Source organism: Balaenoptera physalus, assembly GCF_965194825.1.
Source record: "Balaenoptera physalus genome assembly, chromosome: 14".
NCBI lineage: Eukaryota > Metazoa > Chordata > Mammalia > Artiodactyla > Balaenopteridae > Balaenoptera > Balaenoptera physalus.
In genome coordinates this window covers 9,953,950-10,098,128 of record NC_138893.1, presented here as the reverse complement: position 1 = coordinate 10,098,128, position 144,179 = coordinate 9,953,950, and the positions used below count along the sequence as shown (strand labels likewise).

The window sequence follows — 144,179 nt, the reverse complement described above, 5'->3', positions numbered from 1 at the left end:
TAATTCCAGGACCCGAGGCCCAGCCCTCAGCTGAATGGGCCTGGCTCGTCTGTTTCCCTGCAGCCACTGTAGTCTTCTTGGACGGTCTAGAACTTGGAATAGGTGGGCCACTGCTGCCTTCTAGGACCTGGAAACGGCTACAGAGAGCACCTCCCAGACAGACGGGCACTGCACACAAAGCCGAGCAGCTCCTTTGCAGCGTTAACCTCGTGTGTGAGGTCGACGAGTGGACACACCACAGGCCATCATGCCACCATGGGCAGGTCCCCCAGGGCCTGTCAGGAGGAGACTGAGGCTCGGAAAGGTGGAGCGACACAGACACCAAGGGGGAAAGCCAGGGCTCCAGCCTGTGTCCTGTGGCTCCAGATCTGTGTTCCTTTTACCCTGCCATAAAGCCCCGGTTATAAATGACGAGCGTGGTTCCCGGACAAACTGCTTCACTGGAATTCAATCCTGGAGAAGACAAATGGCCCCTGCGATGGGTTTACTTGGTCCTGGAAGCTGCATGTCCTGTGTGATCCAGCCTGTGGGCAACTCTCCCGCTCGTGCTGTGTTCCTGGATTAGGGGTGATGGGTGCCAGCTGAGGTTCCCACTGAGGCTCGGGCACAGCAGTGAAATCACAGGTGTTGGGTTCCTTCCCCTCAGCACAGCCAGGCAGATTCCTTCTTACATCCTTGTAAAGCAAACAACACATTTTATTGTGACAGTACCTTTACTGTGAAGGGGTGAAGGGGGTCAAAAGGTACGAACTGCCAGTTATAAGATAAGTAAGTCCTGGCACTGTAACATACAGCATAGTGACTATAGTTAATAATACTGTATTGTGTATTTGAAAGTTGCCAAGTAGACCTTAAAAGCCCTCATCACAAGAGAAAACAAAATTTGTAACAACGTGTGGCGACAGATGTTAACTAGACTTATTGTGGTGATCATTTCGCAATATATGCAAATATTGAGTCATCATGTTGTACATCTGAGACCAATACAGTGTTATATGTCAATTATACCTAAATAAAATTTTTTAAAAATAGCTGTGAAGTTTTGTCAGTAATAATATACAAGCACTGGGTGGGTCTTTGAGCAGTAAATGAAGAAAATAATATGGCAAAGGGCGTCTAATCACTAATAAAACCCCTACTAAAATTCCTAAATCCCTTACATTTTCCAAGGACTTGTTATAATGAGCTGGTGATACATTGCCCCAGGGCAAGAGGTCAGTTTCATCTCTGCTGAAACTCCGGATGAGAAAGTAAATTCTTTAAAAACTAAATGAGTGACCGACAACCTCTAGCTTTTCAAAAGAGGAATTATTCCTCAGTTTAACACTGGAGTTTATCAGCAGCAGGCAGAGCTTAGGAAATCAAAATATTAAAGTACTAAGCTCAGAGCTGGGATGATCATAAAACCCAGGTGAAAACTGCTAAAATACAGACTTAAACAGGAGGGCCAGCTTCTGGCCTTTGAAGGGGGCAAGCGGATGATCTGACCTTCCCTGCAGAGCCCTAGGGCTGCTGGTGAGAGAGGCCCAAGGTGGCCCCTTCCTCAGACACCCCAGAGTCCTCCCTGAGACAGTTTGCTTTGTTCAAGCCTATTTTGTTTCCTTTTCCACTTTCCCTTTCAGGTCAGGGTCAAGGGAACCCAATATGAAAACTGTTACAAAGCCTTTCAGTGAATTCCAGAACGCAGAACTCACACCATACAAAATATCAACTTCCCTTAAGATAAGGGCAGCTGTCTCAAATTCTTTTTGGAATAAGGTGAGGTATAAAATATTTATATTTCCTAAATAGAATTATTTGTCCTAAAATAACGTAGGTCGACTTAGCTCTGGGCAGAAAGCCTCATGTGCAGACAGGCACGCCCACCTGTTTACACTTAGGCCCACCGTGTCTGCCAAGAAAAATAAGCCCCTCGGTGAACAAGCAGGAGTCATGCTGTTCCCTCACTAGGTCCAGTCACCGGAAGAAAGTTCTTAACTCCCAAGGGTCTCCCCAGGCTTGCTTTTAGGTCTCCTGTTGCACTGACGCTCTGGCTCTGTTGGGTGAAGATTGGATGTGGTCCCGGAGGCTGCCGGCACCGCGGGGGATCAACCGCGCAAGTCGCATCCAGCCTAGACCTGTGGCCCATGTGTTTTCCATTTAGTGGTACCCACGCTACCGCCACAGCGGCCAATAGCGCCCACGGCAGTGGTCCAGCCTCCACCCTGCATCCGCAAACCAGCCCTTGGCGGGACTGGGCAGGCCGTTCCCTCCGGGTTTGCATCGTCACCCACTGCAGAGGCAGGACAGGGGTCTTCGCAGAGACCTGCTCCCGGCCCTACAAGGGCAAAGTGGCCTCTCTTACGATGCCCTTGGGTGGCAGGTGTGGGTCCAGAGAGTGACCCTTGCACCTATTCCGCTCATCTAAACAATTAAATCCGTGCATTCGTATGCTCCAACAAGTCCCACCCAGGTACAACTCAGTTAACTACTTCAAACAACTCACTTACAGTGGTCACACCGATTACCGGACTCCCCAGAGCTGCCACCGGGAGAAGCTTCCGAGAGCTGTCAGGGACACGGCCACGCCAGCCGATCGTCCAGCCACCCGTCATGGCCTCGGTGCCCAGAGCTGCCGTATTTTGTTACACTTGACCCTCCTGCTTCGTTCCCGACCCCAGCCGTTCTGATCAGAGCAGGGGTGGGGGACAGCTGGCCCAAGGGAATAAGACAGAAATGATGGGGAAAGCAACCAAGTGGGAGCCACAGCAGCAGCTGTAAGAGAGGAGAAGGGAGAGCCAAGTGGCAGGAGACAGAGCAAGCTCGGCGGAGAGCCAAGGGCTTTCTGAGCCCATCCGCTCTGGGCCCTGCTGACCTAGCTTCCCTGGAGCGCCTGCACTGGTAGCCATTTTCCCGAGGAGACTGAAGCATCTCTGCGTCCTTTGCGTCTCCCAGGACACTGGGGACCTGGCAATTCATTACTGTAAGAATCTCCTCCGTAGCTACTGGATGCTCTGGTGTTAAGGGCTGAATTGTGTCCCCCTAAAATCGTCTGTTGAAGTCCTAACCCTCAGTACCTCAGAATGGGACCTTATTTGAAGGTATGGTCTTTATAGAGGCCATCAAGTCAAAATGAGGTCATCAGGGTGGACCCTACTCCAGTTTGACTGGTGTCCTTATAAAAAGGGGGACTGTGGGCACACACACAGAAAGAATGCCATGTGAACGTGAGTACGGCCGTCTACAAGCCAGAGGGGGAGGCCTGGAATGGACTCTTCCCCACAGCCCTCAGAAGGGACCAGCCCTGCCCACACCCCTCCATCTCAGACTTCTAGACTCCAGAACCGCGAGACAATAAATATCTGTGGTTTAAACCAGCCATTCTGTGTGCTCCGCTCTGGCAGCCCCGGGGCACTGACACAGCCGGTGGGGTCCTCTGCCTGGCCCAGGGGCCCTAAAACCAGCACAATTCCCCCATCTGCAACCACTTCAACTCCAGCCCTTTAATCTCTGGTCCCAAAATGAAACCTTTGATTTCGTGTTTTATTTTATTTTGTTTTAAACATTTTGGGAGGACTGTATGTGCAGTTTTAAAAGTCAGCTCGTAAAAACAGTTTTCTATTAAAAGGCAGCGGCTCCTGGCCTCTTGCCTTCCCAGATCTGTTCCACTGCCCAGAGTCAAAGGGCTCGAATTGTTCCAGTATTTAGCTGTCGGGGGCCGGCATGTCTGAGCAGAGAGCTGACTTGTTCTCTGTTCCAGGAGTTTCCTCACTGAGACCATCCCTTGGAAGACGCCAGAGAAGGTGAAAGGCGATGTCTTCGTGCGGAAGCAGGACTGCTGTGAATAGCCTGCTGGCTTGCTAATGGGAGTCAGGTACTTCAGGGTGGGACGCTCAGTCCCCAGAGTTCCTGTGGCTCCTGTCACAGAGCAAGGACAGGACCCAGAGCAGACCCTGAGCTGGCCAGACTGGAGATCGTGACCATCTGTCCTACCAGTACCTCTGCGCCCCTCCCCCAGCACAGTCCCTGGCTCAGAGAAGACCCTTGACTTGTAAATATCTGATGCTAATGGTTGTTGCAGGGAGAGGTTATCTGACGCTTCTATGTGTCTAATAATTAGTTGGCAGGGGTTGCTCTTGCTCTTTTTTTTTAAATAAATTTATTTATTTTATTTTTGGCAGTGTTGGGTCTTCGTTGCTGCGCACGGGCTTTCTCTAGTTGTGGTGAGCGGGGGCTACTCTTCGTTGCGGTGCATGAGCTTCTCATTGCAGTGGCTTCTCTTGTTGCGGAGCACAGGCTCTAGGTGTGCGGGCTTCAGTAATTGTGGCACGCGGGCTTCAGTAGTTGTGGCTCGCCAGCTCTAGAGTGCAGGCTCAGTAGTTGTGGCGCACGGGCTTAGTTACTCCGCGGCATGTGGGATCTTCCCGGACCAGGGCTCGAACCCATGTCCCCTGCATTGGCAGGCGGATTCTTAACCACTGTGCCACCAGGGAAGCTCTCTTGCTCTTTTTTTTAACAGACTTTATTTTTTTAGCTATTTTGCATTTACAGGAAAAACTGAGCAGAAAGTGCATAATTCCCATATACCCTTCACACACACACACACACACACACTGGTTCCCCTGTTATTAACATCTTGCATTCGTAAGTGTGGTACACTTGTTACAATGGATGAGCCAATATTGACACATTGTTCTTAAATAAAGTCCATAATTTACGTTAATGTTCACTCTTGGTGCTGTACATTCTATGGGTTTTGTCCAGTGTATAAAGACATGTACTCACCAACACAATATCATACACAATAGTTTCATAGCTCTAAAACCCCTCTGCACTCTACCTATTTAGTCATCCTTCCGTCCCTCCCCACCCTGAAACCACTGATCTTTCTACTGCTCCATATTTTTTCCTTCTCCAGAATGTCATATAGTTGGAATCATATAGTATGTAGCCTGTCACATGGGCTTCTTTTACTTAGTAACATGCATTTAAGTTTTCTTCGTGTCTTTTCCTGGCTCAATAGCTCGTATCTTTTTAGCACTAATATTCCATTGTCTGGATATACCAAAGTTATTGATCCATTCACCCACTGAAGGACATCTTCATTGTTCCCAAGTTTTGTCAGTTATAAATAAAGCTGCTATAAACATTCATATGCAGGTTTTTGGGTGGACATAAGTTTTCAACTTCTTTGGATAAATACCAAGGAGCATGATTGCTGGGGCGTATGGTAAGAGTACATTTAGTTGTGTAAGAAATGACCAAGCTGTCTTCCAAGGTCTCTGTTCCATTTTCGCATTCCCACAGCAACTAATAAGAGCTCCGCTTGCTCCACCTCTTTGCCACCATTTGGTGCTGTCTGTGTTCTGGGTTTTGGCCATTCTAACAGATATTTAGTGGAGTCTCATCTTTTTTTAAATTAATAATTCCCTAATTATATATATTGCTGAGCATCTTTTCACATGATGTTTGCCACCTGTATATCTTCTTTGGTGAGGTATCTGTTTAGATCATTCACTTTCCTACTGTTGAGTTTTAAGAGTTCTCTGTGTATTTCAGATACTGGTCCTTCATCAGATGTGTGTTTTGCAAATATCTTCTCCCAGTCTGTGACTTGTCTTCTCATTCTTGTGAGTCTGTTCTCTTTTCAGACGCTCAGGAGGGCCAGTGAGGACAGACACCCAGTATCTCCAGGGTGCGTTGTGTGTGCCCACACTCACTGGACAGCAGGCTGATGTATGGGGCCACATCTGGGCAGTGGGAGAGAGTTTGGGCTGGAGGAACATGTGTTTTGGGTGGGAGTATGTCAGATTCCACTGCACTAGCTCCGTCCATCCATCTGCCATCCACCTGACATGTACGCTGTACCTGTTTTATACCCTGCATGACTCTAGGCATTAGGAAAGCAAAGATGAATAAAACAGGGTCCTTGCCTTCAAAAACCACACAGGCTGGTCTGGAAAGTGGACAAAGAAATCGGTCACTTCAGTGCAGGATGAGAAGCGCCCCGTAGAGGGAAGGGTGGGTGCAGTGGAGGTGGAGAAGGCTGTTGGGGGACGGCAATGACAGAGGGAGAAGGAGAATCAGGGTGAAGGTCTCGCCTACTCTGCGGTCTCCAGGGACCCCCAGGGCATCACGGGGGAGCATCCCCTGCCAGCTGAGCCTTTTGTAGGCGTGTCCAGGAGCTTTCCATCCCCAAAGGGCAAAGAGCAGGCCTCTCCACCCTGCACTCTCACTGTCACCGCCGCAGCTTCCTCTTTGTCCCTTTCACGTGGTCCCCAAACAGGAACTGCTGCAAAGCCCTGAGTAGCTGCGGGTGAAGCTGCCCTGGAGATGGGTAAGGGGCTTTCACACCCCAGGGGGGACAACCGACAGCTCAAGCTTTAGGGCAGCAGCTATGGCTACGCTCATGGTCAGTCGAGCAGAGGACCCTGGGGCAGGGAGGGACAGGTGTGTTCCCTCGGGTGGGTGCATCTTCCTCCCCCACCCCCTCCCCACAAGGTGATCCTCAGGAGGGTGAAATTACTGCACAGTTAGTACAGTTGTGAAGGGGAACCAAGGGACTTCCCATTTTCAAGGTTCTGCAATCAGCAATATGGCGGAAATCTTTCCCCATCTCTCTCTCAACTAGAAGTTCTTTTAGTTGTAAAGGCAATGCACGCTTCTGGTAAAACATTCAGTGACAGTAGAGCATAGTCTATGCTGAAAAGTTAAAACCATTCTCACTAACCCACCACATCACTCGCCCCAGAGAAGACCATGGTTATCAATTTTGTGTCTCCTTTCAGACCTTCCCTAAGTGCAAAACACACGTCTCTAGTTGTAGGGAAATAGGCAGTCGGATACAGAGTGTTCTGTGACCTCCTTATTCACTTATCTCTACATTTTGGACATTTTTCCATGTTACTACAGATAACCCGATTCACCTTTTGTTTTTATCAATCCCTTGTCTGTTTTTTAAGGCAACTGCTATGCCAATGAAAGGCCATAAAGTAGAACTGGCTGGGGGCTGTCAGCCACTTTAGTAGCAAGAAGAGGCCACAGAGGATTGTTTTCTGGTTTTGAGGGATCCTTGTCAATGCTGAAGGAACTAATGGCAGGGTTCCTTAAACTGAGATCTCCTTTTAGTAAATGTCCATTTAAAAATGCACGTTCAGAGGATTAACCAAGATGGGGGAGTAGAAGGACGTGCTCTCACTCCCTCTTGCGAGAGCACCAGAATCACAACTGGCTGCTGGACAATCATTGACAGGAAGACCCTGGACTTCACCAAGGAGGATACCCCACGTCCAAGGACAGAGGAGAAGCCACAGTGAGACGGTAGGAGGGGCGTAATCAGAGTAAAATCTAATCCCATAACTGCTGGGTGGGTGACTCACAGACTGGCGAACACTTATACCAGAGAAGTCCACCCACTGGAGTGAAGGTTCTGAGCCCCACGTCAGGCTTCCCAACCTGGGGGTCTGGCAACAGGAGGAGGAATTCCTAGAGAATCAGACTTTGAAGCCTAGTGGGAATTGATTGCAGGACTTCGACAGGACTGGGGGAAACAGAGACCCCACTCTTGGAGGGCACACACAAAGTAGTGTGCACATCGGGACCCAGGGGAAGGAGCAGTGACCCTGAGGGAGACTGAACCAGACCTACCTGCTGGTGTTGGGGGGTCTCCTGCAGAGGCGGGGGGTGGCTCTGTTTCACTGTGGGGACAAGGACTCTGGCAGCGGAGGTTCTGGGAAGTGCTCCGTGGCGTGAGCCCTCCCAGAGTCTGCCATTAGCCCCACCAAAGAGCCCAGGTAGGCTCCAGTGTTGGGTTGCCTCAGGCAAAACAACCAACAGGGAGGGAACCCAGCCCCACCCATGAACAGTCAAGTGGATTAAAGTTTTACTGAGCTCTGACAGCCACAGCAACAGTCAGCTCTACCCACCATCAGAGCCTCCCATCAAGCCTCTTAGATAGCCTCAACCACCAGAGGGCAGACAGCAGAAGCAAGAAAAACTACAATCCTGCAGCCTGTGGACCAAAAACCACAGTTACAGAAAGATAGACAAGATGAAAAGGCAGAGGGCTATGTACCAGATGAAGGAACAAGAAAAAAACCCAGAAAAACAACTAAATGAAGTGGAGATAGGCAACCTTCCAGAAAAAGAATTCAGAATAATGACAGTGAAGATGATCCAGGACCTCGGAATAAGAATGGAGGCAAAGATTGAGAAGATGCAAGAAATGATTAACAAAGACCTAGAAGAATTAAAGAACAAACAAACAGAGATGAACAATACAATAACTGAAATGAAAACTACACTAGAAGGAATCAATAGCAGAATAACTGAGGCAGAAGAACGGATAAGTGACCTGGAAGACAGAATGGTGGAATTCACTGCTGCAGAACAGACTAAAGAAAAAAGAATGAAAAGAAATGAAGACACCCTAAGAGACCTCTGGGACAACATTAAACGCAACAACGTTCGCATTATAGGGGTCCCAGAAGGTGAAGAGAGAGAGAAAGGACCAGAGAAAATATTTGAAGAGATTATAGTCGAAAACTTCCCTAACATGGGAAAGGAAATAGCCACCCAAGTCCGGGAAGCGCAGAGAGTCCCATACAGAATAAACCCAAGGAGAAACACGCCGAGACACATAGTAATCAAAGTGGCAAAAATTAAAGACAAAGAAAAATTATTGAAAGCAGCACGGGAAAAACGACAAATAACATACAAGGGAACTCCCATAAGGTTAACAGCTGATTTCTCAGCAGAAACTCTGCAAGCCAGAAGGGAGTGGCATGATATACTTAAAGTGATGAAAGGGAAGAACCTACAACCAAGATTACTCTACCCAGCAAGGATCTCATTTAGATTTGATGGAGAAATCAAAAGCTTTACAGACAAGCAAAAGCTAAGAGAATTCAGCACCACCAAACCAGCCCTACAACAAATGCTAAAGGAACTTCTCTAAGTGGGAAACACAAGAGAAGAAAAGGACCTACAAAAACAAACCCAAAACAATTAAGAAAATGGTCATAGGAACATACACATCGATAATTACCTTAAACGTGAATGGATTAAATGCCCAAACCAAAAGACATAGACTGGATGAATGGATACAAAAACAAGACCCATATATATGCTGTCTACAAGAGACCCACTTTAGACCTAGGGACACATACAGACTGAAAGTGAGGGGATGGAAAAAGATATTCCATGCAAATGGAAATCAAAAGAAAGCTGGAGTAGCTATACTCATATCAGATAAAATAGACTTTAAAATAAAGAATGTTACAAGAGACAAGGAAGGACACTACATAATGATCAAGGGATCAATCCAAGAAGAAGATATAACAATTATAAATATATATGCACCCAACATAGGAGCACCTCAATACATAAAGCAACTGCTAACAGCTATAAAAGAGGAAATTGACAGTAACACAATCATAGTGGGGGACTTTAACACCTCACTTACACCAATGGACAGATCATCCAAAATGAAAATAAATAAGGAAACAGAAGCTTTAAATGACACAATAGACCAGATAGATTTAATTGATATATATAGGACATTCCATCCAAAAACAGCAGATTACACGTTCTTCTCAAGTGCGCACGGAACATTCTCCAGGATAGATCACATCTTGGGTCACAAATCAAGCCTCAGTAAATTTAAGAAAAGTGAAATCATATCAAGCATCTTTTCTGACCACAACGCTATGAGATTAGAAATGAATTACAGGGAAAAACAAGTAAAAAAGACAAACACATGGAGACTAAACAATACGTTACTAAATAACCAAGAGATCACTGAAGAAATCAAAGAGGAAATCAAAAAATACCTAGAGACAAATGACAATGAAAACACGACGACCCAAAACCTATGGGATGCAGCGAAAGCAGTTCTAAGAGGGAAGTTTATAGCTATACAAGCCTACCTAAAGAAACAAGAAAAATCTCAAGTAAACAATCTAACCTTACACCTAAAGAAACTAGAGAAAGAAGAACAAACAAAACCCAAAGTTAGCAGAAGGAAAGAAATCATAAAGATCAGAGCAGAAATAAATGAAATAGAAACGAAGAAAACAATAGCAAAGATCAATAAAACTAAAAGTTGGTTCTTTGAGAAGATAAACAAAATTGATAAGCCATTAGCCAGACTCATCAAGAAAAAGAGGGAGAGGACTCAAATCAATAAAATCAGAAATGAAAAAGTAGAAGTTACAGCAGACACCGCAGAAATACAAAGCATCCTAAGAGACTACTACAAGCAACTTTATGCCAATAAAATGGACAACCTGGAAGAAATGGTCAAATTCTTAGAAAGGTATAACCTTCCAAGACTGAACCAGGAAGAAACAGAAAATATGAACAGACCAATCACAAGTAATGAAATTGAAACTGTGATTAAAAATCTTCCAACAAACAAAAGTCCAGGACCAAATGGCTTCACAGGTGAATTCTATCAAACATTTAGAGAAGAGCTAACACCTATCCTTCTCTCAAACTCTTCCAAAAAATTGCAGAGGAAGGAACACTCCCAAACTCATTCTATGAGGCCACCATCACCCTGATACCAAAACCAGACAAAGACACTACAAAAAAAGAAAATTACAGACCAATATCACTGATGAATATAGATGCAAAAATCCTCAACAAAATACTAGCAAACAGAATCCAACAACACATTAAAAGGATCATACACCACGATCAAGTGGGATTTATCCCAGGGATGCAAGGATTCTTCAATATACGCAAATCAATCAATGTGATACACCATATTAACGAATTGAAGAATAAAAACCATATGATCATCTCAATAGATGCAGAAAAAGCTTTTGACAAAATTCAACACCCATTTCTGATAAAAACTCTCCAGAAAGTGGGCATAGAGGGAACCTACCTCAACATAATAAAGGCCATATATGACAAACCCACAGCAAACATCATTCTCAATGGTGAAAAACTGAAAGCATTTCCTCTAAGATCAGGAACGAGACAAGGATGTCCACTCTCACCACTATTATTCAACATAGTTCTGGAAGTCCTAGCCACGGCAATCAGAGAAGAAAAAGAAATAAAAGGAATACAAATTGGAAAAGAAGAAGTAAAACTGTCACTGTTTGCGGATGACATGATACTATACATAGAGAATCCAAAAACTGCCACCAGAAAACTGCTAGAGCTAATTAATGAATATGGTAACGTTGCAGGATACAAAATTAATGCACAGAAATCTCTTGCATTCCTATACACTAATGATGAAAAATCTGAAAGAGAAATTATGGAAACACTCCCATTTACCATTGCAACAAAAAGAATAAAATACCTAGGAATAAACCTACCTAGGGAGACAAAAGACCTGTATGCAGAAAACTATAAGACACTGATGAAAGAAATTAAAGATGATACCAACAGATGGAGAGATATACCATGTTCTTGGATTGGAAGAATCAACATTGTGAAAATGAGTATACTACCCAAAGCAATCTACAGATTCAATGCAATCCCTATCAAATTACCAATGACATTTTTTACGGAGCTAGAACAAATCATCTTAAAATTTGTATGGAGACAAAAAAGACCCCGAATAGCCAAAGCAGTCTTGAGGCAAAAAAATGGAGCTGGAGGAATCAGACTCCCTGACTTCAGACTATACTACAAAGCTACAGTAATCAAGACAATATGGTACTGGCACAAAAACAGAAACATAGATCAATGGAACAAGATAGAAAGCCCAGAGATTAACCCACGCACCTATGGTCAACTAATCTATGACAAAGGAGGCAAAGATATACAATGGAGAAAAGACAGTCTCTTCAATAAGTGGTGCTGGGAAAACTGGACAGCTACATGTAAAAGAATGAAATTAGAATACTCCCTAACACCATACACAAAAATAAACTCAAAATGGATTAGAGACCTAAATATAAGACTGGACACTATAAAACTCTTAGAGGAAAACATAGGAAGAACACTCTTTGACATAAATCACAGCAAAATCTTTTTTGATCCACCTCCTAGAGTAATGGAAATAAAAACAAAAATAAACAAGTGGGACCTAATGAAACTTCAAAGCTTTTGCACAGCAAAGGAAACCATAAACAAGACGAAAAGACAACCCTCAGAATGGGAGAAAATATTTGCAAATGAATCAACGGACAAAGGATTAATCTCCAAAATATATAAACAGCTCATTCAGCTCAATATCAAAGAAACAAACACCCCAATCCAAAAATGGGCAGAAGACCTAAATAGGCATTTCTCCAAAGAAGACATACAGACGGCCACGAAGCACATGAAAAGATGCTCAACATCACTAATTATTAGAGAAATGCAAATCAAAACTACAATGAGGTATCACCTCACTCCTGTTAGAATGGGCATCATCAGAAAATCTACAAACAACAAATGCTGGAGAGGGTGTGGAGAAAAGGGAACCCTCTTGCACTGTTGGTGGGAATGTAAATTGATACAGCCACTATGGAGAACAATATGGAGGTTCCTTAAAAAACTAAAAATAGAGTTACCATATGACCCAGCAATCCCACTACTGGGCATATACCCAGAGAAAACCGTAATTCAAAAAGACACATGCACCCGAATGTTCATTGCAGCACTATTTACAATAGCCAGGTCATGGAAGCAACCTAAATGCCCATCAACAGACGAATGGATAAAGAAGATGTGGTACATATATACAATGGAATATTACTCAGCCATAAAAAGGAACGAAATTGAGTCATTTGTTGAGACATGGATGGATCTAGAGACTGTCATACAGAGTGAAGTAAGTCAGAAAGAGAAAAACAAATATCATATATTAATGCATGTATGTGGAACCTAGAAAAATGGTGCAGATGAGCCAGTTTGCAGGGTAGAGGTTGAGACATAGATGTGGAGAATGGACATATGGACACCAAGGGGGGAAAACTGCGGTGAGGTGGGGATGGCGGTGTGCTGAATTGGGCGATTGGGATTGACATGTATACACTGATGTGTATAGAGTTGATGCCTAATAAGAACGTGCAGTATAAAAAAACAAACAAAACAAGTAATACTAAACTTTCATTGGGTTATTTGTATGGAAATATGTTAATATAAATGTTTCAGACATTACATGAAATTTCTAAAAATCTTATATTTGTATTTGTATGGAAATATGTATGAAATGTGTTAATATAAATGTTTCAGACATTACATGAAATTTCTAAAAATCTTATATTTGTATTTGTATGGAAATATGTATGGAAATATGTTAATATAAATGTTTCAGACATTACATGAAATTTCTAAAAATCTTATATGTTCTGGTATAATATTATAAGTCATAATCCTAGTTATTACTTTAAAATGTATATCTCAGAAATAACTAATTTTCTTGTCAACTGCATTATTATGAACTTTCATCAAATCTTTTACCGTGGTCATTTTTAAGTCTTTTGTCATTTACAGACAGTTCTGGGTGTACTCTGATGATTTTGCAAATATGTTCCTATAGAAGGGTTTCATCTTCAAGAAATTCATGGAAAAGACTCTGACAAGTACAGGTTTCTGGTAACTGACTGTACTGCTGAACTGAATGAATAAGCATTTTCAGAACTCTGATGAAACACTAATGAACTCATAAAAGTGCTAACAAAAGATCAAGATGAAAAAAAACAATTAATTACATGGGACTGAGTGAACTGATGAGGATGAGTATAATTTTTGTGACTTTCAGTCTGAATTAAAAAAAAAAAATCCCACAAGGACTCAGAGGTAAAGAATATACAAATCAATTTTCACTGCAAAGTAAAGGAGCTGGTACAGTGGAGGATTACTGGACTGAATGTCAATATTATGACATAGTATGAGTGTGTTTCATGTTTGGTAATTGCAATCATTGTTGCTTTTGTTGTGGTCATCCATGTACAATGCTTGGTGTCAGTCTATTTATCTCTTGTAAAAATAAAATACAGTCTGTGTGTGTGAAAAAAAAAAAAAAAAAGAAATCTCTTGCATTCCTATACACTAATGATGAAAAATCTGAAAGAGAAATTATGGAAACACTCCCATTTACCATTGCAACAAAAAGAATAAAATACCTAGGAGTAAACCTACCTAGGGAGACAAAAGACCTGTATGCAGAAAACTATAAGACACTGATGAAAGAAATTAAAGATGATACCAACAGATGGAGAGATATACCATGTTCTTGGATTGGAAGAATCAACATTGTGAAAATGAGTATACTACCCAAAGCAATCTACAGATTCAATGCAATCCCTATCAAATTACCAATGGCATTTTGTATAGAACCAGAACAAAAAGTCTTAAAATTTGTATGGAGACACAAAAGACCCCGAATAGCCAAAGCAGTCTTGAGGGAAAAAAATGGAACTGGAGGAATCAGACTCCCTGACTTCAGACTATACTACAAAGCTACAGTAATCAAGACAATATGGTACCGGCACAAAAACAGAAATATAGATCAATGGAACAAGATAGAAAGCCCAGAGATAAACCCACGCACCTATGGTCAACTAATCTATGACAAAGGAGGCAAAGATATACAATGGAGAAAAGACAGTCTCTTCAATAAGTGGTGCTGGGAAAACTGGACAGCTACATGTAAAAGAATGAAATTAGAACATTCCTTAACACTATATACAAAAACAAACTCAAAATGGATTAGAGACCTAAATTGAAGACCGGACACTATAAAACTCTTAGAGGAAAACACAGGAATAACACTCTTTGACGTAAATCACAGCAAGATCTTTTTTGATCCACCTCCTAGAGTAATGGAAATAAAAACAAAAACAAACAAATGGGACCTAATGAAACTTAAAACCTTCTGCACAGCAAAGGAAACCATAAACAAGACAAAAAGACAACCCTCAGAATGGGAGAAAATATTTGCAAACGAATCAACGGACAAAGGATTAATCTCCAAAATATATAAACAGCTCATTCAGCTCAATATTAAAGAAACAAACACCCCAATCCAAAAATGGGCAGAAGACCTAAATAGACATTTCTCCAAAGACGACATACAGACAGCCACGAAGCACATGAAAAGATGCTCAACATCACTAATTATTAGAGAAATGCAAATCAAAACTACAATGAGGTATCACCTCACTCCTGTTAGAATGGGCATCATCAGAAAATCTACAAACAAATGCTGGAGAGGGTGTGGAGAAAAGGGAACCCTCTTGCACTGTTGGTGGGAATGTAAATTGATACAGCCACTATGGAGAACAATATGGAGGTTCCTTAAAAAACTAAAAATAGAATTACCATATGACCCAGCAATCCCACTACTGGGCATATACCCAGAGAAAACCGTAATTCAAAAAGACACATGCACCCCAATGTTCACTGCAGCACTATTTACAATAGCCAGGTCATGGAAGCAACCTAAATGCCCATCAACAGACGAATGGATAAAGAAGATGTGGTACATATATACAATGGAATATTACTCAGCCATAAAAAGGAACGAAATTGAGTCATTTGTTGAGACGTGGATGGATCTAGAGACTGTCATACAGAGTGAAGTAAGTCAGAAAGAGAAAAACAAATATCGTATATTAATGCATGTATGTGGAACCTAGAAAAATGGTACAGATGAGCCAGTTTGCAGGGCAGAAGTTGAGACACAGATGTAGAGAATGGACATATGGACACCAAGGGGGGAAAACTGCGGTGGGTTGGGGATGGTGGTGTGCTGAACTGGGCGATTGGGATTGACATGTATACACTGATGTGTATAAAACTGATGCCTAATAAGAACCTGCAGTATAAAAAAACAAACAAACAAAACAACTAATACTAAACTTTCATTGGGTTATTTGTATGGAAATATGTTAATATAAATGTTTCAGACATTACATGAAATTTCTAAAAATCTTATATTTGTATTTGTATGGAAATATGTTAATATAAATGTTTCAGACATTACATGAAATTTCTAAAAATCTTATATGTTCTGGTATAATGTTATAAGTAATAATCCTAGTTATTACGTTAAAATGTATATCTCAAAAATAACTAATTTTCTTGTCAACTGCATTATTATGAACTTTCATCAAATCTTTAACCATGGTCATTTTTAAGTCTTTTGTCATTTACAGACAGTTCTGGGTGTACTCTGATGCTTTTGCAAATATGTTCCTATAAAAGGCTTTCATCTTCAAGAAATTCATGGAAAAGACTCTGACAAGTACGGGTTTCTGGTAACTGACTGTACTGCTGAACTGAATGAATAAGCATTTTCAGAAATCTAATGAAAAACTGATGAACTCATAAAAGTGCTAACAAAAGATCAAGATGAAAAAAAAAATTAATTACATGGGACTGAGTGAACTGATGAGGATGAGTATAATTTTTGTGACTTTCTGTCTGAATTTAAAAAAAAAAAATCCCACAAGGACTCAGAGGCAAAGAATATAGAAATCAATTTTCACTGCAAAGTAAAGGAGCTGTTACAGTGGAGGATTACTGGACTGAATGTCAATATTATGACATAGTATGGGTGTGTTTCATGTTTGGTAATTGCAATCATTGTTGCTTTTGTTGTGGTCATCCATGTACAATGCTTGGTGTCAGTCTATTTATCTCTTGTAAAAATAAAATACAGTGTGTGTGTGTGTGTGTGTGAGAAAAAAAAAAAAAAAAGAAGAGGCCACAGAGTGAAGTGGAAAGAGCATTAGACAGATCCAGCCGGGAATTCCAGCAGGCTTGCTGTGTCGCCTTTGTAGATTTCTTTACCTCTCTGGGCTCCCATGCCACAGCAATAAAATGCAGATTATGCTTGATTTAGGCTAAGGGTCAGAGTGTAATAGTTGCTCAAGAATTGTAGCTCTTCTCAGGGCTTCCCTGGTGGCACAGTGGTTGAGAATCCACCTGCCAATGCAGGGGACATGGGCTCAAGCCCTGGTCCAGGAAGATCCCATATGCCGTGGAGCAACTAAGCCCGCGAGCCACAACTACTGAAGCCCATGTGCCCTAGGTAGGGCCCACGCGCGCCCTAGAGCCCGTGCTCCGCAACAAGCCACCGCAACGAGAAACCCGCGCACCAAAACGAAGAGAAGCCCCGCTCGCCGCCACTAGAGAAAGTCCACGCGCAGCAGCGAAGACCCAACGCAGCCAAAACTAAATTAATTAATTAAAAAAAAAAACAATTGTAGCTGTTCTTAACTACATGGAGAGACATCCCATGTTGATAGATTGGAAGCCTCAACGCTAGTAAGAATTAAGCAATTCTCGGGAATTCCCTGGCGGTCCAGTGGTTGGGACTCCATGCTTTCAGTGCCGAGGGCCAGGGTTCAGTCCCTGGTCCGGGAACTAGTCTCCTGCAAGCTGCATGGAGGAACCAAAAAAATAAAAACAGAATTAAGCAATTCTCCCCAAATTGATCTACAGATGCAACTCCATCCCCATCAAAATCCCATTAGGGCTTTTTCTTTTTCCCCCAGAAAATTTGCAATGGTTCTCACCCTGCAAATTGGAATCACTGAGCTCTGAAAGAGCTGAGGGATGTGGAGGCTCCTACCTGGGGGCCCTGCGTATTTGCAGCTGGTGTTGGTGGCCTTTCTGGTCCCCACGTGCCCTTTGGTTCCCAGGAACTCTCACACTGGTAGGAATCGAGGTGGACCATCTCACACATGTATTAGTTTCCTAGGGCTGCTGCAACAAAGTAAACGGGATTTATGGTCTCACAGTTCTGGAGGCCAGAAGTCCACGGTCAGGGTGTCGACAGGGTTGGTTCCTTCTGAGGGCAGAGGAGGAATCTGCTTCTAGCTTCTGGTGCCTTGGTGGTCATCTTCAGTGTTTTCTTGAAGATGTATCACCTCAGTAGATACCTCACTCCAGTGTTGGCCTCCCTTTCACGTGGCGTTCTCCCTGTATGTGTGTCTATCTCTGTGTCCAAATTTCTCTTTTTAATAAAGACACCTGCTCATACTGGATTAAGGCCCACCCTAATGACCTTATCTGAACCTAATTACCTCTGTAAAGACCCTGTCTCCAAATAAGATCACATTCTGAGGTCCTTGGGGCTAAGACTTCAACATTTCTTTTTGAGGGGACAGAATTCAACCCATAACAAGTGGTAAAGGAATTAAAATGGTGCTTTACATTTAAAAATGGATATCCTACTGAGTTTAATGCAAAACTCGTATGGATTTTTAAAGATCAGTCTTGAAGTGTCTCAAGGATATCTAGCTTTTGGTAAACACCCCCTTCCCCAGGCACCTTCCTACACCTCCTCACCAGTATCCCCTCCCCTGGGGGTGCAGCTCAGCCCTTTCGTCCTAAAGAGCATTTTGATGGGAAAGCTGGGTTCTCCTTTACGTCTGTTTCACAGGTGAGGATGCTGAGGCTGGAGAAGGGGCCAGATGGTGCCTACCCCATGGTGGGCCCTCAAAAGACATTTATTCTCCTTTATTTTGCTTGACCAAAGCCATGAACAGAATGTAACTTTAGGTTTCTAAGAGCCGATCTTGCTTAAAACCTCATTAAAATCCCTCCCCATTCCCTCCACACTCCATCAAGTATTAAGAAAACTTATTTATATTATATATAATATATTATATAATATATATTATATATAATATATATTATATAATATATAATATAAAATATATATTTATATATTATATATTATGTTATTATATATTATATATTATAATATATAATATATTATTTATATTTATATATGATTATATATTTTATATTATATATTTAATATATAATATACATACTATATATTTTATATATTATATCGTAAAGTATATAATATATATTATAGTATATAATTTATATTATATAGTAAATAATATATATTATATTATATAGTAAATAATATATATTATATTATATAGTATATAATATATATTATATTATATAGTATATAATATATATTATATTATATAGTATATAATATATATTATATTAATCAGGTGACATCAAAGGCCTGTAACCCTTCTATCTTTTTGACCCTTGGCTCTTTGCCCTGTTTGGAAAAGCAAAGTTGTAGTTATCTGATGCTACCAAGTGTGTCTGGTGCTGCGTCCCCAAAGACTCCTGTGCAGTTGGGTCCTTTGAGTCCCTCAGTGACGGCTTCGTGGAGGGTCCAGTGGACACTGCTGCCTTGGTTAATCACACGGGGAAAAGCCCGATGATTTAGACGTAACTTCACTGCTAACAAACTGTTTCCCCCGCACAATTCTTGTTCACTGTCAAAAGTGAACACTGCAATCGTGTTCAACTGGGAAAAACTCACTGAGCTGGACCCTTCTGATCTGCACGTTTTTGGTACATATGTTATTTCTCGAGAGAACGTTTACTTAAAAAACAACTTTATAACGACAGATAGACCATGATTACCAATGAAGACCAAAGGATGGTCATTATTTTAGAATACCGGGGTTAGTGGTAACTTTTTTCTTGTGTCTGTTCTTCAAGTGTTCTGTAATATCATGAAATAACTTGTATTAAAAATTGGAATAATTTATCTTAGATGGAAATACCCATTTCCACCTCTGTCCACAGCTTGTCACAGATGTGGCATGTATTTGAAAATCAGGGTAAAGGTCTTACTTTAAGATATTATCTAATGATACACAGACACACCTCTTTTATTGCCCTTCATTTTATTGCACTTCAAAGACACTGTCCTGCTTTGTTTTTTTACAAATTGAAGGTGTGGGGCAACCCTGCATCAAGCAAGTCTATCGGTGCCATTTTTCCAACAGCATTTGTTCTTTGAGTCTCTGTGTCACATTTTGGTAGTTCTCACAGTATTTCAAAATTTTTCATTATTATTATATTTGTTATGATCTGCGATTAGTGATCTTTGACGTTGCTATAACTCACTGAAGGCTCAGATGATGGGTAGCATTTTTTAGCAGTAAAGTTTTTTTTTTTTTTAATTTATTTATTTTTGGCTGCATTGGGTCTTCGTTGCTGTGCGCGGGCTTTCTCCAGCTGTGGTGAGCGGGGGCTACTCTTCGTTGAGGAGCATGGGCGTCTCATTGCGGTGGCTTCTCTTCCGGCAGCGCATGGGCTCTAGGACCGCAGGCTTCAGTAGTTGTGGCTCACGGGCTTAGTTGCTCCATGGCACGTGGGATCTTCCCAGACCAGGGATCAAACCCGTGTCCCCTGCATCGGCAGGCGGACTCTTAACAACTGTACCAGTTGGGTGCAGGGAAGCCCAGTAAAGTATTTTTTAATTAAGGTAGGTACATTGTTTTTTAGACATAATATTGCACACTTGATAGACTACAGCATAGTGTAAACACGACTTTATATGCACTGGGAAACCAAAAAATTCATGTGACTGCTTTAGTGCGATATTCGCTTTATTGGGGTGGTCTGGAACCGAACCCACAGTATCTCTGAGGTATGCCTGTATAAATCTTTCTACTCCAACTGGCTGATATGATTTCATAGTCCAAGATTTACAATGACTTAAGAAAACGAATGTGTTTTATTTTACTTTCCACGAATCCTTGCTAGCATGTAGATTTCAGTTGATATCTATGGAAACAGGACTTAGAATTCTTTGCCTCTATTTTCAGTTTTCAAAAAGGCTGTGGCATCACTGATGGTAATGGGGGTGATGATAACGTTTCAGAACCTGCCTGTTACTTCAGTTTTACTTTTGTTTTTTTTTTCTCCTGGACCTTTGAGGCAGGAGCCAGACTACACACCTGGGCATGGGGACAAGGAAAGGAGGATAGGAACTCAAGAAAGCCAAGAGAGGCTACTAGGTCCATGCTGAGAACGTCTCAGAGCTGTGCCCTCCAAGGGCAGGAGAGGGCAGGATGAGAGCCGTGAGTGGGTACCAGTCATTCTGGGAGGGAATCATGGGCCGGTCCTGCCCTTTAGCCTTCCTGCAGGGTAGGCAGGGGTACAGTTCATAATTAATGCTCATTCAAGGCCTCAGGGATGCAGTTCTAGGAGTCCCATGCTTTCCTGTCCCCCTTAAAGAGTGACCCATTGTTGACAACCCTGTCTGAGATTCCTGAGTCCCCTGACCCTTGCACATCCTCTTCTTGTTGTCTGGAATGCCCTCTCTTCCTTTATCTGCTTCGCAAACTCCTCTTTCCCTTCAAGACTCAGCTCAGGCCTGGCCCTCCCAATCCTCCTGTTTATCTCTGAATCCTGCTTCTATCCCCAACATCTGGCACAAAGTAGGTGCTCAAGGAATGCACAGGATGAATGAACTTTCACGCAAGATGGTTGGATTATGGAGACAGCATGGGTTCTGGCACTGGAGAGAGGTCCATTTGCACGTCATACCTGAAATGCACTAACGGTGAGACCTTAAACAAAAGACTTAACCTTCTTCCTGTGCCGCAGTGCAATCACACAGGAAGCAGGACAGAAGTATTTACACTGCATTTCCCACAGCTTAGCAAAGGTGAAAGCATTACGTGGATTTTTAAAGTGCTTTGCCAAGGTCAGAAATAGCCAACACTTCCCGTGTTCTTGCTGCACACCAGGCACTCTCACCTCCCATCCCAGGGAGCCCCACAGTGACGAGGAGATGGATATTCATACCCTAATTTCAGACAGGTGCAGGGACTTGTCCCAACACGTGGCGGACCCAGGCTTCACCCAGACCCCTCCCACTCCTGGAACGCACGTCTGCTTGAGGTACTGCAGGAAGGGGCACATCCACAAACAAGGACCCCAAAGAGCTCATCTCCAACTGGCTGTAGCCGAAGGGCCAGCAAACCATCCCTCACTTATGAATTATTCAAGCCCAAACCCGAAACCCCAGTGAACCTCTAAACACACCAAACGCTGCTGTTTATCTCAAACTTCATGATCAGTTTATTTTTTTCCCCTCCCGAAGGATCCCAATTGCATCTCAACGGCACAGAGGTGTTTCCTACTCAAATCCGGTTATTTCCCGGTTGGACCAAGTGAACCAGGACACAAAGCAGTTTCAAATCTGATCATCTGCTAAGATGTATTCCATGACCGGCAGAGACGAGGCAGCCGCTCTTCCTCTTCTTGTTTTTCCCTTTGAGTGGAAGGAACCAGTTGTTTCTCGAGAGAGGAGAGCCTGCCTGCTGCTTACAGGTTGTGCTGAAGAGCCACTCTGTGTCAGCCATGCACGGCAGCGTCAATCAAGGGTTCAAGTTCTGCGGCTGTGATGTGCTGCCCACAGAGCGGGATCCTGCTTGCTTTGTGACAATTCACATTTTCCAAATAACAAAACTGGGTAAGGGCCAGGGCAGTGCATGGTTTCAGGGCTTTCACTGTCAGTCATCCCCAGCAAATGCCAGTTATCCATTGCTCTGTAACGAGTTCTCCCCAACACTGGGCTGAAAACAATAATCATTTTATTATCATCTCTCGTGGTCATGGGTGTGGACTGGGGTCACCTGGGCTGTGCTCGTGGGATTGCTGTCAGCCAGTGGCTTGGGCTGCACTCGTCTGGGGGGTCTTCTTACCTGCATGTCTGGTAGCTGATGCCTGCTGTCGGCTGGGACCTCAGGATTGGCTGCCGGCCCAGACACCTGGCCGCCCCGTGCAGCCTGGGCTTCCTCGCATCATGGAGGCTGGGTTCCTAGAGAGACAATCCAAGAGGACCAGATGGAAGCTGTCCCACCTTGCAGGCCTGGCCTCAGAAATCACACCGTAGCCCCTCTGTAGTCACAGACGCCCCCCCACCCCAGTTCAGAGAGGGAACGTGGTCCTGCTTCTCAAAGGGAGGAATGTCAACATCACATCAACACAACGTCACATCAACACAACTCTTTAAGAACATGTGGGATGGGAGACGGTGCTGAGGCCGTCTCGGAAAATATTATCTACAGGGTAGAACCTGGACACACTTGGCCTCATGACTTCTAGGTCAGTGCTTTAACTCTAGTACACTGCTTTGGGAAGATGTGGGGTAGTAAAATTGACTACCTATAGATTAAACCCTTCTATATGGTAAAGAAACCACAAAAACAAAAACCGAAAATCCCTGGGATATATTATTTGCAATATCTATGACAAAAGCCTAATTAACTTTAAAATGTATAGGGCCCTTATAAATCAGTAAGATTGTCCCAATTTTTTAAAAAACTAAGGACTTGAAGACTCAATTTACAAAAGAAATTAAAATAGGAGTATACATTTAAAAAGTTCAACTCAACTAAAAGAATTAGGTTTTAATAAACAACACCCCCGTGGGTATCTTCTAGTTGTCAAAGATAAAAAAAAAAAAAGAAGAAAAAAAAAGAACCACCCAAAGGCAAAAATATAGGGAATGGGCCCTTCCAAACACTCCTGCTGGTGGTTGTAAGTTGGTACAAACTTTCTGAGGGGCAGATGGGCAGTATTTATTAAAAGCCATAAAATTTCAAATAACAGTGAGTTGGAATTTATCCTAGAGAAATGAATAAGGACACTTTGGTACACCTGAAACTAATACAACATTGTAAATCAACTATACTTCAATTAAAAAAAAAGGTTAAAAAAAAAGTGCTGGGGCTTCCCTGGTGGCGCAGTGGTTGGGAGTCTGCCTGCCAATGCAGGGGACACGGGTTCGAGCCCTGGTCTGGGAGGATCCCACATGCCGCGGAGCAACTGGGCCCGTGAGCCACAACTACTGAGCCTGAGCGTCTGGAGCCTGTGCTCCGCAACAAGAGAGGCCGCGACAGTGAGAGGCCTGCGCACCGCGATGAAGAGCGGCCCCCGCTCGCCGCAACTAGAGAAAGCCCTCGCACAGAAACGAAGACCCAACACAGCCAAAAATAAATAATTTTTTTAAAAAAAGTGCTGTTCACGTGCACATTTAAGTGGAAAACAAAAATACCTAAAAGTATATTTAGCAGGATCCCACTTTTCTTATGTAATTTTTACAAAATATATATAACAATTTTTAGAACATTTCCGGGATAAGATACCAACGTATGAATGAGATGATTGCTGAATAATGAGATTTCTGGTGATTTCTTTTTCTTGTACCTTACGTTTATTTTCCAGTTTTCTAAATGAGAATGTGTTAAATACAAAGAAATAATAAAGTAAGATAAAGTAAAAATAAATTTCCACTTAAAATATTTTGTAAGGGAAAGGTGGGAAGGATGTGAAAGCATGGCCTTTAGAGCAAACCAGATCTGGAGTTGGACTCTGCTCTGATACAAAGTGCATGATCTTTGCCGCGTTTACTTCACTTTGGGCCTCAGTTTCCTGAGCTGACCAATGGGCACAGTAAATTCTACTTCACAAGGTTCTAATGAGGAGGGACCCCATTTCCCATTACATTCAGCAAAGGAAATCTCACTCCGGGATCCCTGCTGAGCCCTCTCCCTTATTTCATCTCTTAAAGGCCTGAATGTTGGAACTCAGCACCACTTGGTACCCATGTTGACTAAGCAACGAGACACACTTGTGGGTGAGGACAACGTCTTGTTTGCAAGGGGCCTGCATTGTCTGGAATTAGCCTTGTATTCTGTGTCATTCTCCACTGAGGTACACCGGGAACCTGGTCCCTGAAGAGAAGGGTACACTCACGTGTACACAGAGGCACACTTAGGAATACTTCTGTGTGTTCCTCATGTCACTGTGTGTTCCTCATGTCATGTATAGATGTCTATAAATGCTTACTGAATAGAGATGACAGACTCACAGACATAGAGAACAGACTTGTGGTTGCCAAGGGGGGGTGGGGAGGGAGAGGGACGGACTGGAGGTTGGGATTAGTAGATGCAAACTATTATCTATAGGATGGATAGATAACAAGGTCCTACTGTACAGCACAAGGAACAATATCCTATCTCCTGGGATAAACCATAATGGAAAAGAATATAAAAAAAGGATGTCTATATGTACATAACTGAGTCACTTTGCTGTACAACAGAAATTAGCACAACATTGTAAATCAACTCTACTTCAATTAAAGAAAAAAACAAAAGACTCTGGGAGGAAATGCTGGGCTGTTTGGGGGAAATCTGCAATAAAATGTAGAGGCTTGAACACATTTGGGACACTAACATTTAGACTTCCTTTGGTAGCAGATTAGGCAACTGACTTTTAAGAAAGTTCGTTAGCAGGACGGTGGGAAAGCTTGAACCCCTCTTCTTCCGGGAAAGTTACGTGGGCGGCCAGGCCTGGGAGCCTCAACACCCCGCCCCCCATGCCCAGCAGGCATTGAGAGGTGTATCCCGCCCTCTAGTGGTCTCCTCTGGAATTGCCTCCAAGGAGAAACCTTGACGCAATGGGGCTGGAGAGCTCTCACGCTGTCGTCTGGGCCCGTCTACCTTCGCCTGCGCTTCAAGCAACCAGGGCGTCAGTCTCAGAGCCTGTTTTTCAAGGCTTTTTGGCCCTTCCATCTCTTAATTGTGTCTTGTTTTAACAAGGGCCCCTTGTAAGGGTTCTTCTCCAAAGTAAGGGACTCTGCTTTAGGCATCTTGGCTCAAGAGGGGAGGGCGCAGGCAGTGCTGGACCTCAGAGCCATAGCTGGGCAGTGACCGTTCCGCCAGGGGGGCTGGGGCCCTGCCTCCACCTCCTTCCAGCCCTCCTCAACCTGCTTGCTCCAGGATCTGTGAAAAGAATTCTGCAAAACCATGTTTCCTCTTACATTTTTATTCGGAACATTTTTCATCATAGGTTCGCTCAGTTGTGAAGAGATGTAACTTCAGGTGTATTGTCCATGTTGGTATTAAAAAAAATAAAACTGTTACAATCACTCCACACATGTATCCAGTGAACGCCAATACAGGAGGATTTCCGATCTACCACCAGCTGTTGAAAAGAGCTGTGGATAAGCCCTTTAGGACGTCCTTTCTCGCTTTGCACTTGTATTCCCACTCCCCATAAAATGTTATTGTAACGTGATGTGTTTTTGTCCTGGAAAGTCTTTCATTGACTACCTTGAACTGAATAACCCAGACTCGAGGGAAAGGAAAGGATGCCGGAGTGAGGCACCCCACGGGGACGGGCAGGGCAGCCTGTCAGGTGGTGCGGACCCGCACAGCAGGGGGCAGACAGGGCTCAGGGCCCAGGAGCAAGGCTGAGAGACGTGCAGGGCTGCATCCTCCTCGGACTATTTCCTATTGTCCTCAATTCCCTTGCTTGCTTCCGGAGGGTCTGTCACCCTCAGTGCAGTAGCTGGGGCGGTACTGTGGAAGGAGCTGAGGGGCATGGGGAGGCGGGGTCTGCTCCGTACTCTGCCCTCTCCTCGGAGGCCTTTGAGGAGGAAGACGGCAGTAATGGGCCTGGGAGGCTGCAGGGGGCACATGGGCATCAGCGCCAAGGACACCAGAGGCCCCCATGGAGCAGAGAGGAACAAAGACCCACAGGCTCAGCAGCCAGAGGGCAAAAGACATAAGACAGCTGGAAATGCCAGAGGCAGGAGGTATAGGTCCTGACTGCAGCCCCTTCCCAGTACTATCCCTGGCCCCAGAGAGCTCAGTTCCTGAGGGAATGTGCCTGAAAGCCCCTCACCTACTTCTGTTACGAGACCATTCATTTCATGCCTTCTGTAGTGTCAGAAATTCTAAATGTTGGGACTTCCCTTGCTGGTCCAGTGGTTAGGACTCTGACCTTCCAGTGCAGGGGGCACGAGTTCGATCCCTGGTTGGGGAACTAAGGTTCCGTACGCCCCAAGCCGCAGCCAGAAAAAGAAAAAAAAAGAAAAAAGAAAGAAAGAAATTCTAAATGTTAACATTTCTATTATCTGAGGCCCAACACCATATATGCACATAACAGATACTCAATGCGTGGTGGTAGTTTTTAAACTAAATCCATGAGTGGATAAATGAAATAGTGGAAGCCCTCTTGGGCTTAGTAATCAGACCCCCAACATTTATTCCTCAGGTAAGAAAAGTTAGCTGCTATAAGTATTAAAATGAAATGGCTTAATAGAGAAGGAGATTCAATTGGCTTTGAGGATTGCTGATCAAAGCAACTATATTTGCACAGTGTGTCTGTCTTTTAAAGACCCAACATCTTATTCCCTCTGAAAAGCCTTTCTGGATCAGTTTTACCCTTATTATTTCTTTTTTTTTTTTTTTTCTGGCCGCACCGTGCTGCATGTGGGATCTCAGTTCCCCGACCAGGGATTGAACCCGTGCCCCCCTGCAGTGGAAGCACAGTCTTAACCACTGGACCGCCAGGGAAGTCCCATTTTTATTGGCCTCTTAAACTGTGTGTGTGTGTGTGTGTGTGTGTGTGTGTGTGTGTGCACGCACGCAGGTAAATCAATCGTTGGAAGCATCAAGCTATGGGGTGTCCTTTCTCTCTACACCCCGACCCTCTGGGACTACACCACTGGGAGTACATTGGTCCCAGGAGGGCTGTTGTTGGAATGATGGTGAACACGGTGTGAGACCGAAAAGACTGGCAAGGCCATGCCTGAGGGCAGAGGAGTCCCCACTCTCACCGCCCCCAGAAGAACTCAGAGCAGGGGGTGGGGGAAGGGAGGAGGTCAGGGCACTCCTGACCCGGGAGCCGAGCCTGCGGGAGTAGGAGAGTCTCCCTCGGGGAGGGGAGAACAGCGCAACTTGTCTCCCTCAGGGAGGGGAGAACAGCGCAACTTACCCCGTCTGCAGAAGGGCCGGGGAGCCGCAGTGGTCCAGGCAGTCGGGATGAGGAGGCTGCAGAGCGACCCCCGAGGATCAGGGGACCAAAGACACCCACGGAGGGAGACCCTGGGGCAAGAGAGTCTCGGAGCACCGCAGCACCCCCGGAGGGCCACTCGGAGGGAAAGGCTGCAGGCATCCTAAAGTAGCACATCCACAAGCTCCAGGTGTTACCAGACACAAGTTCGTGTGCCCCATGCATAGTGAGGCTAAATAAACCGAACCCTCGAAGTGAAACAGGAGGGAAGCGGGCAGGGCACAACCTTTAAAAGGATGACATAACCACTGAGGATACGACGAAAACTGGTTTGAACCGATTAGGCCCAAGATGGTGGAAGATTCGACTTCCGGTAGACCTCGAGCCTCATTATGCACTCGTTGTAATATATTAGTATATGATAATGTCCCCCCCCCCCCCCCCACACACAGAGGCGCCATGACAGTTCCGAGGCTGACCGTAAAAGGCCAAAAAGTGGGCAGTGGCCCAATTCCCGGAAATCCCTGCCCCTTTCCCAAAATAATTGGACTAACCCTCCCACTTGTTAGCCTATGAAATTACGCAGCCCATAAAAACAAACCACTCCATATTTCGGAGCCGCTCTCGTCTTTTGAGATGGACCGCGTTCTGTCTATGGAATGTGTATCTCTCTAAATAAATCCACTTCTTATGTCTCACTTTGCCTCTTGCTGAATTTCTTCTGCGCTGAGACATAAAGAACCTGAGCTTCATTAAGTCCTGACACCAGGTGTGCGATCTCAATTAAAAGACAGTGGGTTAGAATCCCATCTGAGTTGTGAGGTTTCAGCAGTTTGGAGCAAAGAAAGGTTTATTGTAGGGCCAAGCAAGGAGAACAAATGGCTTGTGCTCAAAAACCCCGAACTCCCCGATGGTTTTGGGGGTGAAGTTTTTACAGGCAAAATTTAGGGTGAGGGCTGCAGGGTGTGTTCTTTCTTCTGATTGGTTGGTGGTGAGGTAACAGGGTGGTAGGAATCTTGTGCTCAGCCTGAAGTTACCATCCTCCACCTGGATGGGGGCCTTAATTCCCACAGAAGAACTCAAAGATATTATGTATATCCCTTGAGGAGGAACCAGGATCCTGCTTTAATGGCTACACTATAGTTTCTTGACTGGTCCTCTTCTGTTTCTGCATTCCTTTCCTTCCCTGATTAGTAATTGTCTGAATCTGCCCTGTGGTACTCAGGAAGGTCTAGGCGGCTGAAGTCTTTATCCTGTAAATAAGTAACTGGGGACACAAAGGTTTTTGTGCCCAAGAGGACCCCATGGGGTCCTGCTTAGTTTCACAGGGAGCTTAGATTTGGCTCTGGGGGAGAACCTGAGGAAGGACTGGGCAACGATGCTCCTTAATATAACTGAGTTTGACCCCAGAGTGGCTGAGCAATTACTGTATTGAACTAGAATTCCCCAGAGTGACGAAATTAAGTTTTCTGCCTGTTGCAGGCTCTGCGCCTGAAAATCAAAATGAGCTACAAAATAAATAGGACTTTTTCGTATGTTTTTCTGTACATCTGTATAATTCATACCTGCTAGTTACACTGTAACTAACATGTATCCTAATTGGACACAAGTACACGTGAGGTGTGGTTATAAAAAAGCTTTTAAAAAAATTTTTTTTAACTAAACTACATTTTAAAACATACTCAAAAGGAGATCATAGAGTTATGAACTTACGTGTCAGGGTTTGTGCTCGAAGAATGTCACCTGCCATATCAGTAAACAAAGGATGTTGCTGCCATCAGCCACTGCAGTCACCCTGGACCATGCACCCTGAGGGGATTCAGGATGGAGAAAACCAGAACACTGGCCCTAAATACTAAGGTGCATATCAAATGAACAGTTTCAAGAAGCCCAGATTCTTGCATCTTCCCATACATAGAAAAGCACTCAATTCATTAACTTGGGATGTCTGGTTTTCTTTAATTAACAGTAATCTTTTGATGTTCCGGCTCCCTGGGGTTTTTTTGTTTGTTTTTGGTTTTTGTTTTTGCAAAAACTCCTGTTTATCCGGCTCCTCCCTTGCCTCTTCGGAGCCTAGCCTCAGAGTGATCTGAGAGACTGTGAAGTCCTCAGTAAGTCTGCTGAATAGGACATAATTCTCAGCTTTTAGGCTGTGCAATTTTTTTTCAGTCGCAGTCTCAACAAAAGCCAGATGTACCCATGTTAGGATAATATGAGGGAGGTTTAAAGTTACGGCTGGGGTGTGAGGAACCTCAGAGGGAACGGAGCAGTCCTAGGGGAAAGTGCCAGGGGGCTGCTACCTCCCTGAGGTCCAGAGACCAGGGAAGGGAGTGGTTCCTGGGACCCTAGCAGACAGCGTGGGAAGGGGGACACCTGGAGAGGCGCAGTGACCTTCGGTGGTCAAGGGGTAGAGATAGCCTTCAGCAATTCGGCAGGGAGAGGGGAATAAACACTTAGATTCACTCTCCTCTCTCCCTCCCTCCCTGCTAGGAAACCAGGGGGCAAGGGAGACAGATATCCTTAGATGGATTGGCCTCTCGGGGTCCAGCTAACCAATAATCTTAATTCCATCTGCAAAGCACCTAGATTAGAATCTTGGAATCTTTAGAATTCAACCAACTACAACAATGATCAGCATTTTGCCAATCTTAGGTGACTCGCCTTTCTTTAAATTACAGTGTATTTTTAGAAAGCAGGTTTATAGAGATTATAATTCATATGCCATACAATTCACCCATGTAAAGTGTACATTCAATGTTTTTTTGATATTATATTACGTTAGTAATTTTAAAAATTGTGGTAGAATATATATTACATAAAATTTGCCATTTTTAAGTGTAGATGTGGCATTAAGTACATTCACAATATTGTGTAACCATCACCACTATTTATATCCAAAACTTTTTCATTACCCTAAGTAAAAACTCTGAAACCGTAAAGCAATAACCCCCATTCCTCTTGCCCCTAGCACCTGGTAAACTCTAATCTACTTTGAGTCTCTATGAATGTGTCTATTCTAGGTGCCTCACACAAGTAGAATATTTGTCCCTTTGTGACTGGCTTATTTCATTTAGTACAGCGACTCCAAGGTTCATCCATGTTGTAGCATGTGTCAGAACTCCATTACTTTTTATGGCTGGGTATTACTCCCTTGTATGTGTACACTAGCTTTTGTTTATCCTTTCATCTAGTGATGGAATCTTGGGTTATTTTCATGTTTTGGCTATTGTGAATAATGCTGCTATGAACATTGGTGTACAAATATCTGTTCGAGCTCCTGCTTTCAATTTCTTTGGGTGTATACCTAGGAGTGGAATTGCTGGATCATATGGGAATTCTGTGTTCAACTTTTTGAGGAACCACAAAATGGACTTCCATGGTGGCTGCACCATTTTTTTTTTTAATTAATTAATTAATTAATTTATTTATTTTTGGCTGTGTTGGGTCCCCGTTTCCGTGCGAGGGCTTTCCCTAGCCGCGGCAAGCGGGGGCCACTCTTCATCGCGTGCGCGGGCCTCTCACTATCCCGGCCTCTCCCGCCGAGGAGCACAGGCTCCAGACGCGCAGGCTCAGCAGTTGTGGCTCACGGGCCCAGCTGCTCCGCGGCATGTGGGATCTTCCCAGACCAGGGCTCGAACCCGTGTCCCCTGCATTGGCAGGCAGATTCTCAACCACTGCGCCACCAGGGAAGCCCGGTGGCTGCACCATTTTACATTCCCACTGGAAATGCACAAGGGTTCCAATTCTCCACATCCTCCTCAACATTGTTATTTTCTGTTTTTGTTTTTGATAGCCATCTGCCACCCTAATGGGTGTGAAGTGATATCGAATTGTGGTTTTGATTGGCTTTCCCCTAAAGATTAATGATGTTGACCATCTTTTCATGTGCTTATTGGCCATTTGTGTATCTTCTTTGAAAAAATGTTTATTCAAATCCTTTGTCCATTTTTGATTGGGTTGTTTTTGCTGTTGTTATTGTTGAGTTATAGTTCTTTACATATTCTGGATATTAACCCTTATCAGATATAGGATTCATAAATACTTTCTACCCTTTCATGGGTTGGTTGTCATTTCACTTCTTTTTTAAAAAAATATTTATTTGTTTATTTATTTATTTGGCTGTGTCAGTTCTTAGTTGCGGCACGCGGGATCTTCGTTGCCGCGTGCAGTATCTTTTTAGTTGCAGCATGCGAACTCTTAGTTGTGGCACGTGGGATCTAGTTCCCTGACCAGTGATGGAACCCGGGTCCCCTGCACTGGGAGCACAGAGTCCTAGCCACTGGACCACCAGGGAAGTCCCTCATTTCACTCCTTTGATGCACAAAAGTTTTGAATTTTGATGAAGACCAATTCGTCTTTTTCTTTTGTTGCTTGTGCATTTGGTGTCATATACAAGAAATCATTGCCAAATCCAACATCAGGAAGAGGTTTCCCTCTGTGCTGGCCTCCCAACAATTAAAAGCAGCAATCAGAACCCACAAATCTGATTTTTGAAGAGCAGTGTTGTTCTTATCACTCACCCTGGCCCTAACAAGCTGCACCAGGAACGTGGGCTGCTGTCCCCACAGCTGAGTGTCTTGGGGCTGAGGGGTGGGTGATGATTGCCACTATTAAGAGGAAATTGATCAAAATTTATCAGCCTTTCATCAAGCTCTCTCCTGGGTGCTGCAAGCATTCTACTAGACACAGAGTTCCAAAGTACTTTATTCAGACGTCTCCTGCCAGTTCAACTGCTGTTTTGACAGACGGATAGATTCCTAAACCTTCCTAACTCCACCATCTTCCCTGACATCACCTTTACGATTTTATGACCAGAATAAAACACTGGAAGTTTTAGCCCTAACGTAAGTTGTCCCTGTCAATAAATACACATTGGCAGGCTGTAACTGATTCCACTATGGTGCCATTTTACAAGCAGGCCCAGACGTACCAGGTCCCTTCTCTACAACTTCAGCTCTGAGCACCTTGTTCGTGCTATTTCTGAGCCCCCTTCACTCTGTCCAAGTCAACGGTCCATTCTCATCCCCCCAGGGGTCAGCACGGGTGGCACTTCCCATTGGTGGCAGCTTAGAACAGAACGGGGGTCTCACTCCGTGGCCAAGGTCAGGAAGGTATCTTTGTTCCGGAGGGGAGAAAAGCACAGCTCATCTTCAGAACTGAATCAGGAAACCCTATTGCCTGTAGCTATAATTTTTCTAAAAAATGAAAACAATGTTTAAAAGGGTGATTTGAAGTCCACAACAGAATTAATTTTTAAGTCAAATATCAGCCCCTAAGTTCAGGGACTCACTTGGGAAACAAACCATCCCTTATAACACTGGGGACTAAATAGGTTTTGCAGATTATTAAATGGCTATCTTTCCATTGTGAATCTGCCTCCCGAGATTAAATATCTTCATTCATACAAGATAGAGGGAGATTTTTTAACAAAAAAAAAAAATTTATTTTCTGCACTAATATTTATACAGCTGTAAACTCAAAGAATCATCCAATACTTGTACAAATCTGGGGAACAGTTAATAAGCACCTTCAATGGTTTCCACAGTTAAAGAATTTATCATTTACAAAATTTTAGAATGAGTCTAGTAAAATGAATAAGATAGTTATAAACATTATACAAAGTCATGACAAAACATTTGATATAGAGGACTCAATATGGAATGATAAATATAAAATTAAACTAATTTATGGGGTTGGGCTATATAAAAGACCCATGTGTTCCCCAAACCTTGTGATTCTTGGGGATATGTGTGCCTCTCAAAACAAACTCCAATTATTCAAGGAAAGGCTCTCTTGATTCAGGTCTCATGTACTGCAGAAAAGGGGGTGGGAGGGGCTGAGTGTCCTGAGGTTTGCAGATAAGAAGAGGGGTCTCTTCCTTAAGGAGAAAAACAGGCATATTCTTCCATGTCAAGTGTATAAGCGTTCTCTGGCAAGGAACATACCATTTTTTTCTTTGGCGTTATTTAAGAGTTTTTCTCATTGCTATTGTTAAATCCCCTCCTCCACCCTTTCTCTTGGGCTTTCCATTCCTGCTCTTGGTCAATCTCTTTGAGATACTTCTGAGTCTTCTCTACTCCCTTACCCCGATCTTTACTGACTCCAATTCTTTATTCTCAGCTTTCAATCCAAAATTTCTATCATTTTAGGACTCTGGGAAGCAGTTGACAAAAAAAAAAAAACAAGCAAACAAACAAAAAAACCCACTAGCTATATATAGTCAGGAGAGGTTTTCTAAACAAACTGTAGAAACATACACATGAAATGTGGCAATGGTCCTTTTAATTACACCAATGAGCAATAAACGGTCTGGATCACTAGTATAAATATTCAGTTTGGCCCTCCTGGATTGTGATTTTGCATGAGAATACAGCCAGCAAGGGCCATGGATAGAGGGAGAAACAAAGGAGAAGAAAGCTTAGGGTTGATTGTAGATTGGATCTCATGGGTGGAGGCCAGAGGTGAGGGACTATAGGGGGTGTCATCACTGGTACCAGCCCCATCCTGTGTCTCAGATGGGTCTCCATTAGGAGGCTGGACACAGGTGCCAGCAGTGGGGCTGTGCCGCCCCAGAGACCAGATGCTAGGATCCAAGTGCTCTGGTAATCTTTGGTATAATTTAAGGCACATCAATAGAATCCCCATCCTCAAACATCTGACTCTACACATTGAAATTCCTACTACTGGACACTCCTTTGATTTGAGCCTTTGAGTACCAAAGACTACTGCTGAAATGCCAATAACTTATCTGGGAGAGGCTGCTCAGTATCATCCACCAAATACCCATGTATCCTTCAGACAGGGTGGGTTTTGACCAAAAAGCAGGGCTTGCTCTCTATAATGTGGGCCTTGGGCAGGATGCAGGTGGTACAGAACTCAGGGGTTAAAAGCCAGGAGTACAAAGAGGGAAATCAGAGCACCAAGATGAAAGTGTGGGAGGGCTAACTCCCTCCTTTGCTCACAGCCTTGCCTAGACAATCCTGGCTGGTGTGTTCAGCAGCTGACGGGATGATGGGTATCTCAGAGTGAGGCTGAGCTCGTAAGGCCACAGAGAAGGGGCAGCTCAGGCCTGGGGAGGTTCTGCTCACCACTGGGGTGTTAAGGTTGGGGAAAGTTTCCAGCACCAGGATGGGGCATATAATCCTCACTCAGGGCTGTATAAGCTTGTCTGAGGGTTGGGGTCAGAGAGGTTTTCTGTCTTTGTGTAGGAGTAGAGGCTTTCCCATTCCAGAATTGCAGGGCATATGTTTTGGGGAACAGTGAGGGCAATGCTGTTGGGGCTCAGGCTGGGTTGGCCCTGGACCTGGTGGCCACTTAGCCACCAGGTCAGACAGTTTTCAGTCTGGACCCTTTCAAGTAGGGTGTTGCTGTGAAATACTTTAGAGAGGGAACGAGGCACTCTTGTCTTCATTTCCGCTCGATACAGTCAACGCCCAGGGTATTGTCAGGGCAACGGCAGGTCCTGCTTCCTGGGGTGGCCAAGCAGAGGTGGGTGCAGCCACCATTGTTCACTGAGCAGTAGTTGTGACCTGGAAAAGGCAGAAGTCAGCTCAACAGCTAAGAGAGTGGCCTCCATACTAGACCCCTTTTTGGTCTCTGGGAGGCCAAGCTTATGGGGGCTCCTGGGGAACAGGGAAGGCTGCACAGGGCACTCAGCTCAGCTTATCTATCGGCTGTTTCCTCATCATTAAGGATTTGCCAGATGTGCAAAAACCTTGATTCCTGATCTGGGGGCTATGCAGATTTACCATTGAAGCTATTAAACAGATCTCAGGGAGGGTTTTCCAGCTCTGATCAGAACATGGAGTTGGAATTTTAAAGCACAATGTACTCTTTACCTAGCTTGGCCACTTGACTGGGGGACAGGAGGGAAGCCAGGAAGGAGGCTGGGTTAGGGGAGAGAATTTGGAGAGGCAACCTAGCACAGACTCAAGCCAGGCTGCATAGCTCATCCCCGGTTCTGCCATCGTGAGCACCATAAGTGACCGTGTGACTCTGGGCAAGTGGCTTCAGTTTCCTTATTTATAAGGTGAGCATAATAATAGTACCTACCTCGTAGGGTTGCTACAAGGATTAAGTGAATTAGTGGATACAAAGCACTTAGTATGCTAAGTGATGTAATATATGTGATGTACCTAGCTCACAGTAAGTACCACATCCATGTTTGCCTGGCAATTATTATTATTACGAATTATTGTTCTTGCTGTCAGGCCAAATGGATGGATTTTAAGGCAGCAGAGATCCTAACACTGATGTTCCTCCTTGGAACCTGAAGACCGCATACTTTTAGACCCAGCCCAAGAGTTGATACTTTTCCTCACCCTTATACCTCTATCCACTTCATTCCTTAACATTTTCTATTGATTCATCTTGGCTCACCTACTCAATAATGAAGACCCTCGACGGAAGGGACTGTGTCTCACCTGCCATGTGATACTCTGGTAGCAGCCAGAGTGTGGGCTCTGAGCCCCAGAGTGCCCCCAGCCCCCTGACCAGTTAGAGCACAGGTGAGTTACCTTCGGGACACTGAGACAGGGCGGTGGTGATGCCATACAGCCGGGTCTGTTTGTGGGGATGGAAGGAATCCGTCTCTTTGGAAATAGCAAGATCCACAGCGACCACGGAATTCCTACAGAGCACCAAAGGACGGGAGGTTAAAATACATCTAATGTCTTGAACTTTTCTCTAGGGGGCAGCCTCTTTTGTTGTTTGGGGGATAATTTGGAGGCCATAAACAGATTCACTGGCCTTGCTTCCTAGCCATCCCTCCCTCTTCCTGGGATGAGACAAGCGTGCAGTTCTCTGGCTTCTTAAAAAAAAAAAAATGGACAAAGGTCAGCTAGCTCTTCCCTCCAGCTCTAAATTCCAAGCTGGGAAATCGGCTTTCTATACAGATGCCCTTGCCACATCTGCTTGCTTGGTTTAACCCCACCTTCCTGCAGGAAGAGCTGGTCAAGAAGGGGCTTTGGGAATACTGCAGTTTAAGAATTAAAATAAAATAGGGGCATGGAGCCCACCAGCCAAGTGACCGAGGTCGGCTCCTGGGGAGAGAACAGACATGCTCAGGAAGTCCAAGTCTGCACTTGAAGCTGCCCATCAAGGAGCATCGAGATGATACATGGCATCCCCTGCTCCCCTAGAGGCCCTGCCTCCCATTCCTCGCCCTCCTCTCTGACAACCAGAGGGCGAGGCAGAGGGGGCACTTCTGGACGCGGGAAGGTCAAGCCAAGAGGCCACTTGGGAAGGGCGTGGCCTCCAGAGAGGGCGGCAGGGCAGGCCCCCCGCCCCCCGTGCTCCAGCTGCTGACGTACGTCTTCCAGTCTGTGTAATACAGATTCTTCCCGAAGCTTGTAACGGCGAAAGGATACTGGAGCCCTTCAAGAACCTTGCGTCTGCTGGGCTGATCGGGCTTCAGGCATTCGGCCTGATGGGTGCCTGTGTGGGGCAAACACAAGTCGTCCATTGTTCATATAAGAAATGGCCCCTTTGTGTCCAAAAACGAGAGTAATGAGGGCAAGGGTGAGGGTGAGCGTTACAGGCTCATATCCTAGAGAACACAAGACTTGCTCTTCTAAACAGCAAAGTTGTCTGTTCATCCTCCCTGGCCCCTCATTGGTCAACACCCCCTCCATCCAGTACCCATAGCCGGTTCGGATGGGGAGACAGAAGCTGGAGCAGAAGAAGAGCATCCTGTCTCACCAATTCCCGGGGACTTAGGAACGATGCCGTCTTCCAGCTCCTGCTCAAGTCCCTCCTCCTTGAAGCCTCTCCAAACCTCCCCTCCCTGCATTCAGAGCCCTTAGAATCGCCAAGCTGCACAGCCTCGCGTCAATACCCGCATCATGACCAACTTAAGGCTTGGGCTTTCACTTAACTGTGCACGCTTTACTCCCTGCATCCCCTGTGGCACCTGACAGTGTCTAGAACAAAGCAGGAACACAAGGGAGACTTGATGGATGACTGTCATTCCTCCCCGACCGAGCATCCTGCCCACATCCCTCGCCCGAGGGACACCCCAAATCCGCCCGGGCAGGAGCACACATCAGGGCTGCATTACTTTATCTTCCTTGGCCTCAAGTCCTGCCTAAGCCCTTGGGGACAAGCGGGAGCTACAAGAATGTTAAGCTGTGACTTGCTTAATAGGTATCAGGATGAGGACAGGCTCTGGGGGTCAGCAAACTTTTTCTTAAAGGGCCAGTTAGTAACTAGTTTAGGTTTTGTGAGCCAAGAGGCAAAATCCAGGACATTATATAAGCATTTATATAACCTTTTATTTATTTATTTTACAGTATCAATCTATTTTATTAATGTAAACAAATATTTTACTGAAAATGCCAAGGTTTAGTTTGTCCCCAATCTGAAAGGTGGAGTATTTGTATCAAATTATTTGGTCTTTGGGAGAAGACTTGACTGTACTGAAAATGAATATGACTAGGCCGAATGTGTGATTTGTACTGACATTTCTGAGATGTTCAGATTCTTGCATGTGAAATATAAAACGAGCCTCAGCAGGAGTGTGAGACTAATACATTTGAGCCAACTAGTTTGTTTGCAAAAAAAGTCTATGGATTAAAAAAAATTTTAGATAGCTCTAATGCCAACTGAATTAAGTTGTCATTGTCTTAAATCTGAAACTCTGAAGTATCCTATAATAAGAAATTTTGCATTACCACTTGAGCTTGCCCAAATAGTCTTATGAAAATGCAAATTAAAATACACAGTGTTTTGGAGGCCTCGGTGAAATCGTATTATGGTGTAGTACTCAGTTAGAAATGACTATGTAGATTATACACTCAGTAAAAATGGGTAGAGTCCAGAGCACACGATGGCATTGGTAACTGCAGGCAGGCCCATCAAACTTTGCTTCCATCTTTTAAAGCATTGTACACAAGTACTATTGGATGTGGAGGAATGAGACACCTTCTTTATATCTTTGAAAGTTCTTTTCCCTTTATGTGGCCCTTCTCTTCCTATGTGAGGTGGGAACTTGCCATGGAGGCTTCCCTGTTTTCCAAGCGGCAAAGAGAATGCATGATCCTGGGCTGCTTCTTTAAGGCTCTTCACTGGGGCTTCTTAAAATGCTTGAGGGAAATGAGTAGGAGAGAGGGAGGGATCGATAGCACATGATTGATGGAAGATACTGATAATTTTGTTGGTGGCAAATAGGAAGCTGAAGCTCCAGCTACATTTTTCTCTCTCCAAACTCCAGAACTCCCCACTCCAGAGGCCCTCCTTTCCACGTGCTGTATATAACCTTTTAAAATGTAACATTTAAAAATGTGAAAACTGGGGCTTCCCTGGTGGTGCCATGGTTAAGAATCTGGCTGCCAATGCAGGGGGCACAGGTTCGAGCCCTGCAGGGTCCGGGAAGATCCCACATGCCGCGGAGCAACTAAGCCTGTGTACCAAAACTACTGATCGTGCGCTCTAGAGCCCATAAGCCACAACTACTGAAGCCACAACTACCAAAGCCTGCGCGCCTACAGCCCATGCTCTGCAACAAGAGAAGCCGCCGCAATGAGAAGCCCACGCACCGCAGCGAAGAGTAGCCCCTGCTCGCTGCAACTAGAGAAAACCTGTGCGCAGCAACGAAGACCCAACACAGCCAAAAATAAAAACAAATAAATTAATTAATTTTTTAAAAAATGTGAAAACCGTTTATAGCTCCTGGGTTATACCAAGGAGGTTGGATTTGGCGCAAGGCTGTAGTTTGCTGACCCCTGACCTGGAAGATTAAGACCTCTCCCTAGACTGTGTCAAGCCTAGAGAAACAATAAATTTCAGAGCAAAGATATGCAGCTATTGTTTGTGCAGGAAAAAAGCAGTTATCTTATGCTCTCTTCCCCATAACAGATAATCTTGATAGTACAGGGGGTAACAATAATTGGTAAAAAACACAGCACTGTTCCAACCCCAGGAGCCAGGCCTGGGGCTTTCCATCACCTGCATCCACCCAGCAGAGTTGAGATGAGTAGGCATCAAAGGTCAGCCCGTTGGGCAAACCCAGGTCATCCTGCACAAGGACCCTCCGGTTTGTGCCATCCATGTAGGAAGTTTCGATTTTGGGGCTGTCTCTGTTCCAGTCTGTCCAATAAAGATTCCTGGAGGAGGAAAAGGAGGAGAAAGAGGAAGAAAAATATGAAGATGCATGAGAAAAAGTTCACTTAGAAAACACTTAAGACTCACAGAGTTGGAGAATTAACTTATGGTTACCAGAGGGGAAGGGTTGGGGGGAGGGATAGTTAGGGAGTTTGGGATTGACATGTACACACTACTCGTGGTGCACTGGTTGAGAATCCGCCTGTCAATGCAGGGGACATGGGTTTGAGCCCTGGTCCTGGAGGATCCCACATGCCGCAGAGCAACTAAGCCCGTGCGCCACAACTACTGAGCCTGCACTCTAGAGCCCATGAGCCACAACTACTGAGCCTGTGCTCTAGTGCCCGTGAGCCACAACTATTGAGCCTGTGCTCTAGAGCCCATGCGCCACAACTCCTGAGCCTGCATGCCACAACTACTGAAGCCTGGGTGCCTAGAGCCCATGCTCTGCAACAAGAGAAGCCACTGCAATGAGAAGCCCACGCACCACAACAAAGAATAGCCCCCGCTTGACACAACTAGAGAAAGCCTGTGTGCAACAATGAAAACGCAACGCGGCCAAAAAATTAATTAATTAATTAATTAATTAAAAAACAATGGATAACCAACAAGACCTACTATATGGCACAGGGAACTCTGTTCAGTACTATCTAACAACCTAAATGGGAAAAGAATTTGAAGAAGAATAGATACATGTATATGTATAACTGAATCACTTTGCTGTACACCTGAAACTGACACAACACTATAAATCAACTCGACTCTAATATAAAATAAAAAGTTAAAAGAATAACAACAACAGCAACAAAAAACACTTTAAAAGAGGGGAATTCCTTGGCGGTCCAGGGGTTATGACTCCACGCCTTCACTGCTGAGGGCCTGGGTTCCACCCCTGGTCGGGGAACTAAGATCCTGCAAGCTGCAAGGTGTGGCCAAAAAAAATTAAAATGTAAAAAATAAGTTCAATTAAGGAAAAAAAAAACACTTAAAAAGAACCCATGGTGAAGACATTAGCAGACACTGAGACACAGAATGGCTAAAAAGGATCTGCAGGCGTCAAGACATACTTTCCTTTGAAAAGACCCTTGGATTTGGCTCTTCGCTTGAATCTTTCTGTTACTCACGATTTCACTCCCCTTAAACATAAGTTACATATTATATCTCAGTAAAACTGTTTAAAAAAAACCAGAACACCAAAACTGACATAAACACATGGGAATAATTCCCATATGCTGTCACCACACAGGAAGGCACAGCAGACCCAGGGGATGAGGCCCAGAAGTAAGGCTGGCAGAGGCAGTGGTCAAGGCACCTGCTGTCAGGGAGGTGGCTGAGTGGCCACAGAACAAGAGACGTGGTCTCAAAGGGAAGGAGTCAAAGCGTCAAGGAGACACAGGCCTGGGGTGTAAGATGTAGAGCTTGCAGTAAGGGAAAGGGAGAAAAAGCACTGATACGCTGACAAAACCCATAGGGAGGGACTCCAAGGTGTTCATGCTGGGTTGGCCCCCAGGAAGGAGCCCCAGGGGGACATTTATGCTACCTTGATACTCTTCTGGGGTCGATACAAGTCAGGTGTTGATTCACAGTCAACCCAAGTGGAAATACCCAATTTCTGAGCTGTCAACTTACAAAGGCTCTTGGTAAAAGATTGGAAAGTGGAACATGGTATCAAGTCCATGATCACACGTAAACATACTGCCATTTCACCATGGATATCTGTAAGCCACCAACTGTAGACTCACTCATCCTAAACTCATTCATTTCAGGAGAGCAATGCTGGAGTTACAGCCTAACATTTGAGAAAATCCAAAAGGGCAGATGCAAATAGAAGAGACGCACACACAGATTTACGCAAAGATACCCTCTCACGGAATCCGTTACGATGCCTCTGGGATTCACCAAATCAGTCTCAAACAGCACCCGGCGCTGGGTCCCATCCAGCTTTGCAACTTCTATCCGATCCAGGTGAGAATCCGTCCAGAAGATGTTGCGGCCCAGATGGTCAAGAGCAATGCCTTCTGGGCTTCCAAGATCTAGAAGCAAACATCAAACACTCCTGATTTTTTTTAAAGCAAGTAAGATGAGGTTTTTCTGATTACTCAGTGCTATTTCACCTGGCATCCAATCCTTGCACTTTGAAAAAACAAATGAGAGTGTTAAATGCTTGTTGTTTAAGATAAGTAACACTTAGAGACAAATTGAAAAATGCTACTCATTCCCTCGATGGACATCCACATTGGGAGCCAGGCCCATAAAGATGCTGAAGCTGTGGCCCTGCCTTCAAGAAGCCCACAGCCAATCACAGTTCAGACTGAGTTCCAGGTTCTGTGGGAACATGAAGGAGGGACACTGGACTCAACCTGGGGAGACCAGGGACGGATTCCTGGGGGAGATAACACCTCCTAAAGCTGGCTCCTGCAGAAACAACAGGACTTTGTCAGGCAAAGATCCTGGATAAAGGTTTTCCAGGTAGTGGGACCAGCACATAGGTCTAAAGGAAGAAAAGACATGGCCTGAAGTAAACCGTATGTCATTTTGCGTGGCTGGAGACCCCGAGGGTGGAGGGTGGCCAGAGATGAAGTTAGGACGCCCGTGTTAATGAGCTTAGCGCTTATCCCTTATGCAAAGGGGAGGCACAGGAAGATCTGAAGATGGGAACAGGACAGATTTACCTTATTCATCAATGGGGAAAAAAGGTCATTTCAGAGAACTAATATATGCAAGAAATCACAGCTGTTATTACTTTTATACAAGTATTAGGATTACAAAGAAGGGGTGTCAGGAATTGTGAATAGCACCCAGAAGTCCTTACTAGGCTATAAGCAACTGATTTCCAAGCCAGGGGTTGCCACAGCATAAGCTGACTGCAATGGGAACCTTCAGCACCCACCTAACCTAATCAGGAGTTCAAGATTGCAATGGTTTCCTGACTAGAAATACAATCAAGCTAAAAGCTAAAACCCCACCAGGGTTTTACTGGTGTCATCTGGGATGCTTTCCCCTCTGCTGATTATAGAATCGAAGGTCATTAGTACAGCTGGAAGTGGAAACAGGAAGGGGGAGAGCCGAGGATGGAGCTACCCTGCCCCAGGGGCCTGGTACAAGGAAACCATCCCAGCACTGTTTTTTTTCTCTTCTTTCTTTCTTTCTTTCTTTATTTGGTTGCATCGGGTCCTATTTGTGGCAGGCGGGCTCCTTAGTTGCGGCTCGCTGGCTCCTTAGTTGTGGCAGGTGCAGCACTGTGTTCTTTCATCAATAGAGAAGCAATCCCGACCTTCAGCCCCCTCCATATCGGCTTTCACTAGACCCCTAATACAATCATGATTGTGAATGCCGGCAATGTCTAAGCCCCCTCAAACGACCCCCACCAGAGGAAGTTTATTAAGAATTAAAAACAGCAGTTTCTAATTTTAAACAAGTTCTTTATTGTTCTAACCAAAAGTAAAGATTTATAAAGTATTAAAATATTTTCCATGTCCCTAGAGGCAAAGGGATGGTGAGACTGAACTCCAAAGGCCCCTTTCAACTTTCAGACAATATCAGAAGAAATCATTCTGGGGTATATTTGGAATGAGTACATCCTGTCTGAGAGGAATGAGCTATTCAGACACACACAGAACAGTGGGACCAGGGAAGGCTGTTCAATGAGTGTCTCTTTACAAGTTCCAGGAAGGAACTCCATGTCATGTTGTCTCTTTATAAACAGCCCTGCTCTTGACGTCAAACCCAAGAGCAACCATACCTCCTTCCCCAACCAGGAAAATACTTCTTTATGGGATAAGGAGCCAAAGGAAAGGCCTGGAAAACCTCATCCTTTGCTGTGAGTCAGGGCAAGATGGGAAGATGTCAGGGCAATATATTCCACACTGATTATGTTGAAAGGAAACAGATGACGATACTTATCAAAGATATTTGGCTAGGACTTTAACTCAAGGAAAGACAGAGAAGCCCAGGATTCAGACGTTACGAAATTAGGAAGAAAAGAAAAAGAAAAGATACACACTGCCATTTTCACTCACTAGGAATGTACCAACACATACCATGATGAAGATGTAAGTGGAAGTTTCTTTCTCTCTTTTTGAAATTAAAAAAAAAATGTATCCCTAGGGATCTTCTACAAAGATCACATTCTGATTTAATTCTGTGTTTTCACAGTGGGCTTTTGTCTGGAATGTTTCTTACTGTGCTTATAGCTTTCTTGGATGATTATCAGTTCCAAAAGCAACAGGAAATAGCAAACGATGACCTACTCCCCCCTTCCACTGGGTTTTGAAGTCAAATCACAGACAATAGCAACAACATTTTTAACAGTGATAAGATACAAAAAGGCATTTTCAAACTTCTGTTCATTAAAGCAAGCCATGAAAACTAGCAGACATTATTTAAATAGCATACTGGATTCCAGAAAAGGATTTGAGGTCTATGTCCAAAGTCAGACATATTTAACTCAACCTCAGTTTAATTCCTGCTACCTCATCTCTTGTGAAGGAGTCAAGGAAGGAAAAACATGCCCCAGGGGCTACTTCGCAGGCACAGGGACCCTTCCAGAGTACCAATTTCTAGGGAAGTGTTAAATTGGAAATTAGAAAATCTACACTTGGCCCCAAGTAAAAAGAAATACCAAAGAGGCTCATATATTTTAAGGATGTATCTTTGATTTGAGTGTTTTGCAGAGGAAACAAGATGATTTTACCCAGCAAATATCATTGGCATGACAATGTCTTTTGATTGAAAATATCTGCAAGTCAGCTGATGAGTCACAGACTTAGTAATGTGTAATATTTGACCTTTTCAGTACAGGAGAATTTTTACAGGCCCTTGGATTTTGGTCATAATGGACTTGAATCTTGATAAAACATATCCACCTAAAATAGCCTTGACTTGTTGAAGGTAGGCATTAACATAATAGAGTCCTTGGCTTAAATCAGCATCCATAAGTTAAGGAATTGAGGTTAAATGTTGAGGGGTAAGCTGTGCCAAAGTGCCATGTGCTTTGTCATCAGTGATGCAACAAAACCAGAAATGTCTGTAAGAGTTCAGCCTGATTTTCTGTACTCTTCTGGCAATCTGAGCAAGGTCCAGTGGGGGTGAGGTAGAAGAGAGGAGACCCACCCCACCATGAGGTTACAGGTTGAAGTGACAACCCTTCAACTGGAAAACTGTCTTGGGAATAGACTCACTTCTCAGGGACAATATCTGCCAATATGCTCGTGATCCTCCCATCTTTACGATTCATCTGCCTATTGCCTGATGGACCACCCACCCTGGGGCAGACAGTCTGAGAATCGGTTCTAGGCTCAGCAGTCAGAGGGTGAAATGTATATCCAAACTGGATGGTTGAGTTTGGCCTTTATTATTCTTTAAAACTGGCTACAGGAGCTTGCAGAGACAGGCATGGACACTTACCCTGTTTTAATTTTATTCTCCTCAGGCTAGCAACAAATCCCAGCTAAGATGTTCATGATTTAGTGATAAGTCCTCAGAGGACCCTTCAGAGAAGGCTAGAGAGGGCGATGTTTGAGGTTGAGAACCCAGCCCCTCTCAGATTACCATATCCTGTAAGCAACCATACACTGCACCCCTCCCCTCTCTCCCAAGAGCCACGTGGGCTGCTAGAAGCAAAACCGAAAAGGAAGAATGACATTTGCTTGCCCACCTTGTCGGATGATGGTGCTTGGCTCTCCACCGTGCAGACTGGCTCTCCCAATGGAAGGCTGACTGATGTCGGTCCAGTAAACAATCTTGTCCACACAGTCGAAGGCCAGTCCAATGATGACTTTATCCTGGAAGTGCAGACCAGTGGTGAGAGTGGTCCACCTACTAGTGAATGATGATGGCGGGACTCTCTCCCATGCTTAGAGGCACTTCGATACCTTTTGAAATGAATTGTCTTCAAGTCTTTGTCTTTTTTTTTTTTTTTTGGCTGTGCCACGCAGCATACAAGATCTTAGTTCCCTGCCCAGGGATCGAACCCATGCCCCCTGCAGTGGAAGTGCGGAGTCCTAACCACCGGACCGCCAGGGAAGTCCCTCTTTTGTCCATTTTCAAAATTAAATTATTGAGTTGAAGGATTTCTTTATATATTTCAGATAAAAGTCTGTTGTCGGGGCTTCCCTGGTGGCGCAGTGGTTGAGAGTCTGCCTGCCAATGCAGGGGATACGGGTTCGAGCCCTGGTCTGGGAAGATCCCACATGCCACGGAGCGACTAGGCCCGTGAGCCACAACTACTGAGCCTGCGCGTCTGGAGCCTGTGCTCCACAACAAGAGAGGCCGCGATAGTGAGAGGCCCGAGCACCGCGATGAAGAGTGGCCCCCGCTTGCCGCAACTAGAGAAAGCCCTCGCACAGAAACGAAGACCCAACACAGCCATAAATAAATAAATAAATAAAAATAGTTTAAAAAAAAATCTGTTGTCATACACATATATATATGTATGTATGTATATGTATATTTTTTCTCAGTAAATAGCACTTTTTCATTTTCTTAATGATGTTTTTGGAGAGCAAAAGTTTTAAATTTGTATTAAGTGCAATTTTATTTTTCTTTATGGCTAATGCTTCTTGTATATCATCTAAGAAATCTTTGCCCAACTGAAAATCATAAAAATTAAATAAAACATAAATATTGGAAAGGAAGAGGTAAAATCACTCTATTTTAAGACTATGATTGTTTTTTTTATTTATTTTTGGCTGTGTTAGGTCTTCGTTTCTGTGCGAGGGCTTTCTCTAGTTGGCGGCGAGCGGGGGCCACTCTTCATCGCGGTGTGCGGGCCTCTCACTATCGCGGCCTCTCTTGTTGCGGAGCACAGACTCCAGACGCGCAGGCTCAGTAGTTGTGGCTCACGGGCCTAGTTGCTCCGCGGCATGTGGGATCTTCCCAGACCAAGGCTCGAACCCGTGTCCCCTGCATTGGCAGGCAGATTCTCAACCACTGCACCACCAGGGAAGCCCCAAGACTATGATTATTTATGTAGAAATTCCTGGGGAATCTATAATAATATTTTAACTAAAAATTGAATCTAGCAAGGTTACAGGATCCAAGGTCAATGTAAAATTGTATTTCTACATACCAGCAAAAAGTAGAATTTTAAAATAATAATGTTTATAATAGCAGCAAAATATTTAAGAATAAGTATTTTAAAATGTGCAAGATTCTATACTGAATACTATAAAACATTGTAGAGTGAAATTAAAGAAGACCCAAATAAATGAAGAGATGTTAGTTTAATGGATCATAAGATTTAATATTGCTAAGATATCCTAAATAGAGTTTAGGATATCCCTAAATAGAGTTAAAGATCCAGTGGTATCCATATCAAAATCCCAGCAGGCTTTTCTTTTCTTTCCTTTCCTTTCGTTTCCTTTTCTTTTCTTTTTGGTAGAAACTTACTAGCTTACTCTAAAATGTATATGGAAATGCAAAGTGAGGCCCTGGGGACCATAGAAGTGTAAGACCAGGATGCTCTTTTACTGGGAGAATCAGGGTTATCAGCAGACACTTGCCCTCCAAAAGTCATGTCATAAAGGAACACAGATCCTTACCCTACACCATATCCAAAAATTAGCTCAAAATGAAGCAAAAGTCTAAATGTAAGAGCTAAAAATACAAAACTCTTAGAAGAAAACATAGTTGAAAGCCTCATAACATTGGATTTGGCAATGATTTCTTGTATATGACATCAAAAGCAAAACTAGATAAATTGGATCTTATCAAAATTTAAAACTTTTGTTCAGTAAACAACACAATCAACAAAGTGAAAAGGCAACCAACCCATGGAAGGTGATGAAATATTTGCAAATCATGTAACTGATAAGGGGTTGATAGAATATATAAAGAACTCCTACAACTCAGTAACAATAAGAACAAAACAACCCAATTACAAAATGGGCAAAGGATATGAATAGACATTTTTCCAAAGATATATAAATTGTCCATAAGTATATGACAAGATGCTAACATCACTAATCATTAGAGAAATGCAAATCAAAACCACAATGAGATACCACTTCACACATATTAGGATGGCTACAATTAAAAAACAGAAAATAATAAGTGTTGACAAGGTAGTAGGGAAATTGGAACCTTTGTGCTCTGGTGGTCAGAATGCAAAATGGTGCAGTGCTAAGGAAAACCGTATAGTGGTTCCTCAAAAAACTAAAAATTACCATGTAATTCCAGGTCTTGTTTATATCCAAAAGAAGTGAAAGCAAGGACTTGAACAGATGTTTGTAAATCCATGTACATAGCAACACTATTCACAATAGCCAAAAGGTGGAAGCAGCCCAAGTTCTCCACTGATGGATGAATGGATAAACAAAATGTGATACATCCATATAATGGAATATAATTCAGCCTTAAAAAGGAAGGAAATTCTGACACATGCTACAACATGGATGAAATTTGAAGACATTATACTAAATAAAGTAAACCAGTTACGAAAGGGCAAATACTGTATGATTCCACTTATAGGAGGTCCCTAGAACAGGCAAATTCATAGAGATAGAAAGTAGAAGGGGATGCAAAGGGCTGGCAGGGGAGGAGGGAGTTATTATTGAATGGATCCAGAGTTTCAGTTTGGGATGATGAAAAAGGTTCCGGAGATAGATGGTGATGATTGTTGTACTTAATGCCACAGTGGCATTAGCTACAGTTAAAATAGCTAAATGGTAAAGATAGATAGATAGATACATACATACACAGAAGGACAGACAGATAGATGATACATAGATAGGAAGGACACAGTGAATATTTATAATGTTGTTTCAGCACTCTCCCTCCACTGATCCCATCTCAATTTCCTGCTTTTCATAGCCTCATTTGGCATTTAAGCCTCTCCCCTTGGTCTTGGGGGAAAACGACTTTCACACGGAATTTAACCCACTCCCACTACCCAGGAGTGTGTGCTAGTGGATACGGAGGAAGAATGATGATTACCCCTTGAGGGCTGTGTGCTTCAGTGAGGCAACAGGAAATCACAAAGATCACTTACACATTTGTTCAGCAAATACTTTTCAAGTGCCAAGCACTGTTTGGGATCTGCGAATACCACTGTGAAACAAACAACTCCATGAAACAGACAGACAATTTCTGATCTTGCTGTGCTTATATTCTTGGTGGGAAGAGATACATCAGACATAGAACATGTACCCTGATATACAATGTTTCGAGTAGTGCTGGGTGCCTGATGAAAGACAAAGCAGGGTAGGTGGAGGCTGCAGTCTGGATAGGGCAGCCAGGACAGGTTTCTCTAAGAGCTGATGTGCCAGCAGAAATTCAAGTGACATGCGGCAGTGAACCGTGCAAGTGTCTGGAATGAGAGAACTCCAGGCAGTGGGGACAGCAAGTGCAAAGGCCCTGAGGTGGGAGTGTGCGTGGTGAGTTGAGGACCAGCTAGAAGGCCAGAAGGCTGCAGCCGGTGAGTGAGGGGGCAGTGGTAGGGAATGGGGTGGGAGAGGTAGCCGGAGGCCATGGAAAGAACTGGATATTTTTCTGGGTTAAGGGAACCAATCAGAGGGTTTTGTGTTGGGGAAGAACATGAATCCAATCAAGGCTGCTTTGCAAGAGGCTTCTGAAAAGCATTTTTACCATGGATGGACCTAGCAATTATCATCTCTAGTAAGTTAGTAAGTCAGAAAGAGAAAGACAAATACCATATGACATCATTTATATGTGGAATCTAAAATATGACACAAATGAGCTTAACTATGAAACAGACTCAGACAGAGAACAGACTTGTGGTTGCCAAGGGGGAGGTGGTGGGGGTGAAGGAATGAGAGTTTGGGATGAGCAGATGCAAACAATTACATGGATAAACAAAAGGGATAAACAACAATGGATAAACAAGGTCCTACTGTAGAGCACAGGGAACTATATTCAATATCCTATGATAAAACATAATGGAAAAGAACATGAAAAAGAATGTATATATATATATATATATATGTATAACTGAATCACTTTGCTGTAGAGCAGAAATTAACACAAAGTTGTAAATCAACTATACTTCAATAACATAAATTTTTTAAAAAAGAAGCATTTTTATTTTGCAGACTTTTTTTGATCATGTTTCCTCCTGGTCAAAAAGAAGAGGGGGTATGGCGGTGTGTAGAGATCCATGCAGGAAGTGAAAATAGGGCAGGTGGGAAAGACAGGGGAGTAGGGAAAGGAAGATGAGAAGAAAGTAACATTTCTACCTGGAATCTTCAAGCAGGCTCTGCAACCAGCACTGAGGGGTAAAGAGGATTCCTGCTGGACTTTCATCTCTAAGAGCTGGTAGCCCGCTCGCTGCTACTTCTTCACTCCTTAGAGGACCCTGATGGCCCCCGCTGCCCTGGCAACCCTGAGTCCAGAGCCAGAAGCCTCCACCAGGTCTCAGGTTTGGTTTCCTGGCAGGAGGTCAGGATCCCAGATAGAAAAGCTCCTCAAAAGTGTCTGAGCTCTAACTAACGGACAAAAATTCCCCGACTCACAAAATGCATCTTTGAAACTTTGAAAAGCTCTGGTTACTTACTGCCTCTGGGCAGACAGGAGCATCTTGAGCTGAGCGGCTGCCGAAAGATGTCACGTTGCTAATTTAGCAGGGATGGCAACATCAAACCTGGCAGATGCTCGCAGACAAGAGAGCAAACTCACATGACGCGCCCACCTGAGGGGTCAGATACCAAAGGGGTCTCTCTGGAAGCCCTCCTGTTTCTGCTCCCACCCTCGAGCCTCACGGGGGTGCTTAGGAATACAGCGGCCCCATTTAGAGGTGGACACCCAGGGTCACACAGAATGAAGAGGTCCTGGGTCCAGGGGTCCAGCCCTGGTCCCTGGGCTGACTGCACCCCGCTCGTTGCTCCAGGCCATTGAAGCAGAAATTGCCACCAAGTGCCATCGGCCAGCACTCACCGGAGCGTGAAGCAGTGCCTTGGCTTCCGTCTTGGTCATGGTGCTTCCCTCCAGGGGGAGGTGCTCTATCTTCCCGGTCTGGGCGAAGAGTAGGTGGGTCCCAGGTGGCAGGGGGATCACGGCGGTAGGAACTGAGGGTCCGTGGTGAACCGGGGGAGCCACTGTACTCAGACCTGGGTGGTGGGAGACGGCAATGAGTAAGGCCCGCGTGCAGTAGGAATGCACAAACGTACGCGTGTGGGCGCGTGCACGGACTCACACACATGCACCCACACCCGGTCACGTCACCTTCACGGCACCACAGACTGCACCGTCGCACGCGCACATTTAATATCCGAAAGCACAAGGAGCAGAAAGACCTCAGTCAGTCAAAGGGCATTTGTGATGAAGATGATGCAGGGCCAGAGTTTAACATTAAAGGTCGATTGGAAAGAAGCAATGGCTCAGTCTCCTCCTTAATGGAACTAACCTGGCTATCGGTGCCCTGCTCTGCACACGGGCTGCAGCAGTGAACGGAAACAATGCAAGAGCAGCAACCCTGAAACCCTGGCCACAGGGAGCTCGCACCCCAGCAGGAAGCTGCTGAGTATTTTCATGCTGGAGGAGACCGTCTGAGTGGACTAGCCCCGCTCACTCCATCCCACGGGGGTGGGAGGGTCTCAGACGCCACAAACGGGAACACAGGCCTTCTGGGCTTTCCAGAACGAAATGATGGGCAGGGCTAATCCTCCCTCAGACTCGGCCTTGCCTCCTACCTGCTGACCTGGTGGCCCAGCACAGCTCCTGGCTCACCTGACAAGAGAATGTCCCAGGAGGGGACAGGCAGCCTGGGCTGTGGGTAAGGAACACGCAGTGGCTGTCGGGAAACCTGGGTCCCAGACCTGGCCCTGCCACTCGCCGTGTGGACACGTCGTGGACCTTCCTGGGCTCGTTTCCTGCTCTCTGAAGTGAGAGAACGGGACCAGGTCAGCACCGAGCTCATTTTCAGTTCTTTTCTCTTGTCCATCTTGCCTGTTATACCCAATCAATGATATAAACCAATCTCGTGGACCTTTTTAATATCTCTGGAATCTATCCCTCCAAACTCACTGCCAGCACCTCAGGTCAGACCCTCGCCGTTTCTCACCTGGATTAATTAGAAATACTGCAATTAATTAATTGCACTCGCCTCCCCACCACCAGGGCCTCACTCCTCCCTCTCAGCTCTTCTAAAACTGAAACCTGGTCACATCAGCGCCTGCTCGAAACACTTCCTGGGCTCCCCTCTGCCCTCAGGACCAATCCAGACCTCTCAGCGGGGCATCTGATGTCCTTACCTCCATTCTGCTCCCCTCCCACAGGACACAAACCCCTGGGGGTTTTTTTCCTGCCTCTCCGCCCGTTCCTGCTGCCTGGACCATGGGCCTCCTCAACCCCTACTCCCCAGCGCAGCTGACTCTGGCCCTGCTCAAAACCTTGGTTCTCACGGTACTGCTCTGCAAAGCCTTCCTGGGCTAGCCCACAACCCCCCAAGCCACTGTGCTTCCTGGCCCACCTACTCTCTCTTAAGGTTCCTTTCCCTACCCTGCACCTGTTTACCTGTCCTCTGAGGATCTGGGGCTGGCACTGGGGCTTCCCTCTGTGGGCTGCCAGCACTGACCACACCAATCTGACACTCAGTTAATGCTGGCTGGCTGGCGTAATGAAGTTTGTGAGTGATCACTTCTCACTTCTTTTTATTTGGCCGCCCTTCGCAGCATGTGGGATCTTAGTTCCCTGACCAGGGATTGAACCCACGCCCCCCCTGCATTGGAAGCGCGGAGTCTTAACCACTGGACCGCCAGGGAAGTCCCTGTGAGTGATCACTGTTTACTCAGCAGCCTCTTAGCAGCTTTGGGAAACTATCTGGTAGGGGATCAGTTTATGATTATTAGCTAAATGGAGAATGGAGAGGCAAGGACTGATTGTATTAAATTTTGGTAATTTGTGACAATTACCACTTTCTACGCCTGTGACAGAATTTTAGAGCTGAGAAGCATCCTAGAGATTATTTTGCTTGAATCCGATGTTGAGGCCGAGGATGCTGAGACTCAGGCAAGTATCTGTCCAGTGTCACACAGCCTGGCCCCCAGCTCGGCGCCTTCCCACCGTCATGGACTGTCGCAGAACTATCTTGCAGAAACCTTTGCGGCTGTTTGCTCCTGCCGTTCTAAATGGACCGAGTACCTAAAGGTCCAGGCGCAACTGTGAAAGAGGCAAGTGTACCAGGAGGAGAACAGTTCCACACCTGAGTTAGCCCCTCCATGCCTGGGGAGGGGCTCCGGTTGGTCTCTCCCATCCCTGCGCTGTGTGCCAGCGCAGAGCCGCTGGAATGCTGGGCCACCCACGGCAAGGTTTACCTCGGGGACCCCTGAGCACACACCCTCTCTGCTACCAATTGCAGCCTCAATGCAGCGGGTCCTGCCCATCATTTGCACAGAACAGGTTTGCACAAAAAAAGAAGAGGAAAGGGTAAGAGGGAGGAGAGGGAAAGTGGGGAGAGAGATGGTGGGGGTGGGCAAGTGATGGGGAGATGGAAAAGGGGGCTGCAGAGGGGAGAAAGGGAGGGAGGGACGGGCTTCGAGGCACTGGAGCAGGTCAGGATTTAGGGCAGGCAGAAAGTGCCAACTGCACCTTTGGCAAGGGTCCCCGGCAAGGGTCCCCAGCGATGCTTGCAGGTGCTGAGACTTCCTGTCTCCAGCACTGTCCTCTGACTTACACGGTGGCCTCATCCCGGGCGTGGTCCTGGTGCCCTCCACCTCGCGGCCGTCGCGGTCCACACACCAGCAGTAGCCAGTGCTGCCGTGGCACTGGGTGGGCGCGTAGTGTCCGTGCTCATCACACTCGGGAACAAACAGTCCCGGAGGCCGGGGGCGCTGGGGGTCCACCGCCCCGAGGATGTGTTCTCGTTCATGCTGGCATCGGGTCTTCTCCACTTCTATTAGAGACGCGAGCAAAAGGAGGGTCATCAGCTCAAGTCCCCACATCCCACTCAGAACCTCAGGAGCTGCCGGTTCACTACTGAGTTTTGTTTCATTAATTTAAAAAAAATTTTAATTTATTTTTATTGAAGTATAGTTGATTTACAATATTAGTTTCAGGTGTACAACATAGTGATTCAAAATTTTTATAGATTATACTCCATTTAAAGTTACTATAAAATATTGGCTATACTCCCTATGCTGTACGATATACCCTTATAGCTTATTTTAAAAAGTTTTTTAATTTAATTTTTATTTTATATTGGCGAATAGTTGATTTACAATGTTGTTAGTTTCAGGTATACAGCTAAGTGATTCAATTATACATATACATATATCCGTTCTTTTTCAGATTCTTTTCCTATATAGGTTATTACAGAATATTGAGTAGAGTTCCCTGTGCTATACAGGTCCTTGTTGATTGTCTATTTTATATATAGTAATGTGTATATGTTAATCCCAAATGTTTTATTAATTAAAAAAAATTTAAACATCATTATTATTTAGTGAATTTAACGGTCAAGAAGAGTATACCTACATTTTCTTTTCCTTCCTAGGCCATGTTTTTTTTCAGTTTTGAAAAACTGAGGCAAACTGACATAACATAAAATCAACCCTTTTTTTTTTTCTTTCTGGCAGCACCATGTGGCTTCTGGGATCTTAGCTCCCAGACCAGGGATCGACCCCAGGCCCTCGGCAGAGAAAGCACCGGGTCCTAACCACTGGACCGCCAGGGAATTCCCCAAATCAACCATTTTGCAGTGAACAATCCAGTGACATTAGTATAGTCACAGTGCTGAGTGACCACCTCCTCCCTCTAGTACCAATGCATTTCCTCACCTCAAAAGGAAACCCCAGACCTATTAAATGGTTGTCTCCACTTCCTCCTTCTTCCCAGCCCCTGGCAACCACCAGTCTGCATCTGTCTCTATGGATTTACCTATTCTGGTTATTTCACATAAATGGAATCGTACAATACGTGACCTTTTGTGTCCAGCTGCGTTCACTCAGCAGAACGTTTGCAAGGTTCATCCGTGTTGTAGCCATGTAATAGTACTTCATTATTTTATTTTTTTAAGATTTTTTTATTTATTTATTTTTGGCTGCACCACGCGGCATGTGGGATCTTAGTTCCCTGACCAGAGATCGAAGCCGCGGCCCCTGCAGTGGAAGCTCAGAGTCTTAACCACTGGGACCGCCAGGGAAGTCCCAGTACTTTGTTCTTTTTTGTGGCTGAATAATATAGTATTGCATGGCTATACCACATTTTGTTTATCCATTCATCACTCGATGGACAGCACTGACATTTGTTTTAAGAAATTTTAAGTGTTTCTTAAATTTGTCCTCTTTATCATCACCAGCTTCTTGATTACCCACACTGAGTCCGGGTCAAAGATTTGGGGGACCAAAGACCACAGGGCACATTTACCAACATTTGTATGTTTCCTTTTAATTACGTGCTAGTGTTTGGCATGAAACATGGCCTTTTGACTGTGTAACTCAGATCCCAAGGCTGGGAAATACTGCTCTATCTTTGGGAAATTGCTGATGAGAAGCTATGAACTGGCATAAACTCCCATGTTTATAGAGTTGTAAGTGGCAGAGTTGCAGCTGCTTCCACGCTGGCTAGACTCCAGCCACCACAGCATCCAGCCAGGCCAGCACTGCCATCACCTCTGCGGCATCCACCACCCAAAGCGATGCCCAGACACTGCCGAGAGCCACACTTCAGCCAAACTGAACCACGTCTGCTGCCGCTCTTCTAGGGGCCTTTCCATGTGCCGTTCATTGTGTGACTCCCTGCCCCGCACCCTCCTGCCCGGTGAATCCTTCAAGAATCAGCTCAGGCATGTGCTTCTCGGGCCCTCCAAGAGCTCCCAGGATGCTCTGGCCTCACCCGCCCTGTGACTCTCATCACACTGATGCTGAGACTCTAAGGCTGTTCCTGGTCTGTCTCCCTGAGCACATTCTAGGCTCTGAGAAGGTAATGAGGGACTGCATCCCCTTAACCTTGACTTAGGAAGCCCCTCCTGGGCTGGAGTGGGGATGGACATGGGAATAAACCCCAGGCCCTGCCCTCAAGGAGCTCCCAGTCTGGAGGGACGGGAACAAGCAAACACACAGTAACAATTCAATGAGTCAGTGTCTTGACAGAGGAGCCCAGGACACAGCACATACACACAAGAGGTCCTCTCTGTAGGGCTTCGAGAGCAAAGGCGTGCTGGAGTGCGTTTTTTTGATCTTTACTGGAAGATTGTGGTTATATAATCGAGGGCAGGGCTCCACTGACTTTTCCTGCTAAGGAGCAGACAATAATTATTTTTGGTTATGTAGGCCATATGGTCTCTGTCGCAACTCAACTCTGTGGATGTGGCATGAAAGCATCCAAGTTTAATACATATTGTAAATGAATGAGTGTGCCAATAAAACTTTATTTATTTAAACAGTGGGCCAGATTTGGCCTGTGGGTCTGTAGCTGTCAACCCCTGCTCTAGGGCATTGCTAGTTATGTTAGGGAGAAATCTTATATAAATACTCTAATTAATATATTAATGTATATTAATATATTGCTGTGTTCATAATATATATATTGTAATAATAGAGTATATAATAATATATTACATATTTCACAGAATTTTGTGTCTGAAAAATGTTTTTGATGCTCAGTTCCACCACATCTGGCCCTGTCAGCAATGCTGGTTGACCAGCGATGGCAGGAGTAACTAATCCTACGGTATTATTTGAGGCGTGAGTAGAATGTGATGAGACAATGTAAACGGCTGGAATTTTAAGTCTTGCACTCCAGCATTCATCTGTGACTGTATCTACACCAGATGACAGAAGGAAAACAAGTCTGTGGGCCACAGATAATTTCAGGGAGTGAGTTAAGCTAACGTGTGTGTGTCACCGTTGCCATAACACGTTCAGTGAGCAGGGGGCGTCCTAGGCACTGGGCATGTGGGTGCAGAGGGCCCGGGGCTGGGCTAGGAATCCAGAGACCTGGGTTCTAGCATTCATCTGTGACTGTATCACACAAGAGATCCTCTCTGTAGGGCTTGGAGAGCAAAAGCGTGCTGGAGTGCTTTTTTTGATATTTACTGGAAGCTTGTGGTTATACAATCGAGGGCAGGGCTCCACTGACTTTTCCTGCTAAGGGGCAGAGAATAAATATTTTTGGTTATGTGGGCCATATGGTCTCTGTCACAACTCAACTCTGTGGATGTGGCATGAAAGCATCCAAGTTCAATACATATAGTAAATGAATGAGAGTGCGTTCATCTGTGACTGTATCTACACCAGGCCTTCACAGTGTGTTCGGTGATGTGCTGCCGATGAATGTGTAAAGTGCCTCTGTGCTGCCAGTTTTCACATCAGCCTGCTGGACATAGCTGGCCCCTCGATTAGAAACAGCGAGCCTGCCAGGAAAGTGTGTGTTGAACCTGGGAGGGGAAACTGGGTCTGCTTTCTCTTTTGTCCCAGAGGCTAATATAAAAAACAAAAGGCCCTACTGTATAGCACAGGGAACTATATACAATATCCCGTGATAAACCATAATGGAAAAGAATATAAAAAAGAATGTGTGTATGTGTGTAACTGAGCCACTTTGCTGCACAGAAGAAATTAACACATTGTAAATCAACTACACTTCAATTAAAAAAATAAAATTAAAAACAAAACAAAAACAACAACAACCACCACAAAACGTATTTGATGTAGGAAGAGCCAAACAAAGACACAAATAATACCATCTGGTTGATGATAAAAATGTTGGTTTTCTTCACTCTTGGATGTAGGGCTTGTTTACTTCCTCAGTATCTTACATTTGTACAGGGCTTTAGTTTCTGTACAAGCTGTCTCTGCTCACACATCGTTCACTTAATTCTCACTATAATCCTATGCAACAGGCAACTACGGTTTTTACGTCAAATGAGAGAATGGAAGCTCAGATTGGCTTCCCCAGGCCACGGCACTAGCGAGTGGCTCAGCTCAAGCTAGAACCCGGGTCTCTGGATTCCTAGCCCAGCCCCGGGCCCTCTGCACCCACATGCCCAGTGCCTAGGACGCCCCCCGCACACTGAATGTGTTATGTCAACGGTGACACACACAAGTTAGCTTAACTCACTCCCCGAAATTGTCTGTGGCCCACAGACTTGTTTCCCTTCCATCAACATATGTATATAGTGCTGCCTTTCCAACTAGAAAACAGGCCTGGTATTCTGTGTACTGTCAACCAAATCAAACTTGTAAGGAAGGAAGGGGTACCTCCCTTGTACGTGGCTGACAGTTTTGGGTTAGCCAATACACAAAATCTCAAGTGATCTAGAATTTCCAGTGGAGCTGTATCTCAACTGTATCTTAAGTGCTGTTATCTTGAACTTATATTAAGGTGGGGGAGACCTCAGCTGTGACTCAGGAAACTGAATTTCAAGTGTGTGTTTTTTTGTTTTTTGTTTTTTGGCCGCGCTGCGTGGCTTGTGGGATCTCAGTTCCCCGACCAGGGATCGAACCTGTGCCCTCGGCAGTGACAGCGCCGAGTCCTAACCACTGGCCCACCAGGGAAGTCCCCAAGTGTGTTTATGGAAAGCTGTGATATCACCGTGTTCCCTGGGATGGCTTCTCAGCCTGGCCCACAGCAGCCCCTGTGGGCGCCTCCCCTGAGGGCTCCAGGCTCCCACAGGGAATGTCCCACTGTGGGTGGGGTGGGGAAGGGATAATAAGGACACGTCGGCCTTGCTTCTGGTTGATAAAATAACTGAGGCAAGATTCTCTTTACTCACCTAGTTTAATCTGCTCGGGGGAGGAAGCATTCAAGACCTGATACTTATGCAGGGAACAGCAGGGAGTCTGGGGTGACTCTTCTCAAATTGGGGACAAAGAGAATGAGAGGAAAAGGAAATAGATGGAGAAGAAAAAAAGCACATGTTTTTGTCTCTTGATTTGCATCCCATTCCCTTGCCTGATTAAACTTCTTCCTAGGTGTTAATTCAAATAAATAACTCTTGTAGCCTCTGATATACTCAGTGGGATGGAGGAACTTGTTGGGGGGGTTCCGTTTATTCAACCTCTTCCTGCACAGTCCACCCCCCTCCGTAAGGGGCCACCTGATCCCAGTGGCACTGCCACACACACACATCTTGGGATGAGCTAACATGGGCGTGGTGAAACCATGCCTGGTCTCTGCTGGGTTTGAGATTTTGGCTCCTGGCCTCATCTCCTGAGCTGCCAAATGGACCCTTGTTAGTCCAAGACTGCCAAATTTCCAAGAACGGGAATTTACAAGTAAGAGAACAATACCCATCTGATGTGAGGTTTACTAAGGACACCACCACAATCTCCACCACCGATGATGATGATGGTGGTAAAAATCTCGCTACTTATGAACTCTCTTCAGGTCCCTTCCCAACATTTGCCCCCAATTCTTACAGGACTGGTGAGGAAGGAGAATGCCCAGAAAGGGGGAAATAAACTAGCAATTAGCAAAGGGCAAAAGGGGAGGGGAAAGCAGAAAGGTCATAAAGCAGCAGGAAGAGAAAATGCACCTCTAGCCTGTGTGCCGTCTCATCGTGTGAAACTGCGTCTTTGGGTCTTACTCCCGTCTCCTCGGTCCACCCCCTGCATCCTTCCTCTCCTGACACCCTATTAGTGTGGGCATTTTTTTTTTTTTTTTTTGGGCCCTACTGTGCGGCTTGCAGGATCTTAGTTCCCCGACCAGGATCGAACCCGGATCCCCTGCAGTGGAAGCACAGAGTCCTAAAAACTGGACTGCCAGGGAATTCCCTAGTGTGGGCTTTTTAAATTGGTGTTATCTCTCAGATCAGGAATCCCATGGACCCTTGAATCATTTATGTATTTGTGATAAGCATTTACTGAAACCTCTGCGAGCCAGGTGCCCGGCAGGTTGTGGGCATCTTCGCTAGATACGAGGGCCCTGGGAGTTCACAGGACCCCACCAGGGTAACGCATTGTGAGAAGTGGCTGGTAGTGGTCGAACAGGCTGCTTGGGAGCCGAGAGGAGGACCCCCTCGGTCAAGGGGTCACCTGACACCGAGGGCAATCAATCTGCAGTGTTCCTAATACACCCCTGATACTCCGTGTGGTTGAAGCCCAGTGGCCTGGGTGTAGCACTCACCTCAGGCTGGAGGTTTTCAGGCTGTGCACGGAGGAGAATAAAGAAGCCAAGAAATTCAGGATATTGGTGAGGGTGGTTGACATGATGCTCCTTGGGGTTACGGTGAGAGGACTTGGAGAGAAAGAAGGGATGGAGAAGCTGACTTGGAAATGAGGCTGTGTGAGGCTACAAGGCAGGGAGGTGGTGGCCGCAGGGGGCCACGGGCCTCAAGACCACAGGCGTTCTCCAGCCTCTGGGGGCCTCGCTTTCAGGATCCTCTACGCCCTGACCTCACCTGAGCTGCTTAACCGTATCTCGTCCCCACTACTCCTCCCCATCTCCTGTTCAAATCCTACCCATCTTCCAAGGCCAAATCCCACTTCTCACGCTTTCCCTCACTTCCCTAGCCCACCTGGATCTCCTCTCCCAGCCACTGGTTACCACTTACAGACTCGCTATAGTTTCAAGCACTCTCTTCTCCTGCCCAGGGGCAGTGTGAGCTCCTCCCGAGCGCAGACATTACTGTTTACGTGCCAGGCATATCACAGATGCTTAAGAAATATTTAGCAATTGATCCTGGCTAGTTAGCCAGGTGCCTTGGGCAAGTTAGGTGGCTTCTCTAAACCCTCGTCCATTCAATGAGGTTAATCGTACCCCCAATGACACATACCAGCCAATGATGGAGAAAACTAAGAGGTGTGGTATCCTGGACACCAAAAGAAGAAAGTGTTTTAGGCGGGAAGGTGAGGTCAACTGTACCAAGCGTTACTAAGAAACGGGGGGCAGGGCTGAGATCTAACAAAAAGTGAAGGTCATTGCTGACTTTTACCGGAGCAGTTCCAGGGTGGGGAGGGGGGTTGGGGGATGGTAGGGCAAAGCTGACTGCAGTAGTGAAACCGAGCAGGACCTTGTGTGGCTCCTGGGCACAAAAGCCTTCCTGTGTCCCCGCATTTCTTGATTACAGGAAATAGGCTTCATTCAGCCTCCAAGACCTTCCCTGAGTTCCAAGGGGTAGGTTCAAACAGATGCTAATCAGGGAAGGGACGGGATGCAGAGACAAGGGAGGAATAGTCAGGAAACAATAGCTCAGCCTTGGGGCAGGATCCTGGTTCCCCCTCAAGGGATACACAGAACAGTATCTTTGAGCTGTTTTGCAGACACTGAAACCCTCACCAGGTGGAAGAAGTTGACTGTTTGCTGCCCACGAGCACGTAGACCCCAGACTGGCTGGAACCAGAAGGCTGATGACGCAGACTCCCGCTTACCTCACCACCAACCAATCAGAAGAATGTCCACGAGCTGATCACGCCCTCTTTGAACCATTGCTATAAAACTCCTCACTACTCCCTCCAGGTCGGGACACACAGTTTTGAGGGCATTAGCCCACTGTGTCCCCTTTTGCCTGGCAAAGCAATAAAGCTCTTCTTTTCTACTTCACCCAAAACTCTGTCTCCGAGATATAATTGGGTATCGGGGTACAGAGGCTGGATTTGGCTTCAGTAGTTCAAGAGGGAATGGGAGGCTCTGGGAAGAGGGTAACTGCCTAGTTTTAGAATCTAATTACAGACAGAATAGCTACAAAAGCTATGGGCAACATTTACAATGAAACGAGGTGACCGGGTTGTCCTATGAACCCCCAAACACAAGCAGGGGTCACAAAGCCCCCCTGGTGTCAGTGTCTGTGTAGAGAAAGGAGAGGGAAGCGGCAGCAGGGCATCTAACAGTTCTGGGAACAGGAGAACCCCAAGAGCTAACAGGTACTCAGCTGGAAAGCGGGCCAATTTGAAAATGGCAGCTGAAACTTTTGAGGGATTTTTCTACTCCAAGGTGGAATGTAAAGCCAACAGCGGCTGGGAGATCTAGCCCCTACTGGGGAGAAAGTGCTGGGAATGGGATCAAAACTAAGGAGGATGAAGATGACATGTACAAGGAAAGAGAAGCTCCGGCGGGGGAGGGGAGCAGAGCCAGGAAATCGTAATGTAAGCTGAAATATTTTTAAACACTTCACCAAAAGAGCAGAAGAGGAAGCTCTGTGTCGCTAGAAAAAGCTATCTGCACCAAGCTTCTTTCAGGAAGTTCAGGAAAACTAAAACTCTCATAAAAATGAGCAACAGAAAATTATGGAGGGCAAATCCAACACAAAGTTACTATAAGGAAAAAGGATATAAAAGGGTAGTCAGGAGTACAACAACCCTACAGATAGTGAAAGCTTGCCAAAAAGATGTGCTAACGGATCAAAACTGTAATCGTCTATTGGGTTGGCCAAAAAGTTCGTTAGGGTTTTTCTGTAAGATATTATGAAAAAACCCAAACGAACCTTTGGCCAACCCAATGTTTCAGCTTAAGCGAAAAGACAGTAGAAAATGATAAACAGGAAAGAACAAAATGAATCAGCATCTGAAAAACTCAAAAATGAGGCAACAGAATTCAGGAAAGAAGTAGAAACTTTTAAAAAAGAATCATTTCAGAAATGAAGACTCAACTAGATGGAACACAAAGTGAATAAACATAACAGAGTATGCCTTAAGAGAAACAGAAGGTGGAAGTGAGGAAAATGTTTAAAGACAAAAAGAAAGGATATCAGACAAATTTAGGAGATTCGGGCAAATACTGGAGATAGGCAAAGAAGATTCAATATGCAAAATGGAAGTCCCTAAAAAATAACCCAAAGCAAGGAAAGAGAACAAATACTAAAACTAAAATTCCAGAAAACTTTCCTGAAATTAAAAGATGTGAAATGACAAATTGAAAAAGCACACCGTGTAACTAAGACCCAGAACAACCAACACCAAGTCATATTCTAGTAAAACTGTTGAACTTTTGAAGGGAACTATGGAAGAGAAAGAAAAACATCCTTTGGGCATCCAGGTAAAAAGGGGAAAATTATCTTCTGATTATCAGTTGCCCTTTGGACAGCCATGCTTTATGTCAGAGGAATATTTGAGATAGTCAAGGAAAGAAAATGAACCAAGGAATACTGTTTTCATGAGCCCTTCCTGAGAAATTTTCTAGAGAACAAGCTTCTGACAACCAGATAACTAGAGAGGCATTGACATAAGGACTGGTAACAAGCTATAAATAGTGACTTGTTGAACTAAGACCAAATGAGGGTTCAAAGTGAGAGAACATAGGGACTTCCCTGTCGGTCCAGTGGTTAAGACTCCATGCTTCCACTGCAGGGGGCGTGGGTTTGATCCCTGGTCAGTTAACTAAGATCCCACGTGCTGCAGGGCACAGCCAAAAAACAAAAACAAACAAACAAAGTGAGAGAATATAGTAGGTGTTGGTTACATGTACATGCCCAGGCAATGTAGATATAACTATAAAAATAGGAGGGCACGTGCAAAAAATTTTAATTGTTCTAAGAAACTGTATTGGTGGTATGTAGTATTTGAATTCTCAGCCTGTTATGTGTGTAATGTGGAATAAAGTAAATACGGACTTATGGTCTATTCTAATTCTTACATCCACTGTGCCCTTGAGAACCAGGATTCTCAGTGTGGAAGAAAGGAGATATGGATATAATCTAGACAGGGTAAAGGAAAAACCCTGTGGTCATGTATTTGAATTGGAACTATCAACACGGACACATGAATTCCTAGCTCTGTCTGAACATTTCTACTACTTAGATTGTGGTCCTGCAATGCTATTTCCCACTAAAAGAAACCAGAGCTTCATGGAAAAAAGGCTGGTTCTAGTTCAGAGAGCAAGGAAGATATTAAAGACCACAGTGGACCCTCTGTATCTGCAAGGTTCCACATCCTCAGATTCAACCAACTACAGATCGAATATATTAGAAAAAAAAAATCCCAGAAAGTTCCAAAAAGCAAAATTTGAATTTTCCACACAAGTTACATAGCATTTTCATTGTATTTACAACGATTTACATAGCATTTACATTATTTTTACAATTTTTTACATACCATTTACATTGTATTTATAATTATTTACATAGCATTTACATTGTATTAGGTATTGTAAGCAATCTAGAGATGATTTAAAGTATCGGGGAGGATGTGGATAGGTTATAGGAAAATACTACACCATTTTATACAAGAGATTTGAGCCACCGTGGATGTTACTATCCTCGGGGGTTCTGGAACCAGACCCCCATGGATACGGAGGGATGACTATACTAGGATCATGTCAAAAGGACCAGGGGCCAACTTGAAGAGGTTCCCATGGGGCAAAGATGGGACTCTGAACCACAATGAGAATAATGATTACAACCAATTGATATCCATGAGTCTATAATGCTATTAAAAATCTAACAATTAATTAGCAAACTTCAGTGGCTAATAAGGAATCAATCTGTTATCTTATCAACCAGTAAAAAAAAAAAAAAAAAAAAAAAAAGGGAAAGATCCAAGCATCTATCCTGCCTTTTCTTTATGAAATGTACCACTGGGCATCCAAAGAGTAGATGAGGGGAAGCATTTCTTTATAAGTATTCCAACTAATAAATGAAAAAAAACAAAAACAAAAACCCACCATGATGATAGAATTAGACTATTGCCATTTTGTTACCCACTAAACATTAATGGACCTAAGCAATGAGCATCAATTCCAATGAATAAAGGAGAAAGAAATGATAGAATTAACGTCTCACCATTTGCCACTCCCTGGAAATTAATGGATCTAGGACATAATCATTAACGGCTCCTAACATCACCTAGAGTGACACAAGCAGAATTTATGCGCTTCTGATGGAAGGTAAGACCACCACTTGTCTTGCCGAAAGGACTGAACCCAAGTCTGATCAAGCCTCTGGACTCAGCTGCCAGTTTGCAGACGATATGGAGAACAGAGGAGCATGTTGAACTGCCCCCGCCTGTGCAAAACTACAGCTCAAAAGTCTTGGGTTCTTCAATAGATGAACTTCAAGGACAAGAAAGGGATGGCAGAGGGAACTAGAGGTAGAAAAATGAGCAACTCTCAATCTGTAGTGTCTAGGAATGTACTTGCATGATAAAACAAGAAATGCAAGGAAGTGATTTCTGTGAAGGTGATGTTGGTGGTTACTTTTGGAGAGAAGGAGAAGGCAATGACTGGAACAGAGAACCTGCAGCAGCTTCTGGGGCTGCTGGTAAAGTTCTACTTCTTGACCTAAGTGGTAGTTACAGGGGGGTTCACCTTAGCTATCCATCCTTGAGCTATCCATCTGTTCTATACGACTTTCTGTATCTATGTTTTATCTTACAATAAAACGGTAGAAAAAAGGAGAGAAAATGGGAGAAGAGGAAGCGGAAGTAGAACTCCAGACAACCCTCATGAGGAATTAAACACTATAAAAGGGAGGAGGAATGGGACGGCAGTTGGGGAGGGGTGGAGGCTCAAGGGAAGTCCTCATTTGTGTCTTTTAGATGAGAAATGGCTTCTCTGCAGGCTGACTGGAATGATCCAGTAGAGATGGAAAGAATAACCATCCAGGATGGGAGAGGCTACCGCAGGAAAGACAATTTCATCTCAGACAAACAAGAATCTGGCACATTAAATGAATGTTGATTGGAAATTTATGATTTGACATTTGGTTGGTATTTAATTTGTAAATGTGCTTTGCTTTTATAGTTATAAAAGAAGTTGATACCTAGATTTCTCCATAATAATCTAAGCCAACCCTGGAGATCTTAAAAATGTTTTTCTTTCAAAAAGGGTCTTACTCAATTTTGAGAAAAGTTGCTTTAGAAAATTCTTTTCTATAATGAGTTCAAGAAACCTTTTTGTAAACTAAGAAATTATTCGGGCCTCATGTTCCTTATTTACAAAATAAAGGAGATGAATTACAGAATTTCTGGAGCCCTTTCCAGCTCTCGGGGGGAAATTCAAGTTTTCTAACAGCGGGTTTGTTTGAAACAAAGTGCAAACTGTAACACAAACAACAGACACACAGCAAACAAAAAGTACATGTTAAATTGTTCCTCAGTTTTCCTCCCTTTACATTGTATTATCCTAAATGTTTTGTTTTCCTCTTTCCATGCAGCCCTACTTTCTGAACTCTTTAATTATCTGCCTTGTGGATCTGTGGATCTGGAAACAGTAAGCTGGTAAGCGTGCCTGGTGCCAAGCGTAAAGAAAAGTGATCAAGCATCCCCAGGTTTGGTACTTGTCCTTAAAAATTCGGGCTTTACATCTCTAGCCCAGGATTCTTCATACTCTTCTTTCATCCTCTAATAAGCTCTCCTATATTCCAAACCTCTACCCATTTCCATTCCCCCAGACCTGTCACCTCCTCATATTCCCACACTTAGGTAGTTCCTTTTCACACTGTAGGAGGGTTGGCCTGTGACTGATAGTATCAGCAGAAGTGACAGCATTGTAATTTCCAAGCTTAGGTTACAAAAGACTGTGGCTTCCATAAAAAAAGAATGAAATCATGCCATTTGCGGCAACATGGATGGACCTAGAGATAATCATACTAAGTGAAATAAGTCAGAGAAAGACAAACATATGATATCACTTATATGTGGAATCTAAAAAAAAATGATACAAATGAACTTATTTACAAAATAGACTCACAGACATAGAAAACAAATTTATGGTTACCAAAGGGGAAGGGGGTGGGAGAGGGATAAATTAGGAGTTTGGTATTAACAGATACACACCACTACATATAAAATAGGGAAACAATAAGGACCTACTGTATAGCACAGGGAACTATGTTCAGTATCTTGTAATAACCTATAATAGGAAAGAATCTGAAAAAGAATATATATATACATATACATAATATATAACTGAATCACTTTGCTCTACACTTGAAACTAACACAACATTGTAAATTAAGTATACTTCAATTTAAAAATGCAAAAAAAAAAAAATCTTAAGAAAAATTTTTTTGAAAAAGACTGTGGCTTCTATCTTGGGCACGCTCCCCTTCCTTGCTTGCTCTGGAGGGAGCCAGCTGCCAGGTCTTGAAGACACTTAGGCAGCCCCGTGGGGAGACCCGTGCTATGAGGAACTGAGGTCCTCCGTCCAACAGCCCATAAGGTCTGCCAACCACCATAGGGATCCTTCAGCCCCAGATGAATCTCAGAAAAGATGGTAGCCCGGCTAAGGTCTTGACAAAAAACTCTTGAGAGACCTTGAACCCAGACCACCCAGCTAAGCTCCTGAATCCCTGCCCCACAGAAACTGTGAGATAATATACATTTACTGCTTTAAGCTGCTAACTTTGGGGGATAATTTGTTACACAGAAATAGATAACTAACATGGCAGCTTTCAAACTTTCTGACCACAGCCCATAGAAATGCTTCCCACTCTGCAATTCAGGACACACACGCATGCTTACACATACACACGCTCAGCCATGCACTGGACAAGCATCTGCAACTACTATTTCATGAAACAACACTTATTCCTACTGCATATACTCGGCATACTCTATTTTCTTGATTATTGTTTTCTTTTTCGTTCCATTCCATTTAAAAGAAAATGGAAATAGTGCCCCACTGAGCTGATTTCACAATCCACACATGCATTTTGGGCAAAGAGTGCAGAAGGACAGTGGGGAACAAATCATCATTTTTTTGGTTTTGCTTATCATTGGCTGATACTGCAGTAGCCATGACCTTAACTGACTCACCCCTAAAGCTAGTTTAGTTTTTTATTTTTTTAAACTAGCCCCTGTGTATAGAGTAGGTACCAAAAAATGCTCAATGTCTAATCCCTACACTTCATTATGTTTGGCAATAGGAGTCCAGATGACACTATACTTAATTTTTCATTAATATTTCATTAACTATTTAGTCACACAAAATTTAGAAAAATATGATGAAAACCTCAGTGTTCATATTCCAGCTGGGAAAAAAAAAAAAACATTAGAAATACAAATGCAGCCCTTGTGCAGCCCTTCCCAACCCCAATTCCCTCTCCTACCATAGAAGTAACCTTCATCCTGAAGTTTTTGTTTCTCATTCCCATGCATGCATTTTATAGTTTTATTGTATATGTTTATACATATGCAGGTTTCTTTTCATACAGGCTTATATTTCATATAAATGGGATCACACTGCATATATCCTTTTATGACTATTTTTTTTAATATGTAAGAAGTAAATTTATTGAGAGAGACACACTCCATAGACAGAGTGTGAGCCATCTCAGAAAGTGAGAGTCTTTTATGACTTTTTTTTGCCCAACATGCTGTGGAGATTTATCCATTAACTCTAGTTCACTCAGATTTATTTACTTATTTACTTATTTATTATTTAATGTGTCCATTCATTCATTTATTTATTTGCTGCACCTCGCGGCTCACGGAATGTTAGTTCCCCGACCAGGGATTCAACCAGGGCCCTTGGCAGTGAAAGCGCGGAGTTCTAACCATGGACTGCTAGGCGATTCCCTCTAGTTCACTCATTTTAACTCCTGTATATTATTTCATGGTATGAATTGTACCCAAACTCGTTTGTCCATTCCTCCTGTTGGTAGTCACTTAGATTTTTTTTTCTGTTATGAACAATACTCGATGGACACATATATTTCTAGTGTATATTCTCTATCGAGCATATAAATAGATGTTGAATTTCTTAAGAAAACAGGATTAAATACCTAAATAATCCTAGCAAAGAACTCTGATTGGTTTTATCCTTGTCCCAGTTTTGTATCCCAGACTATATGTCTGGATTTGTTTCTGTTTAGTCAATAGAGCCTCGAAAACGGGGCAAGCAGTCAGGTTAAAAGAACAAAAATAAAAAATGAAACATCTGCTTCATTTTGAACTGGAGATGTGAAGGAAGCCTAAGGAGATAATGCCTTAGTCATTTTTAATAGCTGCTGGAATGTCTTAACTCAAATGATCATGAACTTTTCTCTATGTAACCTGCCTATCAGAATCTGTGGGGAGAGCTGTGTCTTTTACCCATAATTTCAGGAACAAAAGGTTGATCCTGCCTGGGTTCATCTAGGCTGGGGATCAGCAAACTTTTTCTGTCAAGGGCCAGGTAGTAAATATTTCAGGCTTTACAGTCTCTACCACAACTACTGACCTCTGTCTTTGCAGAATGAAAGCAGCCATAGTCTATTCATAAACTAAAGAGTATGAGTGTTCCAATAAAACTTTATTTACAGAAACAGGCAGTGGACCAGATTTGACCTGCAAGTCATAGTTTGTTGAGTCCTGTCCTAAGCAGAAGAAAACAATTTAGACCAGCAATATGTAGTACTGTATATCGAAATTTAACTTTAATCTGATATTTTTCTCCTTTTAGATGGTCAATTATCCTAAAAACTGGTCACACCCAGTCCTGTTGAGAGTGCGAATAAATAATTATCAATACTATTATACACTGCCGGTAGGAGAGGTGCATTCATTTATTTCCTCAACAACCATAAAGAGCTATGAGCCCCAACATAGGCCACGTACTCCACAGGATACTGGGGACGTGAAAATAAAGTGCACAGGCACCCTATGCTCAAGGCACCCAAGGCTAGTGAAGGGAGGCAGACATTGGAATAGCTTGTAGTTGCCCAAAAAAGTAATGAAATGGAAATTTCCATGTATCTCTTATTGAATCATTGACAGTGGCATAAATATGTTTGGCCAACAACAGCAGCAGCAATTAAAATAAGTAACAACTCAACTGGCTAACTGCAGTCGGAGGCATCAGATACATCCTTAATCTCATGACAGGATACCATGTGGTTTCGGGAACTGAATCCAGGTTGGGAGTCCATCGGGCAGACCTGGGTTTGATTGAGTCTTAGTTCTAGTACTTACTACCCCCGGGACCTTGATTGTGCTTTTATCTCTGCGTTTTAGCATCCTCTATGTAAATGGCAATAGTAATAGTACTTACTTTAAAGAGATGATTATGAACATTACATGAAATAGTGTCGGTAAAGCACCCAGCACACAGTAGGCTTCATGCAAATGGCAGCTAATTATACGTATTCATTCAACAGCATTTGTTGAGTGCCTCCTAAGTTTCAGGATCATTCCAGGTACTGAACTAGGGCTATCATTATCCTCATGATCTAATGAGATACCACAAAAGTCTCAACTTTAGAAGCTGCACGGTCCAGGTGTAATAGGTGGTACGTGCAATTCTGTGGGGTCCTCAGCCTGACTCTTCCCACAACTGCTGGCCCTTCACCTTAGCCACCCTCACCCCAGCGCTATTCCCCGTGACTCTTAGGAATCTGTGATGGTTAATTTTCAGTGTCAACTTGACTGGGCCACAGGGTGCCCAGATACTTGGTCAAACATTATTCTGGGTGTTTCTCTGAGGGTGTTTCTGGCTGAGATTAACCTTTCACTCTGCAGACTGAGTAAAGCAGATGGCCTTCCCTTAGGTGGGTGGGCCTCATCCAATCAGTGGAGGGCCAGAATTGAACACAAAGGTGGACCCTTCCCCGAGTCAGAAGGAATTCTCCCTTCCTGATGACCTATGAATGGAACATGAGCTTTTTCCTGCCTTTGGATTCAGACACTGGCTATTCCTGGGTCTCCAGCTTGCCGACTACAAGCCTTGGGACTTGCCAACGTCTATAATTGTGTGGGTCAGTTCCTTCTGATAAATCTCTTTATATATAAATAAATAGATTTCTCTCTCTCTCTCTCTCTCTCTCTCTCTATATATATATATATATATATACACACACACACACACACATATACACACATCTATGAGTTCTGTTTCTCTGCAGAACCCTAATACAGATCAGTTCTTACCCTGTATCGCTCAAGTCACAGGGATGACCAGCCTCCAGGCTGCCAGCACAGTTTTGGTCCAGGTGTGGGACCCCCGGAGTTGTGCAGTGTGCAACCCGCACGCTCACCACCGCAGCTGTGCTCTGATCGCCCACCTCAACTCTCCACGGAGCCCCACCTCGCCTCCTCTCCCAGGGCCATGTACTCAGTACTCATGGACAGGGCAATGACCCACCAACTCCAAACGTCCCCGACACCTTACCTCCAGGCATGCAACGGAAGCCGTCTCCCTGATAACCGGGTTTGCACTGGCACGTGAAGGACCCGGGAGTGTTGTAGCAGACGGCATCAGGGTGACATCGGCTTAGCTGGCATTCATCCACATCTGCAAGACAGGCACCAAGCCCGGGGATAGTGAGATTGCTTCCAGAATTCCTAGTTTACACAATAATATAAGCCACTTGCTCAACTTCTGGGGACTGAGTTTCTGATCTGGGAACAGTGATTTAAGAACTCACCAAACATTAATTATCAAAACACTAACTCCTCAATTTCTATCTAGTGTATTTACAAATGTGTTTCACTTTGATGTTTTCATGAAAAATCAAGCATGCAAAAGGAAAAACGAGAGGATTTTTTTTCATTATTTCCTTCTCATCATAAACGAGAGCTTCAAAAATGTCTGAGTTTGGAGACAGATGATTAACTGCTTGACAGAAAAATCTCAAAGACCAGAGAAAATTCACATGTTCAGTAACAAAGAGAAAGTATTTCAGAAATTATAATCTCTTAGAGAAGCTTGGACTTTCCAGAAATACTCCATGGTATAACGTTAAGTAATTTTGCAAACCAGGGGACCGGGGAACGGTGTTCAGTTATTTCACTTGAAATTATCTTTAAGAGTACCCTGGCTGCCAACAATGGACTGATCTGAGGTCTGAGAGAATTTTGTGGAACCATTTATTCTCTGCATCTGAAGTCATTTATTCAAAAAGGGGACTTCACTTTTTTTGGAACACAAGATTAGAGCAGGCCAGGTGAATGACTGTATGTATCTTATTAAATAAAAGGCTGGACTTTAAGCTCCATGTGTGTAAGGATTGTTTGTCTTTTCATGAAAGACAAACAATCTCCTCAGTCCCTAGCAGACAGCAGGTGTTTAATTATTGCCTGAACGAGCAAGTGACATGGAACAAAACGGTACGGGGAGGACAAGTGTCTTCCCCAATGAGAACAGCCCCCCAAAGAAAGCACATAATTCAAATTACTAGAGATACAAAATCCAGCCCATCTACTCAATAGAGTTGAGAGAAGAATTCTCTTTTTTTTTTTTCTTATTTTATTTTATTATTTATTTCTGGCTGCGTTGGGTCTTCATTGCTGCGCGCGGGCTTTCTCTAGTTGGGGCGAGCGGGGGCTACTCTTCGTTGCGGTGCGTGGGCTTCTCGTTGCAGTGGCTTCTTTTGTTGCGGAGTACGGGCTCTAGGCGCACGGGCTCAGTAGTTGTGGCTCACGGGCTCTAGAGCGCAGGCTCAGTAGTTGTGGCGCACGGGCTTAGTTGCTCTGTGGCATGTGGGATCTTCCTGGACCAGGGTTTGAACCCGTGTCCCCTGCATTGGCAGGCGGATTCTTAACCACTGCGCCACCAGGGAAGCCAGAGAAGAATTCTCTTGAATTCGGAGTTGAGTCAGTAATTAGCATATGAAAAGTATCACCCAGGGAATTTTTTCAGGTTACACAGGGAGGAAAGTCAGAGTGACCACATACCTTGGCAGGCTCTGCCATCCCCAGAGAAGCCTGGCAGACAGGAGCAGGTGTAGGACGAGCCTCCCAAGTAGATGCACTGGGCCCGCTGAGAGATGTCACAGTCATGAAGGCCAGTCTCACAATAGTTGATGGGGCGCTGGTCCATGACAGCTTCAGACAAAAGGGTGACACGCAATGTTTGGAAGAGTCCCCTGAGCAGTCCCAGGGCCCTTCCAAGCAGTGCAGTCCACTGAGGTGGACTATGTCTGGACCCCAGACCTCCAGACCTCTCTTCAGGTGCATCCCTGCTCCCCGCTGGGTGGTACCCCGGCTCTCCTCCTGTTTCCTCCCACCTGGATCCCACCTCTGATAAGTCTTCGCAGCCTGCCACTGCAGGGGGTCCATCGGCCTGACTCTCGCCCTCAGCTTCGCCCCAGGGCTCTGTCTCAGGCCACTCTCCACACCTGGTCCCCGAAACCCAACTTTCCCTTCATCTGGTTGTGGAGGTGGAATCTGCAGGTAGACACGCTTCCTGTGGCACCTCTGTTGGTGGAGCGTTTGGAGCTGAGGATCTGAGACTTCCACGGTATCTTTGCCCTCGGCTCACTGGGCGGGTGGAATATTCACTATGAATGCCAGAGTCACCCACTTCCCACCAAGGAAGGTGAAATAAATTTTCCCAGGGAAGTGAGACGGGGATGGTAGAATGACTGTGGGCCTCTGGGGTGGGCAGCCCTGGGTTTCTACTAGGTGCATATGAGTTCACCATATGGCTTTGGGTAAATCATATAACTTCTCGGAGCCACAATTTCTTCCTCTGTAGAATAGGAATGACTTCCAGCTTGCCAAGCATGGGGAGGCCCAGTAGATGGGACTATTATTTTCTAAAGGGTCCTGATGACAAGACTCAGAGAATGAGGTCATAGGAAGTAGGCATGTGACACAGAGGCTAGAAAATCATACCCCATCTTGTGCTGTTGCCTCAAGATGAAAGTCAAGGACTAAGGTCTAGAGGGTGATTTCCAACAGCTGGTTCAGATACTCTGGGGTTTGTAAGGCACTTTAACTTCTGGTCTTAAAGCTCTAAGGCCCAGGTCAGAGGCTTGGCCCTCGCAATGTCAGAACAGAACACTTTCTTCCTGCAAGGAGGCCCTCAGGGTTTCGATTATCCTGGATACAGGAGGACTCCTTATCTTTATCCTCAATGAGTCTTCCCCAGATTAATTCCAGTTCATCCTGCCTCAAGTGCCTCGGCAGAGAGAGCTCCAAGCACCGTCAGGGGACAGGTAAAGAAGAGCCTCCTCTTCAAAGGTCTGCGCCCATGAGAGGTTAGCAAAGTACCGTATTGGCGGATGGAGGCCCAGCCTGTGGACTCAGCACTTCAGACTCCTGAAGTTGGACTGTTAACTAACTCCCATGGGACAGGGACCATGGAACCAAGTCTGTGGGACAAAGGGTTACTGGATTTTAAATTGCTACAAGTGGTCCAAATTTCTTTCTAGAAAACAGTAGCCCAGATTACACTGAACCAGCCCAAGGACACACTCTGTTTCCTTGGACCACTCCTGTTTTCTCTCACTTTTCATCGTTTCTAACACTCTTCTTCTCTCCAGGGTCCTCTTTCCCCCAACTCCTTCAGCTCGCAAAGTGTGAAAGGGACACTCTCGGAGAACTGGGACCGAAAAAAGGTAGGGGAAATATACCCAGACAGAACAACCAGGAAAGGAGTCTCACTTCTCTTCCATCAAATATTCAGGTCATTAGAGTGCGTAAGTGATCATTTTACACATTGTGTTTGCTCTAGCCTCATTGTGCCCCACCCTTGGTAACAGGCGAGGACCTTGCTGCAACATGGGTAGGTCCTAATGTCCCCTGCCCTGCCATCACCTTCACCTTTGCTTCTACTTTTATTTTATTTTTTTGGCCAAGCTGCTTGACTTACAGGATCTCAGTTCCCCGACCAGGAAATTGAACCCCGGGCCCACGGCAGTGAAAGTGCAGAGTCCTAACCACTGGACCGCCAGGGAATTCCCACACTTATGCTTCTATAATTCTCAAATCCTTTCTAGAAAAAGGCAGTTTATAATTTAATTTTTTAAATCATGTTTTCCTTCATGTAAGACCATTTTTCACACCAGAGCAATCTTCTGCTGAAGGAAGCTTTAGAACTTTACAACTCCAAATAAGTTAGTTCTACCTTTTTCATTTTCAAAGTATACAAAGCATTTTTTTCCTTTTTTCTTTTTCTTTCTTTACTTTTTTTAAACATCTTTACTGGAGTATAATTGCTTTACAAAGGTGTGTTAGTTTCTGCTGTATAACAAAGTGAATCAGCTATACGTATACATATATCTCCATATCCCCTCCCTCTTGCGTCTCCCTCCCACCCTCCCCATCCCACCCCTCTAGGTGGACACAAAGCATTAAGCTGATCTCCCTGTGCTATGCAGCTGCTTCCCACTAGCTATCGGTTTTACATTTGGCAGTGTATATTTTTAAGCAAAATATACAACAACCCAAAGGAGACCTTTTCACTAATTTACACAAGAGGGGCCACCAGCACATCCAGCTGTGCTTCCCTCAAAGGCTCCTAACCCCGCAGGCTGGCAATTTCCTACAATTCTCACCCTGTCTGTCAACTAGCAGGGGGTGCAGGGTGGGAGGGAGGGGAAAGTTTTGGAAAGGACAGAAAATCAGGCTCAAAATGGGATTTAAAAACAGTATGGAGGTTCCTTAAAAAACTAAAAATAGAATTCCCACATGAGCCAGCAATCCCACTACTGGGCATATACCCAGAGAAAACCGTAATTCAAAAAGACACATGCACCCCAATGTTCATTGCAGCACTATTTACAATAGCCAGGTCATGGAAGCAACCAAAATGCCCATCGACAGACAAATGGATAAAGAAAATGTGGCACATATATACAATGGAATATTACTCAGCCATAAAAAGGAACGAAATTGGGTCATTTGTGGAGACGTGGATGGATCTAGAGACTGTCATACAGAGTGAAGTAAGTCAGAAAGAGAAAAACAAATATCGTATATTAACGCATATATGTGGAACCTAGAAAAATGGTACAGATGAACCGGTTTGCAGGGCAGAAATTGAGACACAGATGTAGAGAACAAACATATGGACACCAAGGGGGGAAGTGGTGGGGTGTGTGGGTGGTGGTATGATGAATTGGGAGATTGGAATTGACATGTATACACTACTATGTATAAAATAGAGAACTAGTGAAAACCTACTGTATAGCACAGGGAATTCTACTCAGTGCTCTGCGGTGACCCAAATGGGAAGGAAATCCAAAAAAGAGGGGATATATGTATACGTATAGCTGATTCACTTTGCTGTACAGCAAAAACTAACACATTGTAAAGCAGCTATACTCCAATAAAAATTAATTTTAAAAAATTAATTACAATTACATGGTCAGTTGTGGTTTTACTTTTCTAGCTCCTGCATTTCTGAAGAGAACCCTGAACTGTGACCTGGCATGGGCAGAGCTGAGGAACTGCCCTGAGATGCTGCCACCCAATGTGACATTGGTCCCCGAGAGACACCTGCAAGGCTGGCTGGGGCCAGGAAATGAGACAACGCGGAGAAGGGAGGTGATGCCAAGAAGGAAGGACAGAACGAGGGACAGAAGCCACGTGTTACAAGGAGAGAAAAGGGCGGGGAATAAAGAGCCTTTAGGGGAGTGGTTTCTCAGCCTCTGGTTACTTTAAGTTCTGAGAATAAGATCACAGAGATGAATGATTCACAATAATTTTTCCTAACAACATGACAGGAGAGGGAGGGAGAACAGGAACGCTGGGTGAGCGAGGCTGAGCCTTTAGCCTAAGCCCACCTGCCCTGACCGACGGGCAGGTGCATGGTGCCGTGCACTGTACAACTCTGGGTCCCAACCTGCCCATGCTCCGTCCAGGCCACGTATCACAGGGGGCAACTGTATCTACACATAAAGGTGATTTGCAGGCCAGCTGAGGCTCTTTCCCTTTGTGTCAGCATACTTTGCACATTCCAATTAACTAAAAGTTTGCACCCAGTGGAAAAGAGAAAGTCACAGGCTTGCAGAAGATGACAAAGATGGAAATCCACAAAGCAGCCCCTCCCCTAATGGATACCCAGCCTCATGGAAAGACAGTCACCTCTGGCCATCCACATACCCTGCATGAGCGCACAGCCCCTCACAGTTGTCAGGACACAGAGCCGGCCTCCTAAACCATCCAGATTCTTTCCTCACCCTTCCCTGCTCTGACCTGACAGACGTCATCATCCCAGCCTGGGCTTCAACCCAGGACGTAGTTTTAACAAGGAATTCCGGGACAGTGAAACTGACCACTAAATTATCCAGGGACGAGCCAGAGTCTTTGTGTGAATGCATTCAGGCAGACTTGGTTTCACCCAGTGAGCCATCTCTCTATGAGGTGAGCCTCAAAGGAGCCAATTAAAAGAGGCAAAAGGCCAAGTGGGATGGAATTGCACAGGGGGCCACAGGCAGGGGGAGAATCAGGAAACCTCGATGCCAGGTCTTGGTGGAACTCAATGATCTTCAGGTGGTTTTCACACTTGCTTCTGAGAGGGGGGAATCCATTACTGAAACAAAATCTTACTCAGAAATTGATATACAGAAAAATGAAATAGTCCTTGTATCCCCATTGGCAGATCCTGGGGCATCTCCAAGGGCTCCACGGGACACAGGAAGCCCATGATGCAGTCTAATCACCTCATTTTACAGGTGAGGAACTGAGGCCCAGAGAGGTTGTCTTCCTCAAAATCAAATGCCTAGGAGTAGACGTTTGCCCACCACCTGTCTTGCACCCCACCCTAGCCCTTCCGTGAGGGTGGATCCCAGGAATGGCTGGAGACAGAAACTGAGGACACAACGTGCCTCACACACGTCTGCCCCAGGACTGTCCACGTCACCACCCAAGGGGTAAAGGATCCACCACCAAAGCTTGAGCCGAAATGTAATGTAGATGGTGTTGCCACAAAAAAATAGACCTTTGAATCTCCTTCGTCTCAAAAAGCAGAGAAGGAAGTCAGGCCAAATTCACAGAAGTTGTTGTTCTGTATGGAAAAAAAAAAAAAAAAAAGATGGAAGTAACTTTAGCAGAGCTGAAATCTCAGCTCTGTGCAAAGGGGACTGGCTGCCTGTCAGTTCACAGATGTTTGGGTCACACTCAAAATATGAGAACGGCCTGTTCCCTCCGCCCTCAAGACACCATCTCACCCCGGGACCTTGGCGGCCTCATCTGAGTTTCAAGACAGAGCAAACAGAAAGCATGCTAGGGTTTAGTAAACAGCAAGGAAAGCACAAGGAGATGGTTCACTGAGGCAGTAAAAGGAATCTGTTTTAAATTGGGAAGAGATGTTGAGTTCAGACGGCCCCTTTAGCATGCTGCCCTCCAGACCTGGAAATCTCCAAGAACCTTTGAACTTGAAATTCTTGGAAACAACAGGTCAAAGTGCAGCGGTCGGAAAAAGTGGGGAAATTTAAACAATCTGGCTCTTTGGAGTTGGCCCGTCACCATCATCACCAAAATCATCAGCAACCTAAAGCATAATTAGCCTAATTAATAGCCTTACCTTCTAACTTGGATAGGCTAGGAAGTTATGCTAGTACTTGTGGCTTGTAAAATGGAAATCCATAAATAGAAAGTCTCCGAATGGAGTTTTAGATGTAAATCAGGAAGAATTCAATCTAAGGCAGGTAATGACACAAATGCCTATAAGGTGTTCCCTCCACGTGAATCCCAAGGCCACTAATGATAAGGAGAAACATGTCTAATTGTTTGAATAGCTATTAAAAGAATAATGAAAAGAGTTAAAAGGAATTTTATAAGAAGGGAAGGGTATTACCAGTGTAGACAGACAACACTGCTTATTTCTTGCACCTGTGACTCTCCAGGCAGTCGGAGGGAAGGAATGAAGTCTGATTCACCTTTGTAAGCTGTCCTACCCAACAGGACAGGGAACCTTCCATCTCAGCCAGGATAACTACCTGGGGCAATACCATTCCCACAGGTGCTGACATACGTCATGTGAATTACTCGTTTTGAAAAGTCACCCACAGAACTTACCCACACATGTTCCCTCCTCTGAAAACCGGTAACCCTCTACACACTCGCATCGGAAGGTCCCTGGGTGGTTACTGCAGATTGCATGGCTCCCACACGCCGAGGGCTGCTCTGAACATTCGTCGATATCTACAGCAAAAAAAAAGGTTTTAAGATTTATTTATTGATTTATTGATTTTTGGCCTCGCCGCTCGTCTTGGGGGATCTCAGTTCCCCGACCAGGGATCGAACCCAGGCCCCCTGCAGTGTAAGCGCCAAGTCTTACCCACTGGACTGTCAGGGAATTCCTCCCAAATTTTTGTTTGAATGCAGACTTAAAAAAAAAAAAAAAAACCTCTTCAAACACCACTAAACATAACAAAATAGAAAGCATTTTGGCATGCAAATGGATCCACTTTAAAACACACATTTTTATATTCTAAAAATGATGTTAAAGAAGTCTTTTTTTCTGTACATAATTTAAGAGTGATCCCAAGGCCCTCCTCCTAAATAAATGTGTACTCCCCGCTCCCCGCCCAACCTGCCCTGCCTTTTGAAGTTAGTTGCTGAGCCTGGCGCCCACTGACATCAGATGGGCAAATACGTGTTAGAAAGACGTGCAGACAAGTCTCCAGACTCTGAATAAGGTTCTTAAACTACAAAACGTAATTAATATGCTCTTGTTCAAAAATATTTCCTTTCTCCAACGATAGTGACAAAGCAAAGTTGGACTGTTTAAGCCTAATTGTGAATCTTGGAATGTTATCCTGAGCTTAACGCACTGACAGGAAAACCATTAACTCATAAGATTGTGAGTGATGCTCTCCCACAGGACAATACTACGGCCATCGCGTGGGGTGACTGGAACAAAGGAACGTATGCTCTGGAGCTGGACACAGCTAGGTTCAAATCCTGCCTCCTTTCCTTACCAGCTTGTGTGGTCCTGGGCAAGTTGCCTCACTACTCTGCCTCAGTTTCCCCATTGGTGAGTACTCACGCTACTATTCCTCTTGAGGGGTTCTACTGAAGATTACAGAAAATGGATGTAAGCCTAGCCTGCTCAAGAAACGTACCTATTGGGACTTCCCGGGCCGTCCGGTGGTTAAGACTCTGCGCTCCCAATTCAGGGGGCACGGGTTTGATCCCTGGTTGGGGAACTAAGCTCCTGCATGCCGTGGGGTGCGGACAAAAAATAGAAATAAATTAAAAAAAAAAAAAGAAATGTACCGATTATTATTATCCTACACTACCAGCCACAGGGATGTTCCGATTCTAGGAACATAGCCGTCAGATGGCCACTGGCATTGGGGGCCAGTCTGTGGTTACCACTACAGGAAGGCTGGTTGGCCCAGATAAGAAATCAAGCTCCTCTGTCATCACCTGGGTTACCTGTCCGCTGATGGATTGAAATAAATACAGTCACACAAGATCCTTCTGTGCCAACCTCACTCTCAGAGTGCACAGGTACTTCTGGCGTTTTTAGAACTCCTGGAGACGCATGTGAGGAAGATTTCATAGTGGCTGAGATCACTCCCCTCCCCCTCTCAGCTGCCCCTCCTCAATTCCATCATGTGAACCTTCCTCGTGGTCTGCCTCCGATGGCCAGTCCAGCCGGTCTCTTCACTGGTGAGGCAAAAGCCCTGCTGGCTTTTTGGACTACATTGCACAAGACAGGCATTTTTGCCACTTCAGCCCCGTAGTTGGATCTATACTCAGAAAAAAACCCAAACCAAATGGCATTCAGCTTTTGAAACTACACTGCAATGTAAGTTTCTGTGACATGTTTAAGATACAAGATCTCATATCACTTACATGTGGAATCTAAAATTTGGCACAGATGAACTTATCTACAAAACAGAAACAGACTCACAGACATAGAGAACAGACTTGTGGTTGCCAAGGGGGAGGGGGGAGGGGGAGGGATGAATTGGGAGTTTGGGGTTAGTAGATGCAAACTATTACATTTAGAATGGATGGACAAGGTCCTCCTGTATAGCACAGGGAACTATATTCAATATCCTGTGATAAACCATAATGAAAAAGAATATAAAAAAAAGAACGTATATATGTGTATAACTGAGTCACTTTGCTGTACAGCAGAACTTAACACAACACTGCAAATCAACTATACTGCAATTAAAAAAAAAAAAAGCTACAAGATCTCAGACCAGAGGATGGCTCCAGGCACAGCTAGAAGGTTACAGAACAAAGCCCCTCCCAAGGCAGCCTCTTTATGAGCTGGAGCTGGGATGGGGGTGGAGGGATATTCAGCAAGTGTGGACTTTCCAGCTCCATCCACCAGCTGCTGCTTCAACAACATGGGAGAAAAAGATCATTCTGCTTCACTGTGTCTGCACTACAGCTCTCAGAGGACACTCCAGGCCCAGATGTCTGGACACACTGTGCAAACTGAAGGGATCCACGGCTGAGACTCAACTGCCAAAGCACAAGAGCACAGAGCAGCAGTTTTCAATCAAAGGGACAGAACACAATCACCAGGGGAAATTTGCCAAGCTCCATTCCACCCCTAGAAGGTTTATGGAAAGGGAAACCGCGTGTTTCAAGAAAGCTTCTTAGGTGATTGGACAGATGCTCATCCTGCACACCTGACCTGGAGAACCACGGCAAATAGGATCTGGGGGCCCGTGGGAGGAGGGAGGAGATGGTCCCCTAGCACTACCCCACCTCCATGCAGGTCTACACATAAAATCCAAGCTGGGCGACTCCTTTCCTTTGAGAGCAAAACCCTAGCCATTTCCCTGCTATTATTTCACGGTCCTTACAGTTTGGAAATTCTTCCTAATGCCTAATTTAAACCCTCCCTTCTGTAATTGGAGGCTAGGACTCTAATCCTTTCTTTAGTAGAAACAGTGAACTAGTAGTGATAACGGTTCCTTATAAAAGATCACAACATCTGCTTGAAGATTATTGTTCTTATTAGTCATGATCTGGTCAACGTCTTCACTGGGAAGAGGTTTCCTTTCACATAAATCATTCCCTAACCCAACAGGGAAATCCTGGATTATTCTTGTAATCACTGCTTCCTTTTTGACTTTTTTTCAGAGTGGCTACTTTTCAACAACTCTAAGTTTCTCTAAAATGTGTCCTTTTCATAAACAACAGGCTCTTATTGGAGAAGAGTCTCAGGATTTATTTGTGAAATGCCTTGTGCGCACTCAAGATTACTCAGTGAGAGATTGTGCAAAACCCTCTCTTACAGCCTCCCAACTGAGAAATATAGGGAAGTCATTCTGTCAGGCACCAGAGCTCTTGTGATTCAACTGGAAATCTCCAAATTAGCTCGCAGGGTCACTCTGCAGTGTCTAATCAAGCCCAGCCTTATTTTGAATGTCATCTATCATTATATCAATGCTACACACACTGAATGGCAAAGGCTCACTCTCATTCTCTTCAGAGGCACTTTCCAGGTCAAAATAATATGTGAAGTGATCTGCTTAATGCAATTTCCTATCAACAGCCCGGTGTCTCAATGCATTAACACTACGAGGCTTATTCTCGTGACCCAGAACACAAAGTAGCCTGACTAGGAATATACCCACATTCCATGGTGCAAATCTGCCAGGATGAGGACTAATCACAGGGCGAAAGCAAGTGCACACAAACACCTGTCTTCCTGGGCCAACACATCAGGGGGTTTTCCACGATAGCAACGGATTCCATCCATAAAGCATGGCTGGTTGTGCCTTGGGAAAGTGAAGCAAGCAGTCCCACCACAAGCTCAGGCACCAAAAGCAGAATTAGCCAGAGGTTATGGGTCAGCAGGTTGGGGTAGCTCCATGTTTTACTAATACAGTAATTCCCCGTATATACGAATGAGTTCCATTCCGAGAGTGCGTCTGTAAGTCCAACTTGTTCGTAAGTCCAACAAACTTAGCCTAGGTACCCAACTACCACAATCATCTATATACCGCTCATTTTACGCATGCTTCCGGACATCTGGGCTTGAAATAAAGATACTGTACTACTGTACTCTATACAGTACTGTACAGTAAAGTACACAAAAGCACAACCACTTATAGAGGATGCACGCACGTGACAATGTACACCAGACACGTGAACTAACTTAGGTGACTGGACATGCGAATGCACATTTGCAGCTTTGAAGGTTTGCAACTTGAAGGCTTGTATGTAGGGGACTTACTGTATTCAGTTGGCTTATGAAGCTGAAGCAGAGCTACATAAAGACTAAGGAGGTATAGGCTTCTGCTGGAGAAATGGGGGCACCTCATCCCTTCGTGGTGTCCATCACCATCACCATGGCCTGGGAGGTCTCTGCTCACACACACACAGTATCACAGTTTCAAAGTGGCCTGAGCCAATTTAGCCATTCAAGACTGTTGGGCTCTTTGGGGAAACACAGGGGAACTCTGATGATCAGAGGTGAGTAGGAACTACGTCCCCTGCCCAGTGGTACGTTACAAGGGAAGCGAGTCTCAGATTGAATCCTACCACACGGACAAAGTCATCAGCGAGCTGGCTAAACAGTTGTACAAGCTGTTCCTGTAAGCCCAGTCCCTGCTCTCCATCCTTTCCAATGAGCACCTCACATAAATTTCACTCTGAAGTAAACGCAGCAATACCCCAGCAGCAGGATCTGCTAAGCTTCACGTGAAATCAGCACACTAAAGCTGCCATTCATTGGAGGCATCCAATGGATTCAATTCAATGGATTCCGGACCCAAGGCATTGTTCCCAAATTCCAAGGCTGCTGGGCTCCCCAGATTCTTATGCCCCAGTCATTCAAGGGGGCTGCTCATCATTCTGGCCAAAAAGACATGTGTACACCACCCATTTCACTAGGGAAGCTTACTTCTAGCACTCCTTACATTTGTTGGTGAGCCCCAACTATATATTTTTTATATAGTCAAAATAAAAAAAAAACCCGTTGGTGGCGGGTTTAGGAAGCTTTGACATTCTTACCCTAGTTGCCTCTGCTGTATGGACTCTTCATTGAGTCAGGAGTCAACTGCCGTTTGGTGGTGGATTAAAATTTAGTAACAGACATAAATATCAAGCTGTCTACGTGAAAGTATTTAAAGTGAAATTATAAGTAATAAAATAAGTACAATGAAGACAGTATAATATATGCACTTGAGTCAGAGTCTCAAGGTCCAACGTTCCAATGTCCCCGGCTCATCTGTAAAAACAGGAATAGACCTCCCACCCATTAGGATGGCCGCTATCCAAAAAACAAAACAAGTGTTGGCAAGAATGCGGAGAAATTGCAGCCCTTGTGCACTGGTGATGGGATATAAAATCGTGCAGCTGCTGGGGAAGACAATATGACGGTTCTTCAAAAAAATCACACACAGAATTGATGTGACCCAGCAACTCCACTTCTGGGTATATCCCCAAAAGAGTTGAAAGCAGGGTCTCAAACAGATATTTGTACCCCATGTTCATAGCAGCATAATTCACAACAGCCAAAGAACTGAAGCAACCCAAGTGCCTATAGACAAATGAATGGATTAAAAAGAAGAAGGAGTATGTGTATACAATGGAACATTTCGCAGCCTTCAAAAGAAAGGAAATTCTGACCCAGGCTACAACATGGATGAACCTTGGGGCCACTATGCTAAGTGAAATAAGCCAGATACACAAAAGGACAAATACTGTATGATTCCACTTAAATGAGTTACCTAGAATCATCAGATTTGTAGGAAGTATTATAGAATGGTGGTTGCCGGGGGCTGGTGGTGGAGGGGAGGGACAGGAAGTTGTTATTTAATGGGAATAGAGTTTCAGTTTTGCAAATGAAAAGAGTTCTGGAGATGGATGGTGGTGATGGTCACACAACAATGTAAATGTACTTAATGCTGCTGAACCGTACACTTAAAAATAGTTAGAATGATCAATTTTATATTATGTACATTTTACCACAATTAAAAATAATTTTTAAAAGACAGAAATGAAAGAATCTATCGCGTTAGAGTTGTTGAATTAAATCAGTTAGTGTTTGTGAAGCACCTAACACAACAATGCCTGGGTACGTCGCAGTTGTAATCATATTATGTGTGTTAATAAACAGCGCTGACTTGCCCTTCCTTTAAGCCCATGTATTCTCGACGTGAAGTGGAGTGTGGCCTTATAAATTCTACTCTGCTGCTTAGAGTCAGGGCATCTGACCAGGTGAAGGAAGGGCCAGGACCCCTAACATCACGGAGGGAACACTGAGCGTGGGGCTTCAACAACTCAGCGTGACCATCAGTGTTTATCTCACCGGTGCTGCCTCTCCCTCGCCCCTCTGCTGTACAGGATCTGTTTCCGCAGCCCCCCACCCCGCTGCCCACCACCACCAAGTCAGAGCGGACGGCTGTACCGTAGCAGGTCTGTCCGTCTCCCCGGAAGCCGATGGAGCACTCGCAGGTGAACTGGGTCCCGGGGCCAGGGCGACAGGCTGCATTGGTGTCACACCCATGGGTGCCGATGTAGCAAGGATTCTGAAGCGCATCAGGGGAGCCGTCTGTGAAGGCAGAGACATTGAAACCCAGTGAGCATTCAGAAACCCTTATTCCTCCAGAAACTCCAGAAAGTAAGGCAGGACTGATGACCAGGAAACCTGCCGACTCCTGAGTCACCTGGGGGTCACCTGAGGCGGGATCAGCAAACTACATCCCTTTGGACTTTTGTCTGTTTTTGTAAATAAAGTTTTACTGGAAACCAGCCACACCCATTCACTTACATATACGGTCTATGGCTGCTTTTGTGCTACAGTCACAGAACTGAGAGCGACTGCACGGCTGGCAAAGCCTGAAATATTTATTGATACTGTCTGGCCTTTTAAGAAAAAATACGCCAACCCCTGATGCCTGGAGCTACAACTGTCAAAGGAGGGAGACAGACACCTGCCCTCCTTCTGCTTTATGGAGCTGAGGACAAACCCGACTAGCTGGAGAAGTGACCTGGGTACAGAGGGAGAATCAAAAATAACTGAACAAGAGAAAGACCTTCACACGTAGACCCCAAATATACAGAACCCCTAGGGCTTAAAGATTTGGATGACGTGAGACCTGACACTGGGCTGTCCCACTAGCTGCAGCTCCTTCCACGCAGCCAGAAGCACCCCCAGACTAGATCCCACCTCTCGCAACGTGCCGTCCCCGGGCAGAAAGCTCGTTGTAGGCTCCGTGCCTGACTTTTAGCACATTTGATTTGGATTTCCCCAGGCCCTGAGCACACAGTGAGTATCAGAGTGTTTTAAATGCCTGGCCATCAATAGGCACATGAAAAGATGCTCAACATCGCTAATTATTAGAGAAATGCAAATCAAAACTACAATGAGGTACCACCTCACCCCGGTCAGAAGGGCCATCATTAAGTCTACAAATAACAAAAGCTGGGGAGGGTGTGGAGAAAAGGGAACCCTCTTACACTGTTGGTGGGAATGTAAACTGATACAGCCACTATGGAGAACAGTATGGAGGTTCCTCAAAAAACTAAAAGTAGAACTACCATATGGTCCAGCAATCCTACTCCTGGGCATATATCCAGACAATTCAAAAAGATACATGCACCCCTAGCAGCACTATTCACAATGGCCAAGACATAGAAACAACCTATGACACGGAAACAACAACAAATGAACTTATCTAGGAAACAGAAATAGACTCACAGACATAGAGAACAGACTTGTGGTTGCCAAGGGTGTGGGGGAAGGACAGGGATGGATTGGGAGTTTGGGGTTAGAAGATGCAAACTGTTATATATAGAATGGATAAGCAACAAGGTCCTGCTGTATAGCACAGGGAACTATAGTCAATATCCTGCAATAAATCATAATGGAAAAGACTAAAAAATAAAATAAAAATAAATGCCCGGCCATAGGCAGCTGCAGCCCTTGGATGGTCTACTCTTTAAGGTAACTCAAGGATTATCATTCTTCTCTACCACAGATGGAATAATGAGGAGGCCTTAGGTTAGCAGAACAGAGACAGGTAGGTTTTCTAAGAATCATAAATGACAAGACGTTTATTTCTGTTGGGAGCTATTTCAGCGTAACTTTCTTCTTCTTACTGAGAGTAAGAGACGAAAAACAACACGTCAGAAGCACCGAGAGAGCCGTGCAGGCAGACACACACAACGCCCAGCCTGAGCTGCCACCTCTTACCCCTCACAGGACCGATAGAGTTGCTCAGAGCATAGCGCAAGATCCTCTCCTCCTGGTTGTACAGGACAAACACGCTGTCCACCGAGAGCTGCTGGGTTCTGGGCAGGGCTGGCCGGGAGTCGTCGTGGACGCACTCCTGGAAGGTGATGGTCTGGCGCCACTGGTAAGTGTGGACGTGAGAAGGGGCAGCGCCGTCCCGCTCGGGTTCCGTCACTGTGTACTCCCGGCTGGAGGATGATGTGATCACTGGATGCAGGAGGGAAGCAGGGACACAAAGGAGAGATCTTGAGGGTACAACAGGCTTAGTCAAGGGCTCTAAAACCAACAGCAGTATTCTCTGCCCACACTGCTACCAGAAGAGAGATCGGACGGAACAGCATAAATAAAACTATTTATTTCAGCATTGGGACTCGTTCTGCCACCTAGATTTCCCATACTATTATTGATGTTATTTGCATTAGGAATAGTTACTGCTTTTTCTCATCAGGTGCTTCTCTATAAGTTCCTAAGTCACCCAGAACCAGCCCAGAGTTTAAGGTCTGATGGAAGGAGCACGGGCTTGGAGGGAGAGACACCTGAATTCACACCTTGCCCCTTCGCTCACAAGGTGTGTGCTCATAGACCAGTTACTAACTTCTTTACCCTCTGTTTCCTTTCCGACATGGGTTGGGGTGAGGATGAGATAATGTATGTAAAATTTCTGGAATCAAGCAGGCTAAGACTCTTATTAAGACACTACCATTTATGGAGCATTTATCACGCGACTAGCAGAGTGCTAACTGCTTTTTATGCGTTATCTCACTTAGGAGTCAATAAATAGAAGCTGCTATAAATAACCCTAGATTAAACGGTTCTCTGATACATAAAAATGAGACACTAATAGGTTTCAGCAGCCAATTTCTATAGAGCTGTGAGCAAATCTCAATAGAGAAGGGAAACAGTCTTCCCCACTTAGAAGACAGCTCGCTTTTCACCCATACAATGAAAATCTCAACTTCCTATTTTAAAAAAAGTATAAGAGACTCTTCACATCTGTGTGCTCTGCTGTAGTTCATAATCAAAGCCAGAAGAGACATAAAAGATTAGTGTAAGTTGCCTTCTGTCCAGCTCCCACGTGCCGGGCTGTCAGAAACACCATCTGGTCGTAGCCTGACTTGCAGACCGGGGTGCCGCAGCTCCTTGCACCTCCTACTCACCCACTCGTTTTCCCCAGGAGAGCCGGAGCAAGCCACAGAGCCACGGTAATGGGTACAACCTTTCTGGATGGCCATTTAATAAGAGCCTTTAAAGAGCCTCCACTGTTTGACTTGGCACTTCTATTTCTAGGAATTCGGTCAGAAAAGAATCAGGAATGTGGTCAAGATTTATGATGAAGATGATTATTTCAACTCATTATGAGAAGGAAAAAGTGGAAATAACCTAAGCTTTAGAAAAGAGAATGGTTTACATTGACAGCCATACAATAGAATGGTAGAGATTCATTAAAAAGTGTTTGCAAAGCCTATTTAATGAAACTATCAAGTATTCATAATTTGACGCTAACTGGAAAAGTGAAGATACAATAATGTGGTATGACTGAAATTATGTAAATAGAAACTATATACTTGACTGGAGAGTATACAGTAGTATTGCATCAATGTTAAATTTCCTGATTTTGATGAGTGTACTGGGACCGTGTGAGAGGATGTGCTTGTCCTTAGGAAGAACACGTGAAATATTTAGGGAATGAAGGATCACGGTGCCTACAGCTTACTCTCCAAAAAACCCCATATATATATGTATGTATGTGAGAGAGAATGATAAAGTAAATGTAGCAAAATGTTAACAACTGGTGAGGCTGGGTAAATGACAGGTGTAAACTGCTATTTTCAACTTTTCTGTAAATTTGAAATTTAAAAAGTACATACAGATGTATATTATAATAAAATTATATTATTTTTAAATTATATAATATGATGAGATTTTACGTTGGGATATTATTTGTGTTGGTATATATACATATGTTGGGGTATTTTTTATATGGAAGGAAAAGGCTGAAAGGAAATACACTTATTCTAATAATAATTGTGTGCTGGTTTTACATCTGTAAGTTATGCTTATTTTCTTTTCTGCCCTAAATTCTCTCCAATGAGTGTGCACGATCTCTATTAGAGAAAAGGTGATTTGTATAAGGTACCCCCTGCACTTCCCTCTCCGAAGGCCAGGAGATAGCATGAGCTCAGGGCTGGAGCCTGTGGGTGGCGTTGCCCTGGGACGTGGCGTTGCCCCGGGACGCGGCGCTGAGGCTCACCCTGGTGGGAGTAGTGGTAGAGCTCCGTGTAGGGCTCGATGTGCACCGAGGAGCCGAAGGCGATCTGCGGCACTCGGCCCTCCAGCTCCGTGTCGATGGTCAGGTGTCCGTGCTCATCGATACCGCTGAACTGCTGCTTAATGAACAACTTGCCCGGGTGCCCCACAAAGGTCACCTCAGCCTGGCGGGTGAATTCGCCCCCTGCAAAGCAAGGTCAGTCTGTCACGTTGCTGTCAAGGAAGCCACCCTCATGCCCACCCTGGGCTCACTGTGGGGACAGGCTCACACCTCCTCTGCAGATGCTTTAGTCTGGTTAGTAGAAATGGGGCTGTTGACACCAAGGACAGAGCTGGGACATCCATATGGCCCAACTGAGTCACGCGCAAGAAACAGAAGTCGCTTGCCAGCTACAAACCAGCATCTGAGACGGGTGGGCTCATGGCTTGGGCTGGAAAAAGCAGGGGATAGGAGTTGGACCCCCAGCTGTGCTGGGTACTGGTTGGGTGAGCTTGAACAAGTTACTTAACCCCACGAAGCCTCCATTTCCTGATGATGAAAAAGGGATACAATCTGTCTTGTGGAAATTAGACAAGTACTTTAAAACGTCCTCTGCCAAACATCAAGCGCTCCAGGACGTTGGCTGTGGGAATGACTACTGTAACAGCTCAGCCCTGGTCAGGATGGGCCAGTTGTTCAGGGCAAACTATCACCAGGCCCAGAAACCATCCTAGGAGCACATACTAAGGTGCTGGCTCAGGACCTCCCCTTGGTCTGGGCAGGGAAGCAGCCCCCGACAAGCAGGAAAAAATACCCCCCCTTCTTCCAGCTTCCTCCCTTTGCCACCTTTGCAGACTCCCGATAGCACAGCTGGCAGCTATTTCATGATATGTGAGAAGTATATGAAATTTACATTTCAGTGCCCATGAATAATTTCATTCCAACACAGACATGATCATTCATTTGCATATTATCTTTGGTGCTTTCGCTCGACGATGACAAAGTTGAAGACAGTTAGTCCCCTACATACGGATGAGTTCTGTTCCGAGAGCGCATGTTTTAAGTCCAATTTGTTCGTAAGTCCAACAAAGTTAGCCTAGGTACCCAACTAACACAGTCGGCTATCTAGGACTGTACTGTAATAGGTTTACAATACTTTTCACACAAATAATACATAAAAAACAAACACAAAAATAAAGAAAACGTTTTTAATATTACAGTACAGTACCTTTAAAAGTACAGTAGTACCAGCTACATCACCGCTGCTTTTACGCTTGCTTCCAGACATCCTGGGCTTGAAATGAAGATACTGTACTACCGTACTCTATACAGTACTGTACAGAGAAGTACACAAAAGCACAACCACTTGTAGAGGATGCACTCACGTGACAATGTACGCCAGACACGTGAACTAACTGACGTGATTGGACATGCAAACGTAGGTTCGCATCTTTGAAAGTTCGCGACTTGAAGGTTCGTATGTAGGGGACTTACTGTAGCTGCAACAGAGCCCGAATAGCCTAAAACATTTAGGCAAAGCTTAAAATATTTACTAACTGGCCCTTTGCAGAAAAAGTTGGACAACTCCTGCTTTATAGCCCCCAGGTCCCAGGCAGATATCCAGCTGATAACACAGGGGCAGTTAAGAAGGACCATTGTAGTAACAAAGATTCGCTGTTGTAGGGAATTTGTAAAGACTCCCTCAGCCTCCCTGAAGTTGATGTAAGTGACAAAGGACCATCCATTTAAGTCAACCCATATTCAAGGCAACACCCATATGAAATGCTGTGCAGCCAGCCAAGGAGCAGGACCTGTGGATCTGGCCACAAAGCTCAACTACGTCCGCAAAGGGAAGAGCATGTGTTTGCAAGAGAGCCCGAACATCATTATGCTACTCAGGGTACACATGCCTGTGGGAAAGGGAGAAAAAACACTGGGCCATAAATAAGGTATCTTATACCCTTTTCAAATATGTATCCTCTCCTTTCTTAAAACGTCCACATTTCAGGAAGTTAGGTATTTATGCTCTGTAACTTTGGGAGGGGTGTCTATGCAAAGCCCACAGACCCTGCCCTCAGCAGTGTTTTCACGATAAAGCCGTGGCTGAAGCTCCAGTGAGGCTAGGGGTGTTGGAGAAGGCAGGTCTAGGTAGTCAGAGGCAGCGGCTATGTACCTGTGCCCCAGAACAGCAGGCTCCAGGTCCTGGGAGCGGCCAGAGATGAAGGATGCAGGCTCCTCCACCCAAGCAGTTCCAGGAAAGGGCCTCCAGCACAGCGGGGCCAGCCTCAGCACAGCACGGGAGAGGCCACCACTGCTCCAAGGAAGCATCTCCTCCGCTCCCGCCCACCGACAACCTGCCCACATGTCCCCTAAAGACTGAACTTTCCCCGACGGGACACGGTCTCTGAGCAGCTCCAAGGAAACTCAGGTTTCCTAAGACTCATGAGGATTATGTTTATCAGGCTGAATTTACCAGCTAGAAATGACAGGTTCCTTTTCTCCAAGCAGATACTGAGGAAATGTCAAATATCAGTTTCAGATTAGTTGGGAATTTGGAGGCAGGCTGGATAAATAGAAGGAGCCCCATACTTTGGGTTGTGAGGATATAGGAGCAAGCATCATTTGCTCTGCCTAAATCTAAATCTCCACCCTGAAATCGCTCCCTGATCAAAATGCAATTCTAGACAGTCTTAGTTAATGTATATTAATTGAAAAACTTCTTGATAAGTTTACCTCAACACCTTACTTCCAGAGCCACAAAATGCTTATCGGTAAGTTATTTGCAGACATGGATTTCCCTTTCCATTCACCCCAGCCCATTAATTTTAAGGTCTGATGTCAGTTACCTGTGATGCTGAACCCATTCTTGAATCCATCTTGCTCCACAGCAAACATCCATCCAATGATGCCTCCAACAGGGGCCAGAGGAAGCAGAGAGTACCCGATGGTCTCAGGAATGGTGCTGATGGCTGTGTAGGAGCGCCCATGGTTCATTACCACGTAGGAGTGGAGGTCGGTGTTCTCAAAGACAGTGGGAACTTGGCTGTTCCCCACAAAGACCTTCCCTTTCACCTTGCCGTTAACTCTCTGGGGGGTACCTGAGTGAGAAACAAAGAAAGCAGCCAGCCCTTCAGAATAGAATAGTATGTCTGGTAGGACCTGTACGTATAAAAGCAAAGAGCCAAACAGTGCTGGGGTAAAGGGCTTTGGGGTAAGTGAAAGCAGCTGTTCTTCCCAAAAAGGCAGTTCCTACGGCTGTGTCTATGAGCCTTACAAATTCCAATTTCTTCCTCTCTTCCACGCTGATGGATAATGGACAGCAGAAAAGTGAGACCCATTGTTTGATGGAGGAACGTCTGAGGCAAATAAAACCATCTCATAGAACAGTATCATGGATGGTCTAGAACTAGGTGACATAAATGTCTCACTTTTGAGAGTATCAGGGACAGAATCAGTCATTTCACTGGGACAGCAGGGCTAAGCTGGATGGGACATTTGGTTGCCTGATCTGTAACGCATCTTAAAGAGCATCTCCGGCTCAAACATAGGACTGCCACTCTGAGTGCTGGACCTTCACTCAAGCCAAGCCAGACAGAAGTGGCCACAGCGGATATCGCAGGCCACACAAATACGCCCTCTGACCCAGAACCAGCTTGTGGGCTGGGGTGTGTTTGTTGTTGATCGTTCCATTTAGCCAACTGGGAAAGATGTGAAACTTACTATGGCATACTTAAAAGCTTTCTTCATAAATTGCTAAATAGTATATGTATAGGACACCATTTTTAAAAATCACATTAATGATAAATGTTAGCATACACTTAGGGGCAAATATCTGAAGGGATGTACACAAAACTGCTACCAGCGGTTAACTCAGGGCGATATGGTGAACTTTCATTTTCTATACTAGATATCTCTATAATGTTCATATATTTATAACTTGCATATATTCATTATTGTTTAATCAGGAAAAGATAAGCTCTCAAGAAATTAAGTTGTTCTTGTATTTGAATAAGAAACCTGAAGGTTACCACATGACCCAGCAATTCCAACTCCTAGGTATATACCAAGAGAACAGAAAACATATGTCCACACAAAAACTTGTACACGAATGTTCTTAGCAGCATTATTCATGATAGCCAAAATGGGAAAGCACCCAAATGTCCATCAGTTGATGAATGGATAAACAGAATGTGGTATATCCATGAAATGGATATTATTTCGCTAGAAAAAAGGAATGAGGTACCTGATACATGCTAAAACATGGATGCATCTTGAAAATATCATGCTAAGTGAAAGAAGCCAAACACAAAGGTCCCATGTTGTAAGATTCCATTTATATGAAATATCCAGAACAGGAAAACCCGTGTTGACAGACAGTAGATTAGCTGTTGACAGAGACTGGGGATGAGGATAAATTGAGGGTGACTGCTAAGAGATCCAGAGTTTCCTTCTGGAGCCATGAAAATGCTCTAAAATTAGAGGTAATAGTTGCACAACTTAGTTAATATACTAAAAAGAACCAAATGGTATACTTTAAGTGAGTGTGTTACTTACATCTTTAAAAAAAAAAAAAAACTGAAGGAAGAGGTAAATAAGTCACCTTGGACTGTTCAGGTTTGATGTAGAATTAAATTCTATCACTTACTGATTGTGCATATCGTGTTTCTCTTCCTAGATTATAAATGTCTAGAGACAAGACTTTCACACCCAACTCCCTGGCTCCGTCTTAGCAGAGGTTTCTGTGCACAGTAAGTTCTCAGGAAAGTTTGTAGAATAACCTGAGACAAACGAGCCCTCATCTGAGCATGGTCACCAGTGTTCTGAAGACTTTCTGCTGTGTTCAATAGGCCTTAGCTGCTAAACAGGGTCACTAAGGGATTTCCCTGGCGGTCCAGAAGTTAAGACTCCACGCTCCCACTGCAGCGGGCATGGGTTCCATCCCTGGCCGGGGAACTAAGACCCTGCATGCCGTGCGGTGCGGCCCCCAAAAATAAAATAAAATAAAATAAACAGGTTCACTGACAAGCCAAGGCAGACTCGACACAGCATATTTCTGCAAATAAACTATGTCATTACACTGGGGGATGTTGTGAAGTTAGAAGACTAATATCAAAAAATGTCTCCCCCCCCAAAAAAAAAAAAATGCCTCCCCCAAACAATTACAGAAACAAGCAGGAAAGCCAGGGGAAGGAAACCAAATTTTTTCCACCAAACTTGGAGCTAGAAAACTATTTCAAAAGTAGCAAGACTCCAAAAAATATTTAAACCACAAAACTATGACGGGGCGTGTATAGAAGGTCAAAAAATGTAGCCGAGCAATCTGTCACATCTGAGCTTCCTGCCAAATGCAACCTATCAGCATTTCCAGTCTGATATGTGGCACAGAAAGAGCTAATGAGATTGCTCTTTGAGAAGAAACGTTCACTGTAGATTTTGGAAGCTGCTCCCAGTGTGAGAGAAATATAAAAGCCAAGCCTAAAACAAAGCAGCAAAGGTACACCTTCCCTGGGGCGGTGGGCTTTAGAAGAAAACAGACAACACATTTATAAATGTTAAAAACATTCCCCCAAATTAATATGCAACGTATACAAAATTTTCTTTCGTTGCTGCAGATAGTATTTAACTATCTAATTGTGATCTAGGAGGGAACTTTTTTATTTTAGCAAATTAAAATAACTGATTTAACTTTAGCTATGGCAGGGGATCTGAAAAACAGAAAAGCATTCTTCCAACTGAGTTTTATTTAGTTGTATTGTGTGAAGCAGTTGAGGTTCCTCATTAAACACACGAGGAAAATGACAGGTGACAAGTGAGGTCACTTGGCATCTGAAGGAACAAATGTTCAGTATGGTTGGTTTCGGTTTTGTTTTAATTCTGGTTTATGGCCTCAGGTTCCCATAGGTCTCCCTCCCTAAGTAAACTCTTATCCGGACCCTCTAGACTTTTGCAGAGAAGATTCTTCTGACCATCTGAGAATGTCAAGACTGGTTGGTCCTTTTCCGGGGGCAGAGCTCAGAACTGATGCCACCCCACTGACGGCAGCTGAGTCCGTTTTGGAGTGGGCCCACAATGGGTCTGGGCTCCAGAGCTGTGATGCACCCCTTATGCTCCTCCATCACCATGTTGGGATTCCAGGGGCATGAGGACAGGAAAGTCTTTACCCGCTACATACTTTGGTTTCCACCAGCCCACTGTGGCCTTGCTGGAGTTGAACCACCATTAGGATGGTGTGAGTGATGCCAAAAGAAAAGGTTTGAAAGAAACGGAGGAAAATGGGGGGCACTGACAATTCGTGGTCCAGGCTGCATAATTTCAACATTTCAGCCTTTGTCTCACGCTAGGGACAGTTGTGAAGATGGGCTCCCAATGGCCGTCATTTCAGAGATGGAGAAACAGCACAGGAAAGAAACAGACCTCTTCTTATTAGAAAAAAAGGACACTCCCCAGGACTACCCCCACCCCAGTAGAAAAATACGGGCAAGAACGGGGAATGAGAGATTAACTATCATTGCCCGACTGAAAATACCATCCCCGTTTAGAGATCTGGGTAAAGGAAAGATTTCAAAACAAGCACCAAAACAAAAACTCCACTCCTCCCCCTTTCTCCCCCTTCAAACGGAACAGACAGAAGCAAAGTACCTTCTGCAACACATTGCCGGCCGTTCCCCGTGTAGCCGGAAACACAGCTGCAACAGAAGCCGGTGGCAAAGTCCCTGCACTCTGCGTGCACGGAGCATTGGTGTCTGTTGTTGGCACACGTCTGGCGGGAATCTGTGTTGTAGCTGAAAACTGCTTGGAGAGAACACAGCACACCTGTAAGCGCTTCACAGGGCTCTGGGCCAGGAGGCTCTCTGACCCTACGCCCTCAGCTGTGCAAGACTTGACATCTGCTCAGGCAATTCAGACCCAGGGCTCCCTACCTGTAGCCACTTAAATAGTACAGTGGTTCCATTATTCAAACCACCAAAGCAAATGGGTCTAAAGGGAGTTTGAGAAATCACAAGGGTGAAGTCTTTAAAAATGCTATAATCCAATGTCCTCAGTATCACGGAATCAATATTAGATGACTGCCACCCGATGTCAATCTTAATATGGCATCCATTTAATGTCGTCAGATCTGCTTCACATTTTGGGCAGGAGCGACCTTAAAATTTTTTTAAATTATCTTTTATTGTGGTAAAATATCTATAACATAAAGTGCCATTTTAACAAGCTTAAAGTATTTTTTAAAAATATTTTGACCCTTTCTTCTCACCAGGGGATAAATCAGAAGCTCTTGAGTCAAAAGCTGGTTAGAAATAATTCCTCAGTCATACCTGGTCTAAAAGCCCTTGACCCAAGAATCAAGAAGAATTTCTCCCTATTTTAAATGTCTCCCTCCCCGGTTCATTTTATTGGATGATGAACTAGCTCATTAAACTCAAAAATCCAGAGCAAATTAATCTGGGATGAAGTTCAAAAACACGAGAGGGGATGAACTTTTAGAAGGGATAGCGACACACTTTATAAATGACTGTTATGAGTGAAGAGAAAAGTAAAGTTTAACTCCAGGTAGACTCCATGAGTCCTACACACCCAGAAGGGAATCTCCTGTATGTATGAAGTTGGCGTTTGGAGCTGAGAATACTTGGGCCCTGAGCTGAACGCATGCGAGGCTACTGATTGCTTAAGCCCCGCTCCCAGTGGGTCTGTTGTGGTCGACGTATCTGTGGGTGACTATTCAAGTCACACCAGGAATGCACTGCTGGCTACAGAAGACTGACCTTTCTAATAAAAACAGTGAAATAACTGGGATCGAGGGCAGAAAAACAACTCTTTTAAACACCGTTGGGGTTCAAATCTAGACTCTTCTTTTTACTAGTACCAAGGAATATACTACCATCAGTTGCTGGGGCTAGCTATGCTCTCATTTAAGTGATGGCTTCACAAATGAGAATTTCAGAGACACCTATGTGGGGTGAAAGCAGGAGGAGACTCAAAGCTCACCCTGCAGGTAAACATATGTGCAGGTAAACATATGCAATCCATCTTGGGGCGACCACTCTGAGACTCAGCTGTAAGAGCAGAGTGCAACGTGCTAGGCGTCAGCATTACCCCAGGAAATCCAGGGTGCCATGTGTGTAAGGGGAGCCCTGAGACATGAACCACGTCCTTATCATGTCACTTAAGGGCAGCTTCTCCATTTCTGTGCCTCAGAGGTAAGTAAGCACACTACCCCGGCCACCAGATCCTGTCCATGCTTTGGGATACTCGATAAGAACAAACATCTGACTACTGCTACGAGACAAATCACAAGTAAGGAGAAATAAAAATGGGTGAATAATGTGGAGTTGAGTTTATGTTTTGAGGGCCTTATGATAACTTCATAGCTGAAGCAGTTGTGCATCACAGTAAACATCATTTAAAGGCTTGGACCGTCCCCTTGATAGGAATCTTAATGGATTATAGGTCAACCTGAAGGGCAAAAAAATAATGAACACAGTCTAGTTCAAATGTCTTTTATAAGACAAATCAAAGCATACTGGGGTTCCAGTGGTTTTCCCTGAAAATGTAGCAAAAATCTGATATAATACGGTTGACTAGAAGATATTGTACTTTAAAACCATCCTCAAAAAGGGGATCTACTTATTTTGTAGCTTTAGATGCTCACAAACTAACTCTGAAACTGATAGGGCCCGGGAGGAAAAATAATCAACCATCCTCCTTCCAAAACAAAGAGGAAATACATTTCAAAGATAAACCGTGTCAATAGCCAAAGGAACTTCTAAAATGTTTGTTCAGGTGGGTGAATATATTGCTGATCTCAGAAGTCACAAATAAGGAAGGAAATCTGACTATCAAAATAATTCTAATGCACTTTTCTCTTTAAAACGGAAAAAAAAAGAAAGAATAATAGGAGACTTGAAAGGGGACATGTTCTACAGTCTCCATAACCCCAGCCCTAATGGCCAGATCCCTTGGAGTCTCTGAAGCCTTCGGGCCCATCGACCGATGCCCTGCAGCTATGAGTTCCACCCCTCCTTCCCCAGGCGCTCATCCTTACAAACCACCAAATAATGCACACAGCTGACACCCCGCCAGCAATGCTCCCCTGTCTGGAAACCCAAGTATCCAAGAAGGTACCACCTGCAACGGAAATGGCCTTACCAACTCCTGTTTCCTCAACTTCATCCACGTCTATGACCTGTGGTTGCTGCTGGGGAAACCTCTCCACTGGCAGCTGGAAAGATCTGGTCCTCTCTGTGGGAGGTCCAGGGGGTCTCTCAGTAGCCAGGCGGCGGGGGGAGAGGTCACTGGGCATGTTGTATGTGCCAGTGTCTCCCCTTCCCCGGGCCTCATAGGGGAAGGATGTGGTGCCCGTGTCCTCCAGGCTCAGAGATGTCACTGAGTCATAATCGTCATCATACTCTGCTCCGTCGTCCAATCCCAGGTTCACGTCCGAGGGCACCACGCCACTGGCCGTGGCCGGACTCCCAATCTCAAACACCCAGATGCCCTGCTGCCCAGAGTTGCTGCTCCTAGGGGGAAGGACAGGCTTCTTGGAAACAGGCCAGCAACCCACAAACAGCCCCCAGCAACCAAGCAGAAGGAGCCCTGGGGATCCGTGTCAATCTGAACCCCATCGCCTGCTTCTGCCCGCAGCCTCGGTGGAGGATGAGAGAGCAGACGCAGTCCTGTCTGCGTCTCATCCAGAGCTGAGACCATCCAGGCTGTATCCAATGGGCACAACCCTAGCAAAGGCTTAGTCTCGGCCATTCGAGAGGCATGCTTCAGGGACATTTTCAGGCCTTAAAATGCAATTTATAGGAATCACTGGTCATGTGCTTTACCATATAAGCAACCTGTTGACCGGAGTCATCCATTTTCTCAGTTATTCTCTTTCCAGGGCATGGTGTGATATGATAAGAAATATGTATTTGGTCCTTGTCTCTGGTTCTGGCATATAACCCCTAAAATCCCTGTAACCGCTGGAGTGATAAGAGTGTCTTTTTGTATGCTAATGAGATGGCTGGTGGCTGGGGACCCTGGGTAGCTTCAGGATGGGGGCTGGTCACTAGGAAGAATAAGGCTTGATTACAGGGTTGGAATTTTCTTCCCCACGCCCTGACTTCCAGGGAGGGGGGTGAGGAGTGGGGTTGGAGAATAAGTTAATCACCAATGGTCAATGGTTTAATCAATCATGCCTATGTAATAAAAATTCCTAAGTGATGAGATTGACAGAGCTTTTGGGCTGGTGAACACATCAAGGGGCTAGGAGGGTGGTGAGCCCAGAGAGGACATTGAAGCCCCTCACCCACTCTTCCTCCCATACCTTGCCCTATGCATCTCTTCTATTTGGCTGTTCCTGAGTGTATCCTTTATAATACACTGGTAATAGTAAGGAAAGTGCTTTCCTCAGTTCTGTGAGCCATTCTAGCAAATTATCGAACTTGAGCAGGGGTTCATGGAGACCCCCGATTTATAGCTGGTTGACCAGAAGTGCAGGTGTCAACCTGGGACTTGCAAGGGATGTCTGAAGTGGGGGCAGTTTTGTGGGACTGAGCCCTTCACCTGTGAGGTATGTGCTGACTCCAAGCAGTAAGTGTCAGAACTGAATCGAGTTATAGGACACCTAGCTGGTGTCTGAAGAGTTGAAGAATTGGTTGGGGAAAAAAACCCACAAATTTGGTGTCAGAAGAGTTATGAGTGAAAATAGTAGAGTTGGTTTATTAGAAATCCCAACACTGTTAGTTGTGGAACCTTGGACAGGTCTCAGTTACCTTTTTATGTTCAAAGGGTGTAGTGAAATACAAATGATATTGAGACTCTAAAGGCATTTTATAGTTATAAAATACAATAGAATAACCCTAATCTCTACTTCTTGCACCACCATTTTTACTGTTCTTCTGTGTGTGATTAGAAGTGTTCCTATAAGAAATTATGTAAAATGACCAGCTCATACAATGGAAAGAAGGGACATACACTACTTGGTAGAGAATACTGAGCAAAAGATTGGGGTTGGACAGGGAATGAGGAATCAAGAAAGTCCTGCAGAAATTGGACGTCTAATCAATCCGTCTGCTTGGGACTCAAATAAAGGCAGTGATATGCAGGAGGAGCTTGCTTGAACCAGCTTGTAAAAAATTAAATTATATAAACTTACAATTAAATAATCTATATTAAAAGCAGAGGCAATCAAAAAGATACATATACCCCAGTGTTCATTGCAGCACTATTTACAATAGCCAGCACATGGAAGCCACCTAAATGTCCATCGACAGATGAATGGATAAAGAAGACGTGGTACATATATAAAATGGAATATTACTCAGCCATAAAAAAAGAACAAAATAATGCCATTTGCAGTGACATGGACGGACCTAGAGATTGTCATACTGAGTGAAGTAAGTCAGAGAAAGACAAATATCATATGATATCGCTTATATGTGGAATCTAAAAAAAAATAGTAATAAATAAACCTATTTGCAAAACAGAAATAGAGTCACAGAGGTAGAAAACAAACTTATGGTTATCAAGGGGGAAGGGCGGGGATAAATTGGGAGATTGGGATTGACATATACACACCACTATATATAAAAGAGACAACTAATAAGAACCTGCTACATAGCGCAGGGAACTCCACTCAATACTCTGTAATGACCTATATAGGAATAGAATCTAAAAAAGAGTGGATATATATATATGTATAATTGATTCACTTTGCTGTACAGCAGAAACTAACACAACATTGTAAATCAACTATACTCCAATAAAAATTTAAAGAAATTAAAGCAGAGGCAATAAATACTTGAAACTCATCCCATCTGTATTATGTTACTATTAGCTATGTTCTTCAAGTTATTTGAATCTACTGCACCTCTATGGTGAGAATACTATATAATGGTTCACCTTTTCTCAACCCCAGGTTGAGCGACATGATGTGAGCAGCTGGAAACTGGCCATGGTAGTATTTACACCACGGAAAGAGGCAAATGCTATAAATGAGGGCTTCCCCAACCCGCCTAAAGCCAGTTGCTAAGCATTTACCAGCACACCGTTAAAGTTTAGAGGAGTTTTAGACTCAATTGGCAATATGAAATTGGGAGGGGTTTTCTCAGCCTTGGGGTCATAGCAGGAGATAGTTTTGAATAACTTGTATTTCTAACTTTATACGTATAGAAGAGATGGTAAAACTGTCTCAAATGAGAATGATATCTAAAACCTTGGATACCTGTTCATTCTAAGAGTATATTCCCTTGAGTTCATCAGAAAAACAAAGTACCCCATAATATAAAAATTATATACAAAATTTAAATCCATGGGAACATTTTTAGGTAATGTTCTATATTGCCCATTACATTATTCTTAATAAAACAGTAAAATGATAGTCTTATTAAGGGGAGAATCTACTGAAGAACCAAAAAAAGCATACTTGGCCAAGTTTCCAATTGATTCTCTGTCATTAGCAAATACATTATAAGCTCCGTCACTCTTCCATATTAATCCTACTAAACCTTGGCTGAAAGCAACCACTGCGGGAACTTGGTTCTCATCCTTCTTTGAGAATGTCGTATAGAACTGCAGACCATCTTCAGGATAAAGGAAAATGGCGTAGGTGCTGGAATCAGAGGAGGCCAGAACAGCCTGGAATGTGTTTCTCTGTGAAGATGAGTTAAAATCCAGTTACTCAGGAAAATATCTACAGATCTTAAAATGTGCTCTTCACCAAATCGTATCTAAAAAGTACAGAGATGGCAGTATTTACACCTCATTCTAAAGAAATACTTTTGTAACAAGGACCAAGTATTCCAGGATAATTCCACTTAAATATCTCTAAAGCTATGTCAACATGAAATTTTCTAATTAATCAATGAATACTTTCTGCATAACTGTGACCCTAAGGTTAATGAAAAATTACAGAGATGGCACCTCCAGGTAGTGGCCTAAATCTCATGCAACTTAGCAAAGTCTTACCAGCAGAATTTGTTTCCACAGCCATTAAACATATTCAACCACATTCATTATTTAGCTGATTGAGCCCAAGCACCGTGCAGTGAGAAAGAAAATGAGCTTTGAGAGAAAACAAATCTGGATCCAAATCCTGCTCTACCCCTCACTGACTGTGTGACCTTGGGCATGTTACCTAACCTCTCTGAACCTTGATCTGTGAATCTGTAAGATGGAGATGAAGCCACCTACCACATAGAAATGTTAGGAGGACTACGTGAGCTGGCATATGAAGGGCCACAGAGAACATATTCCTAATGTTAGTAGCTCTCCTACGCACCAGGCATTGTCCTGAGCACTGTGAAGACGGATAAAAGTATGGGATCGCCGCACTTGAGAATTTCCAGTCCAGGTGGGAAAACTGACATGTGAACAAAACACTGCCAAACTGGAGGATAGATTCTGTAATGGAGTCGTGTGCAGGCGAAGTGCCCGATGCTGGGAGGAGCGAGGGCAGAGGAGGCGGAAAGAACAAGCAGGAGCTGGACACGTGCAGTGAGGGTCACGGAGAGGCCATCGCAAGCAGAGAGCACAGCTAGTGCAAGAGATTGTGGGTAAAACAAACAAGCAAAAAGCCTCAGCAGGGAATTGCAAATAATCTGATACAGCTGCTGCAAGGGGGTGCAGAGAAGTAAGAGTGAGGGGAGATTTGGCCCGTGAAGCAGGCAAGAGCTCTGTACAAGGGGCTGGGCAGGTATCACTCAAGTGAAAAGGATGCACACTCGAGAAATTGAAGGTTTTAAACAGTTTTCAAGCACAGCACTCAGGCAGATACAGGTGGCAAAGCAAAACGTGTCAGACAGACTTCTCCAAAGTGTGCTCTATGGGATGCAATGTGTCTTATTTGGAAGGGAAAAAGGTATGGCCAAAAGGTTTGGGGATGGCTAAATTAAACAAAATTAAGCAGGTTTCTGTACTATAGGACTTTCCAGAGTGAGTCACCATGAGGGAGATACAGTTTTAGCGCTTCCCAAACTTATTTGGTCCAAGGAGTCCTTTTCCTCAAGGAATGTCTGTGGGACCAGTGTTCTGCGGTACACACTTTGGGAACCACCAGCTGGGAACATCCTCCATTTAAAGGGAGTGCTTTTGGGCCTTTCAAGTTGCTCTCTACCCTGCAATGCTATAAAAATTAAACAATGGTGGAGCAAATTTATTTTTCCAAGGAGAAATCGAAGCATTTCCTAAAGAGTCACCTCAGATCTAGAGATGGCTTCTTCAAATATTCTCCTTCCTTCAAGGGCAAGTCCAAGCTCTACACACCCTAACACCTTTCCCAACCACTGCATCCACAGAGACTTCCACCCCTGGTTATGATGAAACTTGTCTCCTGAACCATCCACATGGTACAAATGGGTTTTGTCCCCCCCAACTAGAGTGTGGGTCTGGTCTTTATTTCTTCACATCTCTTGGCACTGCTTTATTAGTTTAACCTATCACTTCATATTAATAAATTCTCTATTTATCTAGAAGCCACCTTATCTGGTAGATAGTAGCCACTATCTACCACCCAAAGTAAGAGCAGCTAGGGCTGTAATTTATCAGCCCTGTTCTTGCCATGTGGCAATCTTCTCAGGAATTGGCTTTCTTTACATCTAATCATCATTACAGCATAGATTTATGTAGCCCTGCAGATAAGGTTTTGGAAGTTTCAGACCTGCAATAAACAGCTTACTAGATTTTGCTTTGGATGTCTGTCCCGTCTTTATCAATTGCATGGGCGTGGTGTACATCAGAGTAGCACAAACCAGAAGACCAAAGTGTACAAAGCCAACACGTTAGACTATTTGCCCTTGTGCCTGGGTGGGTGCTTACCTTGCCTTCCTGGGCAGGGTCCTTGCTGGGCCCTTGGTAGGGAGCCACGGATTCCCAAGTGACAACCACCACGCTACTGGGCTTGAAAGAGACTTCCGGGAACCCTCTCTGGACACACTCCGCTGCCAGCTGAGTGACAGAGGGAGATAAGTCTTCCCGATAGTAAACCTTCCCAAGGCCGTCTGTCGTGTCCAAGTCCGCCAGGAAAGGGGCGACTGCTCCGAAGGTCGGTGGGAATAGCCCAGGATGGGATTCTTTAGCTGGGGGCTCACTCATGGCAATAATGCCGTTTGTGGTAATCTGTACAAAACCAAACATCATTAAACGGAGTGCAGAAACTTACAATCAAAAATTGGGAGCAACCCAAATACCCATCAACAAGAGAACAGGTAAATAAATTCTGGCCATTTCATACAATGGAATACTATACAGTAATTTTTAAAAATACACAAAACAACATGAGTGAATCTCACAAATATTAAGCCAAGCAAAAGAATCCAGACACAACAATAGTACACAGTATATGATATCATTTATGTGAGATTCAAGAGGAAAATGGTGTAGTTCAGTTAACTGCAATTAATCTCAAATGTACACAAAAGTTGCACTTATAGAGTACGTAAAGATAAAATTATCTCAGCTCTTTTTTCCTTGAAAAAAGAAAGAAAGGAAAAAAAAAAAGATGTGCAGAAACGACATCTTCTTCAGGGAGACTGAGCTCCCGTTCACAGAATGCTGTCATAGTGTATCAGACATGACAGTGTGTCAAATACAAAAAAAACTGGAGAAAGACATGATCCAGAACTGTAAAACTCAGCATTCTTTTCCTAGGGAGGACGGCCTGGTAGAAGGAACAGGGGCAAGAATCACAGGACCTGACTCTGGCATAGTCACCAGACCTTGGGCAAGGGTCTTAAACTTCGCATCTTAGGCTTCCCACGTGTGTGGTTTGTGGCACACGAAGGACCATTCAAACATAAGTCATCATCAAAGACTGTGTTAATTTACTCAACAGAGTAATCATTACAAACCAGGGCTGTGCTAAGCACTGTGGGTCCACAAATAAGTAGAACCCAGGCTCTGCCTTCAAGGCACCCACAGTCCAGAAGGACATGGAGATGGACTAACACAGATGATAAGACAATAAGCAAACAAGTGTCAAGGAGTAAACGTGAATGGGCCACGATGGTGGCGTTATTTTGAACAGATTAATGAATTAGATCAATAGCTAACATTTATTGAATGTTTACCATGTTCCAGACCTCTTACTAACATCTAATCCTCAGAAGAACCCCGTAAAACTAGCTATTACTATTATCCACATTTTTCTGAGGTGGAAAATGAGGTAAGTTGATCAATTTGTCCAAAGTTACCAATAAGAGGCCTCACCGGGATTTGAACCCAGGGAGCCCGACTTCAAAGTCGGCCCTCTTAATCACTACGTGTACAGCCTTCTTGAAACCAGTTATCACTTCTTGAAACCAGTTTATAGCCTATGAAAAGACTTCACTGTTCTTATCTGGCTAAAACCCATATCCCCTGGGAAAATGGGGAAGGGACTAGAGCCCCCTGGCGGTGAGTGTGCTTGGGCCTCCTGCAAAGCCATGCTTAGAATGAGGCTTTGAGCCCTTCCCACATCCTTGTTAGTGCACAGTTCAGAGAACACCACGCCAGTGATCTTTTTACTTCCGGAGTCTATAAATTAAAAACAAAAAAATCCCTAATCCAATGGGAGCGACTTTGCATATGGCCCTAGTTTGCACTTTAAGAGGCTACAAATTGGAAGAACACAGCAGCAAAGGGAGTTACAATTCTTCAGGAGTTCATTAGAAGGCCTGTGGGTTTTCCAAGTCACTTACTTCCCTCCCTCCTCTTCCCACGGCCTTATCCTTCAGTCACTTCAGACCTCATTCCTAGAGAAGGGGGCAGCGGCCGACAAGAAGGAAAGGAACTTAAGACCAAACTCTACAACATGCCAAGAACCAGGTAAAAAGCTTCGATGTGATGGAGCCAATTTGGGAAGGGAAAAGAACAACAGGTTTGAGTGTTAAGTGTGGACCTAGCAAGATCCTTCCGTTTTACCAAGTGTCACGGTCTGTTAACTGTTCGGGTGACATATTTTCCATCATCACCTGGCACCAGCAATGATTTTCTAGAATGCACGGACAGGCTGCAGAGAAGGGAGTCAGGGAAGGAGCCTCGTCCAGCTGGTCTCCTGCCCTCTTCGCCTCCACCCCATCCAAACATCTCCCAGCACAAACATCCTGATTGGGTTGCCGTGTGAGAGCGTGGGAAACGGCTCACTTTCTCAAGCCGCCAGAAGTTGGCAGTTACCAGCTGCCAGTGGGAAGTGATCACATGGAAGCCACATACAGACAACTTGGTTTTAAAAAGCTGTTTTCCAGTGAAATTTAAATCAGGCCAACAATTTTGAAAATGTTCCCGGTGCCTTACATTACTGAGAATCTGGGCACAGGAATTTCTACTTTCACAAGGAACGCTTTAGGAATTGAGTTTTTAGACAAGAAGCATGACGCCCTGCCTGCAAATGCTTTGGACAAAGACCAGATAACCCTCATTAGTATTAGCAGGAAAATTATTTTTCAGGCAGTTTTATGGCACATTCAACTCACTTGTCTATGATAATGAAGAAAAGATGTCATATACAGAACACCCGGAAGTTTCATTTGATTCTTAAACTTCTTAGTAAACGTTTTCAGTTGTTTTTTTGTTTTTTTTTTAAAATTAATTAATTAATTTATTTTTGGCTGTGTTGGGTTTTCGTTTCTGTGCGAGGGCTTTCTCTAGTTGGGGCAAGCGGGGGCCACTCTTCATCGCGGTGCGTGGGCCTCTCGCTGTCGCGGCCTCTCTTGTTGCGGAGCACAGGCTCCAGACGCGCAGGCTCAGTAATTGTGGCTCACGGGCTTAGTTGCTCCGTGGAATGTGGGATCTTCCCAGACCAGGGCTCGAACCCATGTCCCCTGCATTGGCAGGCGGATTCTCAACCACTGCGCCACCAGGGAAGCTCACGTTTTCAGTTTTGTTTTTGTGTTTTTCCAAATGTAACAATTAATGGCAGACTTGATGAACGATATTCCTTTACATTTGGGTGCCAGGCTTATTTCACAAATCTGTCCAGCTCATGATACTGGCCTGGTTCCTTTTCTCCGTCTTGTTCAAGTCGAGCAATTCAACAGAAGGGCAGGCGCACAAAGGGCCTAAAAGGCACTTAGGAGGCCAGGAGGACAGACCTGGGTACCACTGAGACAGGCTGGGACCTGCGACCCTCTACCAGAGCGCTTGCACTTGGACCTGGACAGACGTCTCCTCCAGCAACAGAATACAAAGAAACTATAGGGGACTGAAAATAACTGTGTGCATGCGCAGTTGGGACAAATTATGAACAATAAGATACAAAAAGGCCACAAACCAATCGCCACTTCTGAGGTCCCTGGAGCAAAAGCAGGGTATTGCGCGTGCCCCCTGCGCACAGCACCACCAAGGGGGTGGTCAGGCCACCTAAGCCACCCTTCCAGCCCGACCCACCAATCCGCTCCCACCCTCACCCCATTTAAGGGACCAGCTCACCGCGTCCCCCCTAGGAGAACAAGCAAGCAAGGGCACCTGTTTCTTGTTTTTACCCCTCAAGCTGCAGCCCAAGTCCCAGTAAAGCCTTGCCTGAGTTTCTTGTCTGGCTTCTTATCAATTTCTATTGATTAAAGAATCCAAGGACCCAGGTCGGTAACACCATCTCCAAAGGGACTACACTGGGGACCACAGAGAGAGTCACGCAGCCTGTCCAGCTGCCCAGGGCTGTCGCCATAACAGCTATTCACCCAGTTGCTTAAGCCAGGAAACCTGGCAGTCGGCCTTGATTCCTTGCTCTTTCTCATCCCATGTCCTGCGTGTCCGGCCTCCAAAGTATACGGGCACTTTCTCCATCCCGGCGACCACCAGCACCCCTCTTCCCCACCTCCTGCACCCATATAACGGGCTCTTTCTCGTCTCTTCCAGGGCTCAGCTGAAATAACACCTTCGAAGGGAGCCTCCTCCATCCATCCAGTGTGGGCTCCCCTGGCTGGCCCCTCCTCCTTCCTTCCCTCACGCCTGGCCCCCATTTATATCTCCGCCTCCTATTTGTGTCCTTCCGGGCACAGACCACAGTGTGTAGGGATCTCACTGACTCACCTGCCAGCTCTGGCCGCTCTCCCCACCGCCACAGTACATCCCTTGTGGTCCAGGACCAGGTCCGTCTTGGTCTGTGCCATAGCTACAGAGCTTATCCCCTGCCTGGCACACGGAAGCTCCCTCCCTTCCCGACTCCCTACAGGAAGTGCAGAGGGGAGGTTCATAGGGATAAAGCCTCCGACCAAGGCTGTTTGAGAAATACTGCCCGGTGAGCTTCGAGAAGGGCCACAGCATTATGTGTCCGCGGTTCTTCCGCTGCAGTGCGACACGATTTACTAAAACACTTTGCATAAATGTGAACCCGATAACTCAAGTCTGAGCAAGTCTCTAGATCTAACTACCACTTTAGAGGAAATACAGGGGACAGAAGCACACTTGGAAGATACCATAGGGATGTGACCAGCAGCATCCAGAATATGGGACATCCTGAAGGACAAATACTCAGTTTCTTTAATAAATGCATGGGAAAAAGGTGAGGGGAACCTGTAGATTTCAGAAGTCGTGAGGTATATATCTACTAGACGTGATGTGTGGTCTTCAGCTGGATCCTGATTTAAACCAGTCAACTGAAAGGCAAATAAAATATTTTATGAACCTGTGTGATACTGGATGACATTAAGGAAATATTGTTAACTTTTTAGGTGTGATCATGATTTTGCAGGGGTTTTTTTTGTTTTCGTTTTTATTTTTGGCTGCGTTGGGTCTTCGTTGTTGTTGCGTGTGGGCTTTCTCTAGCTGCCGCGAGCGGGGGCTCCTCTTCGTTGCGGTGCGCGGGCTTCTCATTGCAGTGGCTTCTCTTGTTGCGGAGCACGGGCTCTAGGAGCACAGGCTTCAGTAGTTGTGGCACGTGGGCTCAGTAGTTGTGGCACAGGGGCTTAGTTGCTCCGCGGCATGTGGGATCTTCTCGGACCAGGGCTCGAACCCATATCCCCTGCATTGGTAGGCGGATTCTTAACCACTGCACCACTAGGGAAGTCCTCGTTTTGTTTTTAAAAAGTCATTTTTTTAGAGATACATTCTGAAATACTTACAATGAAATAAAATGTTTGGGATTTGTTTAAAAACAATTCAGTTTAGGTAAGAGGGGAGAATATTAAGAATAGGTGGGGATATAGGTGAAACTAGACACACCATAAATGGATACATGTTGAAGCTGAGTGATTCATGAGAGTGCATCATAATATTCTATTTGTGCATATGTTTAAAATTTTCAAAATGAACTTTAAAAAACAGATAATGAAGTGATTAATCTAAAGTTTAAAGTTTCTAAAGAAAGGCAGTTAACTTTTATAGCTAAGCCCACATGAATGCTCTCTGTGAGGAGGAGGGCCCACGTTCATTGTCTGAATTCCTCCTTCCCCGGACTGGTCCACCCCTTCCCTCATAACCCCTGCCTCTCCTCTACCAGAGATTTTCAGGAATGTTAGTTGCACTGGGCCCGCTAGATTGTGTTAATGAGTAGAAGGTGCTGGTGAAAGCAGGTTTAGTAATTAACATGAACCAAAAGTTGCAGACGCTTGAGGCTCCAGGTGCAGGGCCCGGAGTCCAGAAAGAAACAATTATTAAACATAAGTATTATACAGCAGTCACCAGTATTATTTTCTGTTCACCGCTTTGTGCCAGCTGAAAAATTACGTGGATTATAGGACCAGGTTTTAGTTTTGATATGAATGTTGGTGAGGAAAAGTCTAGAGTAGAAATACATGTGCTGGATTTTTTTTTTTTTAATTTATTTATTTTTGGCTGTGTTGGGTCTTCGCTTCTGTGCAAAGGCTTTCTCTAGTTGCGGCAAGCGGGGTCCACTCTTCACCGCAGTGCACAGGCCTCTCACCATCGCGGCCTCTCTTGTTGCGGAGCACAGGCTCCAGACGCGCAGGCTCAGCAATTGTGGGTCACGGGCCCAGCCGCTCCGTGGCATGTGGGATCCTCCCAGACCAGGGCTCGAACCCGTGTCCCCTGCATTGGCAGGCAGACTCTCAACCACTGCGCCACCAGGGAAGCCCTGGAATTTTTTTGTTTTTAATTGCTTACACTTCTCCAAACTCACCATGGTGTTTCACCTACTTAACACTGCGTGGTTTTGCATTCATGGTCCCCTCGGCCTCGAAGACCCTCACTCAGCTCCTGTCCGTGGCGAAGTCCCATTTCTCCCTGTGAAGCCCTCCTGCCCTCCCCAAGCAGGGTTTACCACCAGCTCCTTTACATCTGCACCTCTCTCTATCTTTTGTTAAAAGACAGAACAGGCCCAAAATGGAGTCGCTTATGCTAAGCCCCACATCACCAAACTGAGACTTAATTATAGTTTCCACTCTCTATGGAATCTTAAACCAGTCAATCAGAAACCACCTGATCAGCACTAGTGAGGTCATCTGCTGGGTAGACCCTGCCCTCCCCTAAAGAAAAGTTAACTTTGCAATACTAGGACCTGCTTTTTTTGGCCAGATAACTACCCTGCTCCCACTCCCTCCTGCCTATAAAAGTCTTTCATTTTGCATAGCTCCTCAGAGCTCCTTTCTATCTGCTAGATTGGATGCTGCCCGATTCAAATCGATTTTTGCTCAAATAAACGATTAAAAATTTTAATATGCCCCAGTTTACCTTTTAACAGTTCGCAATCAGCACCTTGGAGTCCTGACTCAGGAGCCCTGAGTCCCAGTGGCACCAGCACATTCCTTGCTGTGGATTATGTAATAAGGAAGAACAAATCTAACTCTATATTGGATCTGTTTCTTTTATTTTAACCTTGAAGCAATTATACTCCAATAAAGATGTATTCTTAAAAAAAAAAAAAAAAAGAATGTTGCCTGTAGCCTGAAATATACAGGACAGCCCATTCTCAAGGCTTTGAACTTTAAAGGTATAACACTTCTCCATTCATACAGAGAGAAAAAGTTGCAGAACAGAGAATAATAACATTTGTCCTGTTGGACGTTTATAGGAACATTGTCACAAGACCTACATGGTCAGCTGCAAGGACAAAGGATTCTGGCACCAAAAAGTGTGCAGCAACCAACCACACCCCCTCGCCTTTCGGTATAAAAGAAGCCTGAACCCTAACTCAGGGAAGATGGTTCCTGGGGACACTAGTCCCCCATCTTCTCGGTCTGCTGGCTTTCCAAATAGAGTCACTATTCCTTGTCCCAACACCTCTCTCGATTTATTGGCCTGTCATTCAGCGAGCAGTGTGAGCTTGGACTTGGTAACTATAACATGGCAAAACTCTTGTGAAATTTTTTTTTTTTTTTTTTTTTGGCCACAGTGCACGGCTTGCAGGGTCTTAGTTTCCCCAACCAGAGAGCGAACCCACGCCCCCTGCAATGGAAGCTCGGAGTCCTAACCACGGCACCGCCAGGGAAGTCCCAAAACTCCTGTGAATTGAGTGCATTCCTGAGAAAGTCTGTCTGTATTATTGAGGGCTAAAGTAATAATGATGATGATGATGATGATGTTATATTATTGTCTTAAGGTAACTCTAACCAAACATTGCCTCGCTGAGGCTTTTGGTAGCGTAATAATACATTGCTTCTTTATTGAAAAACAGCTACATCCAGCACACTGACCAAGGTAAATACCGCCCTGAATCTTGCTGACAGTTCACACTGGGAAAAAGAAGTTCCTTCAGCAAAGTTAATGTTCAGCTCAGCGTGTTACTAGCGCAACCTTACACCCCTGTACAGAACACACCTATTCACTCACCCCAAGGAACCCACCAAACAATAGGCTCTGCATCCAGCTGCACCATCAGTTACATCACAAAACGCCCCCGGGTGAAAATGCAAGCCTCACAGGGCTAACAGTTGGAGCCACTTACTTTAACAATTGTTTCAACTCAGCTGACAGTAAGAAGAGGCGGGACAGAGCGCTAACTCATAATGAGGAAGTGGCCCCCATTTAAAAGAAAAAGCACTTCCAATCTCCTTGCATCTTTAAAGTGAACTTACAGGCAAATGAAGCCCTGGAGAAAGTCTAAATGCAGATACTCCATACATTAAAATTATGTGTTAGATTCCTTATATACAAGCAAATCTTTTTTGACTTCAATGAGCCTGGTAGCAGGCCCCAGGGCAGAATGCTTTTCCCCTGCAACCGTGAGGGGAAAGCCTTCTTTAAAACAGATGCGGTTAAGAATACTTGAGGTAGGCACAAATAAAAAACAAATGGGCTCCTTTTAGAAATGCAAAGAGCGGTGCTGGGAAGACAATGAAATTGCTTGCAGTTGCAAAAGCAAACTCCACGGGTGGGAGGAAGCAGGAACCTAAGGTAAAATAATTTAGGCCAAAGAAGGAAAGGGAAGCAAACGCTTACTGCTAGGTTTGAGGCCCTTTACTAAAGCTGTTTGCATTTTTTTTTAATTTAACACAACCACCCCTCTTTTCACGTGTATGAAACAGACAAGGAAATCACAAGAGACTTAATTTAGCTTCATGTCACACAGCCAGCAAGTGATGGGACCAAGATTTGAACCCACATCTGGTCGAGTCCATTACCGGTGCTCTCTCTGTTATACTCAGCCACCTAGTTTAGAGAAATGGGGAGCGAAAGTCCTGGAAGTTGCAAAGCTTCATGGGATGGCTCCATGGATAGAGACTGCGCAGCTAGAAAAACCTAGAAAATGAAAAGGGCCTAAGAAAAGAAAAACTTGAGAAAGAAGTCCCTGAAACAGCCTGAACTAATGATACAGTCAAGGTGGAGGTAATAACTGATTCCGGCCTAGAGCCCAGAGGGGACCTGGGGCCTGCCCCACTTGAGCGGTACTTGACAGTTTACAAAGTCTTTTTACTCCAGTTATTGTAGTGAACCTAGTAAAGCGTGCATTAATATCATCTTCATTCTCCATTTGAGAAAAAAATGAGTTTCCGTTTATAGGACTTGCCTAAGATCATACACCAGAAGTGCCAGAACGAAACTCTTGAGTCTAAATTGCAAATATTTTCTATTAACTCCACAGAGCCAGAGAAATGACTCTGGCTTGAATTAGAAATAGAAACAAAAGGATTGGGCTTCCCTGGTGGCGCAGTGGTTAAGAATCTGCCTGCCAATGCAGGGGACACGGGTTCGAGCCCTGGTCTGGGAAGATCCCACATGCCGCGGAGCAACTAAGCCCGTGAGCCACAACTACTGAGCTTGTGCGTCTGGAGCTTGTGCTCCGCAACGGGAGAGACCGCGACAGTGAGAGGCCCGCGCACCGCGATGAAGACAGGCCCCCGCTCTCCGCAACTGGAGAAAGCCCTCGCACAGAAACGAAGACCCAACACAGCCAAATATAAATAAATAAATAAATAAATAAATTTATAAAAAAAAAAAAAAAAGAAACAAAAGGATTAGCAGATAAAAACAAGGGGCAACCTGGTAGTAATAGTTAAAAGATGAGTCAGTGTTTTAAACTTAATCCAGTTAATGTCTAATGAGAGACTCAGGATAAGTTACCCATCTCTTCTGCAGGAAATTTCTACCTGAGATTATCTGCCAACATTTAAAAATGGTTGGGAGTCTTTAAATTTTAAACTCTGGTGTGTCTATCAAAGAAGAGGTAGAAGTGTCCTTCAGCATTCCAGAACAGGAGGTGATCAGGAAAGGCAAGAGAAGGGCCTTGTCCAAACCCTCAGTCTCTACGGAGAAGTGTGCCCCTCCTTAACACCTTGGATAGAGATATCAGAAGTTCACCTGTGCTGACTAGGGCACCAGGACTCCCTGAATTTGGATTATACCAATCCCTTAATTGGAACACCAGTCCCTTAATTTGAACATCAGAAATTATAGGGAAAGAATTAAGCACTTATCTGCTTTTCCAGAACAAACCATGTCAGTGTAACCCAAAAACCCCAGTTGATGAGGGAAAGCTCTTCTTTACAGGAGTATGAAAGCTAATAAATGTAGAAAGAATGCTAGAAACCAACAAGTAAACAACAAGACAAAATAAGACACAATTTGGCCATCGTTAATTTAATAATTGATTCAGGCAAAGATCATCAATGGTTGCTATGGACATTAAGTGAAAGGTTGGTGGGCAAGGGGACAGCTGCATAAGGCCAAACAAAGTATCACCCCATAGCTTGCTCTCTGCTTACAAGGGGAAAAATGTAACACGACAGACATGATCTAGCTGTCATCACCTTAACACGAGCAGCTAGCAGAGCAAGAACTAGACATCACTTGCCTTCTGATATTATACACTGTGACATATATGGCTTCATTCATGAAGTATTCTTGTTAAATAATGTTTAACCTACTCAACAATAAAAATACTGATAACCCAATTTAAAAATAAGCAAAGGATGTGAACAAACATTTCTCCAAAGACGATATGCAAATAGCCAATAAGCACATGAAAAGATGCTCAACATCATTATCATCAGGGAAATGCAAATCAAAACCACAATGAGATACCCCTTCACACCCACTAGGATGGCTAAAATCAAAAAGTCAGATAACAACAAGTGTTGATGATGATGTGGAGAAACTGGAACCCTCATACATTGCTGGTGGGAATGTAAAATGGTGCAGCCCCTTTGAAAAACGATTTGATAGTTCCTCAAAATGTTAAACATAGAGTTACCATATGACCTAGCAATTCCACTCCTAGGTATATACCCAAGAGACCTGAAAGCTGATGTCCACACGAAAACTGGGACACGGACATTCATAGCAGCATTATTCGTAATAGCCAGAAAGGAGAAACAACCTGAATATCCATGAACTTATGGAAGGAAAAATAAAGCCATGGAATATTATTCAGTCATAGAAGAACTAGGAACTGCTAAGTACTGCAAAGTGGAGGAGGCTTGAAAATGTTATGCTCAGTGAAAGAAGCCAGTCACAAAAGGTCACATGTTGTATGATTCTATTTACGTGAAACATCCAAGGCAGACAAGTCCATAGAGACAGACAGTAGATTAGTGGTTTCCAGGGACCGGGGCAGTGGGGAGGTGGGGGAGATGGGGAATGACTGCTGAAGGATACTGGGTTTGTTTGGGGGGTGAGCAAAATATTCTGGAGTTAGACAGTGGTGATGGTTGCACAAGTCCCTGGGTATACAGAAAACATAGAACTGTACACTTTAAAGGGGTGAATTTTAGGGTATGTAAATTATATCTCATAACACTGTTATTTAGAAAATCAAGGAGGTGTAGAAAGGAAGGGGGAATGTGTACATATATATGTTTGTACATTTGAGACTCTCTCTGCAAGGAGATAAAAAATTCATGAATAGTGATTGTCTCTGGAGAGAGAATGATGGGCCTGGAGGCCAGGGTAGGAAGGAAACTTCCTTTAACACTGTTTTTACAAGTTTTGTTAACCATTTGCATTGTCTTACTATTTCCCAAATTAATTTAAAAATAAAACTCTACACGTTTTCTAAAGAAAACAATGTCTAACCTGAATATTTTCAAAATTACCAGTTTTCAGAAAATACAGAGATGGAATAACAGGCTAGACTACATTACAAAGAAACAGTCAAATGCAGAAGGTGGGACATTCTACAGGACATTAAGCAGTGACTCTTAAATAAAGTGAGAAATAAAAAGGGGGAGCGTATTTGTCAAAATTAAAAGAGACTAGCGACTTCCCTGGTGGTGCAGTGGATAAGACTCCACGCTCCCAATGCAGGGGGCCTGGGTTTGATCCCTGGTCGGGGAACTAGATCCCACATGCATGCCGCAACTAAGAGTTGGAATGCTGCAACTAAGGAGCCCACGTGCTACAACTAAGGAGCCGACGAGCCGCAACTAAGGAGCCTGCCTCCTGCAACTAAGACCCAGTGCAACCAAATAAATAAATTAAATTAAATTAAATTAAAAATTAGAAGAGACTAAAGAGCCAAATGTAATGCTTGTCATCCTTTGGGCCCCAGTCTGAATGAGTCTAGCTATAAAGGACAGCTTTGGGGATACTGGAGAGATTTGATATGGACTGGGCATAAATTGATAACAGGAAATTATTATTGATTTTGTTTAGTTTGATAATAGTATGCTGGTTAGGTAGGGAAATGCTGTTACTGTCTTAGGAATGCATAGTAAAATATTTAGTGATGAAATGTCATGAGGACTGTAATTTATTGTTACTTTGGATACACGAGTAAAGAGAAATTAAACAAATAGGGAAAATGCTAACAACAGTTACCTTTATGTAGCGTGTCTATGGGTGTTCATGATACTAATTTCTCCCCTTTTGTGTGTGTGTGTGAAAACATTTCTAATTAAAAATTAAAGGGACTTCCCTGGTTGTCCAGTGATTAAGACTCCGCACTTCCACTGCAGGGGGCATGGGTGCAATCCCTGGTTGAGGAACTAAGATCCCACATGCGGCGAGTCCAAAAAAAAAAAAAAGAAATTTAAGAAAAAAATTTACCTGAGGACAAAGCAGTTAAGAAAGCTGCTCCTTAAGGGATAAGAACCAACTTTTTTCACAAGCAGTGCAATGGTGAGTGATGTGATGCAGTGTGAGTTCCGTGAGAGCAGGGATCATGTGTGATATAGCCTCACACACCTGGCCCCAAAGTCTGTACATTACAGTGCTGATGAGAGACTGTCAAATGAATAAATGAATGAAGGAGGGGAAGAAGTCGGTATCCAAGGTGGCATAGTATAAAGACCGCAGAACTAGGAGTGGGGAGATCTGAGTTCAAGGTCTACCTCGACCCGAGCTGCGTGTATTTTGACAAGGCCCTTAGCTGCAAGTGTCAGTGTTCTTCTGTATAATAGGGGGCTCATCCTATCACCTGCCTGAGCGACCTCACAGGGCTGCTGCGTGTCTCAGATGAGACAACACATGAGCAAGCCTCATTGCACTCACCTCCAAATAGCTCTAGAACCCACAACCCGTGTCCACACACCATTGCCACCCTCCCCTGGACCCTGGCAACAGGTCTCTAGCTGTGGAATTCACTCTTCCTCCTCCACACCTCCCCTAAAAGTCCTTTACACACAGGCAGTATAATTTTTTAAAAACTTTTTATAATTAGACTACTTTTAAGGGAGAATTTTCAAACACACACAGAAGAATCACTAAAATTATCCACACACTCTAGTTCTTGCTTTATCTATTCCTTCCACACATGTGCATATTTATTTTTTTCTTTTTTGAAGTATTTTAAATGAAATCCCATGCATCAAATTATTTCACCTGTCCATATTTCCATATGTATCTCTCCTAGAAAAGCAGTTTGTCTCAAAGATGTGTTTTACGGCCACTTTGTTTCCATCAGGATCCAACAAAGTCCTTACCTTACATTTGGTTAGCTTGTCTCTTAAGCCTCTTTTAATCTATGCAGCTCTCCCTCCTTTTTCTCCCATGCCATTTATTTGCTGAGGAGATGGAAATCTTTTAAAAATAAATCATGTTGGGGGGTGGGAGGGATAAATTAGGAGTTTGGGATTGACATATAGACACTACTGTATTTAAAATAGATAACCGACAAGGACCTATTGTATGGCTCAGGGAACTCTACTCAATATTCTGTAATAACCTAAAATGGGAAAATAATTTGAAAAAGAATAGATACATGTATATATATAACTGAAGCACTTTGCTGTACACCTGAAACTAATGCAACATTGTAAATCAACTATACTACAATATAAAATAAAAATTAAAAAAAAAATCATGTCACTCATCTAGCTAGAATCTCTAATGGCATCCCACTGCTTCATAGAATAAAGTAAGAAATACCTAGCGTTCATTCATACCCTCATTCATTCAACAGATCATAACAGATCACCCACTATGTGCCCCAGACCCTACTCCTGGTGTGTACGTGGGAGACAGTGGTGAATAAGGCAGGTCAGACGCTGCCTTCAAAGGGTTCAGACTCTAATGGGGAAGATGAGCAACACACAAGTAAACAAACTAGTCTTAGGTGGCTATACATGCTGGGATGAAATCAAGACGGAACGCAACAAAACAACACGCACGGGCGTCTGCATGTGAGCAGAGACCTGCGTGACGGGACGGTGCAGAGGGGAGAGGAGTGTCTACACCTGGGTGGGACAAGCTGGCTGTGGCCGAGGAATAGAAAGTGGCTAGTGAGGCTGGAGCCCAGCGCGTGAGGACAGCAGGGTAATAAGGGATGAGGATGGGGAGCCAGCGTGGCTGTACCATCACCACACGTGGTGAGAAGCTGGATGTCATTGCGTGCAAAGGGAAACACTAGGAGGGCTCTGAGCTGCACTGTCCGGGTCTGACTCAGCTCCCCCAGTTCTTGCACCAGCGCCCTCACTCACACTGGCTTTCATTCCGCCCTGAAGACATGCCAAGCTCCTCCTCTCTACAAGCTCCTGGTCTCACACTCAGTAACGAGGCACCCTTCTGCCCCTTCCCCTCTTCTCACATGGCTAACCCCCTACCCATGCGTTAGTTCCGGGTCGAGAAGGTCCTCCTGACCCTCCACCTAGCTCAGTTTCACCACAATATATGAACTTCTTCCCCACAGCACTTATCACAGTGTCATTACTAGTTTAATGTCTGTCTTCCTCACTAGACTGTAAAGATCAGAAACAACACTGGTCTGGTTTCAATCTCTATCTCCAAAGCCTAGCACTGGTCCTGGCATGTTAGGCAACAAATTAACTATTTCTTGAATGACTAGATGATGTATCTCAACATTGCACTGCATTATATGAGAAATAATAGCCAGTGTCCTGTACATAGTAAAGGTATATACTCAACAGCTGGTCACTTGATCAGAGAATACCAAAGATCCACGATAAAATGAACCTTAGAGATAATCTTATCAAACCTCTTTGTTTTATAATAAAAGAGATCTGGAATAATAAGAGGGTGAGATATGAAGTGACTGGACCTCAATTATAAGTTGGTTGGTTAATCAACATGATTCACCAATTTCACTTTCGCCCCCATTAGAAATTAATACTCTATTAAGTATTCTGTGACTCAGCCAGGGCCACTGTTAGACCACAGGGCGCCTTTGGGCAAATTAGAAGCAAGTACCCTTTCCTCTGAATGGCCCCAGGCCCATGCTGAGGTTCAGGGCTTGGTGAGTGGCCTGTGGGCTGGACTTTAGTTGGTTTGTCCCCTCAGTCAGAGCCTTGTGCTGCAAACCACCTGCATAACCATGGGTGGTGGCCCCGGGCTTAACCATAAACTTCCTATGTGTCAGTAAGTGTGGCAGGTCCACGAGTGATGTCAAGAGGAATACGACACAATCTCAGGGAGCCAGGCCGGGCCGCAGCTCAGGAGTAGGACAGGGCTGCATGAACCCTCCCATCAAACCTGCGCCTCCCCAAAAAGTCATGGGACCATGTCGAATATGGAGCAACGCCTATTTAACTTGTAGTTTTCTGTCAAAGAACTTAATAGCAATGCCAAGAAATATGAGAGAGAAGAAAAGGCTGGAAAGGCCAAGATTAAAAAGGCCATTTAGAAGAGCAATCCTCATGTAGTAAGCACTCCATACATATCCAGTTTTTAATTTTTAATGATATCCTTATTATTATCAGTGAAGGTTAGTAATCTGGTAAATTGTGAAGACAGTTATCCCGTCACCAATCTGTTAGTGAGTGGAGACAAAACATTGTGTATTAAATGAATACTTTACGTGGCCACTGTTTAAACTTAATTTTTAAAGGATTAAAAATTCAAGGAAGGCAAACTATTATTTACAGATAACACAAACATCTAGATATCATGGTCATTATTGGGAAAATCTGAATCTGACTAAATATCATCTCACCTGGTATTATTAAATAATTTCTGTGGCTGTAACTTCATGGAAAAACTATATAAGCTATTATTAACTCCACAATCATTTCACCAAAATATGTTGGACTTGATCACCTCATTTATACACTACTGACAATGTCATTTGTTATTATTTCATTGATATGATGAGGCAATTTATAAAATAAGAAATAAAGGTGGCCAGTATACATATGAAAAGGTGTTACATAAGCAACAATCAGAGAATTGTAAATGAGAGATTATTTTGGACTATCTTGGCAAAGTTTAAAAAGATGGATAGGGTGCTATTGAGGGGCTGGTGACACTGGCGTTCTCATACGTACATTGTTAGTAGGAGCAGAGATTAGTACAACCTTTCTAGAGGCCAATTTGGCAATACAAGTAAAAACATTTAAAAATACTTTCTTTGATTCAACAGTTCCACTTCTTGAATTTTATCTTAAAGGAATGTAATCAGACAAATGCACAAAAATGCTTGTATATGCATGCTCACTGCAGTGTTGTTTATGATGACAAAAAATTGGAAACCACCTAAATGCCTGCCAGTAGAGAAATGCTTAAATAAATGACGGTAGAGCTATACACTGGGACTCTATGCAGCTATTAAAAAGATAAGATCTGGGCTTCCCTGGTGGCACAATGGTTAAGAATCCACCTGCCAGTGAAGGGGATACGGGTTCGGTCCCTGGTCCGGGAAGATCCCACATGCCACGGAGCAACTAAGCCTGTGAGCCACAACTACTGAGCCTGCGCTCTAGAGCCCGCGAGCCACAGCTGCTGAAGCCCGTGCGCCTAGAGCCCGTGCTCCGCAACAAGAGAAGCCACCGCAATGAGAAGCCCACGCGCCGCAACGAAGAGAAGCCCCCGCTCGCCGCAACTAGAGAAAGCCTGCATGCAGCAACGAAGACCCAATGCAGCCAAAAATAAATAAATAAATAAATTTATTAAAAAAAAAAAAAGATAAGATCTATTTGTGTTGACATGAAAGATGTCCATGATCCATATCAGATACCATTTTTATATTAAAAAGGTATATGCATAGAAAAAAATTTGGTCATCTATAACTTTTTAAAAGCAGCTTTATTGTATAATTTACATACCATACAATTCACCCATTGTTAAGTCTACAATCCAATGACTTTTGGTAAATGCATACAGTTTTGCAAGCATTACCACAATCCAGTTTTAGAACTTTTTTTTTACCATCCAAAGTTCCCGGCTGCTCATTAAGGCTTAACTCTTAACAGTGGTTAGGTTGGGGGTGAAGTCTGGGAGGGTGAAGGCAGGAGGGGAGAATTATAGACAGCTTCCTAGTTTATCACTTCTGTCTTATTTGAATTAATTTACGACAAGGATATACTATCTTTTAATTGAGAAAACAGTAAAGGTTTTTCTATTTTGAGAAGAACAAAAAAAGGAAACAGACTTATACCCTTTGACCGAAATCTACTTCTGGTAATTTACCCTAAGGAATAATCAAATACGTGGAAAAGGATCTGTGAACAAAGATATTTATCAATGTTTTATCTGAAACAGAGAAAAGTTGTTAAGCAATCTAAATATCTCATGATGGAAAAAACAATTACTAATCACACTGAAATATGAAAGGTACAGGATGCAAACATTTATATGCAATCTTTATAATTTTATCCATGTAAAAAAAGTTAATGCACAGCCAGAAAGTCCTGTCTGGAAATATAATGAAATCTTGCCAATGGTTATCTCTGGATGGTGGAATTATAGCACTTTTAATTTTTTTTGTGCATTTCTTCATTTTCCACAATGAGTATGTATTATCTTTACATCTAAAGCCAACTACATAAATGATACTAATTAAAAATAGATTAATTATGGTTAAAAAAAAAAAAAAGAAGAGCAATCCAGAAGTGGCAAGAACACACATTGAAAATGCAATCCACCAGAGGAACCAAGCAATTAATTTCTGGAGTGTGAGCAATGGGGCTCCTGCTGTGGCAGCAGGAGTTCAGACTACGGGCAAGGTGACAAAGTTCACGGCCGTTGGTTGGCTCTGCAGATGCTACATGGAGGGGTATATACCTCCATGAAAAGATGTTTGCCCCGCTGGACACGTGTAAATACCAACTGGAAATGCTGAAGGTTCAAACGCAACAAAGGGAAGACACGATGAGTCACTCCACAACCCTAACAATACCACAAAACCAAGTGGATATGTTGCTCCAAGAAATGGCAGATGAAGCTGGCCTTGATGTCAAAAGCAACTACCACGGGGTCAGTAGGTTCTATAGGCACAAGTGTTGCTTCAATGGAACAGGATGAACTCTAAGAGACTTGCTTGTCGGCGTGATCAAGAGTTAAGTTACAGAACTGGTACTTCTGTTTACTTTACTTGCCTCTAAAATATTTTGTGTGTATATACAGATAAGTTGCAGTCCAATTACACTAAGAACACTATGTATGCCAGAATGCTTAAACACTATTTGTATGTAGTGCTTTCTTTTGCTTTGCTGTACTTCCCAGTACATTAAGAAATTGCAGGGGGAAAAAAAAAAAAAGAAATTGCAGGGAGTTCCCATTTTGACATATTTTACGGTTCTGTATATTATGCGTAAAAGTACGAGGGATGTCTTTTTGTCCATGTCTTTGACAGAGTAGCATTAGCTTGTTGTGTATGAAACATCTTTCTCAAAAGTTAACATCGAAAATCTAGCATGAGGGACTTCCCTGGTGGTGTAGTGGTTAAGACTTCGCCTTCCAATGCAGGGGGTGCAGGTTCAATCCCTGGTCAGGGAACTAAGATCCCACATGCCGTGCAGCGTGGCCTAAATAAATAAATAATTTTTTAAAAAAGAATTCTTCCTTGGTAAGGTTGGTGGAATGAAGCAACATTTTCTTTCTTTCTTTTTTTTTTTGCCGCGCCTTCCCCATCAGGGATTGAACCCACGCCCCCTGCGATGGAAATGTGGAGCCTTAACCACTGGACCACATGGGAAGTCCTTGAAGCAAGTTTTGAAGAAAGTCAGTGGCCTGTATTGGCAGAGAAGGTAGGGTAAAAATAGGAAGAACGTTAGAAGATCTTAAGAGTTAAATTTACCTTACTTAGGGAAAGATGCCTATATGTAAGTGGTATAATGAAAATCAGTTTGTGGAAGATGTATGTGGTGTGTGTGTGTGTGAGAGAGAGACAGACAGACAGACAGTCATGAGGAAGGGAGATGAGGAGATGAGTCAGGAGAGCAGTATACAATCTTTTTGCTTCCAAGGATATCCTTTTATTATTTTTCCATAGCCATAAAGAATTTTATTCCCCAAACTGAACTTATTAAACAATAACTAATTCACTTCTCCATGTTTATGAATCAAGACATGAATAACATCATATGTAATCAAATCATGTACTAGATTTAAACACTGGCCCACTCCCCTCTCATTACTCAGGATGGGTAAGAATGACTGGCTTCATCACTGGGACTGTGCTGATTTAAAAATAAAGAGATTACTCCACGTGGAGAATCAGATCTTATCATGCAATGGCCCACAGGATCAAGTCAGGAAACCAAGATGGCCCCTCGCTCCACCATGGAATATTCCCTTGGAACAGCTCTCAAATTAAGGCAGAGGCCTACGATATCTAGATATCATCAAATCAGCAGCTCTTGAACATTTTGGTCTCAGGACCCCTTTATATTCTTAAAAATTATTAAAGAACCCCTAGAATCTCGTGTTTATATAGGTCATATTGATCAATACTTATCATATCAGAAATTAAAATTGAGAAAAATTTAAATATTTATAATAAATAATAATGAACTCATTACATGTTAACATAATTTTAAAGAAAATAAAACCCAAAAGTTGTTGTACATTTGTGCAAATCAATTTGATGTCTGGCTTAATGGAAGATAGCTGGATTCTCCTATCTTCTACATTCAATCTTCTGTGACAAATATCACAACACATGTAGATATCACATATCCTATAGCCTCTAGTGAGCTCCACTATATACACATGAGAGCATGGGAGTATAAAAAGCAAACAACAGGGGCTTCCCTGGTGGCGCAGTGGTTGAGAATCTGCCTGCCAATGCAGGGGACACGGGTTCGAGCCCTGGTCTGGGAAGATCCCACATGCCGCGGAGCAACTGGGCCCGTGAGCCACAACAACTGAGCCTGCGTGTCTGGAGCCTGTGCTCCGCAACAAGAGAGGCAGCGACAGTGAGAGGCCTGCGCGCCGCAATGAAGAGTGGCCCCCCGCTCGCCACAACTAGAGAAAGCCCTCGCACAGAAACGAAGACCCAACACAGCCAAAAATAAATAAATAAATAAATTTAAAATTAAAAAAAAGCAAACAACATTTTCGTATTACCAGGAAAAGAGTTTTGACCTTGTGAATTTCTTGAAAAAGTCTCCAGGACGCCCAGGAGTCCCCAGACCGCACTGTTAGAACTGATGAGTGGGGTCATTACTAATGGTACCCTTTCCAAGGGCTCCAAACCCAGCTCTCAGCTTGTTCCCTGCTTTCCTACTTCCCCTTGTAAACCAGTGTCAAGGCTTCCATTCACCTTCCAACCTAACTGGTCGTTTGAAGGTCTACAAGCTCCAGGGCATCTCCATGTTCTGGTCCCCTTGTTGGTCTCCAACACCACCAAGTCAAACCTGGACTAATGCCTTTTCACTCAAGTCAGCTCTGCCAACCATCTCATCATTCTCTCACGCCTCAAGACCAAGAACCTCTCCCTCCCTGCCTTCTCCTCCGCGTTCCATATGTGACTGGTCAGAAATCTTGCTGATGCATCTTAGATCAACTCAGGTTCGCCCACTCCTCTCCTTGACCCATTCCTGTACGCTCTAATTCCTGCATATCTGATAAATCAGTAATTTATGGGACTGCTTTTCCTGCTCCCAAATTCTTCTTGTCTGTTTGTTCATGCTGTCTTGCAAACCACTGCCAGACTTATCTTACTAAAGACGGGCATGCCTTGTGACCAGCTACAGACAGTATAACCCATCAACCACTAACCTTCCAGGAGCCATCTTTCATGACCCTCCATGTAATGTATTGCATCGTTTGGCTCCACATCTTCAGCTCTCCCTGTATCCATGCCTGTTACCACCACGGCGGGGGGGGGGGGGGGGGGGGGGCGCGGGGATGACCTGCCTCACCCACTGACTCTGGGCTCAGCCATGAGACTTGCTTTAGTCCCTGAGAAGTTAGGAGGCATGACCCAAGGGAAGGCTTGGAAAAGCACTATGCATTTCCACTTACTCTCTTATGCTTCTGACATCTCCATGTAAAGGAACATGCTTAAGCTGGCCCTCTGAAGCAGCACCATCCAATAGAATTTTTAGTGGTGATGGATACATTCAACAGCAGCGTTGTCCAATCTAGTGGCCACTAGTCACTAGTGAGGATGTTGAGCATTTGAAATATGGCTAGTGTGACTCAAAAGCTGAAATTCTATTATTATTTCATTTTAATTAATTTAAAATAGCTATACATGGCTAATGACCACATTAGGCAAAACAGCTGTGGAGGTTGAGAGACACCCCCCCTCCCCCAGCACCTCCCAGAGCAGAACCAGATCATCCCAGTTGCTCCTGCTGAAGCCGCCCTAAATCAGCCCACCACCTGTGGAGTCCAGACACATGAGCAACAAGTGCTTATAGTTATATGCCGCTGACGTTTTTGTGGTTGTTTGTTACACAGCAAGAGCTAACTGATACATTTATCCCCTGACCCCACCTGCCTATCCCAGACTGAACCCTCCTATTCCAACAAAAACACTCTGCTCCAGTGGGGTCATATTCCTCACTTTCCCAGCATATACCAAGCTTGTTCCCATCCTCATGTATTTGCCCCTGCAGTACCTCCCACCATGAATGGCCTCTCCATTTCCCCCTCCGCCTACTGAAAATGGACCTGTCTTTCAAGTCTTAAATGTAACCTCCTCTGTAAAATCTTTCCTCACTACTCTAACTCACAGCAACCCCTTGGGTCCATCACATGTTTTAGGTCCGATGCTTGAAAGCATTATGAGTCAGACACAGACGGGCTGAAATACTAGTTTGGGTATTTTTAACTGATGCTATGGCCTTGGGTAATTACTAATTATTGTTATTATTTCTTCATCTGAAAAAAAGGGGGCACGTTGTCTTGAGGATTAAATAATGTAAAACTAGCAAGTCCCTGACACATGTAGATGTACTCATCCAATAATCATTTTCCTTCTCAGTGGGTTTCCTTTCATTTTCTTAATCTAATGTCCAGAACAGTACAGACCACCTAGTTCATGCTCACACGTCCTGTCAATTCACCTTTTCACTCAGGGCCATGTGAGGGTTTCCATCAGCTCAAAAGAGCATCTACAAAACTGCAGATACTGGTGGGTGCTGTGATGTGGCACCAGATCCTCATTCAGCTCCTGGGAATGCAGTCCTCAGCCCTCCTCTTCGATAACTGACTCCGTGGAAAAAACTGCCTCACCCGAGGGTCACACCTCGGTCCAGGGCAGCCCTTATGGAACCACGGATCACTGTAAGGACACGGAGGTCCATCCCTCTCAGGAGACTTGAGAGAGCTCTGAAGGGCCATCCCACCTCCAGAGCTCCCAGGGGACTGGCTGGATGCCCTTGCTGGCCTGCACTGCAGCTCCGCCACTCCGCTCAATCTTTCTTCACTGCCCTCCCTCCTACAAGTGTGGATCTGAGAAGCTCGCCCTAATGAAATAACCTACCTGCTAATCTCCATCTCAGAGTCCTTCCTGGGAACCCAACCTGAAGCACAGAAATAAGATGCAAAGAGACCTCTGGGAGTCTTTCTCACTGAAATGCAGATGAAAAACCCAAATTGGCTCAGAAGGTGTGGACTGACGGGAATCACTTTTTAGCAATCGATTTTCTAGGTCTTTAGAACGTAATGTGGTTAGTCTGATGCCACAAGTAAAGAAGGGCAGGAGGGCCCTAATTTAACATAGGGGTTCATGCATAGAATTCAGTGGGTCTGTTAACCTAGAGAGAAAAAGAAATTTCATTTTAATTTTCAGTAACCCGTAACTGGTATTTAGCATTTCCTTCCATTATAAATGTAGGCAACAAAACACGGTAGTATTAGCACTTAATGACCTTGCCACTAACAGCAGTCACAGATATTCTCCTATCACATTATAGTCACAGTAGGTGTCTCTGAATATTGTTTACAGTCCCCATGACCTTGAAAGTTCCGGCATTAGCTGATCGTACACTGGATCCACTGCTACACCTTGCTATTTAATACGGTTTAAAAAAAAAAACCACATATATTACTTAATACAATTTTTAAAAAATATTTTAACTCATTTTTCAACAGAATTGATCTCCTTGGCAATCCTGTGGATTTTATCTTATGCATTTAAAAACCTAAGGCAGGGTCTTACAGGCTACAGCAGACTGCGCAAGGAGGTCAGGGCAGTCAGCCAACAAGGGGACACCCTCTGTCGGTGGAGACTTCAAGGACTCATTCTTTTTGGGCAAAGCCGACAAGCTCCACGTGGGTGTTGTCCCGGGCGAAGTCTGCCCCGGCCAGAAGACGAGCACAGCCATTTCACCGGCAGGACAAGCTCCAGCCGCTGCTGGCGTTGTTCCCTCCACTTCTGGAATGCACACAGCTTTATATGAAATCCACATGGTGCGCGGCAGCGGCAGGCGGCGGGACGAAAGGACTTTACCAAGTTGACAGCGTCCCCGAGCCCGGCCAGTTCAGAGAAGGATCCAGGGAGCGAAAGGTCCCTGTCCCGCTCCCCATCTGGCCGCCCTCCCCCCGCCCCCCATGGTGACAGTGCTCGGCTACAGGAAATTGGATCACCGGGGCGCCCTTTCCCAGCCCTTAACTTCGGACTGAGAGCAGAATCACTGCCAAGGCACATCCGGAGTCCACACACACAAATGCAGGGGCTGTCGGCTACATTCCCGGGGCGGAGAGCCCGGTTTGGCGGTCTTTTCCTGCCCCGGCACCTACGGCAGTCGCAGGGCCCGCGCGCCGGCTGCAACCCAGCTCTGGCCTTTGCCCTGCGCCCGCGCCTGGTCCCAACCGCACCGGGACCTGTCCCCAAAAGGCAGGGGACAATGGCGAGACGCGGACCGACTTCTCGGAGGCGACGCGGTCACACAGCCGCCGGAGTGGAAACGCCGCCCGGGTCCCGGGGTCCGGGGTCGCGGGGTCCCGGAGTCGGGCAGGGCGCGCACGGGGCGGCGCAGACGAGACGAGCTCCCCAGACCCGAGTGCCCCTCGGGCGACAGTGACCAGGCGGCGGGGAGGCGTCGGCGGGCCGGGCGGAGGCGGGAGCCCCCTTGGGCTTGGAGACCGAGCGCCGCACCCCGCGCCCCGGCGGCCTGCGGGTCCGGGTCCCCGCCCACGACGCTCACGTCCGTCCGGCTCCGCGGGCGCCCCCGGCCCGCCCGGGCCTTCCTTCCGACGCCGCGTCAGCCCCCCGCACCCTCCCAGACAACTGCCCCCATCTCCCGCCCGGGGTCGCACTCACGTAGACCGAGTTGAGGTCGGATTTGTCGAAGAAGCGGAGCGCAGTGCTCAGCTCCAGGGCTGGGGAGACGCGGTCGTCCCCGGCCTCCAGCTCCAGGTCGCCCTGCCCGGGGCCGAAGGGAAAGAGCTCCTGGCGGCTCAGGCAGCCCCCGGGCCCCGCCAGCAGCAGCTGCAGCAGCAGCGCCCGCGTCCACGCAGCTCCGCTCCGGCGGACCGCGGCCAACATGTTCCCGGACTGCCGTCCCGCAAACCGAGGGGCTCTGCGGCCGGAGGCTGAGGAAGGCGGAGATGTAACCGGACGCCCCTCGGCAGCCCCTCCGCGTCTCCCGCCTCCCGAGGTTCCCACCCCGGGAAGCAGGGGAGGGGAACCGAGGGGAGATGGGGAGGGCCCCGCCCCGTCCACAGGGCGCGCCGCGGAGGCTGCCCAATGGCCGCGAGGGGGAGGGCGAGGGGCGACACCTAATCCCCCAGCCGTTCTGCCCGCGTCGTCCTCCTTCCCCGCGGGGTGATGGGCGCTGGTGGCCCCGATTCCCGAAACCAGCCCAGTTCCCACCGAACGACCCCTCCGGGAGTAGGAGCGGAGGGCCGGGCTCTGCAGCATTATCCTCTGCCCAGGGCTAAGTCGTGGAGATCGGGCTACGCGGAAACGCTCAGGATTCGGGGACACAGTCCACCCCAACGCTGCTTGGTGGCGTCCGGAGGTCGGACATGGTCAGACTGGTAGGAAGAGGGGGTAGTAGGTGCTGAGGATCAGCAAGAAGGGACCGGGCCAGGAGCATGGCCATTTACTCATCCCTCCATTCTTTCAGCTTAATTATTGAGTGTGGGAGCCTATGCTTGGTAATGGGAACTTCGGCCAGAAGTCGGGTCCAACCCCCAAAGTCATGAGTGTATCACAGTGTTAGGCGGGGTGGAGCCCCCAAGTGATAAAGGACATCGGGAGTGGAATAACTGGTCAAGGATCGCATCTTTGGGGATATGGAAATCAAACCACGTCTTCCGGAAGGGATAGAATTTCACCAGGGGGCTGCAGAAGGAACTTTCTAGAAGCTGGAGGGCTGAGCTGTGGGTGGAGTCAAGGTGCCATCCCCCGGTGGAGAATTCGGGAAAGGAATTCCCGAATTCCAGTTCGAAGTAAGTTTAATACCAAACCTAGGAATTGGAACTCGCTCTAACCCTCACAGGAGAACTATTGAGAGTTCTTGACAAAGGGAGATAAGCGACGTAAGTGGTATCCGAAATAATCCGTTGGTCATTAATTTGGCACTGGGTTGAAAGAAGAGACACAGAGGTCATCAGAGGATCGCTGAAAGAAAAAAAAAAAAATAGGGATGAGGAAGGAAAAGTGGAAACCGAGAAGAAATGAATCTAAAAGGCATTACAGTGAAAGAAGGAATAAGACCTGATTATAAATTTGATATGGGGGATGGGAGAGGAGAAAAGTTTAAATTGGGTGGAAGGTTTTGAGCCTGGAGGATTGCAAAACCTGTGTTGCCTTTTGAAATCAGGGAATGGGAGCTGGGAAGTTGGGAGTTGGGTATGTGTTTGATGCCAGACCTGTTAACCTGGAGGAGTCAACAGGGTATCCCCCGTTGCCTGTTGCCCACTAAAATTAAGGACCTGGGACCCAGTTTGGGAGAATCCTCCCAATAAACAGCAAGTTCTCTATAATGTTTAGGGAGCATGAGTCCAGTAGAAAATATGAAGAAAAAGCCAACGAAATCCACCATCGTTTTGCAATCACAATAACCCTAGGAGACAGAAACCATCCCCACTTTACAGAAGAGAGACAGGAACCCAGAGAGGTTTAAGTCACTTTGCTAAGGTCACACAGCTGCAAGCCTGCCCGGGACCCAGGGTGGCCTGGTTCCCCTTTCACCACTACACTAAGTGGAGGCATTATTGCTACGTTTTGTTTCTCTTGATGTTAAAGAGCGACTAACGCTGCCTGCCTGCAATCTGTTGCCAGATCCAGTGGCTTTTCTTTCAGTTCCCTCCCAGAATTGCAGCGCCTGGAGCCTGGAGCCTGGAGCCTCCGTCCTGCCCCAGAAGGACTTCCTACTCTACCCCATGCCATCCGTAGCCTCAGCTGCTGCACCGCCCATCTCTGGGCTTCTGGGCCCCAGCTCTGCCCGTTCCAACGGAGAGAACCCCATACAGAGGCTCTTCTTTCTTCCTCTGTGCTCACCTGCACAGGCCCCAGTTTTCCCAGTGTGCGCTCAGCCAGCCCCATCCGGCCCGTCCCTCAGACTCACCCCCTTCCACACCCCCATCCCACCTTCTGTCTCACATCAGAGCTGGCTCTGAAGCCGCTGCCTGTCCCTGGAATGCTCTCACCCCCTCTCCCGAATTCTCTGCCTTTTTAGTACGCAGACAGCTTCTGTAACTCCTATTGGTCCGTGGAATTTTCCTCGGCTAATACAGAGCAAGAGCTGTTCTCCACTCAGCGGGTAGCTTGGAGTCCAGTCTGGCTGAGGCCTGGGCTCTGCCATTTACTAGCCCTATGAACTTGGGCAGGTTTCTATATCCTCCTCGTTTGCATGGCATGTTCATTCCCACAAACAAAGCATCGTTATGGGAATGAAATAAGATCATTCATGGAATGCTCCTAGCACAGAATCGGAGCATAACGGAAGCACTCAGTTAATATTAAGCCATCATTATCATCTAAATGTATGTTTTTCATGATCCTTATTATTTCCACAATTAATAAGAATCCACTCTGTGTCAGATACTGTAGTAGGAATTCGAAATACGAAGACCATTAACTCATAATCCCTTTTTTGAGCAGCTCATAGTCTACTGGGAAAGACAGGCACAACATTAACACAGTGGGATGTTTAACAGATACACAGAGAACACCAGCGAATGCTCCTTGTTGAACGCCTGCTTCTGCTAGATGCTTTATGGAGCGTCGAATTTAATACTAATAACAACTGCACAAGCTAGTAGCTTTGTAGTAGATGTAGGGAAAATGAGGCCTGCAAAAGTTAATGCGCCCAGTTTCACACAGTTGAAGAGCCAGGATTTGAATCCCAGTGTATCTGAAACCAAAGTTGATATTCTTTCTACCACACCCTCCTGCCTTTCTGTAGAAGGAGAGCTTTCTCCCTCAATTTCCATCCACAAAACATATTTGCTCCCTTGTTTATACACAGTGTTCACGCTCTATTTATGTATGCTTCTGTTCCCTAATTTCATTAGTATAGTCTTGCTTAAGTTAGTTTGGTATATACTGTAAACTATCTGTCATTTCCTATTTATAGCCCTGCCCTCACCACACATTGCCTGGTGCTCTGGGGACATGACATCTATACTGTGCCTCCCGTTAGGACAATGTGGGCCAGGTGCCAGCCACTCCTTTAGAATTTATAGTTTCAACTACATTTAGCGTGTAATCAATAATCTTCATCATAGAATATTTAATTTCATATTTTGCTCTGGTCATTTTCTAAGTGTATTTAATACCTAGATGTTTTTCTCTAGTTGTTTTATGCGGGGTCTTTTTCCCCAGATATAAGCTCTTTGGGGCGAGGATCATGTATTCTGTTTCTTTTCCAAAGTTCACAGAGCCTAGCACAATGCCGCATGCACGTTTATAAAAGTCAACAGTTTGAGAATTCAACAGTACTTTTAAGACTCATTTGAGGGACTTCCCTGGTGATCCAGTGGTTAAGACTTCGCCTTCCAATGCAGCGGGTGCGGGGTTAGATCCCTGGTTGGGAAACTAAGATGCCACAGGGCAACTAAGCCTGCGCGCCACAACTACTGAGCCCGCGCACCTCAACTAGAGAGCCCACATGCAGCAAACTACAGAGCCCACGCACTCTGGAGCCCGCACACCACAACCGGAAAAGAGAAAACCCGCACGCCACAACTAGAGAGAAGCCAGCACACAGCAACGAAGATCCCAAGTGCCACAACTAAGACCTGACGCAGCAAAAAAAAAAAAAATCATTTGATATCTGCAGTAGCAATATGCACCCACAATTAAATGACTACATCAGTTTTTTTTTTTTTTTCTTTAAATTAAACCCTACTTTTGAGACATGTACTCTTTCATTGACTGCTGTGATGGGATAAGGCAAGAAGACAAAATTTAGGAAGCAGACTATACCTATAAGAAGCCAAGGTAACTTTTCTATTTGACTTATTTCAGACAAATGTCCAGGCAACTGAGTGGAAAAATAGCTCAGTTGTCTATTTCACTGAAGGAGACATCTGTTATAATCTAACTCTCCTGTGAGGTTTGGCCACTGACCACATACGGCCATATTTATTCCTTTATTTACCAGATGTCATGCAGAGTTCAGCGTATCAGTGTTTCAATTCCAGGGGAATTCACTTAACTCATGAATAAGGTGATTGCTATTTTAAACAACTTAAGCTCAGTTGTTATAAGGTTATCCTAAATTAAGTGACCATCCCTACCAAAGGATGAGAATCAAGCAGGATTTGGTGCTCAATTTACTGTATTTTCAAAGGAGATTTGGATAAAAAGTACTTGGGGGAAACACATTATGTCCATCGATGTGTTTGGTTTGGAAGATACCACAGTGTTCAGGATAAAGTGTAATCCTTCTATTTCTACATCCTGTTTTCATCTGGACATTTTGCTGGTTCATTAACATCAGACCTCCAGCATAACCTGCCTTTTGTTGTTGTTTTAATATTTTATTTTGATTTATGTAATTTGCAGACTTACATAAATGTTGCAAGAGAAATACAAAAAGTTCTCATATACCCTTCACCCAGATTTCTTCTTAAAGTTTTACCATAATTGCTTTAATTCTGTCTCCTTTCTCTCTCTCTCTCTCTCTCTCTCTCTTTAGATAAATAGATAGATAGATATACACACACACAAATTTTATCTAGACTATTTGAGGATACGTTTTAAACATGATGTCTCTTTACCTCTGAATACTTTAGTGTATATTTCCTAAAAACTGGAACATTCTCTTACATAGCCACAATACAGTTGTCAAAATAAGGACATTAACACTGGAGTTAACTTTGATCAGTTGATTAAAGTGGTGTCTGCCACATTTCTCCACTTGGTTTTTTCCTAAAGTAAAATTAATTAGTAATGTTTCCTTAAGCACCAGAATTATTACTCTTATTATTAATAAAGACTTATTATCTTTCCCATTTTCAGGGTTTGTAAAGCATCTGCGTATATTGAATTCCATTTCCAATCACTGTTTTTCAAATTTTTCACTTCATACCATTTTTCTTCTATATTTTTTTCTCTCCAAAATAATTTGTGAGAGTATTTTGATAACTACGTCATGTTCCAAGACAATGTTCATCCCAAGACAGTACTACAGAAAACTTAGGAGATTAATCCAAAACGCTTATATTTATGGCTTCTCAGCTGCAGTTCACAATTTTCTTATTCCAATAATGGATTTTCATATGTTAATTTAATCACCTTTATGATTTTTTTCTAGCTTTATTGAGATACAATTGACAAAGTTGTATACATTTAAGCTGTACGATATGATGATTTGATATACATACACATTGTGAAATAATTACCATAATCATGTAATAAACACATCTGTCACAATTATCATAATTAACACACCTGCCATTTCACATAGTTACCATTTTTTGTGTGTGTGGTCAGAACACTTAAAATGAACTGTTTTAGCAAATTTCAGGTCTACAACACGGTACTGACTATAGATAGTCACCACGCTGTACTACATCCCCAGAACTTACTCATAACTGAAAATGTGTACCCTTTGACCAACGTCTCCCCATTTCCTCCACTTTCCCGCCCCTGGCAACCACCATTCTACTCTCTGTTTCTATGAGAGAATAGCAAAGATTTTTAATATTGTATGTTTCATTGAAAACAGTAGTGACTTGTGATAGATCACACTCATGGCCTAAGATTGTTAAATATCACTCAGAGTCAAGTGCAAGTAAAGGTATTATTTCTTCTTAATTTTCTTTTGTTAATAAACCTCCATAAGGTCCCATTTCCATGTGGTAAACTTTATTGTAACAAAAATAAACAGATCGAATTTGCATAATTAACTAAATTCGGCATAAATTGTGACGACTGATGGATTATAATGTAGTTCACTGTAGCTGACTGTACTCAGTCACAGCAAGAAGGTCGTTAAGACCACGATGACTCATTACTTTGTGTTAGCTAATTAGATGAAAAGTAATTACAAAAGTATGTCTGTGAAAAATGTCTTTGTTGGAATGGGATTAAGCAATCATCGCCATTCAGCCTCTGGTTCTACGTTTGATGCTGAGACGAGCTAACCACTGAACAAAGTGAGTGGGGAACAGATTTTCTAAAAAAAAAAAAAAAAAATTGTAACGTTTCCATATGACATCAAGTATGCTTAGGGAAATAAAGTAAAAAACATACATTGAACTAGAACTTCTTTGAACAATCTAGTTCTGTGGTATGGGCTACATGTCATTTCCTTAGTGCTTAGATGCTGTGCTTAGAATCTGTACCTCCTGGGCAATATTGCATTGTAATTTCTTCTCTGGATATTTTATCTTTCTACAAAATACACTAGGCAACTGCCTTCATGGAATTATTTTAGAGGGTACAAAAAACTCCTCCAATTCCTATTTACCCACTGGTTTTAATTTTGTTTGTTGAACTTGAGGTTTTCCTTCCAATTAAAATCAGAGGCCACTCAGGCTGGTGCAACGTCACGCCACGCTGGCCTCTGCCGCTGCAGGCTCACCCCGCATCCGTACCCCTCCCTCCCCCCGGCCTGAGTGAGCCAGAGCCCCCGAAGCAGCTGCTCCTTTAACCCCGTCCTGTCTGAGCGAAGAACACATGCCCTCAGGCGACCTACACGCAGAGGCGGGGCCAAATCCAAAGCTGAATCCCAGGAGCTGTGCAAACAAAGAGGAGAAAGGGAAATCTCTCCCAGCAGCCTCAGGAGCAGCGGATTAAATCTCCACAATCAACTTGATGTACCCTGCATCTCTAGAACACCTGAATACACAACGAATCATCCCAAATTGAGGAGGTGGACTTTGAGAGCAACGATATATATATATTTTTTACCTTTTTCTTTTTTTGTGAGTGTGTATGCGTATGCTTCTGTGTGTGATTTTGTCTGTATAGCTTTGCTTTTACCATTTGTCCTAGGTCTCTGTCCGTTTTTTTTGTTTGTTTGTTTGTTTTTAGTATAGTTTTCAACGCTTGTTATCACTGGTGGATTTGTTTTTTGGTTTGGTTGTTCTCTTCTTTCTTTCTTTCTTTTTTTTTAAATTACTTTAAACATTTTTTTAATAATTATTTCTTGTTTTTTATTTTAATAACTTTTTTATTTTATTTTATTTTATCTTTTTCTTTCTTTTCTCTTTCTTTCTTTCTTTCTTCCTTCCTTCCTCCCTCTCTCCCTCCCTCCCTCCCTCCCTCTCTCTCTCTCTCTCTCTTTCTTTCTTTCTTTCTTTCTTTCTCCCTTTTATTCTGAACCATGTGGATGACAGGCTCTTGGTGCTCCAGCCAGACCTCAGGGCTGTGCCTCTGAGGTGGGAGAGCCAAGTTCAGGACATTGGTCCACCAGAGACCTCCCAGCTCCACGTAATATCAAATGATGAAAACCTCCCAGAGATCTCCATCTCAACGCCAAGACCCAGCTCCACTCAATGACCAGCAAGCTACAGTGCTGGACACCCTATGCCAAACAACTAGCAAGAAACGAACACAACCCCACCCATTAGCACAGAGGCTGCCTAAAATCATAATAAGGCCACAGACACCCAAAAACACACCATCAGACGTGGACCTGCCCACCAGAAAGACAAGATCCAGCCTCATCCACCAGAACACAAGCACTAGTCCCCTCCACCAGGAAGCCTACACAACCCACTGAACCAACCCTAGCCACTGGGGGCAGACACCGAAAACAATGGGAACTACGAACCTGCAGCCTGCAAAAAGGAGACCCCAAACACAGTAAGTTAAGCAAAATGAGAAGACAAAGAAACACACAGCAGATGAAGGAGCAAGGTAAAAACCCACCAGACCTAACAAATGAAGAGGAAATAGGCAGTCTACCTGAAAAAGAATTCAGAATAATGATACTAAAGATTATCCAAAATCTTGGAAATAGAATAGACAAAATGCAAGAAACGTTTAACAAGGACTGAGAAGAACTAAAGAGCAAACAAACAATCATGAACAACACAATAAATGAAATTAAAAATTCTCTAGAAGGAATCAATAGCAGAATAACTGAGGCAGAAGAACGGCTCAGTGACCTGGAAGATAAAATAGTGGAAATAACTACTGCAGAGCAGAATAAAGAAAAAAGAATGAAAAGAATTGAGGACAGTCTCAGAGACCTCTGGGACAATATTAAACACACCAACATTAGAATTATAGGGGTCCCAGAAGAAGAAGAGAAAAAGAAAGGGACTGAGAAAACATTTGAATAGATTATGGTTGAAAACTTCCCTAATATGGGTAAGGAAATAATTAATCAAGTCCAGGAAGCACAGAGAGTCCCATTCAGGATAAGCCCAAGGAGAAACATGCCAAGACACATATTAATCAAACTATCAAAAATTAAAGACAAAGCACAAATATTAAAAGCAGCAAGGGAAACACAACAAATAACACACAGGGAATCCCCATAAGGTTAACAGCTGATCTTTCAGCAGAAACTCTGCAAGCCAGAAGCGAGTGGCAGGACATATTTAAAGTGATGAAAGTGAAAAACCTACAACCAAGATTACTCTATCCAGCAAGGATCTCATTCAGATTTGACAAAGAAATTAAAACCTTTACAGACAAGCAAAAGCTAAGAGAATTCAGCACCACCAAACCAGCTTTACAACAAATGCTAAAGGAACTTCTCTAGGCAGGAAACACAAGAGAAGGAAAAGACCTACAATAACAAACCCAAAACAATTAAGAAAATGGTAATAGGAACATACATATCGATAATTACCTTAAATGTAAATGGATTAAATGCTCCAACCAAAAGACATAGACTGGCTGAATGGATACAAAAACAAGAGCCGTATATATGCTGTCTACAAGAGACGCACTTCAGACCTAGGGACACATACAGACTGAAAGTGAGAGGATGGAAAAATATATTCCATGCAAATGGAAATCAAAAGAAAGCTGGAGTAGCAATTCTCACATCAGACAAAATAGACTTTAAAACAAAGACTATTACAAGAGACAAAGAAGGACACTACGTAATGATGAAGGGATCAATCCAAGAAGAAGAGATAACAATTATAAATATTTATGCACCCAACATAGGAGCACCTCAATACATAAGGCAAATGCTAACAGCCATAAAAGGGGAAATCAACAGTAACACAATCATAGGAAGGGGACTTTAACACCCCACTTTCACCAATGGACAGATCATCCAAAATGAAAATAAATAAGGAATCACAAGCTTTAAATGATACATTAAATAAGATGGACTTAATTGATATTTATAGGACATTCCATCCAAAAACAACAGAATACACTTTCTTCTCAAGTGCTCATGGAGCACTCTCCAGGATAGATCATATCTTGGGTCACAAGTCAAGCCTTGGTAAATTTAAGAAATTGAAATTGTATCAAGTATCTTTTCTGACCACAGTGCTATGAGACTAGATATCAATTACAGGAAAAAATCTGTAAAAAATACAAACACATACAGGCTAAACAATACAATATTTAATAACCAAGAGATCACTGAAGAAATCAAAGAGGAAATCAAAAAATACCTAGAAACAAATGACAATGAAAACAGGATGACCCAAAACCTATGGGATGCAGCAAAAGCAGTACTAAGAGGGAAGTTTATAGCAATACAATCGTACTTTAAGAGACAAGAAACATCTCAAATAAACAACCTAACCTTACACCTAAAGCAATTAGATAAAGGAGAACAAAAAACTCCCAAAGTTAGCAGAAAGAAAGAAATCATAAAGATCAGATCAGAAATAAATGAAAAAGAAAGGAAGGAAACGATAGCAAATATCAATAACACTACAAGCTGGTTCTTTGAGAAGATAAACAAAATTGATAAACCATTAGCCAGACTCATCAAGAAAAAAAGGGAGAAGACTCAAATAAACCAAATTAGAAATGAAAAAGGAGAAGTAACAACTGACACTGCAGAAGTACAAAGGATCATGAGAGATTCCTAAAAGCAACTCTATGCCAATAAAATGGACAACCTGGAAGAAATGGACAAATTCTTAGAAATGCACAACCTTCCAAGACTGAACCAGGAAGAAATAGAAAATATGAACAGACCAATCACAAGCACTGAAATTGAAACTGTGATTTAAAATCTTCCAACAAACAAAAGCCCAGGACCAGATGGCTTCACAGGCAAATTCTATCAAACATTTAGAGAAGAGCTAACACATCCTTCTCAAACTCTTCCAAAATATAACACAGGGAGGAACACTCCCAAACTCATTCTACAAGGCCACCGTCACCCTGATACCAAAACCAGACAAAAATGTCACAAAAAAAGAAAACTACAGGCCAATATCACTGATGAACATAGATGCAAAAATCCTCAACAAAATACTAGCAAACAGAATCCAACAGCACATTAAAAGGATCATACACCATGATCAAGTGGGGTTTATCCCAGAAATGCAAGGATTCTTCAATATATGCAAATCAATCAACATGATACACCATATTAACAAATTGAAGGAGAAAAAACATATGATCATCTCAATAGATGCAGAGAAAGCTTTTGACAAAATTCAACACGCATTTATGATAAAACCCTCCAGAAAGTAGCCATAGAGGAAACTTACCTCAACATAATAAAGGCCATATATGACAAACCCACAGCCAACATCGTCCTCAATGGTGAAAAACGGAAACCATTTCCACTAAGATCAGGAACAAGACAAGGTTGCCCACTCTCACCACTATTATTCAACATAGTTTTGGAATTTTTAGCCACAGCAATCAGAGAAGAAAAAGAAATAAACGGAATCCAAATCAGAAAAGAAGAAGTAAAGCTGTCACTGTTTGAAGATGACATGATACTATACATAGGGAATCCCACAGATGCTACCAGAAAACTACTAGAGCTAATCAATGAATTTGGTAAAGTAGCAGGATACAAAATTAATGCACAGAAATCTCTTGCATTCCTATACACTAATGATGAAAAATCTGAAAGTGAAATTAAGAAAACACTCCCATTTACCATTGCAACAAAAAAATAAAATACCTAGGAATAAACCTACCTCAGGAGACAAAAGACCTGTATGCAGAAAACTGTAAGACAATGATGAAAGAAATTAAAGATGATGCAAATAGATGGAGAGATATACCATGTTCTTGGATTGGAAGAATCAACACTGTGAAAATGACTATACTACCCAAAGCAATCTACAGATTCAATGCAATCCCTATCAAACTACCAATGGCATTTTTCACAGAACTAGAACAAAAAAGTTCACAATTTGTATGGAAACACAAAAGACCCCAAATAGCCAAAGCAATCTTGAGAAAGAAAAACGGAGCTGGAGGAATCAGGCTCCTGGACTTCAGACTATACTACAAACCTACAGTAATCAAGACAGTATGGTACTGGCACAAAAACAGAAATATAGATCAATGGAACAGGATAGAAAGCCCAGAGATAAACCCACACACATATGGTCACCTTATCTTTGATAAAGGAGGCAACAGTATACAATGGAGAAAAGACAGCCTCTTCAATAAGTGGTGCTGCGAAAACTGGACAGCTACATGTAAAAGAATGAAATTAGAACACTCCCTAACACCATACGCAAAAATAAACTCAAAATGGATTAAAAACCTAAATGTAAGGCCAGACACTATCAAACTCTTAGAGGAAAACATAGGCAGAACACTTTATGACATAAATCACAGCAAGATCCTTTTTGATCCTTTCTGACACCTCCTAGAGGAATGGAAATAAAAACAAAAATAAACAAATGGGACCTAATGAAACTTAAAAGCTTTTGCACAGCAAAGGAAACCATAAACAAGATGAAAAGATAACCCCCAGAATGGGAGAAAATATTTGCAAATGAAGCAACTGACAAAGGATTAATCTCCAAAATCTACAAGCACCTCATGCAGCTCAATATCTAAAAAACAAACAACCCAATCCACAAATGGGCAGAAGACCTAAATAGACATTTCTCCAAAGAAGATATACAGATTGCCAACAAACACATGAAAGAATGCTCAACATCATGAATCATTAGAGAAATGCAAATCAAAACTACAATGCGATATCATCTCACACTGGTCAGAATGGCCATCATCAACAAATCTACAAACAATAAATGCTGGAGAGGGTGTGGAGAAAAGGGAACCCTCTTGCACTGTTGGTGGGAATGTAAATTGATACAGCCACTATGGAGAACAGTATGGAGGTTCCTTAAAAAACTAAAAATAGAATCACCATATGACCTAGCAATCTCACTACTGGGCATATACCCTGAGAAAACCATAATTCAAAAAGAAAAAAAAAAAAAAGAGAGTCATGAACCACAGTGTTCATTGCAGTGCTATTTACAATAGCTAGGACATGGAAGCAACCTAAGTGTCCATCGATAGATGAATGGATAAAGAAGATGTGGCACATATATACAATGGAATATTACTCAGCCATAAAAAGAAATGAAATTGAGTTATTTGTAGTGAGGTGGATGGACCTAGAGTCTGTCATACAGAGTGAAGTACGTCAGAAAAGAAAAACAAATACCGTATGCTAACACATATATATGGAATCTAAAAAAAAAAAAAGGTCATGAAGAACCTAGGGGCAAGACAGGAATAAAGACTCAGACCTACTAGAGAATGGACTTGAGGACACGGGGAGGGGGAAGGGTAAGCTGGGACAAAGTGAGAGAGTGGTAGTGTATATATGGACATATATACACTACCAAATGTAAAATTGATAGCTAGTGGGAAGCAGTCACATAGCACAGGGAGATCAGCTCGGTGCTTCGTGACCAGCTAGAAGGGTGGGATAGGGAGGGTGGGAGGGAGGGAGACGCAAGAGGGAAGAGATATGGAGATATATGTATATGTATAACTGATTCACTTTGTTATAAAGCAGAAACTAACACACCATTGTAAAGCAATTATACTCCAATAAAAACGTTAAAAAAAAAATCAGAGGCCACCTACGTTTGTGAGTTATGAAAAGTATGTTTTGGCATAACAGAGAATTTCAAGGGGCTAAAAGAGGTATGAGAGGGCGCCATTGAGGACTGAAAAATAAGAGTCTGGAAGAACCAGAGTGCTTAAGACACAATTGGCCTATTTCACAGGCCCACTGGGGTCAGCCAGGTGTATCCATTCAAATACTGAGGACACGGCATACTTTTTGATGGGTTCATTGATGCCAAATGATTTTATCTAGCATTTATAGTTACACCTTTAATAAACTATACTGATCACTTATTCATCAATTAGTATTTACTGAGCACCTACTATGTACCTGACACTGTTCTAACAGTGCTGTGAATAAAAATGAATTAGGAACAAAATTAGGATAAGAATTTACATGGGTGGGTGTCAGAGGTAGTTTTATTTAGGGTGATCAGGGAAGTCCTGTGCAAGGAAATAGCTTTGCAGCCGAGGCCTGAGGAAGTGAGGGAGTGAGCCACATGTGCGCAGCGTGAAGGAGCATTCCAGGCGAATGTCTGGACAGGGTTGGGCTGCGGTGCAGGGCACCGCAGATTTAAAGTTCCTGAGCAAGAATGGGCCCCCTCTAGTCAAAGAATAGCGAGCGGCTACAGGTAGGTAGAGCTGGCCCTCCGCACCCACCGACACATCACGCTGTGGCCCCGCTTTACTGAGTCCGACGGGGTGCTACGCAGCCCCACTCCTGCGGGATGCAGTCACCTCCTTTAGGTGACTGGGCCAAGAGTCACACTGCAGCCTGAGTGTCTTCCCACCCATCTTCCTGCTTCCTCCCTCTCCTTTCACAGGTATGAGACCTGCACTGAGTCCGGTCCTCCTTGCCCCCTCCTGCTCCCTTTATCCTCCCCAGGCCGAAGAAAATGGATGAGGTTTGGGGACTGGCTCACTCACCACCTGGTGGGCAAAAAGGATGGTTACATCTGTGCCATTTACAAAGTATGTATCGTATATGTGATGTCATCTAATCATTACAGCAGCCCTGTGTCTGTTCCACTTTACTCGTGAGGAAACTGGGACTCAGAGTATTTAAATGGTTTCCCAAGGTCTCAACAGCTAATAAATGTTATAGCTGAGGCTAACATGCCTTCTTCTAGCTCCAAACACAATACTCTTTCCACCCATGTAATGATATTCAAGTGTTTGTGTAAACATTTTTAAGGCAACATAAGACTTACTCAAATACAAGTATTTTTTTTTGGATTCGAATCTGTTCAAATATGCCAATATTCTATACAGGACTGCCACTAGAGTATACATACACCACTTTATTCCAGAGCATGTGGGATCTTAGTTCCCCGACCACGAATGAAGCCGCCCCCCCTGCAGTGGAAGCATGGAGTCTTAACCACTGGACCGCCAGGGAAGTCCCATACACTTAGATTCACTTTTTTTCAGTTAACATGATAATGTCATGACGTTCCATGTTGTGACATAGCTTTCATAATTATAACTTTGCAAACATTGCATTTATTTGAGCTTAATTTATCTGACCATTTCCCATCTGTTAGCGTTTAGGCTGTTTCCTTTTTCTTTTTTTGGCTGCTATTAAAAAACATCTGCAGTGAATATTGCTCTTTCTCTCTGGGGATTATTTCTTCAAATCTTTTACCCCAAATAGGATTACTGGGTCAAAGGATGAGAACATTTTTTACGGCCCTTGATAATGTATTGCCGCTGTTGGGAGTGAGGGGTAAGGCGAGTTGAGAGGTAGAATGTGGACAAAATCACCACCAACACTGGAGAAACAAGGCCTGTGCCTTTTAACCTTTCTACAGAATCAGCTCAAATCTACCTCCTGCAAAAATCCTACCCAGACCCCTCCCCAAGAGAATCCATCTCTCCCTTTTCTGCACCCTATTAGATCAATGATTGTAGCAATATCTCATCTTGGTTGAGAACTCTTTAATTTACAAAGTATATCTACAATCTCATGTAATCTGCAGGAGTATTTTAATCCTCATTTTACAGATGAGGAAACTGAGAGTCAGAGTAAATACCTTGCTCAAGGACACTCAATTAGCAAAAGGCAATGCTAGGTTTTCAAATGCAGGGCTCTTCCCTTTACAGAGCTGTAAAAGAACAACTCAGATCAATAGTGAACTTTTTGTCTTTGTCCGAAGTGGTTACCAGGTTGCCATGGGACAGTAAGGTGTGGGGGGAAGGGGCTGCAGAGATGGACAATCATTGATCAAAGCTGATGATCTGCTGACTGTCGGGATTGGGCTGTCTCTCCAGGCTCCATTCGGGATCATTCCCATCGCTCCACTTAATTCTGATTACAAACAGTCCATTCCTTATGCACAAAGTTATAAGAAAAAAGAAAATTTAAACCCAGACAATGGAAACAGATCACGAAGGGACATTTCAACCCTCTCTTCCTTCTTTTTTTTTTTAAATTTATTTTATTGAAATATAGTTGATTTCTTTTTCATATTCTTTTCCATTATGGTTTATCACAGGATATTGAATGTAGTTCCCCGTGCTATACAGTAGGACCTGGTTGTTTAACCCTCTGTTCATTCTAATGCTAGGAAGAAACATACAGCAGTTTGACCCATGTCCTACTAATGGCTGAGTGGCCCAGTGGGGAAAGACCTGGCCTAGAAACTGTGCATGCCAATGAACTTGAAAACCAACAGATTCTGTGATATGAATAGTTTTGTTAAAAGTATCCTCCATATTTACCTTGTGAGAGGCTTCTGGGGAGTTCTTCCTTCCTTCATCTGCTGCCTGGGATACAGATGTGCAGACTGGAGCTCAGCAGTCAACTTGAATCACGAGGCACACCCAGGGAGGGGGCTGCAGTGAGCTGCAAGGGCCCCCGAGGATGCATGGAGCTGCCCCGCTGCCTGAACTGCTGGCCTCCGGACTTCTATTATGTGAGAGAGGAATCACAGAGAAGGGCCAAGTGCAACACCGTTAGGGGACCAGTCACAGAAAGAGAGGCCCTGTCTACAGGGTAGAAGAACCCCAACCTCTCATGGCGGATGGTGCAGGCTTCCCCTGCAGGGTCCATTCTGATTCTCCGCTTTTCCAGTGCTTGCACGTTGAATCCGGATTTGGCTGTGACAGGAGCTCTTTACAGGGTCTGGTCCAGAGTGAGGGCTGGGAGCCCCTGAGGAGAGAGGAATCTGTGCCCACACTGTGACTGATGATCTAGTGCAGGAGCTTCCCCGGAGGAGTGCTTCTGGGTCTGCCTGAGGCAAAGGAGCAGTCTGTAAATGTCCACTCTGTCGTGGACTGATACTTCTGTAAAACACAATTAAAATGAAAATTCTAAAAAGACAGAGCTTACATTTGTAATGATTAGATTGGATGGACATAAAA

The 144,179-nt window shown here is 44.2% G+C and overlaps 1 protein-coding gene across 2 annotated transcripts; it reads right to left on the bottom strand.

The window, feature by feature from the left end:
- Positions 1-33,790: 33,790 nt before the first annotated feature.
- NID1 (nidogen 1) lies at positions 33,791-128,046 on the bottom strand. 2 transcript variants are annotated; one of them, XM_082423112.1, is made up of 20 exons: positions 127,686-128,046; positions 103,307-103,606; positions 100,917-101,143; positions 97,652-98,022; positions 95,144-95,296; positions 91,351-91,602; positions 88,508-88,708; positions 86,218-86,463; positions 84,430-84,573; positions 78,114-78,239; positions 72,042-72,191; positions 70,537-70,659; positions 53,252-53,470; positions 50,515-50,687; positions 45,281-45,407; positions 41,486-41,657; positions 39,469-39,626; positions 36,837-36,960; positions 36,042-36,154; positions 33,791-35,054 (listed from the first exon to the last, which is right to left on the bottom strand). In XM_082423112.1, exons 1-20 carry the CDS (start codon positions 127,908-127,910, stop codon positions 34,933-34,935), a joined length of 3,726 nt encoding a protein of 1,241 aa, XP_082279238.1. In that variant the 5' UTR covers positions 127,911-128,046; the 3' UTR covers positions 33,791-34,932. The 2 variants fall into 2 exon arrangements, with proteins under 2 accessions (XP_082279238.1, XP_082279239.1); XM_082423113.1 differs by having other exon boundaries at positions 95,144-95,293; positions 127,686-127,945.
- Between the last annotated feature and the right edge of the window lie 16,133 nt (positions 128,047-144,179).

Excerpts from the sequence above, each read along its gene's own strand:
- NID1 (XM_082423112.1), bottom strand. The coding sequence starts at position 127,910 with ATGTTGGCCGCGGTCCGCCGGAGCGGAGCTGCGTGGACGCGGGCGCTG. Across the intron at positions 88,709-91,350 it reads GAATGGGTTCAGCATCACAG|GGGGCGAATTCACCCGCCAG; the intron begins GTAACTGACATC and ends CTTGCTTTGCAG. Across the intron at positions 41,658-45,280 it reads AAGCACCATCATCCGACAAG|ATCTTGGAAGCCCAGAAGGC; the intron begins GTGGGCAAGCAA and ends GTTTGCTTCTAG.